General features: G+C 42.2%; 1 protein-coding gene across 3 annotated transcripts; it reads right to left on the reverse strand.

The window, feature by feature from the left end:
- Positions 1-3,190: 3,190 nt before the first annotated feature.
- On the reverse strand, positions 3,191-121,654 carry MNT (MAX network transcriptional repressor). 3 transcript variants are annotated; one of them, XM_089683768.1, is made up of 7 exons: positions 121,338-121,654; positions 74,133-74,742; positions 71,911-71,967; positions 70,979-71,020; positions 68,525-68,636; positions 12,617-12,809; positions 3,191-9,810 (listed from the first exon to the last, which is right to left on the reverse strand). In XM_089683768.1, exons 1-7 carry the CDS (start codon positions 121,411-121,413, stop codon positions 9,098-9,100), a joined length of 1,803 nt encoding a protein of 600 aa, XP_089539894.1. In that variant the 5' UTR covers positions 121,414-121,654; the 3' UTR covers positions 3,191-9,097. The 3 variants fall into 3 exon arrangements, with proteins under 3 accessions (XP_089539894.1, XP_089539895.1, XP_089539896.1); XM_089683769.1 differs by lacking the exon at positions 71,911-71,967 and having other exon boundaries at positions 121,338-121,653; XM_089683770.1 differs by lacking the exons at positions 70,979-71,020; positions 71,911-71,967 and having other exon boundaries at positions 121,338-121,653.
- Between the last annotated feature and the right edge of the window lie 242 nt (positions 121,655-121,896).

A 121,896-nucleotide genomic window follows, 5' to 3' on the forward strand; every position in this document is an offset into this window, starting at 1 on the left:
CATACAGTCTCCCAGTTCTTGCGCATGCCTAGCGATTTGAAAGCCAAGTGTACCTTTAAGGCTAGGTTCACACTGCTATGGTGCGGAATTCACAGCGTTTTCTGTGGAAATTCCGCACCGCATCAGAATCGCACCCAGTTCATGCGAACCACTGCGTGTATGTTAACACCTCGAAATCGGTCCGAAAAACATGGTGCGATGTGCAGAATCGGATCGCATAGGTGTGAATACCCGTGATCCGATTCTAGTGCAGACACAAAAAAGGGTCCTGTGCCTTCTTGCTGCGGGTGTGGTGCCAATTGAGCCATACAAAATGTATGGCTCCAATTGCACCGCATACAAATCGCATGTGATTTGCACAGGAATGCGGTGCGGTTCCTGTGCGAATCACATGCGATGTACCGCACCGCATTAGTGTAAACCTAGCCTAAATAAAACAAATCTAACCCACCCTTCCTAGGCCTCCTGAACATTATAATCAACAGTGCATTCATAAAGTATCCAGACCCCCTTCACTTTTGTTATGTTGCAGCCTGATGCTACAGTGGTTTAAATTCATTTTTCCTCATTATTTTCTACACCAAGTACCCCATGATGACAGAGTGAAAACAGAATTTTAGAAATGTTTGCAAATGTATGAGAAAGGAAAACCTGAAATATCACATTGGCATACATATTCAGACCCTTTGCAACACTTAAAATTTAGCTCAGGTGCCCTGATCGTTCCCGAGATGTTTCTACACCTTGATTGGAGACCACCTGTGGTAAATAAAATGATTGGACATGATTTGGAAAGGCACACACCTCTCTATAAAAGGCCCCACTGCTGACAATGCATACTGTGTCAGAGCAAAAGCCAAGTGGTCAAAAGGAACTGCCTAGAGCTCAGAGACAGGATTTTTGCAAGGCACAGATCTGGGGGGAAAACACGTCTGCTTCACTGAAGGTTCCCAAGAGTAGAGCAGTCTCCATAATTCTCAAATGGAAGAAGTTTGGCACAACCAGGACTTTTCTAAGAACTGGTCACCCGGTCAAACTAAGCATTTGGGGGAGAAAGGCTTTATTAAGAGAGGTCACCAAGAATCTGATGGTCACTGAGCTCCAGAGATCCTGAGTAGAGTTTTAGGACAGCCATCACTGCAGCTCTCCACAGATTTGGGCTTTATGACAGAGTGGTTAGACGGAAGCCTCCCCTCTGTGCAAAAGACATGAAAGCCCGCTTGGCATTCGCAAAAAAAGCATCTGAATGACTCTCTGTGAGGAACAAGATCCTCTGTCTGGTGAAGGCCACAGGTGGTCCCCATCCAACCTGACTGAGGTTAACAGGATTAGCAAAGAAAAATGGCAGAAAACCACTCAGTCCTGGTGTGCAAAGCTTGTCATGTCATACCAAAAAAAAAGAACTGAGACTGTAATTGCTGCAAAGGTGCTTCAACAAAGTATTACAGGGTACTGAGTGTCGATTAAGAAAAAAAATAATTTATGCAACTGTAGTATGAGGCTGCAACAAAATTTAGAGAAAATTTTATTGCAAAACAAAAAGTGAAGGGGGTCCAAATACTGTATACTAAACACCCCCCTCACAAACCTTTACCTTCATTATCACAGCTTGCTCCCATGTTTGTAGCCTCTCTACTACAGAAATCCTTCTTGGCATGGAGTGTGCCTGTGCAATGATCTCCCAGAGTTGTTTAGGGCCATGCTCCATCTCCAGTGTTGTGTGCAGGCCTAGCCTGTACAGAAGCGGATTTCTGTCAGAGATGCTGTAAACATCACTGCAAGCCATGGCTTTGCTACTAAGGTAAGTAGCTGGACTGAGTGGGGGGTGCACATGACTTCAGGAGGGAAGGGCCTGTAGGAGTAGGGGGAAGGGCCTGAACCATTGTTAAGTGGTTTTTTTTTCTTTCAACTTTTTTGGGGTTCCATTAGAGATATTTTCCCTCCCTTTCTGCCCTATAGACAACGGCTTTGCCAAACAAAGTAACAGCCCACAGAAACCGATAAGGTAGTATTTGAAAAGAAATAAAATAATAGGGGGAAGGCTAGAATACCTGCCAGTTTTTTCACATCTGCTGTGTTATGCTGTGTGAAATGAAACATGCAACAAATAGAAAGTAGGTGTTATCCCCAATTAGGCTGCAAAAGTGGAAATAAACTTTAATGCCTCCTGGTGTCTAAGTGGGATTTATTGCCCCGGAGGCACAGCTTCTATATCATGTAACCATTGCTATTGGCTCTCACAACAGTCACATGATTGGAGCCTGTCCCATTGGTTGCTGATCAGAAGCCATGACTGAGAAGCGAGAGTACTTCTCAGCACACGACCTCCTACTGCTGTGAATGCATAGGGTGATAAAGGAGAAGTACAGCCAAAGCTCTTTTGACTGTACGTCTCCTGTGGATCACAGGAGTGCAGTTTGTTCTGTACTCCTGTGACCCGCTGTCATCTGACAGGGGGCTGAAGCCCGCTGTCAGCTGACATCACTCAGCCAGTCCAGGCTGAGGAAAGATCCTAGGGATCCACCAGAGTATCGAGTAGCACACTGGCTCCACTGGCAATCCACTGAGAGCCTGAGACAGCCACTCCCCCTTCACAGCCCAGCGCTCCAGTGAGTACTTGGGGCAACAGTCCCGCCGGCGGAAGACAGATGCAGCATTGGACGAATGCTGTATCCACCTAGGTAAATATGATTGGGTAAAGACAAAAAAAAAATCCCACACTTCTATTTTAAATTTCACTTTAAAAGATCAGCAAGAGGAAAAATAGAGGAATGTTAGAATCCTGATCAGCTTTTTATTGTTTTGTCGCAGATTTTCCCTCACATCCTGTTTAAAGGAGCGCAGAACAGGAAGTGAATGGGAATCTCTCTAATAGAGCCCCAGAGAGAAGTAAAATGTGACAGAAGTTCTACCCTTTCCCCATTCTATCCAAAACTTAAGTAAAAAAAAAAAATAATAATAATAGGGATACACAAACTATAGGGCTTGCTTTTTTAACATAAAGCATTGTAGTTTTTTTTTTTTTTCATATGATGATGCTTTATAATGTAACTATTTTAGATACTTGTGTCATCAGGTTCACTGGCATAAAAAGGAGAACTAATCTCAGAATGATCTCTGAAAACATTTGATTGCTCCGTCTGAGAAATATCAATACATCAAGAAATAAATGCCTTTATAAAAATAGATATTATGTATGAAGTCAAATTATCTGTATTTGGTATAATAAAACCAAAAGAAACACATTTCTCACATTTTACACATTTCAGATAAAATAATTTGCAGTGCATTAATTTGTAATACACTATCATGCCTTGACACAAAGCCTGTAATTAATCAAAATTTTTACAACATTTCCAGAGAATAATGCCTTTATGTACATAGTTTAATATTCTAACAACTCAAGGCGGGCTCAAAAGGACACATCTGAACCCGAATGAGGTTTATATAAAATTTGGAGATAAAACTATTAACATGAGTTTAAAATTGGTTTAGTTGTCAATGAAAAATAATACAAATAAATAAGTTACAAAGAAAGTAATGGCACAAACTCCATGATACAGGTAAAAAAAAGAAGGAATTTTCAGTGCTTGTAGTTAAAATTTATTAAGTCCTATGCCGATTTACGATGGGTGATGCTAAAGATGATTTTCAGTGTCACTGTATTATCGGATAACCATGATGCAGTAGTATGCATGTTTTCCTTGGGTGATTATGCTGCATTAGTACGTCACTCATCTTAAAAATATTAACAAAAACTTCTAATGGGAACAAGGAACAGAAAATGTCATCTGTAAGGCAATCTTTTGCTGCAAAAATACTATAGCAGGAAACATTATGCCGGGGCAGCATGACTGCAGTCACTGAGAGCCAGGATCGTCCAGGCTTTATGCCTTTAGGCCTCACTCACACGGGCGTATCGATCTGCACATCTGTGCAAAAGGATATATTTGCCAGCATGGGATACACAGATGTTCTGTGCATCCATCTGCAGGCAGTCACATTAATGTCTATTGGGGAGCAGCGGCTGGTCCTAATTTGGCAGGCATGAGGGTGTCCCCCCCCCCGAACACACACTTGTCTGTTTAGGGACATGCACTTGCATACCTGTCAAATAGGGACCAGCAGCTATGTCTGTGCAGCTGCTGCTTCCCAATAGACATGAATGGGACTGCCTGAATGAAACACCTGTGCATCCCATACGGTCAATGATGGAACTTCACATAGGTGTACAGATCAGTATTCCCGTGTGAATGAGGCTTTACTCATTAAAGGGATTCTGTCAGAATATTTAGAAATATGAAACATACTGCTGAGGATTTGCTTTTATTGATAAAACTCCAGGGCTGTAATCTTTATCCTTGCTTCTCTGCTTAGCGAGTCACCAACCTTAATTATGCAGTTAGTGATGTTGGAGCCCTTAGGTCCTATTCATGCCAGTCAGGTTCATGGCGGTGCATTTAATACATAGACGTGAATGTACACAGCCAGCCCATTAAATAAATCAGGGGCCTAATGCACAGCAACGGACCTAACATCATTTTTACATCACATTAGGGTGCAACGCAGGTACATTGGGATGCCATTCAAAATAAATGGCATTTCGGCTCACCAACGCACAAAATGCGTGTTAACTACACTGCAGGTGGAATGGACCCTTAAAGCCCAATTGAAACGTTCCTTCCTCTGCATCAAGTGTTGGTACAGAATTGTGTATATATACAATTGTATAGAATTTTTTTCCCTTCTATCGGTTGAGCTACATGGAATTGTGTCTTTTTTTTTTCAACAAGACTAACTATGGGATCAGCTTTTTAAAAGCGATTCTAAAAGTCTATACTTACCTACTGTGTGCAGTGGTTTTGCACAGAGTAGCCTAGATCCTCCTCTTCTCAGGTCCCCTGCAGGCTCTCCTGGCCTCTCCCTCGTCGGGTGCCCCCACAGCAAGCAGCCTGCTATGGGGGGAACCCGCTGATCTGTGTGTCCATTCACACGGATAGAATGGCTCCTGCTTGCTGTCCCAGCCAATGAGGAGGCCGAGACCCAGGACACCCGAGGCTGTCATTCACATCGCTGGATCGCGATGGGGCTCAGGTAAGTATTGAGGGGGCCAGGGACATAGAATGCATGATGGTGAAAAACCTTCAGCCTTTACAACCATTTTAAATAAGCTAAATACATTCCATGTGCATCAAAACAAAAAAAAGTTAGTTTGTTTTCTTTAGAAAGCAGCCACAGAAAAAGTAGAAAAGCCTGTCCCCTTCCAGCATGCTGCAGCTTTGCAGGCAGCAGAACAAATTCCCTCCTGACTGGAGAGCTCTAGCTTTGTACACCTTTTGTTTTTGTGCACCAGGAATATATACAAATGGTTTAGGCTTTTTGAACATGGGAACCTGAGCCTCTGCAGTGTAACTTATTACTTGTAACTGACTTATTTTGAAAGCCCAGGTGTTGCATAGAGCAGCCAATAAGCATGAATATCTGTGTGTGGCTATACTTTTGTATACAGTGGTACTAATTTAAAAAAAAATTTTAATATGCCTGTACACTATACTTGTGTTTATACGAGTACTGCCGTATACCCGAGTACAGCCATTCACGAATATAAGCGGCTGTACTCAGCACCTGGGCTTCCTGAGTGGGGGAAAATATGCCGTAAATTATGTGCGTCCCATGTGCTAGAAAGTCCTATACTAAAAGTTTAGATTGGTTGTTGGGTGAATGATTCACTAAGCAGTAAAGCAAGGATGGGAATGAAGGGCCCAGGGCTTGCACCTATACAAATAATTCAGAAATGTCAGCGCTTTTTGATTCTGACTGTTCCCTGTAAAGACGATCTGTGTTTGTGCATGCATTTTAAAACAAAAAGGTCCTCTTTAATTCCTGATCCCTCAGCAGCAAATACTATTACTTTTGAGAATGACCGAGCATGCGTCTTGCCCCATATGACAAAATTAGTGCTTGGTGATTAGCCTAGCACTGTGGCACGGAGAATTGAAGACTGCCTGCCTTGTATAAAGTCCAACAGGAAATGCGATTTAAGCTGATTTCCTCACTCAACGGAGCGGTGAGGGAACAAAATGAACATAAGTATATGCTACTGGGCATTGGGTCAGAACAATAAGAACCTGTTTCTTTGCTATGCATAGGTTCCAAAGCAAACTAATGCAGTCAATTAAAAATCTTGGCTATGCAGCTCTCAAGGACTGAAGTCATGCATTATAAACTACAGTACAGATTCCTACACTGTGCATGGCCAACAACGTATATTGAGGCATACTGTTCATGCATATCACACCTATATGCAGTCCTCAGCTACAGAGTAGATCGAGCCACATGAGAATGATGTACAAAATGTTTTTAAGGGGTTTTTCACTCATAACTAGTGATTGAACTATACACACAGTCAAAGCCTTAAAAGGGGAACTTTAGGTAAGAAAAAAAAATAAAATGTTGCAAACCGGCAGAATTTTAATGCAGAAGAGAAGTAATATGTCTCTCCTGCAATAAAATTCCAATGCCTGCCTGTGTGCCCTCTCATTTGCGCATGAGAAACTCAGTGTACAATTGTCAGCAATGAAAATAGCCAAAGTTTGGTACCCGGAAGCCAATTCGTCTGAAGAGGACAGTGACTGGCGGGACCTCTGGGATAGTGCGGCGCTGGATAAAAGGTGAATATAGTTCCAGTTTAGGTCAAGAAAATTCTGAGTCGACGGTGGGACAATCTCATTTGTGCTCATTCAATAGCTCAATGACAAAGTGCCAGGTTCAGTATTCCTCAGCAAGCAATTAGATTTTTCATGGCATCACTGCTGTTGAGCTTATGCTACCAGACAGTTTGGGCAAGCTCAAGAGAGACCATCACACAATGCAAATTATTCCAAGTTGAATGGTGCAGTAATTTCTCTCGCTGTGTGCAGTGTAAGGGCCTATTCACACCATTTGTTCTGCATGGCACCCCACTGTACCTTCCCAATGCACTTTTGCTGCTGAAAATACGGCATGCAGCAATTTTGATGTGTTTTAGTGCATCAGGAAGCCAATTCAAATAAATAGGTTGCCCTAACAACATGTGTGCACTTACAGAGCGCAACAGTGTGAACAGGCCATCAATGAAGCTGTAAACCATGAGACCTGGTGCAAATGGAAGACATTCATATTGTTCTGCATGTTGAGGTTCATGACTGTAGGGCTGACACCATTCCCTGTAATCACCAATATCCTAGCAGCCATGGCCACTCACCTTTTCTCCAGTTATGGGGTAATTGGCTCTACAATTAAAAAGTAAAGTAAAACAAAAAGTAAATAGCCAACAGAGGCCACTGGGACGACAGCGATTAACGGAAAGGGGTGTCAATAAATATCTAAATGTTAGATTTCAGACTACTGTTATTGACTCCACTATTGTAACTGCCAGCTTTGCTAGCAAAATGACTGTTGTTCATGACAGTATATACTGCATATATAGTTACTAGGACAAAATACAATATACCTTGACATTGTATTGGGAAATTTGTAAAATGATTGGTGACATTAATAAAAAGAAAACAGTAAATTTTAAACATTCAGTGATCAGAATGTAAATTTTATCTGTGTTATTTTCTTTTTCACACGCTAGTTACTAGCGGTAAACATTCTAATACATTGCTCTGTTTTACAATATTTTTCTATTGCAAAATCAATCCGATAAGAAAGTAAAGAACACAGATGATCTTAGTTATGTTATAAGAACTGGCTCAAAGGAAAAGTATTGGTCTTTAGTAATAGAAATACAGTAACCCAAAGAAAGCAATCAGGATTCGGCATTCCTTGGCATGGCTACACTAAAAGCTGATTGGTCAATATGGGTAAATGTACTTTAATGCTTTTGCTACCATGTTAGTATATAGATCCCAATGGGATTAACCAAAACAAAAATGTATGTCTAGAGTTTTTTTCGATTAAAAAAAATAAATAAAAAGTATTAGTTGACATGAAAAGTACCACTTTTTTTCATTTGAGCTAGCTTTTATAAATGTCCCTAGAAAAAGGGGGGCGGGACTGAGGCAGGCAGTTACTATGATTCCAATGTGGTTAATGTAAACCAGAAAAGCTTCAAAATAAACCTCCCTCCGTTTTCAATTTTCTAAGATAATTAATGAAGTGTGCCTTTAGTGGTCCTAAAAAGGCAGGGACAATAAGTTTTAAAAAGCTAATTTTATGTGTTACAAAGAAGGCACTGATGCAACAAAAAATTTAAATAACTAAATGTTTATAAATAGAAAGACCGTAATTCATTTTCTGCCCCACGTTTTTCACCTCGGAGACAGGAAAAAAATTAACTTAAATTATTTTTTTTCTTCTATTATTGTTTACTTGCTCTTTTAAAAAGCTTTTCATTAGTGTATACTTCCTGCAGCTATCACCTCAGTGAAGGTATAAACCGACATTATGCTTACTTTAAAACCATTTCATTTCTTATATTAGCAAGAGGTCATCGATTTGTATGTTACAAAGATACACAAAAAGACGACAACACAATAAAAATTGAATAAAAAAAAAAAAAAAAAAAAATGTAAGTGAAGTAGCGGATAGAAATTAAAAGTCTCATTTAATATTCACCAATTACTGGTAGAAAGGACAAAATGAAAATAGTCATTATGAGCAGCGGCCACGGAGACAATGAACATGGTTGAAATCCAGGGCACTGTGCCCTTTGTGTGAAGACAGAGGCCTATACAATGAAGCCTGACACCTTTTCCAAAGCCAATGAGGGTCAACACGACTACGCAGCTCTTCCTTGGTACATGACTTGGTAGGAATGTATGGAGTTTCCGCTGTCCAATGGATAAATGAATTTATATAAACTAAAGGGAACCTTTCAGGGAAGGCTGTTCCATAGCCCAACCAAACCTTCCTTCCATTACTGAAGGCTGCCATTGCCCTACTCCCAGAAACACAAGTCATTTGTTTGATACTGCAGATGTATTACCCTGCCCCAGAAGAAGCAATGCTTCTAGGAGTCAAATAATGCCTGCCCTCATCACTGGATGGAAGTTGTGGCTGTGACAGAAAACAAGATGGTTTCCTCTAATTCATTTATTTTTATAGTTGAGCGTTAAGCTAGCTTTAAAGTGCTGACAGGAAACGATGGCATAGTTACCATAGTCACCGGATTCAGGACTGTCTGCCCAACTAACTGGGGATGGTGGACCACCTGGGTTCCTACGGTTGGCTTTGCCATAACAGCAGGCTGGCCAAGGTTTGTGGTTCCATTGACTTGTGGGTGGGAGATGGTGTGAGCAATGTGGCTCACCATGGGCTGGGTGACTGCAACAGACTGCGGGTAAATGGGTAGCTGCTGGCTAAGATGGGTCATGTGATTAATGGCAGCTGGGTGCACAGTGATGTGGCCAATTGGCTGAGCAGCAGTGGTTAGCTGTACAGGGCTTGACGTGGAAGGTGCAATATGGGCAATGTGCTTGGTCTGAGGCCCTGGGATGACATGGTTTAGAGTCTGAATAACGGACGCATGAGTGGTGGCTGTGTGGGCTATCACAGTTGACTGCACTGTGGAAGCAGCCACAATATGAGTCTGTGCTGGCACTATGGCCTGAGGCGGGACCAGTGCTTGACTGGAGAGGGTCTGTGCATGAGGAGAGGGAGCTTGTTTCTGCTGAATGGAGACATGTTGAGGCAGTACAGTGGAATGGTGATTGTGGGAAGCTGCGTTGGACGGTACCATCTTCAGAAGTTCAGGATTCTGACGTTTTGGTAATGCATTTAGAGGTCTGTCATCATCCATATCTTCATCCATGTTATCTTCCCCCTCTGAAAGGCATAATAAAAAGTTAAACAGTTAAGCAAACAGGAGTATTGCATGTGAAAAACAAAAAACAATTTGGAAAATTTATAGGATATTGCTTTCAAATTAAAAGTGTATGACCAGCTATTTTTTTCTTACAAAAGGGGGAAAGATTAGAACAATATTTTAACAGACAGTAAATAAAGAAAATCTCCAACAGTAACTCAAACAGAAATAAAATATATATTTTTTGTTGCATATGGAAAGGTTAGTAAACCCAGTCTGCTTTTTATTTCCGTCTTTGTTGCAGAATGTAACCCCAACTTCCTATCTGGTGAAACTGTTGTTCCAGTGATCGTAAGCGAGGGAAAACCACTCTAAAGAAGTCCTGCTAAAGGATAGCAAAAAAAAGAAAACAAAACCAGAAAAAAGGTTTTTATTCTTTCCCATTCAATCCAATGCTAAATTATACTTTTATGTTTAAAAAACACTGAAAGACCAAAAGTACCTACCCTCCCGTAAATCACAAAGCAGCAGAAACTGTATCTGTAGGGATGCAATACTTGCTTATTTTTTCACTCAGACTCCCAGTACAAATGGTTCTGTTTACACATGACTGCTGTAGTTGCTGTACCACTCTAACAACTTGTAGACATGGTGACAAAGTAAAATGCATGCCTTAAAGAAGCCTTGTCAGACAAACTTTATAAAGTTATATTACGACATTTGCACTAATATAGGACAAGTGTGTAATAGGATCATTCTCTTTTTCCCCCAACACAACTAATTAAGAGTCTTTATTCGATTTTCAAGCTTTGACTGCAAAAACTACAACTTACAACTGATTAGCTTCTATGTCAACACTGATGGACATATTTAAAAAAGCAGTGGATGTGACCTTCAATGGTGGCACATCATTCACAATTAAAATGCATTCACCAGGACGATTCAACTGGAGTGAATGTCACATTCAATGCTTTACAAATATTTTTCTTTCTTAAAGTACAATATCTCAATTCAGGTCATTTGTGTTTTTAACAGGTTCAGGACCGTAAGCATGCTATGTACTAGGGATGAAACAACAAATCAACAAACGATTATGAAAATAGTTGTCAACTATTTTCATAATCAATTAGTTGGTTAGCAGAATACATTATTTGTTTACATATCAGAAAATACGGTGCAGCATATACAGCTCAGTACACCATCTATATATGTCAGTAAGTGCCTGAAAACTTAATGTGTGAGGAGCAATGCCTTGTGGGACATGTAGTTCTGGGGCAGGAGAGGGAACTGAGTAATTCTAAAAGGTAAAAGTTTTTTTTTTTTTTTTTTACCAGCTATTGGGGCACTCTATACTATACTTTGCAGCTTGCTATAGGGGGCACTCTAAAGGCAGAAGGAGACTGAAGAGCTGACGGGGGACCCCAGAAGAGGAGAATCAGGGCTGCACTGTGCAAAACCAGAGCACAGAGCAGGTAAGTATGACAAGTTTATTGTTATAAGAAAAAAAAAATCCAACATTTACAATCACTTTAACCACGTAAGCTCCATAAGGTTTTACCCTCTTCATGACCAGGCCATTTTTTGTGGCACTGTGCTACTTTAACTGACAATTGTGCAGTTATACAACACTGTACGCAAATTAATCACACACACACAGATTTATTTTGGTGGTATTTGATCACCACTGTGTTTTCTTGTTTTTTATTATATAAATGAAAAAAGACCAAATATTTTAGGGGGAAAAAAAACAAAAAAAACAATATTTTCTACTTTCTGTTATAAAAAACATCCAATTAAAAAAAACAAACACATTTCTTCATAACTTTAGGCAAAAATGTATTCTGCTACAGGTCTTTGGTTAAAAAAAAAAATCCCAATAACTGTATATTGTATACTGGTTTTGTCGGTTTCCAGGGGAACGATTCTTGCCTGGCTGCATTGTGCCAAGTGTAAAGTTTGGTGGAGGGAGTATTATGGTGTGGCGCTGTTTTTCAGGGGTTGGGCTTGGCCCCTTAGTTCCAGTGAAGGGAACTCTTAAGGCATCAGCATACCAAGACATTTTGGACAATTTCATGCTCCCAACTCTGTGGGAACAGTTTGAGGATGGCCCATTCCTGTTCCAACATGACTGCACACCAGTGCACAAAGCAATGTCCATAAAAACATGGATGAGTGAGATTGGGGTGAAGGAACTGGACTGGTTTGCACAGAGTCCTGACCTCAACCCGACAGAATGCATTTTGGATGAATTAGAGCAGAGGCTGAGAGCCAGGCCTTCTCATCCAACATCAGTGCCTGACCTCACAAATGTACTTTGGAAGAATGGTCAAATATTCCCATAGACACACTCCTGAACCTTGTGGACATCCTTCCCAGAAGAGTTGAAGCTGTTAAGGGTGGGCCAACTCAATATTCAGCCCTTTGGACTAAGACTTAGATGCCATTAAAGTTTATGTGCGTGTAAAGGCAGGCATCCCAATACTTTTGCCAATATAGTGTATGTCTCTACAGTCACCGATAATGAGTGGTCACTTATATAAATAAAACGCAATAACCATTGATACAAACGATTTTCCTGGAATTTAGCTAGCTCAAATTGTAATATTAAAGAACAGACTGTAGGGGGCAGCTGAACTTAATGTGATACACAGTTAAAGAACGCTACAGTGGTCAGATAAACAACTGTTGTGCTAGGTTTGTAAGCACCATCGATCTTGTGACTGCGTTAAATAATTTTCTGTAACAAAATCAGCCTCCCTCTTTCATTCTGTAATCTAATATGAAACAAGGAAAAATATGTCATTTTGAAGGCCCGATAGTGGTTACCTGAGGCTGTGGAGGTTGAGGCCTGGTCGTCCTCTGGCTGAACAGTTTGACGCACAATTCGGTCAATCTCCATAACATCCATCCACTGGCTAAGTTCATTCTTCAATTCGGCTAATCGCTGCTGTGTAGCAATTTTCTCTCTTGCCAAACGTTCCATTTCGTGCTCGTATTCCTTTTCTTTCCTTTTCAGACTCTGAGAAAGAAGGAAAAGATCCGTAAGTTTCCACTGACTATGCAGAACTTGCTTTCCTTGGAAAGGCTTCACTTTGCACATCATGTTCTTATTCCAGAAAAGCTGAAGTGATAACTCTAACAAATATGTGTGGTTTATACACAGCTGAGCATATCTGTATACAGTATGTGCTATGGCAGGGATAATCAACCTAAGCTACATGTGCTAGGATGTGCATGCAATATGATTTTTATTGGTACCTGGAAGATGGACACGTGGTATGCACACAGGCTCAGACTGAACTGCCAAGGGCCAAAGGTCATTATTGACAGCTCACTAGGCTGAACCCATTGGCCTACCAACCTCCATGACATTTCAGAGGCTTGTCTGAGGCACAGATATTCCTGCACTCATCCCTGCAGATGTTATGCGAAGAAGCCTACCTGGTTACCCTCTTCCTCCCGTGATTCTGATGGTGCAGGAATTGGGTCTGAAGCTGCAGGAATTGGGTCTGAAGCTACAGGAATTGGGTCTAATCTGAGGTCTGAAGGTGCAGGAATTGGGCCTGATCTGAGGTCTGAAGGTGCAGAAATTGACCTGATCCGAGGTCTGAAGGTGCAGGAATTGGGCCTGATCCGAGGTCTGAAGGTGCAGGAATTGGGCCTGATCCGAGGTCTGAAGGTGCAGGAATTGGGCCTGATCCGAGGTCTGAAGGTGCAGGAATTGGGCCTGATCCGAGGTCTGAAGGTGCAGGAATTGGGCCTGATCCGAGGTCTGAAGGTGCAGGAATTGGGCCTGATCCGAGGTCTGAAGGTGCAGGAATTGGGCCTGATCCGAGGTCTGAAGGTGCAGGAATTGGGCCTGATCCGAGGTCTGAAGGTGCAGGAATTGGGCCTGATCCGAGGTCTGAAGGTGCAGGAATTGGGCCTGATCCGAGGTCTGAAGGTGCAGGAATTGGGCCTGATCCGAGGTCTGAAGGTGCAGGAATTGGGCCTGATCCGAGGTCTGAAGGTGCAGGAATTGGGCCTGATCCGAGGTCTGAAGGTGCAGGAATTGGGCCTGATCCGAGGTCTGAAGGTACAGGAATTGGGCCTGATCCGAGGTCTGAAGGTGCAGGAATTGGGCCTGATCCGAGGTCTGAAGGTGCAGGAATTGGGCCTGATCCGAGGTCTGAAGGTGCAGGAATTGGGCCTGATCCGAGGTCTGAAGGTGCAGGAATTGGGCCTGATCCGAGGTCTGAAGGTGCAGGAATTGGGCCTGATCCGAGGTCTGAAGGTGCAGGAATTGGGCCTGATCCGAGGTCTGAAGGTGCAGGAATTGGGCCTGATCCGAGGTCTGAAGGTGCAGGAATTGGGCCTGATCCGAGGTCTGAAGGTGCAGGAATTGGGCCTGATCCGAGGTCTGAAGGTGCAGGAATTGGGCCTGATCCGAGGTCTGAAGGTGCAGGAATTGGGCCTGATCCGAGGTCTGAAGGTGCAGGAATTGGGCCTGATCCGAGGTCTGAAGGTGCAGGAATTGGGCCTGATCTGAGGTCTGAAGGTGCAGGAATTGGGTCTGATCTGAGGTCTGAAGGTGCAGGAATTTAGGTCTGATCTGAGGTCTGAAGGTGCAGGAATTGGGTCTGATCTGAGGTCTGAAGGTGCAGGAATTGGGCCTGATCCGAGGTCTGAAGGTGCAGGAATTGGGCCTGATCTGAGGTCTGAAGGTGCAGGAATTGGGTCTGATCTGAGGTCTGAAGGTGCAGGAATTGGGTCTGATCTGAGGTCTGAAGGTGCAGGAATTGGGTCTGATCTGAGGTCTAGATACAGGAACTGGTTCTGATCTGTGGCCTGAAGGTAAAGGAACTGGGTCTGATATGAGGTTTGAAGGTGCTGGAGTTGAGGCTGAATGGAGGTCTGAAGGTTCAGGAACTGGATCTGATTTGAGGTCTGAAGGAACTGGGGCTTAGCTGAGGTCTATGCCAGCAGGCCAGCTTTTGAAAATGCTTTTAAACTGACAATGTGGAAGTAATACCACCGAATAAGGGAAATTGCAGACTAAGTGTCTTCGGCCATGGACTAGCTTTTTAGTATGTAGATTTTAAGTATTGGTTCCAACTGCACCGATAAATGTGTCTTTTGAAAGACTATATATCAATGCCCCAATTGTTTTTAATTGGGTAGAAGGGGTAAAAGATCCTATCAGGCGGTCTGTGTCTTCCTATCAAATCAGAACCTCTATCCAATGGGACACAAACACGTTTGAAGTAGGGGATATTTTTACTACTGTCCATACTCGCCCCCCCAATTCAAATATATTGGGGTCACAAGAACATGAACAATCTCTCAAAAGGGTTCAAAGACAAATGAGAATCTGAAAAAAAGAGTCAAGTCCCTAAAAATGTAAATCGTGGTCTCCAGCCAAAATTGAATAGTTCCTCTCTGACTTCTTGTCCTAGTGATGTGTGGCCATAGGCAGGAAGTAAAGAAGATCCTTAAAGCCTCGTACCCATGGATGGTTTGACAAGGTTTTCAGGTACCCAGAAAGTACAAGTGCAGCGTCCAGCCCCGGCTGGCAACATCCTGTCCAAATCTATGATAGGTTAACTATGTAGAGGCCGGACACACTACTTAGTACTACTCGCACTTAGTGCCATATGCATTCAGGAACGAATGCCCAAAACACAGGCTGTCCAAAAAAATGCAAGAATTTTAAGCTGGAACGGCAAACCACCCAACGGGGGTCTATGCCCTCACATGGGCACAGACCAGAGTAAAAACACTCTTTCCTTTATGTACAACAGAAGAGGGCTAAAACCCCTGACATCTTTATTTTGCAGTCTATGGCCCTGTTGGAAATATTTCTTGCAACATGTTGTCACCAGGCCTGGAAAAAAGGGAAAATCTCCCCAAATACATAATATTATATGTGAGCTTCTCCCAGTATGCATTAAAAACTGCAGCTAGTCAGCTAGAGCCGCCTCATTTCTTGGCTGAAGGACCTTCAGGATCATATTGCCCTTTCCTCCTCAGCCTTAAGCCCCGTACACACGATGAGAATATCGGACGAACGATCGGCTGTTTTTTTTCGCCTGCTAGTCTCACATCGAAAGGGAAAAGGTTACTAAAGATACAAAAATTCTCCTTTGAAAGAAAAGAAATTTGAAAGTGATGTCATGTATTGCATTGTATTTGTATTGTATTTTCAGACGACTACTGTACTGATTAAACGAAAATTGTGCAATCTGGTGTCGTACGAGAAAAATTTTTGCGCTTGTCCCTTTGGATATTGTCGTATGAATTGTGATCGGCTCTCGAAAGCTGTGTACTGACGATCGGATTATCGGACCTCGTATGAAAATTTTCGTACGATTTTCTTATAGTGTGTACGAGGCATTAGAGTCCCTGACACCCCAGCTCAATTACTAGATTCCTGGTCTTTCAAAGATGGGAGGCTCAACATCAGGATGCTCTTAGGCAAGCCCTGGACATAAGAATGCTCACTCCTCCAGATTGTCACCCTTCTATCAAGACATTTTGTTATTAGCATAACTCTTCCCAAGAGCCAGCCCACTGCTTGTATCAGGACTGAGGGCTCTTGAGTGGAGTACAGAGGCAGGGTGCTCTGATGGTGCCCTGCTGACCCCATCCATTAGCCATGATCTGCATGCACTGCACAGCGAGACACAGAGACCTAGTAATGACACTACTGTATCTAATATTAGGTATGTTAACAAATAGTGATCCCACAGGAAAAGTGAAATCCTATTGAAAGAGAAGCAAATTTGGAAAACCAAGTGTGCCCAAAATATTGCCAGAGCCCTGGGAGATGCAAGAAATTCCATGACAAATTAAAACACTAGCATCAAACCAAAACTTTATTATCTATTTTTACACAGCGATACATCCTGTCCAAGGGTGACAACACTTGCTCACTGTACTGTATGGAGAAGCAGCATAGTCACCCTAGTAGATAACTACAGAACACCAACTCCCTCCATAACATGGGGGGGAGGGGGTTGTAGATCACAGAGAGGCTTTGAAACAAAACTAAAGGATAACAGTACAGCATATATATCTGATAGGTCATTTTTTTTGCATTTATCAAACAAAACACTTTCAACTGTATATTTAACAAACCAAACACAAGCAAATAAGAGAAGATCATTGTTCCGAGTTTACATACACATTGCAAAAAAAAAAAACCCCAAAAAAAGGAGTTTCAGTTCTAAGAGAACTGTCATGTGACACGGTTTCTGGAAATGAAGCAATGTTGTTGTGTTAATCCTAAAAGCAAGGTTCAAGTTCAAGCAAGAGCTCTTCGCCGCAGCGTTCACAATTTTTTCTGCTGCAAACCACGGCGGAATGGCACCTTTAAGAAACATCCCCCTCCCTGTCTCCACAGTGGGGACAGACACACGTGTCAGCAAACACGTCATACTTCCCCTTCACAACTCCCCAGCCCTCCCTCCACCTTCTCTATTTTGCCGGGAAATTAACTGGAGCGGTGCCAACGTTGAAATCCGCCCCCTGCCAGCGTGCATGCCATTTAAGGCTTACACAAACAGCCTGCTAGCAGCTTTCCTCCATGTGCTTAGAACAGCATGCTGCGTGTGGACAAGCCTGTCTGGGGACGGGAGGATGTGCACACAGACACAGGCTCCTTGGGATCGTATCTACAGCAGACAAGATCAGTCCAACATTGACAAGTGTCCTCCTTTTCAGAGAGCGCTTCACAATAGCATCACAGTACTCAGAAGTTCACAGTCATTGCTTACTAGGTATTTAAATGAGTTAAGCGCATATTTGTCAGAGAAGTAGGTAACATTTAAAGTGGTAAACAGCGCTTGCTCACTTGTACCTATAGGAACGCTTGCAGTATAATAAAGCTTACCTGTAGGTGAAAGGAATATCTCCTAAACATGCTCCGTTTAGGAGACATTCACTTTTTCTGCAGCCAGTGACGTCACCGGTGCACATGCACTTTGCTCTGAAAGTTCCACCATCACGGCTCGGCCACTCACACGGCCTGGGCCCACGAACCCAGAAGGTAAACCGGGTGAAAATGGAAGCCCTGCCAGCATTGACAGCGTGTCGCTGAAAGGCTTATTTTTAACAGAAGTCTTTCATAATGCGCTAGAATGCAATGTATACTAGAACATTATGACATTAACTTCTCAGCTATGAGGAACGATTAGAGGAACTGAATGTATTCTCTCTTGTGAAGACGAGATTAAGGGGGGATATGATCACCATGTATAAATACATCATTGGTCATATAGCGAACTCGGTGTAGAGTTATTCACCCTGAGGTCATCACAGTCTGGAGGAAAATAAATTTAATCTCCAAACACAGAAAGGTTTCTTCACAGTAAGAGCTGTGAAAATGTGGAATGGACTCCCTCAAGAGTTGGTTCTGGCCAGTTCAGTGGATTGCTTTAAAAAATGCCTGGATTCTTTCCTAGATACACAGAATATAACTGGATACTAACATTTATAGGTAAAGTTGATCCAGGGAATATCTGATTGCCTCTTGGGGGATCAGGAAGGAATTTTTTTTTCCTGCAGGAGCAAATTGGATCATGCTTTGCTGGGTTTTTTGCCTTGCTCTGGATCACCTGGGTGTAGAATTATACATTTTTTTTTAATGGTTGAACTGGATGGACTTTTGTCTTTTTTCAGCCAGACTATATAACTTGCACCAGTTTTGTTCCTCCCAGGCTTTACTACCGCTTTAAGAAACAACTATTTTTCATTAATAATGAGATCATGGGATTTGGGGTTTCAAGAAGTGGTTGATTATAAAAAAAGGCAGAACAAATAGCTGCTTGGGACCCCAAATGGGTCCATGGAGATGCTACAAAAATGCTGCACTTTTCATAGGCCAAAACAGATGCCTGTCTGGGGCAACCTCAGACTCCAGGGAAGTGGGGCTTCCCACGATTAGCTGCAAAGAGGCAGTCCCATTGAAAGCAAAGGGAGGTTGCTGGCTCCCGCAGCTAATTGTGCCTGCTTGCATGTGATTGCCCAAGCAAGCACCTTCAGGGAGGGTGGGCACTAAAGCAAACCTGTTGTTTACTTTGCATTGGAAAAGTATAGCAGAAAGGTTGCTTAGGGTTTATGATGGATCTATCAGGAACACAGATAAATGCGTTCTCTATCACTTGTGCTATGGGGTCACAGTCACAAGGATCTTCAGCTACTACTGCTTGATAGAATGAACACCATTGCTGGGCAGGTGCACCTAACAACCATTACATATGCAACACTGAGCAAACAGACCACAAAAGTGCCCATCATGACGAAATCCTTACTAGATATTACGACATCATTGAAAGGCTAAAACAAGCAGCAACCAAATGAAAAACTAAAAAGAAACTGAAAAAATGTGTACTATTAGATTAACAAAATTGGGGTGGACTTTAGCATGATGGAGCATTCTAAAATGCTTCTGGATTCTGTGTTAACAGAGATCTACCTACACAATGTCACAGAATCTCAGAAGCGTACATTACTTTAAACTGGTGGGGCAGACCACGTGACAAACAATGGAATAGGCCTGCAGCATTGGGCACAGCCTTGATGCTTTTGCGAAGCAGTAATACAAGGTAAACCATGTGGACTTCTTTTTGATTTTCTGTGTGCACAAGGCGTAAAGTGACTTTTTTTGTGATCTTTAAAACCAAGTCCATAAACTTTCCATGATGCATATTTTCATTATTAGTGCAGTAAATACCTGGTTGATCCTGCTATTTCAACATACAACCCTCTTCTGAGTGGAAACACTATAGCAGTTGATTCTCAGCTGCGTTGCCACACTTAAGGCTTGTTTACTTGCTTCAAACATGGCATTAGACACTTTTTTTTTTTGCACTCTAATGCCAATTAATAATAAATAATCACTAAATAAAATAGTAAGCTTACGTTCCTGTTTATACATTGCATTTGCTTTGCGCCAAAAATTATACCCCATGTTGCTTTTTGGTGCTTCAAAGCGTTGCCAAAGCATCCTAGCTTTTGAGGTGCTTTTATTCAGCGTGAGCTTTGCATTGTTTTGGAGGTATGAAATATCCCAAGATTCACTGGGAAACCAACAAGCGAACCAAAAAGACATCAGCAGTCACTTCCAGTTCATGTGAATATATTCTGGAAGCGTCTGGTGGAGATGTCACATCTGGTCTGCAGCATGAAGGTGAGTGGTGTCCAGACCGGAGCAACTAACAGACGGCACATGTGGTGTGAAACGTGGGAACACCAACGCTGAAGGTGAGCAGGGACTGGAGAGAGAACAGAGTGGCAGATGATCAGCAGGGCTGGGGAAGCATAGCAGGAGAAACTAGCAATGAAATACGTGGTGTACTGTGTGGGAGCAATATAAGCAGGAGGTGAGCAGGGAACAGAGAGAGAGGAGGATCAGCAGATTAGAGGATCAGAAGAGTTGAGGACTACTACTAAGTGGAGAAACAGCAAAGCTGGGGGGTACTACGGAACAAGGCCTCAGCAGAACTGGGCTTACTACTGAGCAGGGGATCTGCTGAACGAGGGTAATAATAAGCTGGGATTCTGCTGAACAAGGGTATCAATGAGCTAGGGCAGTGGTGGGCAACCTTTTTTTTTCAACTGAGCCAAATCTCGCCAAAACCACGATTGAAATTTATTTTGAGAGCCACATTTTTAAAACTGAAAATACATAGGATGGTACACTGTTTTTAGTTTCAATAAGTTTTTATAGTAATTCATCCCCCATAGTAATTCCTCCCCCATATAGTAATTCATCCCCCATATAGTAATTCATCCCCCCATATAGTAATTCATCCCCCCATATAGTAATTCATCCCCCCATATAGTAATTCATCCCCCATAGTAATTCAACCCCCATATAGTAATTCATCCCCCATAGTAATTCATCCCCCATATAGTAATTCATCCCCCATAGTAATTCATCCCCCATATAGTAATTCATCCCCCATATAGTAATTCATCCCCCATATAGTAATTCATCCCCCATATAGTAATTCATCCCCCATATTAATTCATCCCTCATATAGTAGTAGTAAGTAAGTAGCAAGTAGTAAGCCAAGTCCCTCCTGTGTCAATTCACTTACCTTTGCTCCGCTTGTTCCTCTCGCCGTGTTCCCCGTGCCGTTCCGGTCTTCAGGGCGGACTGTGAGAGGAGCCTAGCTCCCCTCACATTCGTCACGCTGCCCCGCCTACACACATCCTGACAGCCAATCACTAGCTATCAGGATGTGAGTGGCAGCGAGACTGGCCAATCATTGCTGGGCTAGCTGCAGAGTCCTCGGCCGCCCGAGAGGAGGGAGGGGAGCGGGCGCCCGGCACACAGAAGAGCCGCATTAAAATGTGTAAAGAGCCGCATGTGGCTCGCGAGCCACGGCTTGCCGACCACTGAGCTAGGGGATCTGCTGAACAGGGGAACTAATGAGCTAGGGAATCTGCTGAACAGGGGAACTAATGAGCTGGGGACCTACTGAGCTGGGGTTCTACTGGGCCCCTTTAAACAAATTACACACACACACCGCTTTTGCCAAACCTCATTAAAGCTTAAAAAAAAAAAAAAAAAAGTATAAATGAGCCCTAAGTGAGTATGTCCTGTCAGTTCTCTTCCAGAAGCTGCCCTACATGACTCTTCATCAGTTTACAGCACAACTTCAGCAGCTCATCCAGGGAGCCTCTTTGTCAGTTCATCACCAGAAAGTAAATTTCCTGAAGTGAGATCAGCAGGTTGCATCAGAGGTTTACCCACTTGCGCCTCCCACTGATCGCAGTGTGGTGTGGAGAAAGTTAAAAAAAAAAAAAAAAAGAAGTAATGTGACCATGATATATGGAGGCACAAATAAGGTATATTTTTATGTTGTCGTCTATGGATTGTTGGTTATATTACCGTATGATACATAAGCTTGTTGCGGTAGGTTTAATGACATTGGCACATGGAAGAGAATAAGTGGCTCCGATCATTACTATGTTGGGGAGATGCCAAGAGAAGGTCTATACCTACTAAAGAAAAAATATGTTTACAGAAGTGCAATGTGGGGACTACTGGATTTTGAGTGCTACTAGGAGGGATATATTGTGAAAAGTTATGAGCTGGCAGCTTCTGCTATCTGCTACAGCTTGGAGTTTTTTTCATTAGTGTTTTCCACAGGGTCACTTTAAGCTCCAACAGCTTAATAACATTGACTATAAAATGACTAATAAATCAAATCTAAAATAAACTGTACTGTACAGCATACATGTACATTCATAAACGTTTTATTACAGACTTTTTGAACATTATATTAATTTGCCAGCTAATAAAATCAAAAGGGTTTCAAATAAAAGGCAGTAGATTGTATAAACAAGCCGACGCAAGGCACAGGGCCTGTCTGCATTCCCAACACTGCAGCATGCCAAGCAGTCTGTTAGCTGGAGGTACTAATCCTGCCGCCATGTGACGGCTCCTCATTGCACTGTTTTGTAACCTATATTTTGCTGGAGTAATTAGGGTAATCTGGTCTGTACCCAGGGGGATTTATCAAACTTGTTATAACATGCAATATCTGGCAATCAACCAATGATCTATTTGACCACATCTCTAAAACTGCTCACAAGTCAAATGTATTAGGTATGCCGCACTTTTCCCTCTGCTTAGAGCAAGAACATGGGCTACAGCTAGTATTGCAAAATCCCATATTTCCTTTTTTATTCCTTAAATAGTAATTCCCAATACAACAAAAATGGAAAACATTCCATAAAACTGCAACCAGAACTACAAGTTTGTTACCTGAATTGCAAACTCCTTGAATGTAAATGACTAGAAAATTTTAGGTTGTATACATATTTTTCTGAAAACTAGGACATAATTATTTTTGTGGGGGTGTGACAAAATTTCCCTTCACATTTCTTCTTGGAGTCACAAAAGGAAGTAGGAAGAAATTTCTACAAATTGAGGGGAATCCTCCAGTTGTCACAGGAACAAGTTTCTCCACTAGAAGATTTACCTTCAGCCTCTTGTTCTGGTGACAACTGTAAAATTTGGGGTTTCCCATTACATTCTGTCTCAGCAACAATGGTCTCCAGGACTATTATAGACAAGATAAATCTACCTACACAGGACAACACAAACAAAAATAATACACTTGACAGGGGCTACAAAGTTGGCAATACACAAAGATTCCTCTCATTAGCCAAAGGGCTGAATGAAAAAAATCGAATAGATACCTCCATCCACGATAAACCTCCCCTCTTCTGCCAGTATTCAGCAGCTGCCAAATCAGATTGGATGCAGTCACTGTACTTGACAATCTTTAACCTGTTTCTTAGACAAAACTCAATGAAATAATCCACTTTTGTCATGCACGGCCACCCACAACTGAAATTTTAGCAGATCGCGCAGGAATTAGTCAATGATTGAGCCATGTACAACCAAACCTAAAAGTGATATTAACTACTTGCCTACCGGGCATTTATACCCCCTTCCTGCCCAGGCCAATTTTCAGCTTTCAGCGCTGTCACACTTTGAATGTCAATTGCGCGGTCATGGAACACTATACCCATATGAAATTTTTAGCAGTTTTTTCACACAAATAGAGCTTTCTTTTGGTGGTATTTACTCGCTGCTGGGCATTTTATTTTTTGCACTATAAACAAAAAAAAGCAAAAAATTTGAAAAAAGTTTTTTTTTCTATTATAAAATTTTGCAAACCGGTAATTTTTCTCCTTCACCGATGTGCATTGATGAGGCTGCACTGATGGGCACTGATTAGGGGGCACTGATAGGCAGCACTGTTGGGCACTGACTAGCGGCACTGATGATCGGTGCCCAGCAGTGCCACCTACAAGTGCCCAGCAGTACTGCCTACAAGTGCCCAGCAGTGCCACACACCTGTGTCCATCAGTGCCCACCAGTGCCACCCACCTGTGCAGCCAGTCAGTGCCCAGAAGTGCCACTGATCCCCCCTCTGACAACTGCTAGTTCTCGGCAGTAGTTTCCGCACGCTGTCACAGCGTGAGGAAAGTGCAGCCGATAACCGGCAATTGCATTTCCTGGTGATCAGCGTGTCATTGGACACAGCTGATCATGTGGTAAAGGCAGGTGTGATTGGCCTTTTACCATACCACGTGATCAGCTGTGTACGTAGGACACAGCGATCACGGAGATCGCCGGGGGTGCGCAGGAGAGCGCATTCTGGGAAGACGTCATAGGATGCCCTCCCAGAACTGTCCGGCCGCAGTGAAGCCGTCATTCGGCTATCTGTGGTCAGCAAGTGGTTAAAGGCTCTTTTTTTAACAAACATGTTATACAATGATTTTGCACAAAGCATCATCGATCCTTCTTTTCTTGGGTACCCCGGTTCCTCCCTGCTTTGAGTACCCCCTAGCAAGCAACTAGCAGCTGATGGAGTACAAATTTGGGCTTGCTCCCGAGCCCCGTTGGCTGCATCTGTAGACAGACAGCAAGGCTTTTCCCTGCTTAGCAGTGGGAGCCAAAGGCTCCCAGAGCTGTGCCTGAGCCAACGAGGAGGGAGAGTGCTGGGACAGCAGCTGCTCTTGTGCACATCGCTGGATTGGAATCTGGTTCAGGTGTTAGGTGGGGCTGGGGGGAGAGCTGCATAGTGAAGAGTTTTGGGTTTTTTTTTTACAATCATGCAAAGAGGAATTCCAGGTAAGAATATTTCATACATCATTACATCAGTCCAGTTTGATTTTTTTTTAGCAGTGTATGTAGTTACATCGGACCAAAGGAACACTTTTAAGTCAGAGTATAACATCAAGTCATTTAAACTCCTGGGATATTGATCACGTCAGTTAAGTAGCAGAGGGGGTTGTTAATCAGTTTCAGCTGCTTTGGTATTAATGAAATTAACAACAGGTGCACTAGATGGGCAACAATGAGACGACCCCCAAAACAGGAATGATTTTACAGGTGGAGGCCACATACATTTTTTCCCTATTCATCTTTTCTGACTATTTTTCATTAGTTTTGCATTTGGCTAGGGTCAGTGTCACTACTGGTAGCATGAGGTGATACCTGGACCCTACAGAGGTTGCACAGGCAGTCCATCTCCTCCAGGATGGCACATCAATATGTGCCATTGCCAGAAGGTTTGCGATGTCTCTCACTAAGAGAATGGAGATTGATTTTTGGGGTGTCTTTGAATTCAGTCCTTTGTAGGTTGATAATGTTAATTTCCTTACGTTCCTAACACATTACCCAGTCCATATCAGTATAGATATCCAGCATATTTTTCCCCCATTGAGATCTGATGTGTTTTCAAAGTGTTCCTTTAATTTTTTTTGAGCAGTGTATATACCATACCTGGCCAAAGCCAATGAAAGCTGGAAATCACTAATACTCCAGTGACATCCACTTGCTTTCAGGTTCGGTGCAGAGCGGCTGCTCTCCTGCACGGTGAACACAAGAGGTTGTGTACCATTCAAAGAATGCTTTGTATTTTCTGAATGAATGCAACAAGTTCTTTTGACAAAGTGAAGAGTAAGGACGGTGACATACATCAGCAGCGGTGTCTACTTTTCAGGGGGCTTCCAGTGACATCGGTCAGGTAAGGAGTAACTGCTTGCCACCATCCCTATAGCATGGTTACTTCTACAGGATGGCCGCTGTGTGCAGAATCACTTATATATACACACATGTGAATCTGCTTTTCTGGGTAGGGGGCTGCGTAACCACCTACCCCTGCTGTCATTGGCTCCTGTACATGTCAATCACTGGGTCCTGGTTAGCAATTCATGGCCAGGACCTGGTGATCAGCAAAGCAGCTGACACAAGAGAGATCTGTGAATGTAAACACAGATCTCTCCTGTCAGCGGGGATGTGCTGGGTTTTGAGCTCCCTGCTTTCCTCAAAGCAGGAAGATAAAAACCAGCACATCCCCTAGTAAAATATCACACAGTAAAAGCACTCCCCAATACACAGTTAACCCTTTGATCACACCAGATGTTAAACCCTTCCCGTCCAGTGTCATTAGTACACGGACAGTGCTTTTTATAACCATTGACCACTGTATTAGTGTCACTGTAGATGTCAGCAGCAGTTAGTCAGTTCCCACCCAGTGTCAATTCGTATCAGAATGCCCGCCATACTATCACAGTCTTGCTGTAAGTCGCTGATCACCGCCATTACTAGTATAAAAAAGGATAAATTAAAAATTCACATATCTATAGCATGGTTTGTAGACACTAATTTTCATGAATTTTTTTTAAATATATATATTTATAAAAATATCTTTGGCTTTTTTTTTTTCATTTATAGCGCAAAAAATAAAAATCCCAGTGGCGAACAAATACTGCCAAAAGAAAGCTCTATTTGTGTGAAAAAATTATATAAATTGATGATATAAATTTATGTACAGTGTTCCATGACCGCGCAATTGTCAATGTAGTGTGGCGCCGTATAGCAAAAAATGGCCTGGCAATGAAGGGGGGTGAATCTTCCGGCGGCCATGTGGATATATATAGTTGGATTCGTTTAAGCTGGACCAATGCAATTATGTATAATACACTGCTCAAAAAAAAAAAAAAAAATAAAAGGAACACTTTGAAAACACATCAGATCTCAATGGGGAAAAATATCATACTGCATGTCTATACTGATATGGACTGGATAATGTGTTAAGAACGTAAGGATGCCCCATCGTTTGATGGAAATGAAAACTATCAACCTACAGAGGACAGAATCCAAAGACACCCCAAAAATCAAAGTGAAAAAATTATGCAGCAGGCTAGTCCATTTTGCCAACATTACATTGCAGCAACTCAAAATGGTACTGTCATTTGTATGGCCCCCAGATGGTGGTGTCCTGGGGTATTTCCTCCCAGATCTGGACCAGGGCATCAGAGCTCCTGGACAATCTGAGGTGCAACCTGGTGGCGCCGGATGGACTAAAACATGATATCCCAGAGGTGTTGTATTGGATTTAGGTCAGGCGAGCGTGGGGGCCATTCAATGGTATCAATTCCTTCATCCTCCAGGAACTGCCTGCATACTCTCGCCACATGAGGCCAGGCATGGTTGTGCACCAGGAGGGACCCAGGACCTACTGCACCAGCGTAGGGTCTGACAATAGGTCCAAGGATTTCATCCCGATAAATAATGGCGGTCAGAGTGCCATTTTCTAGACTTTAGGAGGTCTGTGCGTCCCTCCATGGATATGCCTCCCCAGACCATCACTGACCCAGCACCAAAAAACGGTCATGCTGAACGATGTTACAGGCAGCATAACGTTTTCCACGGCTTCTTCAGACCCTTTCATGTCTGTCACATGTGCTCAGGGTGAACCTGCTCTCATCTGTGAAACGCACAGGATGCCAGTGGCGGACCTGCCAATTCTGGTGTTCAATGGCAAATGCCAATCAAGCTCAATGGTGCCAGGCAGTGAGCACAGGCCCCACTAGAGGACATTGGGCCCTCAGGCAACCCTCTTGAAATCTGTTTCTGATTGTTTGATTAGAGACATTCACACCAGTGGCCTGCTGGAGGTCATTTTGTAGGGCTCTGGCAGTGCTCAACCTGTTCCTCCTTGCACAAAGGAGCAGATACTGGTTCTGCTGATGGACCTTCTATGGCCCTGTCCAGCTCTTCTAGAGTAACTGCCTGTCTCCTGGAATCTCCTCCATGCTCTTGAGACTGTGCTGGGAGACACAGCAAACCTTCTGGCAATACCATGTATTGATGTGCCATCCTGGAGGAGTTGGACTGCCTGTGCAACCTCTGTAGGGTTCAGGTATCGCCTCATGCTACAAGTAGTGACATTGACCCTAGCCAAGTACAAAACTAGTGAAAAACAGTCAAAAAAGATGGGTGAGTAGGGGAAAAATATCTGTGGCCTCCACCTATAAAACCATTCCCTCATTGTTGCCAATCTATGCACCTGTTGTTCATTTCATTAACACCAAAGCAGCTGAAACTGATTAACAACCCCCTCTGCTACTTAGTTGACCAGATCAATATCCCAGGAGTTTCATTGACTTGATGCTATACTCTGATTAAAAAGTGCTCCTTTCATTTTTTTTGAGCAGTGCATATCCATACCTGGAATTCTACTTTCATACTTTTACACTATCCAAAACGACAAACAATATTCATTTTTTATCTTTTATTAAACATTAGCTTTGCATATACATATATATATATAAATAGTTTGTTATTCAGAGCATGCTTACTGATGCATGTCACAACTGCACAGTAGCCTGTAGCTGAGAACAAGGATCTGTAAGCAACCAGCACTGAAACCCGTCTGTCACGCTAGCACTCATGAGCAATACTCCTTTATCATTAATGATTAAATTATTATTAACTAGTCAAATTTGACGTATGTAACTGTAGAATAGTACAGTTTGTGATTTCATCCCAACACTGACTCCACTCTCCATTAAGAAAAACATATACCCTTTGGACAAGTTAAAATACAACTTCAGACAGCCTATCAAATGGAACCCCCCCCCCCCCCCAAAAAAAAACATTAGTTACGCAAGTTGTAAGAGTTTGCCTAGCCACTTGAATACCAGCCCGGATATGCCCCCCCCCATGCTTTAAGTGCTGTGATTGTTTGAGTGAAAATTGCTCTGTCAAGCTATCAACACCCAATTCAATTCTTATTTTTTTTTTTTTGGCAATTAATAATCATTACTTTTTATATTTTCTACTATAACAAGAGGAAACAACCAGACATTTGGGTTTGCTTACATTGACCTTAAAAATAAAAAGAATCTCACAATCACTGGTGATTAGGGGACTCTACAAGAGGATGGAGACGGTTGCTTGCTGTTCCAGGACAATGAAGCTAGCCTACTCTGCCCCTTGGTTGTAAATCTGACCATACAACCTGTAATCGGATTGTCACCCAAGTTCCTGCATGGATCTTTAGGGGTCTTCGTCAGTGTCCAGGTGTCCCAAATCCTGGGGAGCAATACTTACTGAGAGATTTTAGAGTTGGCCTTCCTCCTGGCATCATTATAATGGGAAGTATTATGGTCCATTCACATCAGCAGTCTGCATTACTGCTGATATGCCTTGGGAGGCAGCAGTGGCAATGCTACAAAAACAGCACATTGCACCGTTTACTTTTTTTTTGCAATCTTTATTAAAATAACACAGAATGACTTCAATAGGCTGTACTGGCAGAATCACTATGTGATTGAGTCTAGACACTTTTACCCCATTCCTGTCCAGGCCAATTTTCCGCTTTCAGTGCCATCACATTTTGAATGACAATTGTGCGGTCATGCAACACTGTACCCATATGAATTTTTTAGCTTTTTTTTTTTTTTTTTTACAGATAAAAAAAAACAACAACTTTATTTTGGTGGTATTTATTCACCACTGGGATTTTTAATTTTTTTTTGCTATATAAATGAAAAAGTAAAACCTTTTGAAAAAAAAAAAAAGGGGTTTTCTTAAAACATTTTGCAAATAAACTATCTTTCTCCATAAATCTCAGCCAAACGTTATTGAGTTATCTTTTCAGTTTAAAAAAAACAAAAAAAACCCAAAATTAGTTTACAACCAAAAACTATAATTTTTCAAAACTTTTTTTTTACAATTGTTTTTTTTTTTTGTTTTTTTACATACGGTCACCCTAGCAGTACAGTGTCACCATAGTGACACTTAACTACTTGTGGGGTTTTTGTTTTACATGGATTGCTTTTACACCCATAAAGGCCGTAAAAGCAATCATTTCTCTTTCTCTCTGGCTGCATTCTTGCAGCCATTGAGAAATACTGTGTGAGCTGTGATTGGTCACAGTTTGTCACATGGTACAATGCTGTTGTGAATAGCCTTGTACCATGTGATCTCTGTGATTATTCACAGATTTCACACGTAGTAAGCAATGATGTCAGAAGTGACATCTTGCTTACTACTCTTCATGTGATCACTGATTGGCCAATCAGTGATCACATGATCGGGACCTCACACAGAGGTCCCGTATGTGATAATTGTGCGCACAGATATGGACAATGACAACCATAATTTGGATCACACTCTGCAAATGTCATTCTCACTCCAAATTAGTCCCCCTCCCTTTTTTTTTGAATGGCATGTGGTGTGTGTATGCTGGGGTCACAATGAAATCGGGCACAGCTGGATACACTTCATGGTTGTAAACCCAATTAGCTGGTTCCATGATGTCTGTCAGACCCTTGCCTTGGACTGGTCGTAAAGCTATAAACCAATCAGTCACTGGACATGAAAGCATTCCAGAGTGGCAGTAAAACAGACATGCCACTTGAAACCACTTTTTCATACAATTTCATAAATTCCAGCAGGAACAAGGTACAATAAAACAAAGCATATATTCAGATAGGTCAGTTTACGAGTCACTTGATACCTTACACCCCTAGATAACGTCTACCAGAGAGTAGAAAGCAATATCTTGTTATCCATCACAGCCGGATATGTCATATTTGGTGTCTGGACGTTCAAAATATCATTCTGCATAATAACCTGCCAGTGGCTAGGCTACTGCATGCACCTATGGAAGGTTATTGACCATAGTATAAACTTTGGAGGGATTTGGGTCACAGCCTGGGTCTCCGCCTAAGCCTCCCTCCCCAAATGAGGCGATTGGCCCTTGGCTTCAGTAGACACCCCCTGCGGGGACATCAGGAACCAACTTTGGGAGAAAAGGCACCCTTTTGTTCAGGACACTTGGATTCTGCTTAAACCAGGACTTCTGCGAGTATTCTACCTTCTTAAACTTCTGTTATTTCTCCATTGTGTTCTCTCTCGCTCTATATATATATTACATCTTTTCTGTAAATATTTTTATTACACCATTTTGACATTTTTAGTAAAATCCTATTTGCTGAAAAGTGTTGAACTGTTTTTAAAGCTTTTTAATGCAAACTAAGAATCCCTGTCTCTGAAGAGTACTACTGTGTATTTTAAAACCTCTGGATACATCTGTCTGAGGTGACAGTGTGTATACAGACGCTTATTCAAACATCATAGTATTACTGCTGAGATTTGTGAGTTTCCTCCTTTTCTGTAAAAAGGTGGTGGTGGCAGTGTGAAGGGTTAATTGCGTAATTAACCTGACCCGGTAACAATCGCTCTCAGGCGGCAGGCACATAGATTGTGGTCCAGTGAGCTGGAAAATCTTGGTGCAGGGTGCAGCTGAGAATGGCATTGTTACACAAGTGACAGTGGTTTTAGTTTGGCTAGTCCTTTGGTCACAAGTCGGTGAGAAGGGCTGGGTGTCTGACGCCGCGCCCCTCACACCATACAACGATTGTTGTTCCTCCGGACACAGCGGGCACCAGATTGCAGTGCTAAGCGCTCCCAAAGAGCTTGCACAAGCAGGGAGGGGCAGGGAGGACATTTATAAACAGCCACACGCCTCTGCACTGCTCCCGTCCGGCCGTTTATATACATGGGCCGGAAGGGAAGTGGTAAAAAAAAAAAAGGCAACCAATGTTTGTACCCAAATGGTGCGAAAGTCTCCTTCATTATTGACTTCACTTGAGGAAATGAAGTCTTTTTTTCCCCTGAACTGTATAGTACATGCATACCATTTCATTAACTCGGTAACTCTGCTATTAACCACAACAACCTAGAACAGATGCACCTGTATCAAAACACCAAAAATAATGCACAAATTAGTAAATGCAATATTAAGAGAGAAAAACTTAAAACCCCCAAATAATTACTATAGGAGTTTATCCTGTGCATTCATTTCTTTGTAAAATCCAGCCGAGATAAGACACAGGGGGCATTCCCATATCCACTAAAAAAAAGAACCCACAATAGAGAAAGACATCCATCTAGGGTGTAGGGATGTATTTACTAAACAGCACAAGGATTTGAAATAATCGAACAGGACATTGCCAGGCTTTGAATTTGATCATCTCAAATTCAGACGCTTTTTTTTCTCTTCTTAATATACTGCAAAGATGATGTAATGTACATGCTCAACAACTTGCAAATGATTTAATATTACAGCACAAATCCGTGTCATTCAAGGGCACAGTCTTTACGGTTTTGTGTATGCTGCATATTCAGCAAGGTATTTAAAGTAAACCTGCTCTAAGAAAACTATGTAGGCTGCCATTCAGACATCTCCTTTTGTAAAATGCTAGTTTCCCGGCTATAATGCTGATCCCATTGTTTCAACAAATATGTAGATGAGTTTTGACTTAATTTGGAACCTGCTGGTTCCAGACAGGGACTCAAAGGGTTACATTAATAATGGTTTAAAAATTCTCCCCCAATTAAGTCAACAGCACAGAAATCTTTAACATAGTAAAGGTACTAGCAGACATCACAAAATGCCAACCCCAGTGGACACACATGGATCAAAATTCGGCCGGTCCTGCTACATTTATGGACAAAGGAGAAAAAAAAAAAAAAAAAAAAAAAGCAATTTTATAAAAGGTTTCTTAAATTTCTAAATTCAACCATACACGGATTGAAATTAGGCTGGTTCAGCAAATTGAATCCATGTGTGGTCACTGCAGTTGAACAGAAGTCTATCTACGGATTAAGTGTTTGGATGGGGAATGGGGTCAGTTGAATGAAAAAACTGACCCATGTATGCCCAACCCTAAAATTGAAAATAGGATTTGACCCGAATACACGGAGCACGGCCTGTCTGCTGAGTAGTCCAAGTGTACAGGCAAACTTTTTTTTTTTTTCTTTTTTTTTTTTTTTTAGTTATGAGACAGAAGAGGGAAGGGTTACCACCTCTGACAAGTTTTATTGCTTTCTGTGCCAGTATTAAAAGCTAACAATACACAAAGAAAATTTCAGCTGGTTTCTAATGAACCTGCCTCCCACTCAACATACCTCAATAGATAAATTAAATAAGCTAGGTGGAAACTTGTTGGCTGGATTGGATCCGATCAGATGCAGGCATTGTTCAGGTATTGTACAGTGTTACTACGCCTTTTCCATTTTTTCTGAAAAAAGTCAACTTACACCTTAAGTCGCACGATTTCAAAATTGGCTTTGATGTGACCAGAGGCTTAATTGGAAAAGGATAGTGGCCTTTTAGAAACCCTGTCCCTGGTGAGATCGCTCAACTGACATCAGCCCTTGGTGACCTCTGACTTCCCAATGCTCCAAGTAATAAACGTATTATTACGTCATATTGTACCTCAAGCAGTGATGCCGCCACAACCCTGTGTGGCCTGAATTTAGAGGATTTGGGTGTACTTTAACAATTTATTTTTGACTGAACATTTTCAAAATTGTTCAGTACAGAAAGACCTAGAATATAAGTCCTCATTCTGGTGCCTTGGCTTTCATGTTAATCATACAGACAGGTGTTCAGGATGTGTGCGAAGGCTGAAAAAACACACCCAACAAATGTAGAAAAACGTATGACCTGGCACACTCCAGTTCTAGGTCATGTGACCTGAAGAGCCAGCACATTGTACACCATGCCAAGAAGCTTTTCATCATTTGTTTTTGCTGACAACTTTGACACCAGCAGTCCATAGCATTATTGCTGCAGTTTTAGATCACATGTCCTAGAAAAAAGGCTTTGAAGTGTGTGCTGTCTAGCTGTTGAGAGAGGAAAGGACTGATTTTCAATATGCTCCTCATTCGGGACCCAGAATTCAGAGTTTCAAAGAGACCTTGGGTGGCAAAGAACCTACAAAACCTGATTACAGTGACTTTGGTCCTGAAAGGGTTAACCTGTTTGCAAAGGAGTTTAGGAAGAGGAACCAGCCAGCTCCCATCTGTGAGGTGGAGTAGAGCAGAACACAGCTGAGTGACCAAAATGGTCTAGCTTGTGGCTAAGACATGGTTGCTAAACTGTTGAGACCTCCTCTTTGGAATCCCTGAGGCAGACGGGAACTTTAAAAAACCATGCTAAGGGACTAATGCTAACCAAAGCTAGTCAGTCATATATGGCTATAGTTTCTTACATTTAACCCCTGATGGAACAGTGGAAAAATCAATTGATTCCCCCATCCACGCTAAACATCATGGTTAGAGGAATCTCCATTGGTGGCCATTGTATTCAGGCAGTTAGGACACCCATGGCTGTCTAAATACCCAAACTAAGGCCAGCAACAGGAATTGCAGGATAAAAAGTGAGCTGAGTCTTGGGAACACCCCCCCCCCCCCCCCAAGGGCCCTATGCTTTTCAATATCTTACTTTCTGATCTCTGCAAACTTTTACATATTTAACTACAAATACAGAAGCCTCTTTTTTAACCCACCGGCTATAATTTTGGTATATAGGTCCATAAAGTCTCCCGAGATCCTGTCTGTCTGAGGGAAGAAGGGTTCTTTTATTTCCCTGAAAGGATGGTCCAAGGAAACCCAAACTGATGCACTATCTGTAAGGAACAAGTCAGCCGAGGCAGTTTCCAAGGCAATTTCTCGTTTCCGTCTCCCTGGAAACGCGCTGGGATTCCTCCAATGGAATATGTAATACAACTTCATGGTCTCTATAGACGCATTGTGCGGATTTACATTTCTGCACACAAAGTCATTAGCTAAAACAAGAAGCAATTGATAGTGTAGATATTTCTCTTAGCTGTAGAATATCTCGATGTTCTTTGCCTTTGTGCATGCAAGAACATGAAAGTAACAATTTACGATTTCAGAAATGCGAATTTGCTTTATTTCGATTTATTTTTTTGTCTTTATGTACAGCAAAAATATTCTGTACATCTCTACACTGAATCCGAAATGAGAAAACCACACAGACCTGACTATTTTTAATAAATTATTCTCCCATTCCCTTGTATATGCAGACTGGTATCATCTGTGGAGAATTACCCAATTTGTAAGCCCAGATAATACACGAATGCTGCTTGAACTATTCATTATGAAATATATAATGCAGCACTAGCATGGCCATGACATCCCATATAAGATGGTGGGGATATTTCTGCAGATAACCAGAACCTTACAATAAAATGAATTTGAAAATATATAAAAAAAAGAGGGATTCTGGAAAAGGTAATTGTCCCTAGAAAAAATCTGTCTATATACATGATGGAAAGGTGGCTGATGTCACCGAACACCAAGGCAAACACCAAGTTGTGATGGCACCAGAAGTGACATGCCAATGTAATGTAATCTATGGCTTCAGTCACACGGCCGTAACAAAAATGCATGTACAAGTGTTTTTTAAATTATGGATCTGAATTCAGCTGCACTGTTTTTTATGTAGCCATTCACACAGGTGCGTAAACATGAGATGCTTTCAGAACTGTAACACGGAAGCCAAAAATCTGCGTCTAAAAACATGCGATTTACATGCTTGCATATACATATGTTTATTCATGTATTTGTAAGCATGTAAATTAATGTCTAAACAAAGGGGAAAAATTAATTAGCATTGAAACAAGCTATGAACGCATTTAAAACACATCCATAGGCAAATATTTTACTGATCATTAAGCAGGAACTTTTCTCCTAGAAAACACAAGTGTAATAACATCATTAATAAGATCAGTAAAAAAAAAAATTTTACAGCCATGTAAATGCAGCCAAACAAACTGAAACTGGAAGTGGCCAACTCCTTGTTGCTTCCGGTTTCTGAGGTCAGATAAGAGTGCGAAGAGTTCCTCCCACTCTTCGCACGATGCAACAGCTCACATATGTCCTAGGCTGCCTGATGGGATTGTAAAGCCCAGCAAAGGCATTGGGAATGGAGAAACCCTCTTCCACCACCTGTAAAACTGATCAGGTGGCTGTACAGTCACTTCATTACTTTTATCAGAAATCTAATTGCCTGCTCTAAAGAACAATACCAGGATTTTGGCTGCAGCTTTGATCCTGATATCATCACTCCTGTCTGAGGACGTGCATACATATTTGTACACTATATTGCCAAAAGTATGAACTTTAATGGCTTCCCAGTTGGCCCAACCTTTGCAGCTACAACAGCTTCAACTCTTCTGGAAAGGATGTGCACATGGTTTTGGAGTGTGTCTAAAGGACCGTTTGAACATTCTTCCAGACGCGCATTTGTGAGGTCAGGCACTGCTGTCGGATGAGAAGGCCTGACTCCCGGTCTCCGCTTCATCCCAAAGGTGTTCTATCGGGTTGAGATCAGGAATCTACTGTGCAGGCCAGTCAAGTTCCTCCACCCCAAACTCGCTCATCCATGTCTTTATGGACCCTGCTTTGTGCACTGGTGTGCAGTCATGTTGGAACAGGAAAGGGCTATCCCCAAACTGTTCACACAGAGTTGGGAGCATGAAAATGTCCAAAATGTCTTAGTATGCTGATGCCTTAAGAGTTCCCTTCACTGGAACTAAGGGGCCAAACCCAACCGCTGAAAAACAACCCCACACCATAATCCCCTCTCCACCAAACTTTACATTTGGCACAATGCAGTCAGGCAAGTACCATTGTCCTGGCAACCGCCAAACCCAGACACGTCCATCAAATTGCCAGACAGAGAAGCGTGATTCATCACTAGAGAACAAATCTCCCCTGCTCTGGAGTCCAATGGTGGCGTGTGTTACACCACTGCATCCGGCACTTTGCATTGCACTTGGTGATGTAAGGCTTGGATGCAACTGCTCAGCCATGGAAACCCATTCCACGAAGCCCTCTATGAACTGCTGTGCTAATCTGAAGGCCACACGAAGTTTGGAGGTCTTTAGCTATTGACTCTGCGGACAGTTAGCAACATCTGCGCACTGTGCGCTTCAGCATGCGCTCATCCTGCTCTGTCACGAAGAGGTAGGCCACGTAAAATGACAGAGTGGCTATTATTCCCAGTTGCTTCCACTTTGTTATAATACCACTAACAGCTGACTGTGGAATATTTAGTAGCAAGGAAATTTCACAGGTGACAACTTATTATGGTACCACGCTTGAATTCACTGAGCTCCTGAGAGCGACCCATTCTTTCACAAATGTTTGTAGAAGCAGTCTGCATGCCTAGGTGCCTGATTTTATACACCTGTGGCCATGGAGGCGATTGGAACACCTGAATCCAATGATTTGGAGGAGTGTCCCAATACTTTTGGCAATATAGTGTACATACACACACGTACTGAGGACGAGAAGCAGTGCCCATAGACACATATGTGCGGCATGTGAGTGATAAAGCCCACCCTCTTTGCTGCCACACATACGGTCATTACAAAAAGATAGAGGTTTAATGTAATCATACCACACAAAACTTTGGACCTACAGGAAACAAACATGTACACAAGTACTGGGTAGAAGAAAGTTCAAATCCACCTAGCAGCACTAGGGCCGCCGGTGTGAATTCAAACCATGGCACTACCTCTGCCTGGAGTTTGCATGTTCTCCCAGTGACTGTGTGGGTTTCCTCCGGGTGTTCCGGTTTCCACTCCAAAGACATGCTGGTGGGTAATTAGCTCCTGTCTAAATTGGTCCTAGTATGTATGAATGAGAGTCAGGGACCTCAGACTGTAAGCTCTTTGAGGACAGGGACTGATGTGAATGGACAATATATATGTGTAAGGTGCTGTATAAATTGATGGCGCTATATAAGCACCTGTAATAAATAACATTTACTAACATCTGACTGCCAATTAATGTCAGTAGCCCAGCCAACCTGACCCTACAATGTGTATGCTATAAAAAATGGGTGAGCTGCATATTAAAGCATTTTCTTTTTACATATACCTGTGAAATTGGTTTCAGAAAGGCGTTCTGAAAATTATGCGTGTAGCTCCAGGAAAAAAATAAATGTGCCAAAGTCAGCTGGCGGATTAATCATCCCGTTGCTAAGCATCTAAACAAACACAGGGAGCTCCCTGACTTGAGATGGCCTACATTGAAGACAGCTAGCTACACTTGTGTGCCTAGCAGAGCAGCACTTAAACTACGCTTGTGGCGCCAAAAGCTGCAGCTCTCTATTCCAAGTATACTTGACAACAACAAAACATGACTCTAACTTACTGTTATTTATTTTTGACACATGAAAGACTTTGCTGCTGATGGCAGAACAGATCATAATCGGCCCAAACTGTTCAGTTAATTCACCACCTAAAAAGCACCTAGAAGACAGATCCTAATACAAATCCCAGAAAGTTTTTAGACGGTAACTGCCCTTCTGCAGGGGGAAAAAAATATAGCAAAGTAAAAAAATAATTTAGCATAAGCAATTGCTACACAGGCCATATTGTAATTTGACACAATAGAAAAAAAATTACATTATGCTTAAGTGGTAGCACTGTAATTTTCTGTAAAAATCAATGCAATATAGCAACCTGGAGGCGTTCTGTACAGTCAATGTACAGAACACACCCAGAAATGTCATTTGTTGCTTGTGTAAAGAACTCTGAACCGAGATACAAGTCAAAATTTAGGCTTCCTCAGCTACAAAAATGTCATTTTTGGTGAGATACTCCCTAAGGGTGCACCAGCTGTTTGGTCTACTTGTATGTTAAATTCTGAATAGGAGTGACTAATTCATTACAAACAGCTTTTTCTTCAGAACAGACACAGGTAGGAGTCTGCAACAAAGTTTGTTAAAATCCTAGCAATTTACATTGATCACTCAGAGGGGATTGTTTTTTTTTCTCAACAAAAGCAGAGTTGCTCTTCAATGAAGAAAACGTTTGAGGTAGTCAGTCTGGGTGCCAAACTGACCCTTTAAGTGTTACTAAACCCAGGACCCTGCATTCACTATATCTGGTCTCCCAAAGTACACAGAATATGGAAATTATTTTAGTAAATATAAACTGTTAAATACCTTTTCTTATCAGCAGTTAGAGCAGTCTTGTGACTTCAGCAGAGCACTGGTTAAAGCTTGTAGGAAGAGTTTTTTTTTTTTGCTCTAGGAAAATGCAAAACCCCTGACCTCTGTCTGGACAGTGCTGATTGGCCCTGTGCTGATCACATGCACTCTCCCAAGAAAAAAAAAAACATCTCTAGCAATACACACTAAACTGAACATGTGCATGTGGCTATGAGTTCAGTCTGTTTTATCAGGAGAGAAGCTGTGGACACTTGAATAAGAGGAGGGGCAGAGAAGAAAGGATCAAGCCTGTTTACACAATGCAGAGGAGTAACACCTTCCACAGGTTCCACAGTGAGTATACCAAGCATGCTTTACTGCATATACAGACTGATTTTACTGTTGTGGGTTTAGTAACAGTTTAAGCTTCAAAAGCCAAGTTGCAAACCCAAAACAGGTGTGAAGATGGGAAACTAGTAAAGAAAGCGGCAGCGGGCAGCATAATTGCCCAGAAACAAGGAGGCAGTCAACAATGACTTTAATCCATTAAAAGTTTTCATTTAGGAAAAAGTGTATATATGCTAATGCACAGATGCTAAGCACAAAAGAAACTTGATTCCTAGATTGTAAGCAGCACCCTCTGTTTCCTCTTGGACCAAATTGTATTGTAACTGTAATGTCTACCTTCATTTTGTAAAGTGCTTCGCAAACTGTTGGTGCTATATAAATCCTGTATAATAATAATTATATAATAAACAAATCATATTATGTAATAACAAAATATAAGTGCAGCTATGCACTATTTAGTTATTACAGAATATGATGTGTTTATATATTTTTACAGTGGAAAGCAGCAGCTAAATTTATATTTATTTGTTTTGTATTATACACATGATATTTATATAGCGCAGTTTGTATTCAGAAAGGTCATTTCTTTTTGACCTGGAGAAATACGGTGGTCTGTATAATACTACTTATATGTCTGGGATTCTTTTCAAGTAGCAAGTCTGGAAGGAATTTTAAGGCCTTTCAAATTAGAAAAATTGACTCAAATGATGGCAAGATTGAATGCTCTACTGGTGTCCAGCTTAAAGTGTCGTCTTTTCACCGTGAAGGCAAATACCAGTTATATTGCGGAAGACAACTTGCCATCTCTTGACCTTTATCGATCTATTTACATCCACACCTAGGACCAAAAATTCCATAAGCTGACCATGCTCTGTGCAAACACTGCTTTTTCCAAACAAGAAACTGCATAGTGTGTATGAAACAACCATCAGCTAGAGGAATTATTAACCTGTTGGGTGTTATCGTATTCATGTGTCAACAGATCTATTAAAGGTCAAGTGTGTCTTAAAGGTGGAGAATGCGGATTCCACTCTCTACTTTTACAATATAATAAGATTTATATAATGGACTCTGGGATTAACGAAAAGAAGAAAAGCTTAGGAACCTTCCTAGCCACCAACACGTTTCAATTTGTGCTTCATTGTACTTGCTGTTTTTCTTCATTCTATATAAATATGGAGGTACTTCATTTTTCTTTTTGAGCTGTAGAAGCCTGTAGAATCCGGATTTTTCAATTTAAATGGTACACTTGAGAAAAAACTGTGGGTTAATATTTCTAACATGAAATATTTTGTACAAAGTTAAATGAAATAGGACACTGAATTACTAAACACGACATGCTGCTTTGGTATCGACCAAAAGAGATGACTCCAGCCTTGCTAGTTAAATGAGAATAGATCTGGTCTCATCTTTGAGATGTATAACTAGGCCACTTGCAGCCAGGGAGAGCTTTTCTGCACTACCTATTGTAGTATACTGTTACAGCAATGTCCTCTTTTCTTCCACCCTGGTCTTGTTACTATAAACCAACTCTGCCCAATGTTTTAGCCTACAAGGAGAACAAACTGAACAACCAATAATGTAGACCTCTGTAACTAGAAGATAACTGTCTACCTTACCATAGGGTGAAAATTTGGGTCTCTTTTTTTTTCAATTTTAAAAATGGTTGGCCCATCCCGCTGTCGGCTGTTGTGTCATACAAAAAAAAAAAAGTCAGAATTGGTCTGCGCAGAGCTACTAACTCTCCTTAAGGGTTAAAGTAACCTTAAAGAAAATAAAAAATGCAAATCTTTTTGCAGGTAAAAAATTTGCATTTTTTTTTTAATTAGGAGCCTGGAAAGCACTGCAACCGTGCAGAGAGTACAATGCAGGGCTCTTGCAGACGGTCTGTATATCTCATACTGTCAGGCAGTTACACACCGACAGGAAGCATCAATGAACTCTCTACAGTACCCTGGTAGTTCATTGAGAACTACAAGCAGACAGCGGCAAAGAATGTCGGTACTTGTGGTTCATTCATTCACAGAGCTCTTTTCGAATAGTGACAGCAGGTACGGGGAGAAGATCCCCGACCTACTGTCAAAGGGAGTGAAGGGATTGGGGAGAGGCTGCAGGAACATGTTACATGTTCCCAAAAGTGAACTTATCCTTGAAAAACCATACTAATTATGCAATTTCTCCCATCCAAATTAAACAGCACTGCCGGCTATAGTATTATGACAGCTGTCACCCGTGGCTGTACCTGAACAGTTGCCTACATCGACTGGTTGCTGGTGCAGTGCTGCTCTCCAAAATACTTTTACCCGGCTACTTTGACAAAAGTGGATTGAAAAATGGACTGTTGTCAACCTAAGTACTGCCATCAAGGCCACCCACAGAATGAATTTTGGTCAACTCAGCAGGAATTCGATCTGTCTTGTCCGCTTAAACTGATTGGACAAACAGAATCTTCTATAAATGAAATTAGCAAATTGGAGGTAATGCTGGGTACACACTGGTTTTTTTTGTTCAACCCAGTGGGCTGAACTCTCTCTCTCTCTCTCTCTCTCTCTCTCTCTCTCTCTCACCATTTGGAAACTCGGGCACTGCCCGAGGGCCCGGTGTCAGTAGGGGGCCCCATAAGATGCCCCTGGTACCTTTTTCATAGGCTTTTTTGAGTTTGGACAAGGACACAGGGGCCCCATGATCCCCTATTGCCCGGGGGCCCCATGAGTTGTCAGTCCGCCCCTGCACACATCACCATACTAAGCAATGTTAGTGCAGTGATCTACCCCATTGAGCTATTGTGTTCTGACAGGGGGACTGCCCCCCACCCCCACCAGAACACACTAACCAGCGCTTGCAGCCAATGGCATCAGATGATGGTTTTCCAGCATGCTTGTTTGACAGAAGCCAGTCATGAGAACAGCATCTATCAGACAGGGAGCTGAAAGTCATACAATTCCTGCTGAAGCAGCCCATGCGTACCCAGCTTAATCCTTGAAGAAGCTGAGGGCTATTACTGCATTGTGGAGTCCAGCTAAAAGGTAAATCAAGGCAGCACCCAAATTTAACCCTAAAACCTCCCAGTCTCTTATAGAGCACATCCCAGCTTTAATTGTCTACTATATGTGTGTCTTGAGCAAAAATCAACATATCCAGAGTTTTACAATTTTTGCAGTGGCAACTTTGGGTAGGTCAGTTCCAATGGACCGAAACATACCACCAAAACTACACCTCCATACATATAGCATGTGTGGGCAAAATCTTGGTAGTCAGGACAGCATTATTGTTTTGAGGGGAAAGAAATCAATATATGCATGTAGAGAGGGACAGAGAGGGGTAGGGATAGGCACAGTTCAGTAGTCCACCATGCAGGACTGGCAATGCAGTGCAGCAAAGGCACTATGTTGTCAGGTCACACAAAGCGTTTTTATAAGAATAAAACATGCTGAAACGTGCATGCGTTGCAGAGATGTATAGAAATTTTTTGGGGGAGGGGGTTTGCCCAACAAACACTAAGGGGGTTTTAGGCTTTTCAGCAGTAACACAATATACATTGGTACCTCGGCTACCCAGTATAAAAAAATGCTTCATTACTACAGGATCCTCTTTGTTACATTTTAGATATTTGTATTGCACTTAACTAACTCTATATTGACCCTTAATGGTTAAAGTACCCAAAATCCAATGATTAAAGAATCCAATTTCCCATGTGAAAAATTGAAAAAACAGAAACATGCTTAGATACAGGTTCATTTACCCAACTATAAAGCCCACAAAACGTCTTTGTCTTGAGCAATCAAATAGAGACAGCAAAAAACGAAAAAGTAAATGTTAAACTGCAGAAACGGTCTGCTGTAACTACATTGACCCAATTATTCCTAGCCCAGTGTGCTGATCACGGACAATCAATAGAACATCATGCTGTCTGTAAACACAAAGCACATGATATGTGCAGCGTACCTCTAACCAAACAACAATGACAGCCAGCAGGTTATCACAGCCGTCCTACAGGGTTACTTTAGGCTGAATATTAGATGATCTCAACTGGTCACAATGTCAATGGACTATATCCGAGAGACACCTCTGACCAAACAATCTTAAAGTGGAGTTCCTCTCAACCTATCAAAAAATTAAAGCCAGCAGCTACAAAAACTGTAGCTGCTGACTTTTAAAAACAGCCACTTACCTGTCCCTCGGTCCTGTGTTGTGTCCCCCGCAGCCCGTTTTACCGGCTGTCCTGTATTCCAGGATTCCGGCATCTTCAGTGTGGGCACCCGGCTGTGATAGCTTGCAGCTTTACAGCCGGGTAATGCACATGTGCGAGTAGCGCTACTCTTCATGAATGGTCCTGTAGTCTTCTTGGACCTGTCATGTGTCCCAAAAGACTACAAGGAGGGAGGACACCTTCTGCATCCGATCGCCTAGGCGATCGAACCGGAAGTGGGAGCGGTTACCTGTCAAATTTGGGTACCCACTCCCCAAAAGGTGCCAATCCTTAATGGGGAGCGGGGGAGCAGTCCTTAAAGCAGAACTTCCCCTTTTGGATGGAGCTCCACTTTAGGGAAAAACTGGCTAGATTGTTTGGGTTCCCCAATTCCGCCCTTCAAAAATCATGGCTACACCAAGAATGTCTGCTCTGTCTACATAAGCATGCCTGCTTGGAAGAGAAGAGTGTTCCAGGATATAATCTTTAGGACTACAGCTTCAGAACGAACTTCAATTTCATGTTTGTTTAGGAAACCATTCATGAATAAATATGAGCCCTCTTGTATGTTTTATCATTTCACACCTATACATCCCCTATCTTTGTCATTGAAAGTGATAATTAACTTTTTTTTTCTTTTTCTAAATGCGATGCTAATAGCAGAGCTTTTATTTTCTTTTAGGTTTTATAATTTTTCTCTACTGAGCTTCTTCCTTGCCACGCTGCTCAACTCCAGGATATGTGGGTGCCTCCTGGGACCGATAGGGGTAGATTTACTAAAAATGCAGAATCTGGTTCAGCTGAGCAAGGTAGCCAATTGGCTTCTAACTACAACTTACTCAATTAAGCTTTGGCAATAAAACCTGGAAGCCAATTGGTATCTATGAAGCGTTGCACCAGACTTTGCACTCTCCGGTTTTAGTAAATAACCCCCACAGAGTCTTGCTGGAGTCTCCACTATGTATTTACTCCCATTTGGAACTACAATGTTATTTGCAACTGTTCCCAGCACTGCACACATAGGAAGAGCAAGAGGGACACAGAGCTAATGTAATGCCTCTCCTCATTGTTGACAGCTGAGATTGAATGTGACTCCAGAGTCAGCATGGCTTTAGCTCTGTGTCCCTCTTGGGAATAGCTGCATGTAAAGTTCTAGTTCTAAATGGAAGCACACTGTAGTGGGGTATTTTATTTTTTTTTTTTTAATACAGAACCAGTCACACAATTTACCTCTAATGAAGAGTACAGGTGTACCTCAGTTTACAAACACCTCGGTTAACATAATTTTCAGTTTACGAATAAAAATCCATTGAAAATAATGCCTCGGTTTACACATTTATGAATTTTTTTTGCAACACGAAGTGTATGTCGGTGCTGATTTTTAAATGCAACCACCAACTTTTTTTTTCTTCACTGTAGCTCACAGAGCTGTCACTTTCCCTGGAGTTAGAGGAAGCTTTGTTTCTTTTAAAAACCTAAAAGGAAACATTGTTTCTTTTAACTTGGGGAAATAAACTAAAAAGAAACTCTTTTAGCTGGGGTAAAGTGACGGCTGAATCTCTGAGCTATAGTAAACAAAAAAAACCCAGTAATTACATTTAAAAACCGGCACCATAGTAAATAAAAAAACGGCGTGGGATCACCCCTTCCATCCATACTAAACCCTTTGGGTCTGGAATGGATTTTGATGGGAACTCCCATGCCAGACCCCTATCCGAGCATGACCCACCATTTTTTTTTTTTTTTTTAATTGCTGGCAATTCTTTTACATTCAGCTGTTGGTGGGATATCCTGCTGACAGCTGAAACATTACCACATGGCTGTCACTACTAAAATACCGCATGACTTGATAAATAACTCATACGGTATTTTAATTGCGTTTACTTTTTTCTGACCTCAGGAATGGATTAATTGGTTTTCAATGCATTCCTATGGGAAACGGCGTTTCGGTTTACAAATTTTTCGCTATACAAAAAGTCTGAGTTAAATTCGTAAACCACGGTATGCCTGTATCTGTATTGTCTGTCTGCTCTAAAAATCCTCCCCTGAATGATGCTAGATGCAACGAAAAGAGGCAGCAGCTGCAAGAGTGAAGAGTCCTGTTGTTGGCCTTCCCTTTCCTCTTTCCTTGTCCATTCACAAAACACAAGGTATTCGGTGAATAGACAAGGTGAGAGGTGGAGCAAATGAATGAAAAGCCGTTAAAAGAATGCTAAGACTTTCTGTGGATGGAGGAAGGAAGGGAAAAAAAACAAAAGAGCGAACAACAAGATCCCTCACGGTTGTAGCCATTGCCTGTCATCCTTTCAGTACCAGAAGATCACCACTCTGTAGTATCCTGCATCTCTGAACAGATTATGTCTACAGTAATCAGCAGCCAGACAGACAGACATTGGATACTCTTCATTACAGGTGACTGGTGCTGTATCCCAAAAACATTACTGTAGTTAAACTTCACATTTTTGGCTGGGAATATTTTTTAAATGGCTTAAGGTTTTCTTTTTTCTTTTATCCAAAACTAGAAGAAAGACCTTGAACGTTTATAACATTTAAACCATATCACCTGATCCAAGGCAATTAATGCAACTTCCAGATGTCGGATTACCCCCCCCCCCCCCACTGTAAAAAGAAAATCTGAATTGCCCCATCCCTAGTCATTCCCTAGACTATGTGGTGTAAAAAGAGAAGGAGCCTGGCAGATAACCAGATATTTAATACAGCCACCCACGCGTGCAATGAAACTTTTTACCATTTATGCAAACAGAATACAGACGCCATATTACACTGAAATCGGATTTTCTACTAGTAAACAGAAAGCTGAACGCCAACACTCACAGCACATGCTGCACCGCCGCAGACCACACACATTCAGATACACAGCTGCTGCGGCACTTTAATAGTTATCAGAGGAATCCTACAAATGCAAAGAAAAAAAGAAATAAAAAGGATTTCATAACATTCACTGTGGGATCCACTTTTAAACGCTTACGGAAAAAGAATAGAATGGTATATCCGCTGCAAGAAGATATTTGCTTCCAGTTCCTTATCTGCACCAGAAGGAATCCTATTGCTTACTTTATATTAAGGTGTATGTAAATGTTCAGGCTTAAAATACATCTAAACCCAAGACCAAAAATGTGATATATGACAGACTGCCAGTCCTTGGGTGTGGTGGCTGCATTAGTTTTCTTTTTTGTAGGCAAAGTACACTTTCTGCAAATACAGATTACTTGTTGATCTCACCAAAAATGTATTGTCCTTGTCATAATGTCCTGTGCACTATCAACCAATTTCATTTGCCTTCCCAGAAGAACTACAAAACACTCAGCACCACTACCACCAATCGGCCCACAACATAATGAAGATGAACAGAGGGGACGATGTTTGTAGTCCAGAACAGAAGGGCATAAAGTATATTACTGGCAGGATCACCTGAAGGGTGGGTGGGGGGAACACACCTGTACAGATAAATGGAGGATCCAGCCACCATACCTAAGGGCTGTAAAATGTTTAATTTTTTTCGTTATAGTGTTTGAATGCATTACAAAAGGACACATTTATAGAGATTTATGTGGCTGCCACTGCAGACCCAACTCTACAAATGTTAGCTGTCAACTTAAAAGAAAAAAAAAAAAAGAAGAAATTCCAGGTGTGGATATTGTATACATACAGTAGCTATCTTGATTCAGCTTGGCCCAAGGTAACTATGTACAGTATATGCCATACCCGAATGATCCCCCTGGAAGATGAAAACCACAGAAGCAGGCATACTTCAATTATCTCTACTTGCGTATAAGGAGATCGGCAACTTGGTATGGGAGCCATTCAGAGAAGGCTTTGCATTTTCTTAATGAATGCAAAGTGTTCTCCGATTGGATGAGGTGGAGAAGCAGGGTGGTGATGCTCTCCATGTTATCCAAACCAGAGATTGCTTTGCATTCATTCAAATAAGGCAAAGCACTCTCTGAATGGGGCATTTACTTAGTAGCCAATCTCCAGTGTTCAGAATACAGCAAGGCAGTCACTGGGCATGGGACCCAAAAGCAAGTGGAGATCACTGGAGTAGTGGTGTATTCTTCAGTGATTTCCAGTTTCTGGAGACATTGGTCAGGCATGGTATATACATAGTTCCTATGGTCCAAGCCATACCTATTTATCCATGTATAAAATATACATACCTAGAGTCTTTAACAGCTTGCCCTCCAAAGGATTTACCCCTCCCCCCTTCATGACCAGGCCATTTTTTTGCTATATGGCGCTAAGTTACTTTAACAATTGCGCGGTCATGCAACACTGTACATAAATAAAATTTGTAATTTTTCCCCCACAAATGGAGTTTTCTTTTGGTGGTATTTGACCACCACTGGGTTATTTATTTCTTGCGCTCTAAACAAAAAGAGACCGTTTTGGGGGAAAAAAAAAGCCCCCACAATATTTTTTACTTTCTTCATACAATTTAGACTAATACGTATTCTGTTACATGTTTTTGGTAAAAAAAAAAAATCCCAATAAGCATATATTGATTGGTTTGAGCAAAAGGTATAACAGCAATCAGTGACTTATAGTGGGACTGCAATATTGTGGCGGACAGTCTGACACTTTGTGGGAACCAGTGACACTAATATAGTGATCACTTCTATAAATATACACTGTCACTGTATTAATGACACTGGGCAAGAAAGGGTAAACATCTAGAGCGATCAAAGGGTTAACTGTGCCTAACCAGTGGTTTTGTGTGTACATTTAGGTGTTTTTTCTAGGTAATGTGCTGAATTTTCTTTCCCTGATTTGCAGGGATAGAAAGTCCAGCAAATCGCCGCTGACAGGACACAGCTCTGCCTTGTTTGCATAGGCAAAGCGGTGTCCTGCCACTCTCCTTGCCGAGCAGTGTGTGCCGGTGCTCATCCACTGGCCGGCACACGCTGATCGGCTTCTGCTGTGACAAATCGCAGCAGCAGCATGCGCGTGCCCCCCAGAGACCTTGAAAGGGAAAAATCATGTATATGTGAGATTTTGCACAGAACGGTCGCTCTGTAGCAGTACAGGTTGAGCTTATTGACTCTAAACCCAATGAAGATGGTCGCTGAATTAGTACTAGCTATACTATGACCTGGATAAGAGCAGTCACTAATGCAAGCCAGACATGGGTCAAATTCCGAACAAATTTTCTTAAGAAAATCAGAATTTTCGTGCATTTTGTAATTTGATGGTGCCACCATTGATTTTGAAATTCAACCAACCAAGCCTTTAATTGTCCCTCATGTTGCTACAGAAAATTTGAGACCAAGAATTTTCTTTTCTTTCCATGCTCATTTCTTTTTCAATTACATTTCTCGCATGATTCTCCCATCATTGATTAGAAATTTGTTTGTTTTTCAAAAAATTTCCAACATACCCGATCACTCAAATTCGATGGTCGCTTGAAAATTGTCCATTGCTGTAGCCCACTAGCAATGTGAAATTCAAACGAAAATTCTTAGAAAAGATTTTTGAAAAAAATTCTTTCTGAATTCGACCCATGTATGGGCGGCTTAACATGGCAATTGTTTCCATAAAATATGATTTTATTTTCTAGAAATTAATTGAACCAAACAGTGGGCTCCATTAACCTCTTCCCAACGCTGTATACATATAGGTGACAGAATAGCCGTGGGCATAACCCCCCAGTCCCATTAAGCCCGACTTTGAAATCGTGCAACTTACAGTGAGGTCGCACGATTTCAAAGTTGGGTGAGAAGCCGATTTCAGGTACAATTTGCAAGAAATCTGATGCAGATGTCTATGCAAATGGCACCAAAAGTAGTACATTTAAATGGTTAGCACTTCCACCTGGCAGCACTAGGGTAGTTGGTTCAAATCCCAACCACGGCACCACCTACCTGGAGTTTGCATGTTCTCCCTGTGTCTGCGTGTTTCCTCCCACACTCCAAAGACATGCTGGTAGGTTAATTGGATCCTGTCTAAATTGGCCCTAGTATGTGTATGTATGAATGTGAGTTAGGGACCTTAGATTGTACGCCCCTTGAGGGTTAGGGACTTATGTGAATGTACAATATATATGTAAAGTGCTGCGTAAATTGACGACACTATATAATGGTAAGTAGGTGAAATAAATACATACTTCAGAAACCGGTGTGGCTCTGACTAAGTCAGAACCGCACCGATTTGACTGCTGAAATTGCGGACAATAGGGTGCGACTTGGCATTTGATTTGCAAGTCGCATGGCATGGCAAATCACATGCCAAGTCGCACCCGATGTGACCGGGGTAAAAGAGACCAGACTACGATTAGAGGGGAGAACCCCAACAGGGGTTTCCAGTGATTAGCTACAGAGGCAGCCCCATTAGAAGCAATGGGAGACTGCCAACTCCTGCAGCTAATAGTGGGCAATCGCATGTAATCACTCATGCAACAGTTACATATGAGGCAGTCTGCATCCAGAACCAACCACTCACATGTGATCATTGCATGAGCAATTACATACTAGCGGCCGTGATTACTTACAGAAGTTTTCAGCCTCCCATTACTTTAAATGGGACTTCCTTCTGCAGCTAATTGCTGGGGTTCTCGCATCTCGCAGGAGCGACTTCACCCTTAGGTCGGCCATACACGGGTTGAAATTCGACCGATTTTTCGTCCGAAAATTGGACCTAAGAATAATTGGCTGATTTTTTTCTCTGTTAGTGGGTCAATGGCACCAGCCGATTTTTGTGGTTCCTCCCCTTTTCGGTGATCTGGCATGTTGGAAAATTTGTGAAAAACGGACGATTTTCGACTCAATGATGGTCAAATCGTACGGTAATTTTTCCGAAAAGAATATGTGCATGAGCCGTGACCTGGAAAGAACAGAAGTTTCACCTGTTGTATGGGGTGAGCTTTAGGACTTGGCTGGCCAATTTTCAAAATCATTGATGGCACCATCGGAATACCGAGCGAACGGTTTAGATTTTTGGACTAAAAATTGTTTGGAATTTGAATCATGTATGGCCTGTATTAGCATTGAGCTGCTACATATATGCATACAGTTGGCACACTGTTTGGAAGCATGCTCACCCAGCGCCCCCAGCATTGTTACCAGACAGCTGCCACAATTGGAGTCCCACCTATTATTACTATACAGGATTTATATACTCTGGAACTCCCTACCCCAATCCATCAGACTATCGCCTACTCTCCTCTCCTTTACGTGCACTCTGAAAACCTCTCTCTTCAGGGAAGCCTACCCCACCACTTGCTAATTCCCGACCTCCTCCTCTCTTCATACACTCCATCCCCCACAGCTATTTCCTCCTGTACCACTATCCCCTCCCTCCTAGATTGTAAGCTCCAAGGAGCAGGGCCCTCGAACCCCTCGTGTATCGCATTGTATTGTTATTGTACTGTCGCATGTTCTGTCTCCCATTGTAATGTACAGCGCTGAGCGAACTGTTGGCGCTTTATAAATGCTGTATAATAATAAAAAATATAGCGCCAACAGATTACACAGCGCTTTACCTACATGATAACTTTGACAGCCAAATCACAGATTGGAATCCTATGTAACGACTCCAGCTTTACAAACGATTAAAGGGCTGGCACCTGCTACCTGGAAGGGGTTAATAAACAATCATCCAATCAGCCAGAAGGAAGAAATAGAGGGAAAATCCAACCGATCTCCATCAAAGCAATCTTCTCTTTGTGTTCAATTATTTTTCTGCAGGTCATCCGAAATGATCAAATCTATGATCACCACTAGAAGTAGGGATGCCACAGGTTACGACTCTGACATCATGCTAAGTTACATGCTGAATACATGCAGCATCAGTTCATCTACAGTACAGCTTCCTCCTAGCTAACAAATGGGAAGGGGAAGCCGACTCTTCTCCCTGCATCCTCCAGGTGGCAGCACTGCGCCTGTGCCAGCGTATAGAGAACGCGTAACCCCGCCCACACACTGACCTCAAACACAGCAAGCACGCGCTGCGGATCTCATGCAGCCGCTCGCGCCGGATCCCTCCACACTCCCCCCCCCCCCCCTCTAGCACCAGAGAGGCTCACAGAGACACACGGGGCGGGGCTCGGAGCCCGATGACGTCAACGAGCTCGGGGTAGCCATGTGCTCAAGTCGCACGTGGACTTGGGCGGAGATCACGCACGCGCTGCGGTCCAGTCCTCGCCTCCCCCTGTCGGGCGCGCGCACTCGCGTGATAATGGGGAGGGGTTGAGGCTGAAAGAGATCCAGGAATGAGTGGCGGGAGAGGAGGGGCGTGGCGTCTAGCAGCAGAGTAATGTGGAAACACAACACGCACTGTCACCACTGCCGCCGCCTCACAGCGCACAGACCGGGGCAGGGCTTAACCCCGAGCGTGCCGGTCTGAGTGCTGAGGAGATTGTAGAGGACTGGAAATTCCTGTTTTCTCTCTGCTGCTATGAAAATACATGGTGGCTATATGTTCTGGGCCTTGTAGTTCTACAGAGGTGCAATAAGCCTGAGTAAACAGTCTAGAATACTAACCAACAGTGTTGGATGGCTTAGGTGATAAAATAAGGCCCCACACAAGCAGAGGTCATTTTGCTAACAAATTTCTTTAGTTTTATTTCAGGTACTTCTATAGTACCATCAGTTTACACAGCGCTTTACATATATATTGTACATTCAGATCAGTACCTGCCCTCAAGGGGTGTACAATCTAAGGGCCCTAACATTCACATACTAGGGACAATTTAGACAGGAGCCAATTAACCTACCGGCATGTCTTTGGCGTGTGGGAGGAAACAGAAGTACCTGGAGGAAACGCAGACACAGGGAGCACATGCAAACTCCAGGCAGGTGGTGCTGGGGTTGGGAATCGAACCAACAACCCTAGTACTACCAGGCATTTAGTCACTGTGCTGTTTTAGTCAGTCTTTCGAATATAATGCCATTTTAGTTTTAGTCGTATTTTAGTCAACTAAAATAGTGTTCATTTCATCGCCAAAGATATTTTTGTCAACCAAATTAACACTGTACACAAGGACCCATAGAAAACAATTGTTCCCTTTTCCTGCCCAGAATCCTAAATTCAAATCACTGCATGTGGTAAACGTGCGAATTCCCAACCGCATAGAAACGCACTGCACTTTGACAGACACACAGGGGTGCCAATCATTCTTAATGGTACCTCCATGCATCATCAACTGTGACACGATTTAAAAATGGGTCAAGGACTTCTTTCTCCACGCTTCTCTTAGGCCAGCCATACATGGGTCGATTTTTGAATGATTTTTCACTCGAAAATCGGACCTAAGAATAATCGTCCGAATTTCGCTCTGTTAGTGGGGCAATGGCTCCGGCCGATTTTTGTGGTTCCTCCCCATTTCGTTCATCGGCATGCTGGAAAATTCGTGTAAAACAACAGATTTTCGAAATCATTAGTGGCACCATCAGATTACAGAACAAAGTTTTCAATTTTCAATCGAAAAATCGTTTGGGATTCGACTCATGTATGGCCTGCTTTAGGTAGGGCAGCCCATAGAAATTAAAGGGCTACTCTGCCCACAACATCTATGTGCAAACGTGCACGCAACGACGTGAAAACAAGCCTAAGACTGTGTTGAAGTGTGTCCTGTTAAAATGAAACACGTCTTCATTTGAAAGGAGCGCATGACAACACGCTGCAAAGTATCGCAAAGCGCGGTTCACACAACTGAATGAACATTATCTTGTGACAAAAGTTTAAAGGGTCACCTTTTGACTAATAATAATAAATGCACATTTTTTGCAGGAAAAAAAAAATGTGCATTTATTATTTTTGGTTGCAGGAGCCTGTAAAGCATTGCATCAGTGATCAGCAGATCTCTGGTGCCATGCAGGCCTCCTGCAGACCTGTCAGTATATTGGGATGTACGGCCAAGCAGATACACGGCCAGGAAGATTCAATGAACTATCACGGCACTCCACAGCACCGTGGTAGTTCTAGAAATGCAAGCTGACAGCCGCTAACGAAGTCGGGACAGAGCCCCACATGACCACGCTGTTTTTTTTTTTTTAAGAGAGCTGGTACGGGGAATGAAAGCGGCTGCAGCATTGGGAACATGTTACATGCTACACCCTAAAAACAGGTGGAATATGTAACATGTTCCCAAAGATGAACTTATACTTTAATTAAAAAAAAAAACAAAACAAAAAAAAAGTAAATAATGCAATGTTGAAACAACGCAATTACACAACATATGGAGCTGAAAGTGTACAATTTTGTGTGAATGAGCCCCTGTGGAGACCATAACGCATCAAACAGTTTAGGGGATATTTGGGAGGGGCTTAGGGCCTATTTGCACCATCATTTTAGAAAACACGTTTTCCCTCAAAGTGCTATTCCAGACAACAGACAACTAGCCTTAACCACTTGCCCTCCAGAGGATTTAACCCCCTTCCTGACCAGGCCATTTTTTGCGATAAAGCACTGCGTTACTTTGACAATTGTGCAGTCATGCAACGCTGCACCCAAATTAAAATGTATGTCCTTTTTTCCCCACAAATGGAGCTTTCTTTTGGTGGTATTTGATCACCTCTGCGATTTTTATTTTTTGTGCTATAAACAAAAAAGTTCAACAATTTTGAAAAAAAAAAAAAAAAAAAAAATATTTTTGAATTTTTGTTGCAAAATATATCCAGTGAAAAAATGTAAAAAAAAATCTAATTTGTCATAAATTTACACCAAAATGTGTTCTACTATATGTCTTTGTAAAAAAAAACAAAAAAAACCCAATACGTGTAAATTAATTGGTTTACGTGAAAGTTATAGTGTCTACAAATGGCGGTATATATACACGGGATATTTTTTTTTTTATGTGAGCGGGTTTCAATCAGAGAAAGAGCTTGCTCCTGTGATGGCAGAGGTTAGGGGAGCTGCATAGGCAGATTTTTTTGGTAAAAGATGAAACTATGCCTTTGGAGAGTTTCTAATGCACTGCTTTAACCTCTTCCCGTCCGGCCCATGTCGATAAACGGCCGGCATTGCTGCCGATGCGGGCGGACGTTTCTAAAAAAATCCTTTGCCTGTGGGTGCTCCCTGGGAGCGCGCAGCACCGTGATTGGTGCCCGCTGTGTCCAAAGGGCACAGCGGAACACAGATTGCTGTACGTCCCGTGAGGTCCCAATACATGTGATCACTGATTGGCCAATCAGTGATCACATGAATAGTAGTAAACAAGAATCACTTCTGACATCATTGCTTACTACTTGTGAAATCTGTGAATGATCACAGAGGTCACATGGTAGAAGGCTATTCACAACAGCGGTGACCAATCACAGCTCGCACAGTATTTCTCAATGGCTGCATGAGTGCAGCCAGAGAAAAGAAGAAATTATTGTTTTTACAGCCTTTATGGGTGTAAAAGTGATCAGTGTAAAAATAAAATCAATCAATCATCACCCCCCACAAGTAGTACAGTGTCACTATGGTGACACTGTACTGCTAGCGTGACAGTATGTTATAAAAAAAAAAAAAAAAGTTAAAAAAACTTTTTTTTAAAAAAATTATAACTTTTGTTTATAAACTAAATTAGGGTTTGTCTTTTTTTCCTACTAAAAAGATAGATGAATACATTTTTGCCAAGATTTATGAGGAAAAATTTATTTGCAAAATTTTATAGGAAAAACATTTTTTTAAAAAATGTTGGACTTTTTCATTTATATAGCACAAAAATAAAAATCCCAGTGGTAAATAAATACCACCAAAATAAAGTTTTATCTATCTAAAACAAAATGCTAAGAACTGAATATGGGTACACAGTGTTGCATGACCGAGCAATTGTCATTCAAAGTGTGATAGCACTGAAAGCTGAAAATTGGCCTGGACTTAAAGGGGGTGAAAGTGTCCGGTTTGAAGAGGTTAAAATGCCTTTTAGGCCTGGTTCACACTGGTGCATCTGTTTTTTCATCCGATTCCCAAGGCGATTTATGTAGTGCAACTGCAGTGTGACTTGGGAGCGTTTTTGTGTATTCTTGATGTGACTTTCATACCCGTGCAATTTATACAGAAAAGACAGGAGAAGAATAGTTGGGGGGGGGGGGGGAGTGCACTGGAATTGGATCAACAATGTGTGCACCACTGAAGTCTATGTGGCATTAAAAAAAAATAAAAGGTCACACTGCATTGCACCAAAAGTAGGCTGTGCCCAAGATCCATTCAGCATAGTGATGATGCCACCTGTGTCCACTGGAGAACAAAACATCTCTGGTGTAACTACCACTCACTGTATCCAGGAATTCTAAACTCGGAAGTCCTACAGCTCCAGTAGGATGGCCAGACCTCAGACATTTCTTGGGATGAAACAAAAAAATCCAAAACAAACCCAACTAGACTGCTGGTACTCTTAAAAACCTATCTGGAGGCATTGTCCATTACCAATAAACATGAAAAATGTTCATTCTGTTGAAATCAGCTGGACCAGATATGATCACCAAGTGTCTAAGAGTATTTTAGAACACTCCTGAGTACCAGTTCCTAAATTTATCAGTCAATCTGGAATGGAAATCGTTTTTTGGGGGCTCCTAGAAAGCCAAAACAACTCCAGCTTTCTTATATCCCTTAGTTTTCATCTGATTTGCAAAGCAATTATGTAGTGAAACTTGGAGTGTTTTTATGTTTTTGATGCAACTTTCGTACTGATGCAATTTCTGCAGAAAAGGGAGAAGAGGAGAATAGTTGGGGGGGGGGGGGTGCACTGGAATTGGAGCAAAAATGTGTGCGCTTCTGAAGTCTACGTGGCAGAAAAAAAAAAAAAATCAATCGACCACACTGCATCACACCAAAGGAGTATTGCATTGATGTACACAGGCAACATTGAAATCAATGTGATTTTCATTATCATGCAATGCTGTCTGACTCAAGTCGCATTTGAATTCTCACCAGTACCATGCCTAACCTGCATTTTCCTCCGAACGCAACATGAAAAACAGATCTAACATTGTGTTATTAGAGCAGTACCATTGACTGGAATGAGACGCACGGTTTTACCATTAGACAATAAAATGCAGCAAGTGGGATTTGTAAAAAATGGAATGCACTGTCCTCTATACAACGCATGGAAGTGGAGAGCGTCACAGTATAATGGAAACTGGATTTCATGGGCTTTTAGTGTGTGACGATCCTGTGTTATAAAACACGCATGAACTAGGGGTGAGTTTGGATCGTGATCTGGACACATTCAGCGGAACCAAAAAGGTAGCGGTCAGTCTTGGGCAAATGAACTGTAGGCAGAGGACGCCTTGGTGCTGCAATGTCATTGATCTAATATGGCCATGTGGTCAAATCATGTCAATGATGCCCCTTTTCTATGGCTTTACAAACATGTCATACTTACCTGATCTGTGCATAGTTTTGCACAGAACAGCCCCAGATCCTCCTCTTCTGGGGTCCTCTACTGGCGCTCCTAGCTCCCCCCCACCCTCGCCAAGTGCCAAACCATAGCAGCCCTAAACTATGGGAGCACTCGTGTGGGCTCGCTCCCAAGCTGACTGTGTCCGTAGACACAAAGAACGTGGCTCGGCCCCACCCTCCTGCTCCCTCCACACTGGCTGTGATTGACAGATGCACTTTACCAGTTGAAAACTCTGGGCGTTCAACACACGCCATCACTGTACACAGGGCCCTGAAAGTACCAGTGTTGTGTGGGGAGGATTGGCGGGTCAGATGAGTATATCTTCAGTGATCCCATTGCAAGGGCAAAAAAAAAATAAAAAATACCGGAATTCTGCTTTAAAGCAACAATTTTTTTTTTTTTTAAATGAAATGTCCCTCTGTCTAACCCCTTGTTAACCCTTCGTTTACTTTAATCAGCCCTATAACTCATTCGCCTCCTCCATTCAATTTTAATTTCTTGTTTTTGCTTGCTTTGTCCATTAATATTTTTACATGTATCACATTTGGGGGGGGGGGGGGTGCAAAAAACTGACAAAAACAAAACACTACTTAATTTGTAAATAACTGCAATGCTTTGTACCAGAATCATAATTTTAGTGTAAATTTTAAACAGGACGAATTACAGCATAAAAAGTACACTTTTTATCTGCAGTAACACATTTATTTTTAAACTAACACTGCTCAAAAAAGGAAAGTACATTTCGTTTAATTGTCTAAAGGATGCGAGAAAAAAATAATTGTTGCAAGACAACATTCAAAAGAAAGCTCTATTTGTACTTAAAAAAAATGTGTAATACATTATTATCTGAAGTAATGACAAAGTTATCGCCGAACAAACAGATCCATATCAGAAATGTAAAAATTGCTCTGGTCCATAAAGGGGTGAACAGGTATGAGAGGCAAAAGTGGTTAAAGGATAAGTTCACCTCCAAAAAAGGTAACACCCACATTTAAAGTGCAACATGTTTCAGCACCCCCAAACTATGACAGTGAGCTTGGGTTCTCCCCTGCAGCTACTGTCCCATTCAAATTCAGCACAGCAGAGTACAGCCGTGTCATTCACTCACAGGGATCTGTGACTAAAGAAACTACAAGTCCCAGACTTCTGGTTCTCAATGGACTGCGAGAACACTGAAACTTCCTCCAGCTTTCTATTAGAAAACCCTTAAGGAAGCACAAGCAGAAGACTGGAGGATGCATCTGACTGTGCTGGCTCCTGTAGGAAAAAATAAACGCACCTTTACATCTGCAAAAACGATGTGCATATAATTTTTTCTGAAAAGTGAAATGATCCTTTAATAGTATTCCGCATATGTTGACCGAGTTGCTTGAAAGTATGGCCAAAGCAACACTTTAATCATGTCCCTGCTGAGCATACCCTGCAAGGCCATCCAGTGCACTGTGAAACGCATAACTACATTTTTCTGCATCGCAACGCAAACCAGCATTGAAGTGTGAACAGGGCACATAGTAACCAATTGTTTTCTATGTGCCCTAACTGATCTGCATTTTCCTTGTGCAGAAAAATGCAGGTCACCCCTCTTATTGTGATCGTAAGCTACATCTGCAAATTCTGTTTCTAAACATTTGAAATCCCAATGCAAGGAAAGCTTCAGACTAAGAAGAAGTAAAAGACCAGATATGCAGATAAAATTCAAGTGCAGAAATGGATTTCGAATATAAGAGCTCACCTAAAGCATCGATACTCCGACTAGCTTCAGGGAAACCAATTAATGATTATTGGGGGGGGGGGACCCAGTTGTTTGATTGGTTCTTCCCCAGGGATGACTCCAACAGGGAAAGTCTGGAGACTGGCTATACAATGTTAAGAAATCAGAGATGACAGATCTTACTGAATTTTAATTTGTGACATTCACTGATAATGGCATTGCGTTGGTTGGAAATTTCTGCTGCATTCTAAAACAATCTCCTGGCACTGATCTGCAGTTGTCACAGGAAAAGTGACTCACTGGACAAGTGTAAAACAGTAGACAATGCTGCTTGAATTTTTTTTTTTTCAAATATATGTTCAAATTGGAAATCAATATAACCTCCCTCCCCCACAATGTGCTGTTTTGAATGATTTGTTTGTGTCTTCAATGAGTGTAGCCACAGAAAAATGCAGAGAAAACCAGCACTGCCTAACTGATAGGAAAATCCTCTTCCAGAATTTATCGATATACAAGATTGAATTGATAAAAGAACCACAGAAACACGGATACATGCAAGACAAGTACCAATGTCCACTTAAGAGCTTCACCCTCTGGTTGCAGTACCTACAAGAAAACTGACCTTTGGTGAATGCCAATGTAAATAATAAGGATGCACCGATATATCAGCGGCCGAAAATGGTGTTAATCGGCATTTTGCCGATAGGAAAAAAGGTGCAGATAATGGCTTCTCTTTTTTTTATTATAAAAGAAATGTGTCAAGGAAACTCACATGCAAAGTCACATCCCATAGACTTTCGTGATGTCAATGCAAAAACACCCCCATAGTGACTTCTATAGAAAATCGTATCCCAAAGACTGCAGTGCAAAACTGCGTCCCAATAATTTCAATGCAAAAAACACCCCATAGTAACTTCAATGGAAAATCGTGTCCTAAAGACTGCAGTGCAAAATTGCGTCCCAGTGATTTCAATGTAAAAGCACCCCATAGTGACCTCAATGCAAAAAAATGCCAGCCACATTAATTAAATGTAAAAAAAAGTTTTTTAAAAACTGTCTGTTTCGGCCAAGTGCATCCTGAATTTTTGGTTTCGGCACCAGTATTTTCATTTCGGTCCACCTCTAGTAAATATCCATTACCATGCCACTACTGGACATACCAAAAATACAGTAGGCTGTGTCCAAGATCCTTTTGGCATAGTGATGGTGACACCTGTGTCCACTGGAGAACAAACATCTCTGGTGTAACTACCACTCACTGTATCAAGGAATTCTAAACTCAGAAGGCCTACAGCTCCAGTAGGATGGCCAAACCTCAGAGATTTCTTAGGATGAAAAAAAAAATCCAAAACAAACCCAACTAGACTGCTGGTACTCTTATTAACCTGCCTGGAGGCATTTTCCAATACCAATAAACATGAAAAATGTTCATTCTGTTGCAATCAGCTGGACCAGATATGATCACCAAGTGTCTATGAGTACTTTATAACACTCCTGAGTACCAGCTCCTAAAGGATCAGTCAGTCAATCTGGAATGGACATCACCGTTTTTGGGGACTCTTAGAAAGCTAAAACAACTCCAGCTTATATCTCTAAGTAAACCAGTAGAGTGCTCAGAGATATCAGGCCTGCAATGGCAATGACAAAGGGGTTACACTCCCTGACAAGTTTTGAATAAAAAGAAAGAAAGAATGCAATAGGAGTGGAAACAACCCAGGTTAGGTGAGACGCTTCACATTACAAGTTTAGCAGGTCCAAAATCAGGGACTATGGCATGGTGATCTCACTGTTGAGGTCCTCAAGACATACCAAGATGCTGGCCAAGTGACATGGCCCACCATGCTCGATCGAAGAAAAAAAAAAAAATGATGATCCGATCATGTTTGGATGGCTCATTAATATTTACAGTGGATATAAAAAGCCTACACAATCCTGTTAAAATGTTCAGTTGCTGTGATGTAAAAAAAATGACAAAAATACATTTCAGAACTTTTTCCACCTTTTATGTTACCTATAAACTGTACAACTCAATTGAACAACAAATTGAAATCTTTTAGGGGGGGAGTAAACATAATAGACTAAAATAATGTGGTTGCATAAGTGTGCACACCCTCTTATAACTAGGGATGTACAGTAGCTGTGTTCAGAACTAAGCAATCACATTCAATAGCATGTTAAATAGGAGTCAGTACACACGTGCCATCATTTAAAGTGCCTCTGATTAATGTCAAATAAAGTTCAGCTGTTCTAGTAGGTCTTTCCTGACATTTTCTTAGTCGCATTCTACAGCAAAAGCCATGGTCCGAAGAGAGCTTCCAAAACATCAGAGGGATCTCATTGTTAAAAGGTATCAGTCAGGAGAAGGGTACAAAAGAATTTCCAAGGCATTAGATATACCATGGAACACAGTGAAGACAGTCATCAAGTGGAGAAAATATGGTGCAACAGTGACATTACCAAGAACTGGACCCTCTCTCCAAAATTGATGAAAAGACGAGAAGAAAACTGGTCTGGGAGGCTGCCAAGAGGCCTACAGCAACATTAAAGGAGCTGCAGGAATATCTGGCAAATACTGGCTGTGTGGTACATGTGACAACAATCTCCCGTATTCTTCATATGTCTAGGCTATGGGGTGGAGTGGCAAGATGGAAGTCTTTTCTTATGAAGAAAAACATCCAAGCCTGGCTAAATTTTGCAAAAACACATCTGAAGTCTCCCAATAGCATGTGGGAAAATGTGTTATGGTCTGATGAAACCAAGGTTGAACTTTTTGGCCATAATTCCAAAAGATATGTTTGGCGCAAAAACAACACTGCACATCACCAGCAGAAAACCATACCCACAGTGAAGCATGGTGGTGGCAGCATTATGCTTTGGGGCTGTTTTTCTTCAGCTGGAACTGGGGCCTTAGTCAAGGTAGAGGGAATTATGAACAGTTTCAAATACCAGTCAATATTGGCACAAAACCTCCAGGCTTCTAGAAAGCTTAACATGAAGAGGAACTTCATCTTTCAGCATGACAACAACCCAAAGCATACATCCATATCAGCAAAGAAATGGCTTCACCAGAAGAAGATTAAAGTTTTGCAATGGCCCAGCCAGAGCTCAGACCTGAATCTGATTGAAAATCTGTGGGGTGATCTGAAGAGGGCTGTGTACAGGAGATGTCCTCGCAATCTGACAGATTTGGGAGTGCTTTTGCAAGGAAGAGTGGGCAAATATTGCCAAGTCAAGATGTGCCATGCTGATAGACTCGTACCCAAAAAGACTGAGTGCTTGAATCAAATCAAAAGGTGCTTCAACAAAGTATTAGTTTAAGGGTGTGCACACTTATGCAACCATATTATTTTAGTTTTTTTATTTTTTTCCCCTCCACCTAGAAGATTTCAGTTTGTTGTTCAACTAAGTTGTACAGTTTATAGGTTACATTAAAGGTGGAAAAAGTTCTGCAACGATTTATCTTTGTCTCATTTTTTTACATCACAGAAACCTGACATTTTAACAGGGGTGTGTAGACTTTTTATATCCACTGTGTATCTGTTGACCTGCAAACTACATACTGCCTGATAATCCCGATACATACAATTCATTTCTGTTGGAAGCTTTCCTACAGAACGAAATAGGTCCAACATGCAACACAGCATGTTCACAAACATGGTATCTTATTGACATACACCCAGGGGCGGACTGACCATTTGGAAACTCGGGCACTGCCCGAGGGCCTGGGGTCAGTAGGGGGCCCCATAAGATGCCCCTGGCACCTTTTTCATAGGCTTTTTTGAGTTTGGGCAAGGACACAGGGGCCCCATGATCCCCTATTGCCCAGGGGCCCCATGAGTTGTCAGTCCACCCCTGCATACACCTTTACCGTAAATGGAGGAATCAAATATCTATTATCCTTCAAATTTTAATAAAAAATAAAAAATTAAAAGATGCAAATAATCTGAAACCCATTCCACAAATGTACAGGTTTCTTCTGCAGTGTATGCTCACAGTACATATGATCTGTACAGCTGTGTCACGTACAACGCACATCTCTCAGAACTCGCATTCACGGATGTGCTCATTCTGGATATCGCAGGCATTTGTTTTATACTCTGTGAAGCTTGTAAGCCAGACACAGGTGAAGAATCAGTCCAACTTTTTTTTTTTACTAATACTCGGTTTAAGAATATTCTTTCTTGGAGCATTAAATTTGTGCAGAACTCTTTACCAGAATAGAGTTCATAATAACTGAAATCGTGACTCAGAAAGCATCCTTGGCTAATTAATTCCGACCCCCACATGGTTTTATATTCAGAGAAACACTGCAGTTGTCAGCACATCAGGCAGTGCTAGGTTACCTGTTTATTTTCTTATGATTTATGATTATTATTTTTTTTTTCTTTTCAGAAAGGTGGGCAAATATAATTCAGCATGATTATGAAGAATTACAGTAAAAGGCTCAAGGATGCTGTGACAAGTGTACATCAGCAAGCATTTAATTAAATCCCCGTGAGATGTGCTTACACTGGCATATACTAAGAAGTCAACACAAAACACAAACTGACCTTAAAGTGGAACTGAACCCATTGATTTAACGGTTTCCCAAAACAGTTATATGCAAAGCATGCAGTAAATGACAGCTATCACAGTTGCTTGTGCCCTAAGATGAATGGTCAAGCCATCAACTTGCTGGTGTCATAACTAATCACATGTGTAGCACCATAGCAACTGCAGATCAAACGGGCCAAGACTGCTTGTGTGTAAAGGACAGGAGGATTTAGTTCTGCTTTAATTAATCTCTTGCGTAAAGTTAAACTAAACTTTGAGTTTACTCCTGCATTAAGATTGTACTATACCAATTAACATCATGGCCTACAGACAGTCAACAGTAACGTAACTTGAACGTGTATCCAGGAGACAGAGGTAACATTTGCAATTTATAGGATACTTTGTAAATTAGGAGGAAGTAAAAAAGATGCCTTCCATAGAAAACAAATCACAGCCACCAGGACAGGAAACAAAATCAAACTGACCAACAAGGGTGATGCCTCCACTTCTCCTTTCCTTTTCTTTTTTTTTTTTTTTTTTAAATAAACTAAACATCTGTCTTCCATCACCAAAGAGAACACTGGCCTCTCAGCCTAGATAGAAGGGATCAAGCATTGCAGCTGTATTGTGTATGTTATTATATTATTATTACACAGGATTTATATAGCGCCAACAGTTTGCGCAGTGCTTTACATGAGGGCAGACAGTACAGTTACAATACAATTCAATACAGGAGGAATCAGCGGGCCCTGCTCATTAGAGCTTACAATCTAGGAGATGTGTAAATAAAGTGTTGCACCAGATCAAGTGAAAAATCACTAAATATCAATAACCGCAGAGCAAATAAAATAAAAAGAAAACTGCGCTTATGTGCCAAACCCCCCCCCCAAAACTATAGTTGGTCAGAGCTGCAAACACACTAGGAGATATTTATCACAGCCTAATAACACGTGCAAATAAAGTGTTGCGCTACACTTTTGTTTACAGGTTATTAACTCTGACAAAACTATATTTTTGTTTTGTTTTTTTCCACATATGTGCAGTTTTCCTTTTTTTCTCTTCTGTGCAGTTGCATTGCATAGTTTGTAAATCCGTTCCCTTAACACATGCACCCAACAGCAATAGCCAAGATGATTGTAAGCTCCTATGAACAGACCCTTCCTACCCTCTCATCTTTCATTAGTAAACTGTTTTGTTCCTGTCTCCTTTTATACTGTAAAGCGCCAAGCAAGCTGTTGGCGCTCTATAAATGCTGCATAATATATTATTTTAACACTACTCTCAGCAAAATTTCTGTGGCCAAGCAGTCTGTTGCATGTAACAATTCTTTCATGAAAGCAATAATATAAAGTGAAGCACTTATCCTTGGATTGTTATCACTTAATGTATGGTCAGCCCTAGTCCGCAATGTGCCACAATAGGTCTACTAATTTTCATATATTTATACAACAGAAACAGGACATCTCTTCTCACACTTCTGGACATTCATATTCTTATTAAATCTGTGACAAAAAGACAGGAATAAACACTATTGCACTACCCTTTTTTGTCACTGTTAAAGTAGAACAGTAGAACCTAAAGCAAAAGAAACCCAATTTCCCCCAACCCAGAACTAGATCTGCCCTGGAAACCACATTGCATTTGAGCAGGCTGGAAAGGCAACGTCAGAGTTCAGGCACAAGTCAGATACATTTCAAGAGGTGGAGCCAACACTCACATGGGACAGCAGTCAGAACAATCTACCAATTAAAAGTGGCCCTCACAGCTGCTAGAGTCAAAGACCTGAGAACCCAAGAACATCAAGATCAAACTGAAAATAAATGGTATATTTATGACGTTTGATAGTCATGGTATTCATTTATTATTTCAGAAAAGAGAGGTCTCTTACTGTTTTGCTGCAGTAAAACATCAGTGTTGGAACCCTTCCAAACTGGTCATGAACTCCTAAATTCTAGATTTCTGGGTTATGTTCCCTGCTGTTAGACTTCGTTTTACATCTTTGTGTTGTTTCTGCAACATGTGATTGCTGAGCCAGAGGCTACGTCTCACAAGACTATTCAAAGGTTGTGCGAGAGCAGCAGGAGACAGAGAAGCATTCAAAGAGCTGGTGAAGGTGAATTCAGAACACACCAGCCTAGTTAGAACTAGTTAATGTTAAAATACGCCAATAGCAATGACAACTGACGTCTTGCCAGATCTCTGGGTAATTGTGCGTTTAGCCATTATATATTCTGATACAGTTTAGCAAACCTTGGAAACTAGTTAACTGGATGAACAGAAACAGGGTGAGGTGAACTACAAGCAAACAGCTAAATAGAGTTTAAAGCACAACTCCATATTTACTGCGACTTTAAATAGTTGGTCGGGGCCTAGCGGACCTTAACAAACCATTTCCTTTACAAAAGCTGGCCAAAAATGCTGGCCAAAAATGCTGGCCAAAAATGAATAGGAATTCAGCACATTCAGCAGAGATCAACTGAATTTCGACCTGTGTGTGGCCGTCCCCTCCCACGGGAGTGTTAGAAAATCTTTTGTCGATCAGTGACTGATGCCACTTATTAGTGTAATCTGACAGCGAAGATTCCCCACTGTCAGAATACAATGTGCTGGCAGGATGAACTCTTCCATCCACCTCCCTTGTTGTGGGAGCTATTAGCTGAACAAAACAAAAAATGATCCAACTGTGGCTAGCTAAACAGATGTACCTGTTGGATGTGCTCTATAAACTGTACAGCCGTGGACAAAAGTTTTGAGAATGACACAAATATTAAATTTTCACAAAGTCTGCTGCTTCAGTGTTTTTACATTTTTGTGTCAAATGTTACTATGATATACTGAAGTATAATTACAAGCATTTCATAAGTGTCAAAGGCTTTTATTGACAATTACATGAAGTTGATGCAAAGAGTCAATATTTGCAGTGTTGACCCTTCTTTTTAAGAACTTTGCAATTCGCCCTGGCATGCTGTCAATCATCGTCTGGGCCACATCCTGACTGATGGCAGCCCATTCCTTCATAATCAATGCTTGGAGTTTGTCAAAAATTTGTGGGGGATTTTTTGTTCACCCGCCTCTTGAGGATGGATCACATGTTCTCAATGGGACTAAGGTCTGGGGAGTTTCCTGGCCATGGACCCAAAATGTCGATATTTTGTTCCCCAAGCCACTGGCAAGGTGCTCCATCATGATGGAAAAGGCATTGTTCGCCACCAAACTGTTCTTGGATGGTTGGGAGAAGTTGCTCTCATCAGATGTTTTTGGACCATTCATTATTGAAGGCTGTGTTCTTGGGCAAAATTGTGAGTGAGCCCAATCCCTTGGCTGAGAAGAAACCCCACACATGAATGGTCTCAGGATGCTTTACTGGTGGCATGACACAGGACCGATGACAGCGATCTTCTTTTCTTTTCCAGAAAAGTTTTTTTCTGGATGCCCCAAACAATTGGAAAGGGGATTCATCAGAGAAAATGAATTTCCCCAAGTCCTCAGCAGTCCAATCCCTGTACCTTTTGCAGAATATCGGTATGTCCCTGATGTCTTTCCTGGAGAGAAGTGGCTTCTTTGCTGCCCTTGACACCATGCTACCCTCCAAACGTCTTCACCTCACTGTGTGTGCTGACACACTCACACCTGCCTCCTGCCATTACTGAGCAAGCTCTGCACTGGTGGTGCCCCAATCCTGCAGCTGAATCAACTTTAGAAGACGGTCCTGGCACTTGCTGGAATTTCTTGGGAGCCCTGAAGCCTTCTTAACAATTGAAACTCTTCTTGAAGTTCTTGATGATCCGATAAATGGTTGATTTAGGTGCAATCTCAGTAGCAGCAATATCCTTGTCTGTGAATCTCTTTTTGTGCAAAGCAATGATGACTGCACGTTTCTTTGCAGGTAACCATGGTTAACAGAGGAAGAACAATTTTAAGCACCACCTTCCTTTTAATGCTTCCAGTGTGTAAATTTAACTCAATCAGCATGACAGAGTGATCTCCAGCCTTGTCCTGGTCAACAATGACACTTGTGTTAACAAGAAAATCAATGACATGATGTCAGCTGGTCCTTTTGTGGCAGGGCTGAAATGCAGTGGAAATGCTTTTTGGGATTAGGTTAATTTTCATGGCAAAGAGTGATTTGGAATTTAATTGCAAGTCATCTGATCACTCTTCATATCATTCTGGAGTATAGACAAATTGCCATCATAAAAACTGAGGCAGCAGACTTTGCAAAAAATAAGTTTGTGTCAATCTCAAAACCTCTGGCCACAGGTGTATTTAGCCTCCGCTACAAACAATATACAGTGCTGTGTAACAGCAGTGGGATGGGAACTTCTGCAGTTACCAAAACAAAAAGGAGTCGGGCTGAGCATCGCTCAGCCATTCACAGGAAGCTTTGTACTCCATGAAAGAATAAAAATCTTCCTCTGATTGGCTGGGGTGGAGATTGTGACATCATCCTCCCACATCTCCACCTCAGCCAATCAGAGGAAGCTTTGTAATCATGCGTAGAATACAAAGCTTTCTGTGAATAGTTCAGCGGAGCTCAGCCCAACTCGATTTTGTCCCGAGAGTGGGACAAGAAGTTCTCCTCCCACTGCCGGAAAACAGCACTGTACACTGTATGTAGCTTCAGCTACATACAGTTCAAATGTCGCTCCCAGCAGGCACATCTGTTAGTGAAGGAAATAGTTTGTTTGAGCGAGCTTGGCCCAAACAAACTATTTAAAGTGACAGTAAATGTGGAGTTTGGCTTTAGCAGATGCAGATGTATGTACTACTTCTCTTGCCAAAGCAATTAAAATTCTGCTTGGATGGTCTTGTGATTTAGCCACCCTGGCCAAACAGCACAGCCAGATCCAAGACCAGATTACACTACAGCTAAAAGAACCTCTTATGTGAGAATATGGAACATATCATTACAGAGCTCTCCTTCTGAAAATGCTAAGTTCCAACAGGCATGCTTACTCTCTTGCCTCAGGGCAGGTTCACACCGGAATCCTATAGGAACACGGCATACATTTCAGCGTGTTCAATTGCAGTGCAATTTTGAAGCCCATTATTGCAAATCCCAGTGGAATATGTTAAAAAACAAGCCACACCAAATCACTTGATACTGCGGTACCATGCAATGGTGTCTGCAAATGCACTGTGTTGGGGTGCAGTTATCAATAGAGTGGCATCTGCAATAGAGTGCAAAGGTAGAGCGGTTTGAGCATGGTGTGGGAAACATGCACAGAATGCGTTCCCGTACCACGTTGTGGTGTGAACTGGCCCTCAACCTTTTTGTAATCGCTTACCCAGAAAAAGTATTACAGACAAATAATTAGCTCTGACTATATTGTGACTTCCCTAAACTGCATACTTTGAACATTCAGCAATGGCGACACCTATATTTCTCTCATGACAGGTTTGCTTTAAGCAATACAGCCCGGCTAAGAGATCACCCCAGCTTGTGATTGGTAAATGAAACAGCACAATGGTCAGGATGTGTCCTCTGCTCTCCTCTACTGTGTGCTTACTATGAAAAGGTGACCAAACACATTACAGTGCGACTGTAAAATCTCCTTTAGATTTAGCAACAACTTTGCAGAGCCAGGACCTGATGAAATAGTAGTTGCTGGTGAATGTAAAGGTGATTAAGCAACCGATTTGTGATATGTGCATGGACAGCTATAGCCTGACAGCTCTGAACAAAAAGGTACAAATGCTTTCTCCTCCTTCCAGTCTGAGGGCTACTGTCATGGGGATCAGAGGCTACTAGCAGATGCTATGGCTGTTCACATGTGGTCATTGATTTGTACAGCCTTCCTGGCCATGGCTGGTCTGACACACTTGTGATCACAGTCACAGGTATACGCCAATACTTGCCAAACAACAGCCCTAACTGGCCTTGAGAATGAAGTCTAAAAGGGGACCTATTGTAAATATACATAATCTAAATACAAAAGCAAAGAACAGAATCAACAGCATTGCAGGCTACAGTTTCAAGTCATACCTGGATGTATCTCAGAGCACTTCTTAACACGCTGAGGTTTGATGTCTTCTTGTCATCTACATTTGGGATGTTCCTCTTTAAGGTTTCAAAGCATTCCTTGAGGTGTGCCCGTCTGCAGGATATAAAGACACCCTTTAATGGTTCAGTTCCCAAATATGCACTATCCACCAAATTAATGAATAAACCCAAAGTCCTATGGACAGAACTGTCACGTAACATGGATTTGCAAGCATACCAAAAATATATAAAGCCAACAGGGCTAGTTTTCATTACTTTCCAAAAAGACTGTGGGTTTAATGTTACAGAGCAAACTAGAGTTAAAAAAAAACAAACTTGCAAGCAAAACTTGTAAAGCCTTATTCTTTAATGCACCCGCAAGCAGATTTGTATTAAGGTCAAATGATCCAAGCCCCCATTCTCCCTACATAGTACTGAACTGTTGCCAACATGTCCATGTCTATCAGCCCAGTCTTCCCCCGTACATTAGATCATGAGGAAGATTGCCAAAACGCCTTCCTGAGAAAAGTGTGCACTTTACAAACTGCTGTAATATGTTAAATGATAAATGCTCTGTGGTGTAACAAAGAGCATTGCTTTACATTTGTTGCTATTCCAGTATACTATTATATGTAAAAACCTTCAGTAATCAAACTATTCGGGGCTCACTTACATCAATGCAGAGCGTTAACACATGCACATTAAAGTGCATGTTAACATGAGATGCATTAAGAATGTTCATTTTTAAAACGGGCTACATAAAATGCACCAAAACAGGTGCAGGCACTATCTTTACCATCACAGCGCATCACAATGCACAGTAGCACGTCACTGTGGATTGTGGTGCCTTGCAATGCAGGGGCCTTTGGAAAAGTGCTCTGAATGTCCATTTAGAGTGAACGGCATTGCAGTGGACCAACATGCATAATGCATATTGCTGTATGTTACCGCACTGCAACAATGTACATATTGAAGTAAATGAGCAAAATAAAACTAAATCTGTACCACAGAGAGATCCCAAATTTGCGGTTTCAGCTAAGCATTCATTAAAATTATTAAGGCAGGGCGTGGTGTGGCATTATTACTATTTATCAGTCCTCATTCACACATGTAGGTAAGGACATTCTGCAAATTCCTGCGACAAGTGGACTCTTGGGGATCGATCATAGGTGGTTCCCTGACAGTTTCAGCTGGGAAGCCTGTACAAATGAATGAGAGGGGCCATATCTGTCTGTGGCTGTTAGCATGTCCTATAACGTTTACCTGTAGTTAGGGACAGGTGATAGACGTAGGCAGTCTGCGTACACGGATGATCAACTGTCCCTACCTGCATTTAAACACTGGCTGTGGGACAACATGCAATCAGACACAGACAAATACAGCCCATGCCATTCATTGGTAAAGGCTTACCAGCTCCAGCTGTAGTCGAATAACCTGCGATTCCAGCAGCATTCTCCAATTCTTGCCACAGGAGTTTGCATGCTGGCCCTATCTGCTCATGCCTGTGAATTAGCCTTAAAGTGTCACTAAAGGCAAACTTTTTTTTTCTTTTTGGATAGAGTAAGGGAGGGTTATAACCCCTGGTCAGTGTTTTTTTTTTTTTTTTTACATCTGTGTTCCATTGGGGAGATTTCCTTTCACTTCCTGTCCCATAGCCAAAACAGGAAGGAAGAGGAAATGCTTCCAAAAGGGAGTGTATCCTGGAGTGTCAATAGAACTAGAGTCCCCATTGGAAGATTTACTCTGTATTCTTGTTCCAATGTCAACCCAAAATTTAGGATTTTCTTTTACTTTCACCGATAACAGCAAACACGACAAATAGAGAGGGAGAATCTCCCTAATGGGGGCACAGAGCACAATAAAAACAGACAGGTGTTCTAATAACTCTGTACTACATCCAAAACTAAAAAAAAATTTTGGCCTTTAGTCCATTCATTTGGAATGTGCGTTTCATTGCATACAGCAATAGTAAATGCAATCAGCACGAGGTATCTGAATCTGTCCTATCAGAAGCATCATATCTCCTGCACTGCAGTACACAGACTGGGAGTAGGACCCTAGATCCATCAGACTCTACTGACTGCTACAGTGCCATCCATCTATTACTATGAACATGCTTGCAGGAGGGTAGAACACATTCAAAGGCTGCTGCTCCATTTTTGTTCAACCATCACCTGGGGCAGGTCCTTGACTAGGCTGCATGGTCCAACCACAGTTCAGTCTGCAGAGAGGTCACAGACTTGTTTGTGTTACCTGGCACCTGGATCACATGACAGGTTGATCAGAATTCCAAATCCTTTGGCAGGTACAATTCATATATGCATTTCATGTATTTCAAACACCCAATTGATTGGAGTTCAGCTTTTAGAAACACACTTCCCAATTTGCACAGTCCTCAGAGAAATAACGTGGGGGGGGAGAGTATTTAAAGAAACAAGGCCCGGATTACATACACACCTGTTCTTCTCCAGCTTATTATGGACTTCTCTGGTACCAGCCCTACACGCAACAGAAAGAGAAAGCAAATAGGAGGCTATTAATACAACAGAGTAAGATCTTATTAATGGAAAATTTCTAAATTTGATTGAAGGTTCTACAACCTAAAAATACTCTGTTGTATAGTGAGAAGGTTATCACGCATGAACCGCTACACTGTCCATGTGGGAAATTTGCTTCTGTTCAGAGGGGCCTGCATTCACATAATGAACATAGGCTGGCTTTAGAGCAAGGCGAGCTCACAGCCAGCTCCATGCACTGGTTATATAGCATATGCTAAATGCATCTATGTCCGTGCACACAGCATATGCCAAATGTACTGTAGCTAATGTGCATTGCCAACAGTGGTCAGGGTAAAGCGTAGTCATGTCTCATTATGCATTAAAATCAGCAAGTTGTGAGCAGACCTCATCTCCAAACAGAGATGGCTATGCAACTAGTGCACACATATCCCAAGACTGAAAGGAGCCCTATAGGAGAAGACCAAACATAATACAATGCCACTCTGTTTGCAAGAGGATTCTGCAAGGTGATCTGGTATCACTTCAGGGAATATCCATTACAGTAAAACACTTATATATACACCCAAGAAAATACCTGTCTCTAAAGAGATGCAGTTTGATGCCTTCAGTATGTAAAGGACAAGTCCCATTAACCTTAATGGTCAGCTGAGCTGCTATGACATGCATGCAAGGGGGTCAGTGCACCAGTATATTATTGCAGTCATTGGGACATTGTCTTTTGTTATAGCCGAGGTGCACATCATTGCTGACTACTTCTGTGTATGCATGGCAACCTGCATTCAGCTTAAACAACAATAGAGGTTTTTCTATATCATCAGATATGCCAAGGTTGTAGAGTGAATAGAGGTTTTGCTATATGATCAGATATACCAAGGCTGTAGAGTCTTGTGGACATCCAAGTGCGTCTTTTCAGATGCAGGTATCTTCCTATAAGCATAAGTCATAAAAATTAAAGTGCATTCATAGTGAAGTCTCTATAGTTTGCATATGCTATGATACATCTTTTCCGCACTTGTACACACAACAGGCAGACTCTACCAAACTTCCATTTCTAGTTGTAATAATTCACATTATGCTTTCCTTAATTATTTCAGATATTAGGTTTATTGCATAGTATTGCTGTATTTTTATCATTTTAAACTAGACTTTCATGTTAAAACCTAAATAAGCACTTAAGCCATTATGGGGAAATAAACAGCATACAGTACATTACACACACACACCATGCTTATGGCACTGAAGATCATACTTGTACAGAAATTATGTTTTGTAACCCACTGCTCTGTTAGCTTCCATATCAAAGAAAAAGGTGCGTTAAAAACGGCAAAAAGCGTTTTTCTTACATAATCACAAAACAAGTTACCTGTAACCTGCTATATGCACATAAAAGTGGACTTTATTTTAAGAAATCAGCTCTACTGGCTTTCACTCTGGCTGACTTTACATTTTAAGACAGGGAATCACAATTTCTATCACAGGTCATATCACATGGGGAAAGAGTATTATCATAGCATTAACCACTTCCTGTCCGGACACTTTTACCCCCTTCCTGTCCAGGGCAATTTTATAGCTTTCAGCGCTATCGAGCTTTGAATGACAATTGCGCGGTCATGCAACACTGTACCCATATGAATTTTTTAACATTTTTTTGAGAATAGAAAAAGCTTTATTTTAATGGTATTTATTCACCACTGGGAGTTTTATTTTTTTTGCTATGTAAATGAAAAAGTCCAAAAATTTTGAAAAAAGTGTTTTTCTTATAAAATTTTGCAAATAAATATTTCATCATAAATCTTGGCCAAAATATATTCCGTTATATTTTTAGTAAAAAAAAAAAAATATATATAAGCCAAATTAGTCTAGAACCAAAAATTATAATTTTTAAACTTTTTTTTACATTTTTATATTTGTTTTTTTTTTTTTACATACTGTCACCCTAGCAGTACAGTGTCACCATGGTGACTCTGTACTACTTGTGGGGGGTGATAAAGATTTTTTTTTTTTTTTTTTTACACAGATTGCTTTTATACCCATATAGGCTGTAAAAGCAATCATTTCTCTTTCTCTGTCTGCATTCTTGCAGCCATTGAGAACTACTGAGTGAGCTGTGATTGGTCACAGCTTGTCACATGGTACAAGGCTGTTTTGAATAGCCTTGTACCATGTGACCTCTGAACATTCACAGATTTCACACGTAGTAAGCAATGATGTCACAAGTGACATCTTTCTTACTACTTTGCATGTGATCACTGATTGGCCAATCAGTGATCACTTGATCGGGACCTCGTACAAAGGTCCCATCCGACGATTGGTGTTTCACGGTGTCCGGAGGACACAGCGGGCACCGGATCGCGGTGCTGCGCGCTCCTGTTTATAAACGTCCACCCGACCCTGCACTGCCACCGTCCAGCTGTTTATATACAACAGCCAGACGGGAGGTGGTTAATGCTTCTCTGATTGAAAGTGGTGATGATCTTCTGACAAGGGGTATGAAAGCTTTCTGCTATGTGGAAATGTCAGATCCATGGCCCGACTGCTGGCACAGACCTGGATGCATTTATTCTTAAACTGCTAGCTCAAGTAACACACTGCAACCTATAGAGAAGGCATGCAAAAGCTGTAGCCTCCCAAGGATCAGATCTCATGCATTCTGCTTGTTCCAAGTCCATCTCTTCAGTGCACATCAGCAAAATGCAGTATAATGCTGTGTAGCTAGATTAGCAAAAATGTTATGCATATATATATGCTAGCAGTTCTGTTGATGTCCTAATGACACTCACTGTCCCATAGTTAAACACATCTAATCATTATAACTTCTTTAAAAAGATTTAAAGGCAAGTAGCTGTTGTTCACCTCCTTCTTATTTTTGTCCAACAGCTGCTTTGTTAGGATACAAAAGTATGTCTATGTAATGCAGTAAAGTAGAAAGGACAGTCTTGACCTGTCAATTAAAAAAATCTAAAGGCATCCTAAAAAGTAAATGTGGCTTTCCCTGTGTTTAGTAGCTAGGGATAATACACATATGTATCAATAAGATTTTCTTCAGAATTAGGGGCAGTTCTTTAAGAATCTCATTATAACCAGATTCTTACCCTCCAGGCCGCCTCCTCTGCTCATTAGGCCTTCCATCGTCTGGAGTTGACAGTCTCAGGGCACCGATTGGCTGTGGTGGAGGCTGCTGCGGGTGTGGTAGGGCTGTCGGCTGGGGCTGTATAGGCTGTTGCGGTGGCTGCTGTTGGTGCGGTTGATGTTGCTGCTGTTGCAGGAGATGGTGGTGTGCTATTGCCAGGACAGGGGTTGAGTAGTGGTGCAGCTGCTTGGGACTTCCAACATTTAGAGGGGCCGTTTTAATCTCTTGAAGTCCAGGGCCTACTGGTCGCTGGATGACAGGAGCCAGAGAAACGTCTTTGCTAATGACAGGTGGGTTAACAACAGGTGGTTGACGCTGAACAACAGGTGGTGATAAAGATGTTGGAACTATTGGTTGGGGGGCACTGGTTACCACTGGGAGAGGGATGACAGCTACTGGAGTAGGTAAAGGAGGAGGTGGGGGTGGAGGGGGTGCAGGTGCTGGTGGAGAAGCAGGATCTGGTGGAGATTGGTTTGTCGGTTCTTCTGTTTCAGCTGTGCTTTTCTTGTCTTCTTCTTCCTCCTCCTCTTCTTCCTCTTCCTCCTGTTTCACCAAAAGCTTATCATTTTCCTCTGTAACAGAAAAAAAAAAAAAAAAAAAGACTGAATGAGATCAAAGCAACCTTTCCCATGTTGCTCCTCGTCTGCTATGTGCTTCTAACGTCACCTTTTAATAATTCAAACCAAGTACACAGCAAGTAATACCTCCTTATTGTTCTGTATTTAGAAGTGTTAATGGTGCAAGCTATTCTGAATGAAACCCATAAAATGACTGTGCAATAACAGCAAAAATCAACATCTTAGTGGCCTCGGGCAACGTTCACAATATGATAAATCAATATTAAAATCTGCACTTCCAAAATCAGATTCTAAACGAAAACGACCTTTCATAAGGGTTTGTTATTATGTGTTCTGCAACCTTAGGCAGCCTGTACATTGGTTTAAAAATAAATAAAATACTTGATTCCCCCATCCACATATTCAAGGTGGACGGAGGAATCACTCCTCCTGAGCTATTGTGATCTGGAGGTGAGGCTTTGATCACGCACAAATTTTCCAACAGGCTGGTTGTACAGAAGCAGTTCGGTGGATACACTTTTGTACAACCAGCCTGCTCATACATGGATCGAAATTTAGATACATGTATGGCTGGCCTTAGGCTTCGCTACATGAGCAATTCTGGACCAGACTTCTGTTTATCAGAGATTTTCCTCTGACCCAAACACATTTTAATCTCCAAAGACGATTCTGACATTTCTTAATTGTAGTAACTGAGGTCTCTTAATCTTCTGTGGTAAGATTAACATTGTTGATAATGTAAAGGTGTAAGTACTACTGTGCCAGAGTGCGGTATATTAGGTGACCAAATAATCTGCAACGTCCTTTTCCACCACACTGAAACCATAAATTCATTTTAAAGTGGTTGTAAAGGCTCAAGTTTTTTCTTTCTTATTTACCTTTATGCATTCTATGTGTGTTTAGCAGTCCGCCCAGCCACCCCTAATACTTACCTGAGCCCCACCTCGATCCAGCAATGTGCACGAAAGTAGCAGCTCTCCGTGGTATCTGCTTCATCATTGGCAGAGACAGCAGCAGAAGCCATTGGCTGAGACCCGAGAAGGAGGAGGATCGCTGCTGTTCTGTGTAAAATCACTGCACAGATAAGTATGACATATTTGTCATTTTAAAAGAATGAAAAAAAAAAAAAAAAAAAAAAAAAAAAAAAACAAACAGCCTTTAACCACTAACCTACAGGGCACTTATACCCCCTTCCTGCCCAGGCCAATTTCCAGCTTTAAGCGCTGTCACACTTTGAATGACAATTGTGCAGGGAAACAACACTGTACCCATATAAAATTTTTATAATTTTTTTGTGACAGATAGAGCTTTATTTTGGTGGTATTTAATCACCTCTGGGATTTTAATTTTTTCTTAAACCAAAAACCACTGAAAATTTTGAAAAAAATGTTTTTTCTTAGTTTTTGTTATAAAATTTTGTAAATAAGTGATTTTTACCCTTCACTGATGTGCGCTAATGAGGGTGCACTGATAGGTGGCACTGATGAGGAGGCACTTGTAGGTAGCACTGATGGGCACTGACAGGCATCACTGATTGGCACTGAAAGGCAGCACTGACTGGCACTGTTAGGCGGCACTGATGAGCAGCACTGACTGGCACTGATAGGCGGCACTGACTGGCACTGATGGGTGACACTGAAAGGCAGCTCAGATGGGCACGGATATGTGGCATTGATGTGCACTGATATGTGGCACTGATGGGCACTGATGAGCGCTGACATAAGGCACTGCTGGGGCTACACTGATCATCAGGGCACACTGATCATCAGTGCCCTGATGATCAGTGTACATGTCCTCTCCGCAGAAAGCCGATTAACGGCTCTCCTCTCGAGCTGTCAGTGTGACAGCTCAAGAGGAGAGAAATGCCGATAACCGGCATTTCCCTGTTTACATGTGATCAGCTCTTTCCGTGATCGGTGATCCGCTGTGTCCGAGGGACATTGCGCACCGCCGATTGCCGCGCGCTCCCTGAGCCACGAATGTGCAGTGAGAATAGGAGGTCGTCATATGACGTCCTCCCTGAACGAGAGAACCACCTTGCGCCTGTCATATTACTATATGGCGGGCGGAAGGTGGTTAATATCACTTTAAATAAATGAATACCTAATGTACACATTCGAATTTTCACCCACTGTAAAACAAATATGATATACAGCCATACTCTCCATCCTGAGACCACTATAGCTTATGGGTGGTCTATCACATTATATATTAGCAAGTTGTTCTACTCAAGAACGTACTAGAATTTGAAACCAGAATCCTATTGCACAGAACGTGCAGAAAAAGCCTATGCAAATATTGACTTCCTCAAAGTCTGTATTTGAATATGACTAGACAAGCCCTTTACTCCCCATGAACAGTGCTCGGGCACCATGCACTGCATTGTAGGAGGTAAACAGGTTGTCACATGGACAAAAGTAGAAGTAGATTTCAGTTTATTTAGGCCAGATCAAGGAAATGTTCATTCTGATTGCTAGGCGTTTTTAAGCCTAATTAGGTTAAGTGGTTGCTGTGCCACCACAAGTGTCAATAAGTGCTTTTCATGTCCCCTAGTTTAGCACATGCTGTAGGACTCCCCTTAGTGTTTGTCAAATACAGCTACAAATAAGTCACTTTCTATTTCTTAACCTCCCTAGCGGTCTGATTGTGTCAGTATTTCTGTGCTCAAAGCGGTACATTTTTTTGCATAGAAATGTGTCTTTTTTGTAGGCTTGTAATTATTAGGAATAACTCACTGAAATCTGTCTGAACAAGAGTCTAGTAAACATCCCGGGTATTATAAAATTTGAAACACTAAATCAAATAATATAATAATTATAAAAAATAATAATATAATAAGATTCAATAATATAATCAAACCAAAAACACTGAAATTTGAAATATAGCGCCAAGTTCGCACATCACTGAGCTTAGTAGCAAAATCGTTTTCAGTGTCTGATGACGAATTTCCCCACGAATCATTATCACTCAATTCTGCAAGCGATTCTGATTTACTATCGCTGTTCTCTAGCTGGTCTAAAACCGCTTTTGACCTAAAGGGACGCTTTTTGGACACCATGGACATTTCTCAGTTTCCAGGCAGAAAGAACAGTAAAAATGCAGGCAGGGCGCAGGACAAAGCACTAGGGACAAAATGTATGTGAAATGGTATGATACAGTAATGTTTTACTGTCATTTTAGTGTATTTAGTGAATTTCACATTAACATTTTTTAATTTCCCACCAATTCCATCCCCCATACTTCCCGACGCTTGCAGGGACCAGAACCCGGATGCCGGCATCGGCCAGAGGAGATGGCCGGAGCCGCTGCAAGGGGGACATTGCAGGAGCACAGGACAAGGTAAGTGCTGGAGGGATCCCTGAGCAACGCTGCAGTGTAATCCTGAGTGTAACTCAGGGTTACTGCTTCTGGTACTGAAAGTTAACCCCGAGCTACACTCAGGAATACCGCCAGGGAGGTTAAAAGTGCTGACAATCTGTTCTGGTTGAATACGTGGCAATGCTCCACTGCTGGTTACACTGTCCACTTACAGCTGTCATTTCAGTTTTGGGCAGATGCCAGCAATCTGAATCACCAATCGATTTCTTGTAAACGCTCGGCACACTGCCAGTGAGATCTCAGCACCTACAGAGGCCTCTGGAGCTCATACACATGGGAACTAAAAAACAGGGCCTTGCCAGGCCATTCTGATGCTGACCAAGTAGCCCCAAAAAGTCAGATATGTAAGACTGTATGAATCAATCGGCACAGACCACACCACATCATGGTTTTCAATGCGCAAACTCACCAGGTGAAGGCCTGTGCCATGTGCAACGTTTTGGCCATCCCAGGTCAAAAAATTTCACAGCAAGTCTGACACATTGGGGTTGATTTATTAAAACTGGAGAGCGCAAACTCTGATGCAGTTCTGCATAGAAACCAATCGGCTTCCAGTTTGTTTGTTTTTGAATGGAACAAGCTGAAGTTAGAAGCCGATTGACAACCATGCACAGCTGCACCAGATCTTGCACTCTCCAGTTTTAGTAAATCAACCCTACAAAGTCTATGGTGTGATGGAGGCAGAACCCTGATGTCTGCACCTGGAGTGTAGTAACAGTACAAATACCCCGTCGGTCTGTTTTCCTCGTTTTACCAGTTAATACACAGGGCCTATTTAAATAGGTTGTGCTCCACTCCAGCAAGCACTTAGTCATTGGCATAGTAACCGTGATGTGGTGGGAGGACCCGTTTTCGAGATTCCCTTCTGTCTCTCAGCTAATGCATAACACATGCTTCTCTCAAAGAAAAATGGAGCGGTTTGCCAGCAAAGCCATTTGTAGCTGTTCTTTCACATGCAATCTGTAAATGGTTTGTGCACGTGGAAGAAGCATGAGCCGGCATTGCCAGCATGTACGCCTTTCAGATCTGCAAAGGGTTGCTAAGCAATTGTAACCAACTAGGGGTCTGAGTGATACACCGTAAAAATGTGGTCTCCTTCACAAATGTGCCTGCATGCCATCATTCTAATAAATGAAGAGCAATGTGAAAGGTGCAGCTCAGAGCAACCAAACAAGAGTCACCTTCTAAAGATATGGTTGCAGTAAGCCGGAAGCAGGTTGGCTGCCATGGATTACTGCAATGCTTTACCGGAAAAAAAGCTTGATGGGGCTTATGTATGAAAGTGTTCAGACACCGAGCAAAATCAGCTTCAGATCATCATTCCTGCAATCCATAGCATGACAATGAAAAAAAAAAGGATTCTGACTGCTATGGACAAGAAAGGTACTTTGTGCATTTTTTCCATACCCAACCTCCGTCAGAATTTTTTTTCAGAATTGCACAGCAAATTGATAGTCCTAGGTGAGGGATCTTGTTGACCTCTCCTGCGTTAAATCCCAGAACAATTAGGGCTCATTCACACAGGCATTTAGTTTTTTTGCAGGATCTTGCTGCTGCATCAAAAACGGCCAACGGTGCATCTCAATCCAACTCATACAGACATGGATGTGCTTCTGTGCATATAGGAGGAGATCTGTACGGTCCGATTACATCTCCCCTGCCTACCCCTGTGTACAATGTAATCTGCAGCAGTGGCACCCAATGACTATACAGTATTGTTTTCATGCACTAAAAGCACATGAACACAATGGCCTCAATTCTACACGACTGGAGGTTGCGACAATTCCGCATATATGCAATGTGAATGACGCATTCCAGGCCAACACCTAAACTTTAATAGTTTGCAATCAGCGGCACTGCTGGTTACACATTGTGGAAAATTACGGTAAACAGTGGTCCCTGAGCAGTGGCTGTGGCCAATTGGGTTCATACATTGCAAACGTTTACATGTGTACAGCGTGAAATTCAGTAATTAACAGCATAAAAAAACAAACACAGAGCTGTGTAAACACAATGCAACATTACGCTGCCAGGTACAACTGTGTGAATGGGCCCATAGACTTCTATACGGCTGGTACAGATGCATACAAAGCTATGCCCTATATGCAGATTTCTTTCTACATCTTATACAGATTAGTCTTTTTGGCTTTTTTTTTTTTATAAACTTTCTTCATCTGCATACTCTTTAGGCCAGTAACGGAGAGTTCTATTTATAAAGCAGTGGTATGGTCTTACTGTTGCTTAAAAGAAAAAAAAAAAAAAAAAAAAAAGAGAACTCACGAACGCACGCAACATAAAAGAAAGGAAGGATTGGAGGTGCAGATCCTGATTACGGGGACTGTCAATGAAAGTCATGTGTCTGGCCTCTTCTCCAATCACAGACTTCAATCTGCAGCATTAAGTGGGACACAGGAGACTCAACATCACAACCTGCATTTTAAAGCGGAGTTCCACTCGACCTATCAAAAAATAAAAGTCAGCAGCTACAAAAACTGTAGTTGCTGACTTAAAAAACAGCCACTTGCCTGTCCCTTGGTCCCGCGTTGTGTCCCCCGCAGATCGTTTCACCGGACGTCCTGTATTCCAGGAGGCCGGCATCTTCACTGCGGGCACCCGGCTGTGAAAGCTTGTGGCTTCACAGCCGGGTACCCACTGCGCATGCGCGAGTAGCGCTGCACTTTGTGAATGGTCCTGTAGTCTTCTGGGAACGGTCATGTGTCCCAAAAGACTACAGGAAGGGAGGGAGGGGGGACACCTTCCGTTTCCGATCGCCTAGGGCAGTGATGGCGAACCTTTTTGAGCCCGAGTGCCCAAACTGCAACCCAAAACCAACTTATTTCTTTCAAAGTGCCAACACTGCAATAAAACCTGAATATCGAGCTTTTGGTTTAGAAAAAACAACTCGTACAGTAGTGCAAACTAATTAACAGTACAGGGATGACCAGAGACTGCGGACACAGTACAGGGATGACCAGAGACTGCGGACACAGTACAGGAGATGACCAGAGACTGCGGACACAGTACAGGGATGACCAGAGACTGCGGACACAGTACAGGGATGACCAGAGACTGCGGACACAGTACAGGGATGACCAGAGACTGCGGACACAGTACAGGGATGACCAGAGACTGCGGACACAGTACAGGGATGACCAGAGACTGCGGACACAGTACAGGGATGACCAGAGACTGCGGACACAGTACAGGGATGACCAGAGACTGCGGACACAGTACAGGGATGACCAGAGACTGCGGACACAGTACAGGGATGACCAGAGACTGCGGACACAGTACAGGGATGACCAGAGACTGCGGACACAGTACAGGGATGACCAGAGACTGCGGACACAGTACAGGGATGACCAGAGACTGCGGACACAGTACAGGGATGACCAGAGACTGCGGACACAGTACAGGGATGACCAGAGACTGCGGACACAGTACAGGGATGACCAGAGACTGCGGACACAGTACAGGGATGACCAGAGACTGCGGACACAGTACAGGGATGACCAGAGACTGCGGACACAGTACAGGAGATGACCAGAGACTGCGGACAGTACAGGGATGACCAGAGACTGCGGACAGTACAGGGATGACCAGAGACTGCGGACAGTACAGGGATGACCAGAGACTGCGGACAGTACAGGGATGACCAGAGACTGCGGACACAGTACAGGGATGACCAGAGACTGCGGACACAGTACAGGGATGACCAGAGACTGCGGACAGTACAGGGATGACCAGAGACTGCGGACAGTACAGGGATGACCAGAGACTGCGGACAGTACAGGGATGACCAGAGACTGCGGACACAGTACAGGGATGACCAGAGACTGCGGACACAGTACAGGGATGACCAGAGACTGCGGACACAGTACAGGGATGACCAGAGACTGCGGACAGCACAGGGATGACCAGAGACTGCGGACAGCACAGGGATGACCAGAGACTGCGGACAGTACAGAGATGACTGCTGACCTTTGGGGAGGGAGGGGGAGCGGGTACCTGAATTTGACAGGTACCCGCTCTTACTTCCGCAGAGTTTTTTTTTTATCTTACCTGTTCCTTTATCCAGCCGCGCGCTGTCTTCCCGGCTTCTGTAGTGTGGGCGCTCGTCGGACAGCCGGATGCCCAGTGCGCATGCGCGAGAAGCGCTGCGCTTTGTGATTGGTCCGGCGGCTTCTGGAATCTGTGATGTGTCCCAGGTACCGCCTTACCATTCACAAAGAGCACTGCTTCTTGTGCATGCGCACTTGGGACCCAGCTGTCACGCACACTACAGCCGGGAAGACAGCGCACCGCTGGATTCTCCTGGCGTGCCCACAGATAAGGCTCGGCGTGCCGGCTGTGGCACGCGTGCCACGGGTTCCCCATCACTGGCCTAGGGTATCAGACCGGAAGTGGGAGAAGGTACCTGTCAAATTCGGGTACCCGCTCCCCAAAGGTGCCAATCCTTAATGGGGAGCGGGGGAGCAGTCCTTAAAGCGGAACTTCCCCTTTTGGGTGGAGCTCCGCTTTAAGAATGGCAGCACAGATGATGCAAATTGCATTGTATAGCAAACCCGGTAGCGTCCAGTGAAAGAGTGCAGCCCCTTTTTTCCAATGAGTCAACAGCCAGGCAACTAGCATCGTCAGAAGGAACTCAAACGGCAGTCCCCTATAGATCTCTGACAATTTGCATTGAGAATTCAGAAATATATCTGCTAAAAGGATCAAAGCGGCCCAAATGTCTAAAAGTAAATCATGCATAGTTCCATGGGTGGCCCCTTAACAGAGCCAAAACGCAATAATCATGCCAAAAACAACTCCTAATGTCTACACAAACCGTAACGTGTTCCTTTGAGTAGATCAAATTTATCTACTTTCAAGACATTCAATATATTTTCTTTACAAAGCTACAATAATATTTACAAATCTTTCTCATTCTAAATGACAGCATTATAAAAATACATACTACAAGGCAACTGTTCTTAGGATTTTCTGCCACATCCTATCCTTCCATCAGTAATGATTGTACAGTGTCAAAATTGAGCCAGCATACACTATGAGAAGATTAAAAAGATGTCTTCATAATAAGGGGAACAGCAAAATCAGAAGGGGATGTATCTAGTTGGCTTCACAGACATTGCGTGTGCTTGGCAATAGTTTCTCATTCCTGACCTGATCGAATCTTTGAGCGAGCAAACTCCAGGGATGTGTCTATTATGTCATATTTGAGGTGTTGTCCCAAACTAAGTCATGCCCTTAGTATTCCACACCCTGCCAGATCAAATTTCTTTTCAAGTATAACATCTTGCATATTAAGCCTGGGTTCACACTATGAGGTGCAGGACACCGCATGTAGTTTGCACAGGAATCGCACCGCATTCTTGTGCGAATTACATGCAAATGTTTGTGCGGTGTGATTTGAACCATACATTTTGTATGGCTCAAATTGCATTGCATCTGCACCAAAAAGGTACAGGACCCTTTTTTAAATCCGCACCTAAAACACATCGCATGGGTGTCCTCACCCAAGCAATGCTATTTCTGGCAAATCGCATTGCATTTTGCGATCTGTTTCGGGGTGTCATTAATTCATCATTGACAATCGTACCAGTTCACATGAACCCGATGCAATTGCAACGCGGTGTGGGAAATGCACAGGATTCACACCTTTTCCCGCACCGCATTGGTGTGAACCCGGGCTAAAGGTTCAGTTCATACCAGGGACGGACTGACAACTCATGGGGCCCCAGGGCAATAGGGGATCATGGGGCCCCTGTGTCCTAGCCCACACTCAAAAAAGCCTATGAAAGGTACCATGGGCATCTCATGGGACCCCCTACAGACCCCAGGCCCTTGGGCAATGCGCGAGTGCCCAGATGGTCAGTCCGCCCCTGGTACATACCAAGGATTACATTCGGTATCCTAGATATACCTGTCAAGACACATTTATTCCCATGCTGTAATTTCTTGAATAAAAATACTGGAAGGAAATATAGTTCACCTTTATGAAAAAAATTTGCAGTGCAGTCAAGGGGCCCCAATAGGTTAGAAATTTGCTTTTGGGGTCATGCACCTGTATGGATGTCGAATTGGGAGCACCATCTGTGTCTATGCAGCCTCTGTGCCCCAACTGACATCAACGGGACTGCCTGCAAGAAAATGCACGGTACACATGTGCACCCCCGTGCATCTCTAAACCCGGCCCTTCACGAGTATACGCTTTAGAACGTCCCATGTGAATTAGGACTTAGAAAAATTCAACTTAAAATGACATATCTACAAGCCAAAACACAGCTTTCACAAATCCTGGCCAAAGAACTAGCAGTTTTTATGAAAAAGAAGAAAGAAGAACAAGGAAGGAAGGAAGGAAGGAGGAGGAAGAAAGAACAAGGAAGGAAGGAAGGAAGGAAGGAGGAGGAAGAAAGAACAAGGAAGGAAGGAAGGAAGGAAGGAGGAGGAAGAAAGAACAAGGAAGGAAGGAAGGAGGAAGGAGGAGGAAGAAAGAACAAGGAAGGAAGGAAGGAAGAGGAAGAAAGAACAAGGAAGGAAGGAAGGAAGGAGGAGGAAGAAAAAGGAAGGAAGGAAGGAAGGAAGGAAGGAAGAAAGAAAGAAAGAACAAGGAAGAGAAAGAAAGAAAGAAAGAAAGAAAGAAAGAAAGAAAGAAGGAAGAAAGAAAGAAAGAAGGAAGAAAAAAGAAGGAAGAAGAAAGAAAAAAGAAGGAAGAAGAAAGAAAAAAGAAGGAAGAAGAAAGAAAAAAGAAGGAAGAAGAAAGAAAAAAGAAGGAAGAAGAAAGAAAAAAGAAGGAAGAAGAAAGAAAAAAGAAGGAAGAAAGAAAAAAAAGAAGAGGAGGGGTGCACACTGGGTGCACCCCCATGATAACAGAATGAGCGTGGAGCTCCTGTATTGCTCATGCACAAAAGCGCACCTGCACAATATGCTCACCCATACAGCAACTTTTTTAAGCCACTGGTATTTAGAAGCCACAAAAATTGAAAACCTCTGAAACACAGGGGGAGCACAGCAATTTCAATCTTAAATCCAAATTCTACAAGGAGGAACCTCCAAGGCAGCTACTGTAGGGACTAGATGAAAGACTGAGTAGGTACATCAAGGTTTCATTTTTGGTTTTTATTGGACTGTAATTTCACCCAGAACAGAAAGTGGCCAGTTCCTCTGAAACCATCTACATTGACTCACATGATAGATTTGTATGACGGCTGTGCAGCCTCTCTGCCTAAACCCCGTCCTGTGTACTATAATCTTTTATTTGTATTTTTATAAGCCATTTCCTTCTTCCGAGTCTTTTCTCGGCATGATGAACCACGGCCCTCTGTTCCTCTACTCTTGGCAAAGTGTTCTCTGAAAGTCACACACATTCTGAGTCACTGGCTTGGCACATCAAAGTCATTCAGTCATGGTCTGGGCAGGGAACAGGGTACACATTCCAAACGCTCAGTGCAACGATCTTCGTAAAAGAACGGGTGATGAAAAACACTTCAGTCATTTACATACAACATTAAAAAGAAAGCAGCGTCTTGAGGAGGACTGAGGATAGGCAGATATGGCAAATTATGCTTTCCTCCTACTTTCCTTATAAGGCTCCATTCACATTATTGTGTAACGATCGATCTCGCTACTCAATTTTGACATGTGATTTCCACTGAATTCTGCCTGTCGCATAGGGCAGCCCATACACCCTATACACTGGATTAGGCTGCCCCATGTGCGTTTGTTACCCGAAAAGAAGCTCCTTGTGCAGGCATGGTTTGAAGTGCGATACTGTCGCACTACAGCGTGGTGGAAATTGCATTGTGATCAGTGCTTTGTGCTGCAATTGGCACGTGATCTGGGATCGCAGGCAGAATTGCAGCAATCGCAAATTACAAGATGTGACCGGAGCCTAATGGGGGAGCTACTACATTCTCATAAAGCCTTTTCCAGCTGGCGGGAGGCAGCAGGTTCGCACCATAGAAACGCAGTCCAGATGCATTCCGGGTGCGTTTCCGCATTCGTGTTTTTGATGCGTTTTACCGTGCTCCAGTACAGTTCTGTGCAGGAAAAATGCAGCCTGCTCTACTTTTTTTTTTTCTGCAACCAGAACGCACTGGAACTGAAAGCACTGATGTGAACTATGACATTGACAACCATATAACCTACTTTGTGTGTTTTGGATGCAGAAAAAAGCACACTGAAAATGCATGTAGCATGAACTGGCCCGAAAAGTCTGTAACACCTTTGGACTTGGTCGGTCATGTGATCACTGGTTGGCTGTGATTGAGAGCATGCCTCACCGACTCCCAAACAAACAGCGAACAGGAGACATCATTGACAGCACAGTCACAGTGCTGAAGGCACCAAGTGAGCACACTCCCAGCACACAAAAGGGAGGGTGGCTGTACATATATGCGTCAGATCAGCAAGCCTACCGTCATGCTGCCAGTGTTTAGTGGTTCAAAAAAATCAGTCCACTGCCTGTCATTATGTAGATTAAAACCCTAACACATCACCAGTTTGCTAAAGAATTATGTACCATAAACAAGTACCATGTTTAAAAGTTAAAAGTGACCCCATCAGGGAAGAAAAAAAAAAAATCCAGTTGCAAGGACCCTGCAATGAAAATCTTTTATCCTCTCCAGTAGCCCATGTCTCTGTACTAGGCGTCATTAGACTCCTATGTCCCCCACCACGCATGCTAGATTCATCCTCTGACCCCCACATGACTGCAAAGTCCTGTAATGACATGGGGTCAGAGGAAGTGTGAAAGTGTTGAAAACCAAAGAGTCTTACAAAGGGTCAGGGGTGTGATTTTTTTTTTTTTTTTTAACTATTTGTCCAAGGGACTAAACTGGGGGTCCAGTCTACTTGTCCCTCATGACAATCTACTTGTCTTGATGAAAAAAAAATGCCAGGATAGAAGGCTTGATGTTTTTATTAGGCAGAGGTGCTTTTAACAAAAGAAAAGGGCTTTTATGGCAACTTAACCTAATAGAAAATTTCTTAGACCCCCAAACATATATATTTTTTTAAAAAACAGAGGCCGTAGAGAATAAATTGGTGGGTTTTGCAATTATTTTTATGTAACGCAGTGTTTGCACAGCGTTTTTTCAAATGGAATTTAAAAAAAAAAAAAACATTCTTTTGAATTTTAATGCAAAACGACTCAATACTAAACTGAATTTTACTATCCATAAGCAACTTTTTCACAGCCTTTACAGAGGTCTGGTGCTAGAATTACTGCCCATGATCTGGGCAGTACCGACGCGTGTGTTCACCTTTGTGAGCGGGGAAGGGGGTGCTTTGAAATAATTATTAAACTTTTTATTATTTTAACACTGTTGCTCTAATTTTTTTCTTTCTTTTTTTGATCTCTTTTATTGCTGTCACAAAAAATTTAAACATCCCTTGTGACAGCAATAGGCAGTGACAGGTGCTCTTTATCAAGCAATCTGGTGTCAATAAGACCCTAGATCCCTCCTCTGCCCTTAAATCGTTGTGATCAAAAGCATTCCATTTGTAAAAATGGCACCATTTACATAGGAGAAACCATAAGTTATGTATGCTCATCGCTTCCTGTTTTCTATATCATATAGGCGAACAGAGCGGTTCCAGTCTTTGTCTGCCTTTATGATCAGCCGGCGGAAGCGCCAGATGGTTGATCAGGTGTCCCGGTGCGATGAGACAGTCCACGGAAGGGGAGATGTCCCAACCCGCTGCTTGCAAAAGCGATCCAATGGATAGTTAGCCACTCGGATTTCTTTTACAAGGAAACCAACTGTCAGCTCTAAACGCTGCTGCTGCCCCGCAGCAGGGCTAAGGCTCCATGTACACTGCAGCTGATAAACTCACGTTTAGGAGCTTTTCTGCATTTTTTTCAGCAGCCCCTGAACTCTACCTAATGTTTTCCTATGTGTCCATGTACACTGTCATTTACAGGCAGTTGAGTTTACAGGTTTTTTTTTTTTAATGCACCAAACATGCGTTCAGTAGATTTTATCAGCGTTTCAAATGCCAAATGCTTGTAAATGCGACTAACTGCGTTTATAAGCATTTGGAAAATTTTTTTATTAACTCTTCCATTTCCAAGTGCTGTCCAGAGCCTTTTTTCATCATGAAAAATGCATGCAAAGTGTTTTCCCGGTACTCAAATGGACCTGGAACACCATAATTTGAGGTTAGATACTGCTGCAATAATTTCTGCACAGAAATGAGCTGGAACACATCCAAACACCACAAAAAAAATGTCTGAAATAGTTAATTTTTTACGGTTTTTCAGTGCATTCTGGGCATTTTGGAAGGTCTCCTGAAGTTATCTTTAAAAAACACTGTTAAAACGCAAATGCTAATAAATGCGGCTAAACAGACCTTTTTTTAACCTACGGTTTCCAGCAGTTTCTATCATTCAGAAATGTCCCATGTACATGGAGCCTAAGTGTAAAGAAAAGCCTCTTGCCTAGCGCCCAGAACTGCATGTACCAGGCATCGAGCTATAGGAATCGCACATCCCTGAAAGGGTGCAGCACTGGAAAAGAGAGGATGATAGGAGACAGAGGGGTTTCTAAAAGTTCTATGGCAGGGACCTTTAAGGGCAGTTTCATACTGCCAAACTGCAGTACAGGTGTACCCACTGAGTTTCATGCAGTTAACCCACGGTTTTTCAAAAACTTTCAATTAGATTGCATGTTTTTGGTGCGTTTTCTAAAAGTGCACCAAAGATACAGCATGCAAGACTTTTGGTGCGCTTTCAGAAAAAGCACAAATAGAAAATCTAGGGGAAATCACAGGTTAACAGCAAAAACACCACGTGTACACTGTGCTGCGGCCAAACCGCAGCACAGCAGTGTGAAACGGCTTTTAGTCTGCATTATTGTGCAAACTTTTTTTTGTCATCCTTTGTTGCATATCAAACACTGTGGATGCCGGTCTCATTACAGCCATTTCTTGTCTGCACTCTAGCAACTGCCGCAAGTCATCCCTCAGGGCAGGGCTTGACAAATTTGTTTTGAATCTAGGAGCCAGCTAAAAAAAAAGTTAGGAGCCAGTTTTTAAGTGAAGTGTGGGTTGTTAGCAACAGGGGAAAGGCGACTTTTGGATGACACGCTTCACGCCATGCAATTTGCCTTGCGACAATCATGGCAAAACTGCACCACATTTCTGAAGATGCCAGATTGGTGAAACATGTAGGGGCAAAGTGTTGCGTCCAACCACATCCGGGTCTGTTGACGTCACATCCGCTTTCGGCCAATGGAACGCGCGCCGACTCAAGTGCATAAACGGCAATAGCGGTTTAGAGCCGAGTTATATTAGTGCCGTGGATTGGGCACCAACTAATGTGAGTGTATTTTTGTCGGTTTTATCCACTTTTAAAATAAATATAGTACACTACGAGAAATTTCTGATTTATGTTGATCTTGGATTGTGGAGTAAATTGGGAGAATACTGAGAGGATATCTAGTGATGTTCCAAAGCCTTGGGGACACAAAGTGCATTAGACCTTCTTTTAATGACGAGGACATGGATGGTTGGTGAGTGCAATGTATTTGCATACGGTGGTGGAGCACAGAGGATTTGCATGAAGCAATATATTACATATATTAAACGCCGTACCTTACTTTAATATTTTGAAAATAACGGCTTCTGAACCTGTGTTTTGCGATCACAGCGATTCTGCCATGATCCTAAAATGCCCAGGTGTGAATGGAGCCACCCTGGCTCACACATATGCGATTCGGGATCACAGATTCGCATGACAGGCTAGATATCGTGTGTTCTTATTAAGGTGATTCACAGACGTGATCCACACACATTGTGTTTTGAGTGCCGTTACGAAAAAGGCTGCTCTATGCGACAGGCAAAGCGGTGTGCTCCAGTGATAGAGTAGAGTGGCATGCGGAGATAAGTGTTTACATAGGATTACCATTGAAAGACGTTTTTGCACTGAAGTCAATGGAAGGCGTTTTTGCATTGAAGTCGGAAGGCAGTGTGGGAACCCAGGAGCCCGGCTGCAATTTCTAGTCACCATGGCGACCTGGCACCTGGGATTTGTCGAGCCCTGCTTCAGGGTGGATTTCCAAATGGTAACAACATTTGACCATGTTTGTGCAGTTTGCATTGACACAGTCACTTGTATTATCCACTGTGAGTGTGTGACAGGATGAACATGACCAGAAGACACAAACAGTGTTGTCACCCTATAACAGGAAGTGCCAAAACAACCACCTTCATTGCAGTATCACTAGGCATTGTGTGAAAACTGTGAGAGGGTGAGCCGGGGTGGGGAGGAATGACAAATCTAGCTGGGGTCCCACAGCACTAAAAGCATTAAATATTTTTATCTAGGGGGACCCAAAAAAAAAAAAAAAAAAAAAAAATCAGCAATACTTCCACCATTCCTTGTGCCTGTAGGCTCCCTTCCAGCTACACAGCCAGCCTCCTGAAGGCCCACTTCTATATGCCATTAGCCACAGGACGTCATCACGTACAAAACGTAGCTTCAGCACTGAAGAGAAGAGTGCTGCCTTCAAGGGAGTGAGGGATAAGGAAAGAATAGTTCCTTTTTTTTTTGTTCTTTCGCTGGTCAAGAGAGTCCCACTGCTAGGGCCATTTTTTTTTTTACATCCGAAAGAAAGCTGAATTATTAAAAATAAAAAACTGGCTTTTGAAATGACTTGAACATATCAGGGCTCATTCACACCAATGAGGTGCAGTAACAAGCATCTGCTTTATTTTCCCCTCTAGTGTTAAAAGTACGTTACAGCCCATCTAACAACTGTAACATGCAGCAACACTCAGACACACACACTACGTTCTGGGGAAAAGGGTCCTAAAAACTCATGGGGGTTTGATTGGGTTTACTTGCATAGGAAATGTTTACAGAGAGAAAACCAAACTCTTGCAAGCTATTGCTAAGCACTGAGCTATCCCATTCTCTGGGCTCAGCACATACTAAAAAATCGCTAACCGAGAACTAGCAGGCAGCCAATAAAGTTAGCACACCTGGTCTGGATTTTGGTCCAGCTCATAGATTGAGCAATCATTGGATCACCGCAATAGCCAGGCAATCAGCATTTTTAAAAGCAGACGTCAGCTATGGAAGCCTTTGTATCTTTCTAATGGGTATGGCTACCATATCATTCACTTCTGTGCGGTGTCCTGAAGTTTATCGCATGCCCCCACCACAGGCTAAATGACATGCACTGAATTAAAGTAGATCATATCACTTTCCTACAGTGCAGTCGGCAGACAGACTCAGGTACACCTTCAGACTCGCACTAAAGAAGCACAAATTACATACGTTTTAACACATCTGAATCATGGAAAGGTCAAAATGTGGAAACGAAACAAATAAAAACAAAAACAAAACAAAAAACACGCACTTCCAATGCTCTTCGCAAGTTGTAACAAGCTGCAACACAAGACATTGATGCATCCAGCACAGACTGGCAATTTCTGTGCTTTAACAACATTACACAATCATTTTATTACCTACAAAACAGTAAAAACTAACAGGCACTGAAAGTAACGGAGTTCTAGAAAATGTTCTAGAAATATTAACCTTGGTGTCTGCTGGATGACAAAAGCAGATCATACAGTAAAGCAGGGCAAGCTCCCACTGCATTATGGGGAAGGAGCTTTTTTAAATCCGGTTTAGGCCTACTTACAGTATATAGGACATCCATATACCAACGATGTACAGAATGCCTCCATGCTGTCATACTGAAAAGAAGTGATACTTGAAAAAGATCCATTTGTTCTGGAGAAGACAAAGAGAAAGCAGCTCTCACATAAGAGCTGGGCTCTGAACTAACATTACTGGAAGCAGAATCAGGAACTGAAAGTACCTGTATATACAATGGGTATAGCAAAAAAAAAAAACACAACAACACAGCCCCTTTAAAATAATCACATTTTGTTGCTTTGCAGTCTGAAAAGAATTAGAATTTTTGAAGGCATATGGTATACCTTTTAAGTGTTTCACCTGCTTTAGCACCTATTACTGCTCGCTTTACACCTTTGTTTTGTATAGTCTAAAATGAAGACAGACACAGTTTTTATTTTATCCAACTGTATTAATAATTTATAACACCCAAGTGACAGATATAATACCAACATGTCAGAAAAAATAAAAACAATTCAAAAACAGAAACACTGAGTATCACAGTTGAGGATCATCCCCCCCACAATAAAAATTACTTAGGTGTAGCTAATCACCTTCTCAATGGCACACAAAGCCATTTGACCTAACTGATCAGCTGTGGTCATTTTGATTAGCTCAGTATGGCAAGAGCTTTCCTGGAGCATTTCAGTCCCTGGCAGTGCAACTGAAGCAAAATATCAACTATGGGTGGCAAGGTACTGTCAAAACATCTCGGGATATAGAAAAAATTCAAAGGGGTTATCAATGCCTAGAAGCACAGTGAAGTCTATTAAGAAGTGGAAGATATCTGGTACAACACAGCCCTCCCTGGAACAGGACATCGCTCCAAACTGGATGAAAGAGGCAGGAGGAAACTGGTCAAAGGGGCTACCAAGAGACCTACAGCAACTATGAAGGAGTTGCAGGAATATATGACAAAGAATGGTCATTGTGTGCAAGTGACAATAACACAAATTCTCCACAAATGTGGCTTGTATGGGAGGGCTGCAAGAAAAAAGCCACTCTTCAAGGAAGGTCACATGCAGTCAAGGCTGAGCTTTGCCAAAAACGCACCTTGAAGATTCTGAGGCCACATGGAAAAAAAGTGTTCTGGTCATATGAGATTGAAATTGAATTATTTGGCCTCAACACTAAACAATATGTCTGGCAGAAATCCAGTACAGCTCACCGTACAAATAACACCCTTCCTACAGTAAAGCATGGAGGTGGTAATATCCGGTTATGGGGGTGTTCCTCTGTAGCAGGGACAGGAGCACTTGTCAGGATAGAAGGAAAAATAGATGGAGCAAAATGCCATCATATTCTTGAGGAAAATCTGCTGCCCTCTGTAGAAAGTTGTCAATAGGAAGAAGGTTTACTTTCCAACATGACACTGACCAAATGCACACAGCAAAAATGACCACACAGTGGTTGAAGGAGAAGGTGAATGTCATGGCATAGCCTAGTCAGACTTAAACTCCATTGAAAATCTGTGGAATGACTTGAAGACTCCAGTCCACAAATGGTGACCATCAAATTGAAGTGAACTTAAGTGAACAAAGTTAGTAGAGACATATCCCAACAGACCAAAGACTGTAATTACAGAAAAAGGTGGTACAACAAAATACTGACGCATGGGAGTAATCCTTTTTCCAACTCAGTGATTCTGTTTTTGAATAGTTTTTTTTTTTATTTGTTACCTGACATGTTGAGGTTATAAGTTGCACTGCGTAAAATACAGCTGAATAGAAAACACAAAAACTCATTTCAGGCTGCAAAGCAACAAAATGTGATTTTAAAAGAGGCGATTCATTTGTATACTCGCTGAAAGACGACATTCAGCATTTCTGCACATGGTATGGGCAGATCCCACTGTAGACAGCGATACTGATTGCAGATCGAAGGCTACTTCCACAATGATCCGCAGCAAAAATGCATATGCTTTTAGGGGACATGTGACTTAAAAAGAATTGCAGCAAAAACCCAATACAAGAAGTGCGTTCTTGATTCGTTATTCCATTGATTTCAATGGGGAGATGTTTTTGTTTTTTTCTTGCTCCAAACATGCAGCAAGCAGGATACAAAATGTGCTGCCGTGGACTAGATGAACTGTTGGAAAAATGGGGGTTCTGCTGCATAGAGGGATATATGCCAAAGATGCCTGATCTAAGAATTGAGCGGTTTATGACCACTCTTTAACCACTAGCCTACAGGGCACTTATACCCCCTTCCTGCCCAGGCCAATTTCCAGCTTTCAGCGCTGTCACAATTTGAATGACAATTGCGCGGTCATGCAACACTGTACCCATATGAAATTTTTATTATTTTTTTGAGACAGATAGAGCTTTCTTTTGGTGGTATTTAATCACCTCTGGGATTTTTATTTTTTCTTAAACCAAAAACCACTGAAAATTTTGAAAAAAAACCAAACGTTTTTTTCTTAGTTTTTGTTATACAATTTTGTAAATAAATGATTTTTCTCCATAGGCATCACTGATAGGTAGCACTGACTGGCACTGATAGGCGACACTGACTGGCACTGATGGGTGACATTGAAAGGCAGCTCAGATGGGCACTGATATGTGGCATTGATGAGCACTGACAGGTGGCACTTCTGGGGCCACACTGATCATCAGGGCACACTGATCATCAGTGCCCTGATGACCAGTGTACATGTCCCCTTCGCGGAAAGCAGATTACCGGCTCTCCTCTCCTCTCGAGCTGTCATGCTGACAGCTCGAGAGGAGAGAAATGCCGATAACCGGCATTTCCGTGTTTACATGCGATCAGCTGTGATTGGACACAGCTGATCACATGACCGAGCCGACATCTTCGGCTCTTTCCATGACCCGCTGTGGCACCGGCGATCACTGCGATGCGCGCTCCCTGAGCCGCGCATGCGGAGTGAGAATGGTAGGACGTCATATGACGTCCTATCAGAACGAGAGAACCACCTTCCGCCCGTCATTGTACTATAGGGCGGGCGGAAGGTGGTTAATCAGGGGGTCAAGTTTACATCTTGCCACTATACTGGTAATAGTTGGAGCTATTGAGCACTTCTCTTGGAAGAAAAAGAAAAAAAAGGAAGACACTTATTTATATGTTTATGAAAAAAAAAAAAATGTATATATATATATATATATATATATATATATTTTTTTTTTTTAATTAATTTAGGTAATTAATAGGGCAACACTTCACTATTTTGTACACTAGAGTGATAGCACCCATTTGTGTTTGCAGCTTTATTATACAGTATTTTTAGTACATTTTTTCGCGGTTCCCTTTTTGTGAAACATTTCTCCTGATCCACCTCCATGTTCGGCAGAGAACAAAAAGCTGCATATTTAATACAAATACTTCTATAGCGCCATCAATTTACGCAGCGTTTACATATATATTGTACATTCACATCAGTCCCTAACCCTCAAAAGGGCATACAATCTAAGGTCCCTAACTTGCATACACATACTAGGGCCAATTTAGACAGGATCCAATAAACCTACCAGCATGTCTTTGGAGTGTGGGAGGAAACCGGAGTACCCAGAGGAAACCCACGCAGGCTCAAGGAGAACATGCAAACTCCAGGTAGGCGGTGCCATGGTTGGGATTCAAACGATGACCCTAGAACTGCTAGGTGTATGTGCTAACCATTTGGCATCCAAGTGTAAATGTAAAATTACCAGCACATTGACGACATCACAGGTAGATTTATATTCGATTTATTGTTTCTGCAGATAGCAAGCTAAAAAAATGTAATAGATGGGTCTTGGCTTACATAGTTGTACAATACTATTCCAGGATGCAGTAAGACCAAAGTTGGGCTTTAAGGCTCCATTCATAGATATACGCATTTTAAAATGTTTTATTCAACTTGGATATATTTGTGATAAGGTCTGCATTCAACTGGCAGGGACGGGAGAAAACAGACAATCCAGTCAAATATACAAAAGGGCAGAATGTGTTCAATATGCCCCAATGCATCACTATAGTGACCATGGCTAAACCAACAAATTGTGACAAGTACCTTCGCCTTGCCAGTGCTGGAGGATGCAGCTATCCTAACTTTCCTACCAGTTTAGGCAGGATCATGCAAAATATATTCTGTGCCTCTGCATTAGAGTTTAATTTCTTGCTGAAGTTTGGAATTCTCACTTGCGATGCTTCACTAGGGACCAGCCAAGATTTGATCTATGGGCAGTCTGGTTGCACTGAAGTCAATACATCGATCGACTTCAGCAGCAATAATTGTGTTCTGTGGCAGAGAAGGCTCCCCACCAGCAGAACATAATAGCACTATAGGAGGGATTTGCCCATCAACACCGACTGTTTTTTAATGGAGGAAATCAAGTGATTTTCTTTCCTGCAATCTATGGCTGCAGGAAAGAAAATTGCATCTTCTATTGCCTGCCTAAAGGCTCCGTGTGTGTTGGTGTGATTCTATATATTTTCATCAAATCTTCCTATAGGCATAATTCCACCAGTTTTCGCAAGGGCACATAGAAATGAAACTTATCTATTCACACCACAATGCTGGTGTGAAGTGCGGACAATGCAGACATGCTGCAATTTTTCTTCAGTGCACTGGATGGCACCTCAGATTATTGCTAATACTCCATGCTGCCGTGTAGAGACCTGAAGTATACACTTTTTATACTTAAGTACATGCAACAAAAACCTTATGGAAGATTTAAGAAAAAAAGGAAAGAAAAAAAAAAGAAAAAAAAAGGCAGGTAATGGTTTGGGTAAGGGAGGTTGGGGTCTACCATTGTAATAGTTTTTTTAACGCGTGTTAGTAGTCCTTTAAGTCCCATTATGTCAAATTCTAAGTCTGAATCTGCCAGCAAGTAACACCAAGAAAAAGGTCCCCAGCCAAGGAGGCTGAAAGGCCTTCATCAGTTCCCACAACCCCACCCCAAACCTCAATCCCATGTTACATTGACCTGTACATCAGCTCAAACAAAATGCTAGTCACGTGATGGCCTCATAATGTGAGCCCAAGACAGGAATTTGCAATTTCACTTTCAGTTACACAGGGAGCAGAGGCCTGACTTGATGCACTTTATCGAATTCACACAGTATCATACATTTTGTAAGATATCTCTTTTGGGATGCTTCAGTTTCATATTCAGACTAACACATAGACTTATGGGTAACTAACCATTTAAGTGTCTGTTTTCACTTGCTCATGACTGCAACGTTTTAGGTCGAAGGTTGCTATTCTCCTATTGCTGTATATTCATTTGGTTTGGATATCTTAAAATAGTTTTTTTTCCACTTAATGTATGAGTGACCATAACGTAATATGATCCCCTCCCCCCCATCTAAACACAGCAAAAGAAACCTAGAGAAATTATTCCAAAAGGAATGATGATGCCAGGCCTGGATTTATTAATATCTGTTTTATGCAGGCCATACATGGGTTGAATTCTGAAAGAACTTTCCGTCGAAAGTCATAGATAGAAATTTTTGTTCAAATTTCGAACCATTAGTGAGCCATAGCATGGCTGATTTTCGAGCGGCCATTGAATTTGACTGATCAGGTATGTTGGAAATTTTTTGAAAAACTAATGAATTTCTAAATCAATGATGGGAGAATCATGCAAGAAATATAACTGAAAAAGGAAATGAGCATGATCTGTGACCTGGAAAGAAAAGAACATTCCCAGCCACGAAAATTATTTTCTTTAGCAATAGGAGGTGAAAATGAAGGCTTGGTTGGTCGAATTTCAAAATAAATGGTGGCACCAATGGATTACAAAATTTCCCACTTTCTAAAGAAAAATCGTTCAGAATTCGACCCATGTATGGCCTGCATAACAAACAGTTAATCTGTTCCACAAAATGCAATTGAAAAACTACCTGATTACATATGACGTGAGTACGATCATAACAATCACAGTTGAGCACCAGGCTGGATGCATCTATGCAGTGCACATTGAAAGTGATCTTCTGAAGTTCTGATAATTCATAATTGAACAATAAGAACCCTTCATTTATGGGTCTCACCAACTGCTACAACTGCTCCATACCCGATATTAGTGCTTGTGTATTACTACTCACTGGCCAGTATGAACGTCTAAATAAAGTGCAATGCTGTCACATAGTGTTTCTAGAAGTACCTGCCATCTTTGGGCCTTGTGTATGAGAGGTGAAAAATTTAAATTGTGTATTTCAGCCTCTCTCAACCTTTTTAACTTGGAAATACCATTAAAAAACAAAAAACACAAGGAACCCCCGCTAATCGTTATTATAATTACAGTGCATGGTACATATGGTATTAATAATAAAAGGAAACAATACTACTACTAACAATAATAATAATAATAAGACAGAAAATAAAGCAGTGCTCCCATATGTTGGTGGTCCTTGGGAAAGGGTCCCCCAACAATGGTGGTCAGTAAAAAGCACCCTTACTTTGGGGTCAATGGAAAAGGACAACCTTACATTGGTGGTCACTGGGAGAGGGACCCCATTACACTGGTGATCAGTAAGAAGACTTACAGATAGCTACACAGTGGTGACCCCTGGGGGTTTATTTACTAAAGCTGGAGAGTCCAAAATCAGACTCCCTTCTGCATAGAAACCAATCAGCTTCTAACCTCAACTTGTTCAATGAAGCTTTGGCAATGAAACCTGGAAGCTGATTGGTTTCTATGCAGAAGGGAGTCTGATTTTGGACTCTCCAGCTTTAGTAAATAAACCCCCTGGTGTCAGTCATTACTTATCTGAGATATACAAATTACTCATTTCATAAGGAACCCATAGCAACCTCTGGAGGAATCCCAGGGTTCCAGGAAAGCCTGGTTGAGAAAGGCTACACGATGTTCTCCCAATCATCTTTCTATGCATGTGTTTTTTGTACAATTACTTTTGATCAGGCTCAGGAGTCAAACATTTGGACCTGCCTAAAGACAATTTTTCAGTCTTTCAATGTATGGTCAAATGACTTTCAATAAATAATAGCATCTTGAAAAAAAAGTTATGCAAGAACTCAACCATGTATCTATTGTGCAAAATCAGGTCTAAGCTCATTATACTTATAATACATGTTTTATGGTCTTTAGTCAGAAAAAAATTGCCATGTTCTAAAGTAATCTACGTAAATCACACCCAACTCATACTGTCATAACACAGTTATACAGGCGCTGTTGATCAGCTTTGTGTAACTTAGCGGAAGGCTGATCACAGAAGTGGAGTTGCAGGTTATTTAGGGTTCTTTTTAATTGCTCTGACCCAGTTGGCTATACGCTGCCCAAACAGGGAAGTATCTTCCTCCTATTTCCAGGCCAACCACACCTTTACCTTTTATACTGAATTTATAACAACCAAACTAGGCCACATCACTAGAATGGGAGGTGTGAGGCTTACCAAACAACCACATATCAGGATTGTCTTTGACCAAGAAAACAAACACAGCAAAAAAAAAATGAAGAGCAGTTACACAAACCAAAAGTATTTCCTTCATTTATTTTTCCTCACTGAAAGATAGGACAGGAAATTGTGTAAACGTTAAGGACAAGGGTGGGCATCAAAAAAGAAAGAACAGATTAAAACAGTACACAGAATATTTTTTAATCAATCTTTTTCCCAGTGTCTGGACTCACTTCATAATGAAAATCACCCAGATAAATTCCCACTTTCCTAGATAGTAAGGGAACAACAATTCCCAGTCTTGTTTCAGTCTAGTCTTTTAGGATCTGCATGTAGGTGGTATGTTCTCCCATTAGTATATAGAGACAGAAGTGAGCGCCTGAAGTATGAAAGGGCGGCTATGCACACAAATGGGTACCAATAACACCATAAAATATAAATATCTGAAATAAAATCGTGCAGTGCTAAGAAAAAGGTTCAAATGTAGAGTCCAAAAAAGCAATAAATCAACTGATATATATCCCAATTAAAGGGCGTATAATAAGTAGATAAATGATCAAATAAATATATATGAAAAGTTCCAATCAGGTGACTTTGGTAAATCTTGATCCGGCAAAAGTGCTATAGTAGTGTAGGTAATACGCACTCACCGGACGCGCATATTAATTGCGCCTTATACAAGTGAATCCAGATGTCATCTGATGGGGCCTGAAGTTGAAGGGTCTTCCCTCTGGGGGATGGGTCATCAGATGTAAAACAGTAGGCCAGGTACCGGGGTATCCTTATTCCATCTGGACAGCCCCAGGCTGAGGGAGAGGATACAGGCACACGAGGCCGAGCTGGAGAAAACCAACAAGTTCATCAAAGACCTGGTGAAGGACGGCAAGAACCTGATCGCCCTTAGTTGGTATGTTCTCCCATTGTTTGCATTAGTCGCTTCTGGGTGCTCTGTGTTTCTCCTGCAAACCAAAAACATACTGGTGGACCGAAGGGCTTCCTTCAGATTGGCTCTACAGCAGCCAACATCTACCAGGTTTCTGGGGAACCCTAGAGTTCCTGCGGAGGTTTCTAGAGGTTCCATGGGCTGTGGTGGATTGACCTCCCATCTGATGGTACCTGTATAGTTCCAGGTCCAACGCCACTTGCAAAAGCAAGAGGCATGACCCCAATGACCTATTTAGCTATCTGTAAAGGTTAAATTCTTATGAATGTAAAGGGGACATTCCATTGATTATCAATGTAAGGGACAGTTTTCCTCAAACCCAAGAGAGTTTAGCCGAGATTCCTTGAGACCTGAAAATTTCAAGGGTTCCCCTGGGGTAAAAAAGGCTGAGAAAGGCTACTCTACAGTGTAGGTGACTGCAGTAGTAAATGCTTCTTTGGGAACAGGGATGAAGGCAAATGGTTCAAAGTTCTCCCTGAAACTCTGGAACTAGGTGGCAGTGTTAGAACAGTGACTACGGAAAAACATTTGCCTTTACAAGACTTATAACACAACGGCAGCCCAAAATCTGATTGTGGTATGCTGAGGCCAGATTATAGAGTAATCTGGACACAAATATAAACGTCCTGTGATGTCTATTTAATGGCAGGTGACACAGAAGCCCTTTTGTAGCCAATTCCTGTGTGTTATCATGCTCTCAGAAGGAATGACCCCTTGGCGTAAATCCCCGTACTGTGTACTAGGAGATCCTGATTAAACAGAATCCGAGTGTGACACTGCAGAGTCCTTGCCAGACCGAGTTGTAATCTATTCAGGTCAGTGATCAAGGTTCATTCATCAGAAACCATCCATGAAAATTACACCCAACAACCTAATGTGACCCCTTTATAAATTTCAATCTGTAGAGAATATAACTTAGATCATGGCAGGATAATGCTCAGGTAACACAGAATAGGCCGACAATCACAGGGAGTACGGCTTCCCTGAGGTTACGAGACGTGAAAACAGGGACAATAGGGTTCACGTATTTATTTATAGAAATGGGAACACTCATTAGGGATTAAAGTGGTACTTTAGACGAGACAGAGTGATCAACAGGACAGAAAGTGAGGGGCAATCTCAACAGGAACCTACAAAGGCTTTTTTATTTTAAAGAACTAGGAAGCATTTAAACCTCTGACAGATCGATCTTCACTGCCGTTTTTGTCCAAGCTGGAGAGCTATGGCCTTATTTCCTGTCTATACCATGCAGTCACCGGGACAGGGAGTGATCAGAATTGATTCAGACACACAACGAAAGTCACGCACAGAATCGACAGCAGTGTATGTGTGCAAAAGTCAGATCATCATAATTGGTTAATCAGACTACCTGGAATATTTCCAGTCATTGTAAGACTAGGACATTTTATGAAGATATCCGCTGACAATGTCCTGTCATTCATTGAAATGGTCATACTCAGGAAGTAGGAGGAGATAACCAATAACCTGCAGATCCAAATATCTCTCTCTAATGGAAAGGTATATTATGTAAATAAAAAATAAAAAAAAGTTTATGAATGGTTAGGGTTAATTCTGCATTTGTAACGTTAATTACCTATGTGGCTTCTATTTATGGAGTGATACTTGGAACACCCGTTTGCAGCCATAGTGGTCACCTGTTGGAGCTTTGTTACACTGTATCTTGGAATGCACCGTAAAGTGTTATTAAACCCAGGACCCTGCATTCACTATATCTGGTCTCCCACAGTACACAGAACATTGAAATGCAATTATTTAGTAAATATCAGCTAGCGCAGTCTTGTGACTTCTATCAGTTTCCAGCAGAGCACTAGTTAAAGCTTATAGAAGGAGTTTTTATTCACCTCTCACTGTCCTATGAGACTGCAGGACCCCTGACCCCCTGTCTGGACAGTGCTGATTGGCCCTGTACTGATCACATGTACTCTCCCAAGAAAAGAAAAAAAAAACTCTAGCAATACACACCAAACTGAGTAAGTACAGCTTGCCCTCAAGGCTCTGATCTATCAGGGGATGAACGGGGTACAATAGAACGGGAGGAGCAAAGAAGACAGGATTAAATATCCTTTTTACATATTGCAGAGGATTAACCCCTTAAGATCCATAGTGAGTATAACAAGCATGCTTTACTGCATATACAGACTAATTTTATTGTTGTGGGTTTAGTAACACTTTAAATTAGATCTAAAGCAAAAAAAATAAATATCATCTTGTAGGGAATGGTTAAAACCTCTGCCAGTTTTATTTTTTATGTACCCCTTTGTGGGCGATTTTCTCCTCACTGCCTGACTCAAGAAGTTGAAGATACCCTCTCCAAAAGGATTCTCATTTATCACTGAAACAAGTGTACCCATTGGAAGATTTCCCTTGGAGGCTCCATGCACAGTAGCTCAAAAAATGTTGGGAAAAATGCTGGATAAAAAACGCTGGCAATAGCTTTTCTAGCAGCGTTTTAGTAGTGTTCAGAAGAGTTTAGGAGCATTAGTGTTTTATTAGCGTTTTTACAGTACATGTAGAGGGGGGAAAAAGAAAATCTACAAAAAAAAAAGCTGTTAGCAGCGTTTAGCGTTTTTTTCTGCTCGAAAAACTCTCTAAAAATTATTTTTGCTGCTCCTAGACATTAAAGCTCAAAAAATGCTAATAGACTAAAGTAGTATGTTCAGACACATAGGATAACACAATTTAGCTTTGAGGAAATACTGCTAGTGTGCATGGAGCTTTAGATTAGGAAAAAATAAAAAAATAAAACAAATCGCTGCTTCTAAAAAGGAGTATGGTGTTTTACCTGTAGAAGCAGCCAAGTGTTATCCTATATGTCCATACACATTAGGACGTTTACAGGCACATTTTAAGCTCCACGTTTAGAGGCAGTAAACCCCCCCCTCAAAAAAAAAACCCCTTGTTTTGCCTTTTTTTGGAGCTTTCTGGCAGAAAAAAAAACCCGCTAAACTCACCTAAACTGTGTCCAAAAATGCTCCGTTAATCAGCGGTTTTTTTCTGCCAAGGGAGCTGGTGGCCAGTGTGCATGGAGCTGAATTCATGTTCTAGTGACATCTTCAAATATCAGATTGTTTCTCACTCTCAATCCCAGTGAGAGTGGTCACCAGGGAACTTAGAGGGGTCAATCACCTCGGCGGAGACACAGCAATAAAGGGGCTTGAACCCTTCTCTACTCTCGCTCTCTAATCTAAAAACATTTTGGCTTTAGAAACACTTTCATTTCATACAGAACAATTGGATATGTACAGTATGTAATATTTGTTGAAACTATTATAATTTTTTTATATATTATAATTTTTTTTATATAATATAAATTGGATTGTTTAGCTAATGTTGTCTTTACTCTTCCACTTATACTTATTTGGTTCAGATATAAATGTCTAAATATTGTCTATATAGGTGATGTTGTTACTACCCAAGCAGTCATTTTTATGAAATAGCATTTGTACCAAACGTAACATCTGCAAAAAGTACACATGCTGTCTTTATATTATAATAAAAGTAATACACTTAGAGAAAAGAAGTTTGTCCCTTGAAAAAAAAAAAAAACAAGAACAACATTTGGAAAACATAAAATCAATGAAAACAGCAGCGTTAAAGATTTACCCTCTAGGAAGAGAGCCTGACTTGGCCATACTATGAAAATGTCCGGTACTACAATTTTCTGCCGTGACAACAATACTAAACACAGAAGTCTTTTGCAACAAAGTGACTTCTAGGTTTGACACTTTGAAATACACATCAGTTTGGGTTTATCATGGAACCCAAAGCAAAGGCTAAGTCTGCCACGTCTGTGTGGGGCTCCGCCCACGCAATTGTATCATTCATTCTCAGATTCCTGTGAATGAATAAACTACAAGTACCTCGGCAGACAAACTTGTAGTTTCAATGGGCTGTAAGGGCATGTCCTTCAGCTTTCAAACAAAAAGCCTGTACAGGGGGGTATGGACTGAAAACCAGAGGACGTCTACTGATCGCTGGGCAAATACTTTCAAGGCTCCCGCAGGAAAATATAACTGCACATTAATTTCCTGCACAAGTGTGTGCATTTATTATTTTTTCTGAAAAGGTGAACTTTAAATTATAGAAATATGGAGGAAATATGCAACTGCTGACCACCGTCTAGAATTGCTCGTTTCCTGGCTGTTCCCATCCACTAGCTTCAACATAAGTCACTGACATGGATCAATTATGAATAACAGCCATTCTCAACCTTTTTAACGTGGAGGTACCCTTCCCTTGAAATATCCTTCTAGTCCCAATCAACCCCTGCTAATAATTATATCTATAGCTCATGGTACATTAGAGTGATACTTGGTAGGAAGAACAAGGAACTCACCGCAACATCTGGAAGAACCCAAAAGTTCCATGGTACCCTGGTTGAGAAGGGCTGATGTACAGTATCACCAGAAAGTCAAAGAGAACTGCTAAGTGGTTAGCACTTCCGCCTAGCAGCAATTGGCTCATTGGTTTGAATCCCAACCACGGCACTACCTGTCTGGAGTTAGCATGCTCTCCCTGTGCCTGCATGGGTTCCCTCCCACTCCAAAGACATGTCGGTAGGTTACTTGGCTCCGGTCTAAATTGACCCTAATATGTATGTTGGGGACCTTAGATTGTAAGCTCCTTGAGGGCAGACACTGATGGGAATGCATAATTTATATGTAAAGTGCTGTGTAAATTGATGGCACTATCTAAATACCTGTAATAAACTGCCATGTCCTACATGATTCTGCATCCAGGTTAAAGACCAAAAAAATAAGTCAGTTCCCAGTCAGGCAACTTGCTTTTTTAACAGAAAAAGGTCAGCATTAGCAGCCTTCAGGTTTCTTATATGACAATGGCTTCAGTGAAAGAAAAACTGGTTACCTTCTAAAACCCCCCTTTGGCAACTCTCTCACCCCATCCTGCCCCGTAGTAAAGTTCTAATGCCCATTTTGTCTGACAAAGAGGAATACTTACTTTATTTCCTTGCTCCCCCAAAAGCCAGTCCTTCTCCATTCTTTTTCCAGCCCCCCCCCATGTAGTTTGGCATTCAAAGTCCTCAAGCATTATAAGCGATGACATTGAGGGGTTGGGTGTTCAACCAGCAAACGGTAGATTTATTATATCCTATCTAAAAAGGTACCCATAGAAATGGGATAAGATTAGTAATGCTTAGTGAGTTAATATTGGATTGAACTGTCAGACAACGCTGCCATACATTTATCAGACACCATTAGGCCAACAGCATCGTCTATAGGCCTACACTTACTCTATATGAGGGCTTACCAATATTCATCGAATCTTTTTTGCCAGAGAATTTTCCATTCTTTTCCCCCTAAAATTCACATGCTACATTATGGAAAGATCGCTCAGCACCAGCTCACACGCACTTAAGCAGAAGACATTCTCAGATGAAAACTCACAAAAAAAGTTCCAATAATGCCGATTGATGTGTAGGCCAATATCTACTGACTATCACAATCTATAACAAGGGCGTATTAAAGAACCATTCCCTGTCTAGTGTGATGAAAGCCTCTGTTTTGGCCAGCTTTCCTACAATGTCTATATACACCTTCAGGAATGTTCACATAGGACCACTGCTGACCTGTCAGAAACAAGTGAACTAAGGGGGAGTAAAAGGATACCAATCACTGCTTGGAAATAGCTGCAGGGCATGAACCATGTGAACTGATACAGACTGTAGCAAATGATCTGCTTCTAAAAAGACAGCAAGGGTTATCAGTGTTATCAGGTGAGCCCTATAACCCAACGTGTGAAAGGCACTTCAATGGCTTCTTGATCTGTGTGAAATCACACTGCCACAGATTCACATGTTAAAAGTACTCTACACACCCAACTTGTTCCTTTAGGGCTGGCTCACATCGGAGCGGATTGTTGTACATGCATTTTAGGTGTATTACTATGGATATAGGTATAAAGATACAGTAAGCAGGACTTTTCTTTTGTAAGCACTGCAACTACGGGCTCTGCAAAGTGAAGAATCACACATTTGAGGCACTAATGTAATATACTGCTCACTGTACAGCTAGGCATTTGAACCAATTAGATACTGCTGAATTATTTATTTATTTCAGGTACTTGTATAGCGCCGTCAATTTACACAGCGCTTTACATGTATATTGTACATTCACATCAGTCCCTTACCCTCAAAGGGTGTACAATCTAAGGTCCCTAACTTACATTCATACATACACATACTAGGGACAATTTAGACAGGAGCCAATTAACCTACCAGCATGTCTTTGGAGTGTAGGAGGAAACTGGAGTACCCGGAGGAAACCCACGCAGGCACAGGAAGAACATGCAAACTCCAGGCAGGTGGTGCCATGGTTGGGATTCGAACCAATGACCCTAGTACTGCCAGGTGGAAGTGCTAACCATTTACCACCGTGAATGACAAACTTCCGATAGACTGTCCTAGCATAAAAAGTACTAGCTAAAATAGCTACATTAAACGGTACGGATAAATGGAAGCATCAGCTTGTAACTTCACATTTTTCTTAGAACAATCCTGCAGTACTGCTACTTTCCAGATAGACAGAAGTACATATAAAAATAGCTGGTAAAAGATGAAGTAAATAGACTAACTTTCACATTTCAGCTTTTGTCAATATCCCTTTAACAAGCATGCAAAATATTTCAATACATTTTACCACGTCATAGTCAATACTAGACAAAATACTTTTTAAAAATAGTTTTTAGTCAGGTAATATGATATTTTGTTGGGCAACACAGTGGCTAAATGGTTAGCACTTTCACGTGGCAGTACTAGGGCTGTTGGTTCGAATCCCAACCACGGCACCACCTGCCTGGAGTTTGCATGTTCTCCCTGTGCAGTTTCCTCCGGGTACTCCGGTTTCCTCTCACACTCCAAAGACATGCTGGTAGGGAAATTGGATCCTGTCAAAATTGGCCCTAGTATGTGTATGTATGAACTTGAGTTAGGGACCTTAGATTGTACGCCCCTTGAGGGTTAGGGACTGATGTGAATGTACAATATACATGTAAAGCGCTGTGTGAATTGACAGCGCTATATAAGTACCTGAAATAAATACATTTTGTTAAATAACACTATGCAGTCTTCTATCAAGCCAGCAGATGGAGCTAAAGACACTTTTTCATATATTCAGCTACTTGGACTCTCAGCTATGCTGAAAGAAGACTATTCTTTGCAGAATTCAAATTCAGCCGGCCATAGATGAAGCGATTTTCTTTTCTGCAACCACGGATTCTATTTCCCCATCAACACAGTCAATCCTGGTGGGAGAATCCCTTTCGCAAAGCCATTGTGTTCTCCTGGTGGGTCGACAGGGGGACACACACAGTGATTACTGCTAGTGGCTAAAAGCCGCTAGCAATAATCACATGTAACATCAGACAGGCTGATCAATCAATCAACTCTGGTACATTCAGCCTGGCCATACATACTTCAAAATAGTTTGTAGTCAGGTAAATATGAAATTTTGTTAAAACAACATTAGGCAGTCTTCTATCAAGCCAGCAGATGAAGCTAAAGTCCCTTTTTCATACATTCAGATACTTTAACTCTCAGCTATGCTGAAAAGTCTATTCTTTATAGAACTCAAAGCCGTACATAGATGAAGCAAATTTTCTTTTCTACAACCACGATTGAATCCCTTCCAAAAAGCCATTGTATTCTCCTGGCAGGGGGACAACACAGCGATTACTGCTAGTGGCTAATAGCCGTTAGTAATAATCGCATGTAAAATCCGACAGTCTGGTTGTACCCAAGTTGATTGATCGATCAACTTAGGTACATTCAACCTGTCCATACATGGTCTGAATCCCAGCCGGTCTCTACTGAACCGGTCAAGATTCAAACCATCTAGGGCCGGCTTAAGTCACAGCACAAGCGGCTCATGCCTCATAAGATGGCTCATTATGGGTTGTTTTTTGTTTGTTTTTTTTTTTTTTAAATCATAAAAGGAGAACTGAAAAGCAAGGTGCTCAGCAGTGTTAGATCTTTAGAGCACTCCAAGCTAATATCAATTTCAGCTTTTAAATACATTTTTTGTCTGCAATACCTAGCTGGAATTTTCCTGCTGAATCAGCCAAAATTCGAAACATGGGTGGCTATTTTGGCACTCTCAGCACTATAAACAAGAGTGTGTAAAAAAATAAAAAATAAAAAAAAATTGAAAGAGCTAGATGGACCAATGTCAGCTGAACTGTAAGGGAATTAAATGAGATGCAGTCACTGTTTGGGTATTCAGACAGCTGAGGTTGTCTGATGTCAGAATGCAGCAGCCAACAGGAAAAATTCTTAATCAACATAGATGGAATAACCTATTAGATTTCTCTTGTTTAGTCCACATTCTGAAAGCAATCTACTAGTATATGGCTAGCTTACCAAAGATGAGCCAGTTGTTAGCAATATTCAATGCATGTTTCTTGAATATACAATTAAAATTATGGTATAAAAAAAAGAAAGAAAAAACAGACAAAAGTAGAAGATATTGTTCAAAATTAATTTCCAGCTTGTCATTTGATCATTCTCTGCAGGCTATTGGTTAAAAATTGTTATCAGTACAATGGATTATTACACAGGGCAAGAGAAGTCTAAAAGTATCTGCTGGAATGACACTAAAATCAGAGAACTCTCATGTCCTGGATTGTAAGCTCTAACGAGCAGGGCCCTGTTTCCTCCTGTACCAAAATGTATTGTAACTGTTGTCTAGCTTCATTTTGTAAAGTGCTGCGCAAACTGTTGGAGATATATAAATCCTGTATAATAATAATAAGGTAAGAAAAGAGGTTTGTTCACTTTTAACCTATTCAAAAAAGTTTTCATTAAATCCCTATGACCAGCATAAGTCAGGCAGCATTTGCACAATTAAAATAATCAAACACTGCACTCTGTCAACCAAGATAATCCAAATCAGCCATAAACGTCCACCACAGACAAAGGTAGGGAGGGTGTCTTTACACAGCTGTAGCCTTCCTGGTCACTGCCAATCTGAAAGCAACTAAAAGGATTTGGAAAAACCCCTATATTGTCTGTACCTGCAGTTTCTTTTATAAAAATGTGAAACATAACAAAAGCAGCCAAAAACATGTCTACTTTCAGTTTTACTTTCTGGTCCTTAATACAAGGCAAATATGATGCATATGAAACACTTGCATCCTCAAATATACTCCTTTCTATTCAACATGCAGAACTCAAATAGACAACTTAAGAAGATCAACTCCAACTCGACTGAGGACTATAGCCCAGTGGTGGTCAACCTTCTCGATGTGGGGTGCCTCAAGAGCAGCCAATGACATCCACAAAGGGCTGCACATAATATTCAATAATATAATGCTATGGAAAGCTGTCAGACTGTAGGGATGCAACAAGAGATGGTTAAAGACTGCTAACATGCTATAGGATTTGTTAGAGACTGAACATGCTATAATAGTTAGGGATGCACCGAAATTCCGGTTGCCGAAACATTTCGGCCGAAAACACCCATTTCGGCTGTTGGCCGAATTTAAAGAAAGCATCAATACATGTGCCAAAAAAACCCTGCCCGCCGCTCAGTAGTTCAGTGTTACCTGAGAAACCATCGATCCCGGAGCTGGGCATAGAGATGGGTGAAGGAAAGATGGCTGCCACACATCTCTATGCCCTTGGAGGACTGGAGCGATGTCACTTCCAGTTCTGTACATTTTTTTTTTAAAGCACTAGATCAATGCTTTTTTTTATCTAATGCTTTACATTGTAGAGGAGAGATGTGGGGTCTTATTGACCCCATATCTCTCCATAAAGAGGACCTGTCACTAATTATTTCTATCACAAGGGATGCATTTTTTTTTTTTTTTAAAAAGGAACCGTGCAAAAAAACAAACACTATTAAATACATTTTTTTACAAAAAAGTTTGAAGTGCCCCATCCCTCCGTACGCACCTAGTGGTGAACGCATACGTAGGCCATGCCCACATATGTAAATGATGTTCAAACCACACAGGTGAAGTATCGCCACGAACATGGGAGCAAGAGCAATAATTCTCGCACTAGAACTCCTCTGTAACTTTACACTGCTAACCTGTAGAAATTTTTAAAGCATCACCCATGGAGATTTTTAAGTACCACAGTTTTAAGCCATTCCATGAGCATGCACAATTTTAAAGCGTGACATGTAGTGTATTTACTCGCTGTAATATTGTTTTTTTAATCAAAGTGTAATTTTTTCCAAAAAATATATATATTAATTTTTAAAAACTGCGCATTTCGGTTTCGGTTTTTGGTCAAGTGCATTTTGAATTTTCAGCACCAGAATTTTCATTTCGGTGCACCACTAATAGTTGTTGCCAACTGGGGACATGCCTTATGAAGTTGTCATAGACTAAAGACACATTACATGAGACTGCTAGAGAGCACTGCTATTACAGGGTAAAATACAGGATTAATGTATGAAGGGTCCCCAAGGGCCGCAGATTGGGCGTTAGGGCCATAGACACTCTATATACACAGCGTTTATTGCACAGTAGTACTGCTACTATTCATGAGCCATTATAGCCATCTATGAATGGTGGGCTCCAAGTGTATAGCAGCCTGTTTTACCAGTTTGATGCAGATTGTTTTCTTGGTTACAAGTTACAAGCAGGAACAGCAATATAACAGAGGAAAATATGTGCTCCCAGTCTTCGACCTTGATGGTGGCCTAAACAAGCCAGGTTATTAGACAATCATAATGACCTCAAGAAGGTCAGAGAGAATTATTCTTCCACAGCCTTTCTGAATGTCTAGTCCTCTTAGGACCTAACAGGATGTATCTTTATGATGTAGAACAATTCCTATCTTTGTATTAAGGAGAGGTTCACTTAAGATTTTACTTTATAACCAACTTCCAATTACCAATCATTACAAGAAAAAGGCCCCACCAAATGATGAAAGGGGAAAAGGACCGATTACCATCTACTCTTGTGTAGTTCATTATTAGCAATTTCTATTCCATAGAATCCACCTCTACTTGGGATTCCAGGTAGGATTGCCTAACACTAATTGCTACAGTGAGAATACTGAGATATCTACACTTAGTTTTTCCTGGGTTACAATACGAGCAGATATCCATAAACACTTAATAAATAATAATTTATAAAAGAAAGAAAAAAAAAGGAAAAAAAATGACCATCCCTTACCAGCTCCAGAAATTGGCACAGAGTAGACAGACGGGCTTTCCTCTATGGGCAGTCAGATGTAAACGAACTTCCTGTCTGTTTACACCCAACTGCCATCTGATCCACTAAACGGATGGGGAATGGATCACCATCCATCTGTTTTGATCGGATTTAATGCAGATGGGTGTAAACAGACACGTCTGTTTACACCTGCAGCTCCATAGAGGTCAATGGAGGATCTAATGGGGTCCTCTTGAAAAACTGACAGGTGGACATTGCCAATGCCAATTCATCCAGTAAATGCTAATTGCCTGCGTGTCTCTAGCTTAAACGCCATACACTCTTAAGCATACATTTATTTATTTCAGCTACTTATATAGCGCCGTCAATTTACGCAGCGCTTTACATATATATATTGTACATTCACATCAGTCCCTAACCCTCAAGGGGCAATCTAAGGTCCCTAACTCACATTCATACATACACATACTATGGACAATTTAGACAGGATCCAATTAACCTACCTGCATGTCTTTGGAGTATGGGAGGAAACCTGAGTACCCGGAGGAAACCCACGCAGGCACAGGGAGAACATGCAAACTGCAGGCAGGTGGTGCCATGATTGGGATTTGAACCAACGACCCTAGTACTACCAGGCGGAAGTGCTAACTACTAAGCCACTGTGCATACATTCATTTTTCTGAAATTTCGAACCATGTATGGCTTAGTTGGTTGTGCACAAGTTGATCTATTGACTTCTGCACAACCAGCCTGTCAAGTTTTTCTTGAACAATTGGTGCTGTCAGCTATAGCCAGCATCACTGATTACTGTATTCTGTAGAATTCCCCCATCCACATCCAACATGTGGATAGAGGAATCACATATGCCCTTCCTTTTTTTGTTGAGGCTGAATGAGAGAAATCTATTGGATTCCCCTAAACAGCATTCATGGATAAGTCTCCACTGCTAGCTATTGTATTCTAACAGCTTGTACCTGCAGCTGTCAGAGTCCTTAAAGGTAAACTAAACTCTCTCAATCAACATTGACTATTTAATGTACAGTGCCTTGAAAAGTATTCATACCCCTGGAAATTTTCCACATTTTGGCATGGTACAACCAAAAACGTAAATGTATTTTATTGGAATTTTATGTGATAGACCAACACATAATTGTGAAGTGGAAGGAAAATGATAAATGGTTTTCAACATTTTTTTACAAATAAATATCTGAAAAGTGTGGCGTGCATTTGTATTCAGCCCCCCTGAGTCAACACCTTTCACTGCAATTACAGCTGCAAGTGTTTTTGGGGATGTCTCTACCAGCTTTGAACATCTAGAGTGACATTTTTTGCCTATTCTTCTTTGCAAAATAACAAGCTCTGTCAGACTGGATGGAGAGTGTCTGTGAACAGCAATGTTCAAGTCTTGCCACAGATTCTCAATTGGATTTAGGTCTGGACTTTGACTGGGCCATTCTAACACATGAATATGCTTTGATCTAAACCATTCCATTGTAGCTCTGGCTGTATGTTTAGGGTCGGTGTCCTGCTGGAAGGTGAACCTCCGCCCCAGTCTCAAGTCTTTGCAGACTCTAACAGGTTTTCTTCTAAGATTGCCCTGTATTTGGCTCCATCCATCTTCCCATCAACTCCGACCAGCTTCCCTGTCACTGCTGAAGAAAAGCATCCCCACAAGATGATGCTGCCACTACCATGTTTCACGGTGGGGATGGTGTGTTCAGAGTAATGTGCAGTGTTAGTTTTACACCACATATAGCGTTTTAGGCCAAAAAGTTCAACTTTGGTCTCATCTGACCAGAGCACCTTCTTCCACATGTTTGCTGTGTCCTCCACATGGCTTCTCACAAACTGCAAACGGGACTTTTTACGGCTTTCTACTTGCCAATCTTCCATTTAGTTGTGGAGTGCACAACTAATAGTTGTCCTGTGGACAGATTCTCTCACCTGAGCTGAGAATCTTTGCAGCTCCTCCAGAGTTACCATGGGCCTCTTGGTGGCTTCTCTGATTAATGCTCTCCTTGCCTGGCCTGTCAGTTTAGGTGGACGGCCATGTTTTGGTAAGTTTGCAGTTGTGCCATACTCTTTCCATTTTCAGACAATGGATTGAACAGAGCTCCGTAAGATGTTCAAGGCTTGGGATTTTTTTTTTTTTAATAACCTAACCCTGCTTTAAACTTCTCCACAACTTCATCCCTGACCTGCCTGGTGTGTTCCTTGGCCTTCATGACGCTCTTTGTTCACTAATGTTCTCTAGCAAACCTGAGGGCTTCACAGAACAGCTGTATTTATACGGAGATTGAATTACACACAGGTGGACTCTATTTACTAATTAGGTGACTTCTGAAGGCAATTGGTTCCACAAGATTTTAGTTAGGGGTATCTGAGTAAAAGGGGGCTGAATACAAATGCACACCACGCTTTTCAGATATTTGTAAAAAAATTTTGAAAACCATTTATCATTTTCCTTCCACTTCACAATTATGTGCCACTTTGTGTTGGTCTATCACATAAAATCCCAATAATATACATTTACGTTTTTGGTTGTAACAAAATATGGAAACTTTCAAGGGGTCTAAATACTTTTTCAAGGCAGTGTATATCATATTTACTTTTTTTAAGCATTTTTTTTTTTAATGTTTCTTCAGTTACTTTCTGGTTTCTTACCCAGGCAAAATGTCATACATCCCAGGAGTCGCCTGGAGGAGAGGAGGTGTTTTCTCAGCTAAGCACGCCTTCCTGATTGTATGCCTAAGCTAAGGGCAGATGGATTTCAGGAAGTCAATGCTACACAAAACATCTGCCCTTACTTAAGAAGGCCATGGCCAGAAATGCTAGGGAGGTTTTTTTAAAGGTGATTTCTCAGCAAAATAAAGCATGGAGACATGGATGGATGGGGGAGTTTGCTTTGAATATTAAAAATGAATTAAATAGTCTTTTTACTTTGTGGTGCTCAAATGCAGTGCAGTTTCACTTTAAACAGTGGCAGCAGTCACTGTTCAGCCAACAATTTTTCAGAGCTCGCTTCGCTGCTAACCTGCATCTGTGGCTTGTAACTAATGTGCAGCTAAACTTAAAAAGTAAGAATTTGGTATGTTATGGGAAAATTCTGGACAAGTTTATTGTGTCTAAGCTGTACTCGCCCAGAGAATCTTCTTTCTGGAATTTCTCCCATAAAATAGCAGTGCACTTCCTGCTCTAAGAGTGTGCTTAGGTACTCCGCTTATACAACTATGAGGCTGTATATATCTGCAGTGCGAGCTGTAAGGCACTGCTGCCTCTGACTGCTACTCTTAGGAGATTTGCATTGACAGTTGGTAACATAAATAATAGACAATTGAAGACGAGTTTTGTATGCTTTGAGTTAAGACTTAGGATTTTGATCAAGACACAGACTTGCAATTGATGCACATATACATTTACTAGAGTATTATGTAAAAAAAAGAAGAAAAAAAAATCATAGGAAGTAGTAGGAATACTGTAGATATGAACTTAAAAATCAACTGGTATCTCTCATCACTTAAAGTGGAACTAAACCCATCAATTTAAGGGCTCGTTCACACCATGGAGCAGAGACATCAGTTTTTCTGCACGGGCACAACAAAATCAATTGTTTTCTCTGTGCCCTGTTCATGCCACAACACTAGTAGCACGTGCAGATTTTTTTCTGCGCCGGAATCTGACAAAAAATGTACAGTGGGAAAAATAATTATTTGATCCCCTGCAGATTTTGTAAGTTTGCCCACTTTCAAAGAAATGAAAGGTCTATAATTTTTATCATAGGTGTTTTTTAAATGATAGGGACAGGATATCAACCAAAAAGCCAGCAAAAAAACACGATGCAAATGTTATAAATGGAGTTGCAGTTCAGGGAGTAAAATACGTATTTGATCCCCTACCAACCAACAATAATTCTGGCTCCCACAGACTGGCTATGTGCTCATGTGGTACACAGAGTAGTCCTGTCAATTTAAGAAGGTGCTCCTAACTCATCATGTGTATAAAAGACACCTGTCCACACAATCTTTCTTCCATTTAAACCTCACCATCATGGGCAAGACCTAAGAGCTGTCAAAAGATGTCAGGAATAAGATTGGCACATGTACAGGCCCGTCTGATGTTTGCCAATGAACATCTAAAAGATTCCAAGAAGGATTGGGAGAAAGTGCTGTAGTCAGACGAGACCAAAATTGAGCTCTTTGGCATTAACTTAGATTGTACACCCCTTGAGGGTTAGGGACTGATGTGAATGTACAATATATATGTAAAGCGGTGCGTAAATTGACGGCGCTATACAAGTACCTGAAATAAATTATTTAACTCGATTCGCCGTGTTTGGAGGAAAAAAAAATGCTGACTATGACCCTAAGAATACCATCCCTGCAGTCAAGTGGAAACATTACGCTTTGGGGCCATTTATCTGCTAAAGGTACAGGCCGACTTTGCAGCACTGAGGGGCCAAGTGTTGTAAAATCTTGGATGAGAACCTTCTTCCCTCAGCCAGAACACTTAAGATGGGTCATGGATGGGTATTCCAGCATGACAATGACCCAAAACATACGGCCGAGGCAACAAAGGAGTGGCTCAAGAAGGAGCACATTAAGGTCATGGAGTGGCCAAACCAGTCTTCAGACCTTAATCCTTTCTCCACCAAGTATTAAGTCATGTTTTGCTTGGAGGAGATCAAATACTTATTTTACTCAGTGAACTGCAACTCAATTTATAACATTTGTAATGTGTTTTTTCTGGATTTTTGGTTGTTATTTTGTCTCTACTATTTAAAATACACCTACGATTATAGACCCTTCATTTCTTTGTCTGTGGGCAAACTTACAAAATCTGCAGGGGATCAAATAATTATTTTCCCCACTGTATAAAGCTCATTGAAGCGCGCATGAAAACTGATGTCCCTGCAAGTGAGGTCTGAGTGCCCGTTCACATATATGTGATTGGATGCGGTCTGAACTGCATCCAGTCCACATGGCATGTGAAATACCATTGCTTCCTATGGTGCCTGTTCACATATGTTTGATGCACAGCCGGTGCGGATTCAGTGCGGTTTTAAAAAGAGTCATGTCCGATTTATGAGCAGTGGCTTCAACTTCAGGTGCAGATTACAGGCTATTCTATGGGAACCGTTCCTAAACCACATATGTGAACAGGGTAAGATCGTGTACTAATCCTCTCCTGAACCTGACCTAAACCTGACAACAGCTACTGTATAAATTAGCTGTGAAACCTGCGAATAAGGCCTAACAGTTTCAAAAAAGTTACACTCCCGGCTTGTGCCCAGAGTGTAACTGACATTTGCTTGTGCTCTCCACTAAACAAACCATCAAATGGCTGATGTCATAACTGATCACATGCAACATCATGGCATCTGAAGTTCAAACAGAGGCTAATATGGAAGCTTCCTTTGCTGAAAATGATAGGAGGGTTTAGTTCTGCTTTAAATACAAAATATAACTGTCGCTTCTTGGAAACTTTCTTCTACGCAACCATATACTTCTGGCCAACACACTACTTTCCTGCCACATAAAAAACAAGCAGCCCTTTAAGAGACTCACAATGGCGCCATCAATGGAACGGCCATGCATCTGCTACTGCATACATTCCAGTGTGTTGCGATTTTGCAAATGGGTCAGGGACTTCTTTTGCACGCTTTTTCACACTTGTATGATATGAACAGAGCATAATGCCTCTTTCACACAAGTGGACCGATCAGCTCTGCTGACAGTTTTCAGGCAGACCTGATCAGACCCTCCATTTTCTTCTATGGAGTGGCCAGTGTAAACAGACATGTGTCCATTAACACCCGCCTACATCCAATCATAGCAGACAGATAGGGATCGGTTCCCTATTTGTCTAGCGGATCCGATGGCAGTCGAGTGTAAATGGGCAGGCTGTTCTGACCACCTATAGAGAGTGTTCTCTTTGTATAAGCAGGGCGAACATGGACCAGCCACCCGCCAGCTCAGCGGACAGATCCCCCACTGAACAAGCAGACTCCTGGAGGACTCTGGAAGGAGCCCAATATTCATTGCTCTGATTGATCAAAGCACATGTTTGATTTAAAGCCTAAACTGCTAATATTTTGCCAGGCAGATTGTGGCTGGTGAGGTTCTGTACATAGCTTGCTGAAAACATCACAGCACCCTGTCTCAGTACTCCTTGAGATCTCCTCCCTGATGCAAGAAATGGGCTGGCTCTTGGGAGGAGCTATGCAAATATAGTGTCTTGGTGTGTCAATCTGGAGCATTGGGTGTTTCAAGGCAGAATGCATTTGCTTACAGACTGCCCTGGGTAACGCACATGATGAGCATTCATAAATAAAAAAAAAAGCACAGAAATTAGATGAATGCAAGGGGCAGGCCAGGAATAGTGAGATTGGAGAGGAAAGAGATTACTCTGAATGTCCTCCAGACAGCAAATGAGGTGGGTTCTATTTGAGTTGCTGCAGCTTCTAATGCACACTCTGAGAGGCTCACAATGTGCAGTGAAATCAGAGTAAGGGCTTGTGTCTATGGGCTTTGATTTACATCAGACTGGGGTTGCATTCTTGTACAAGCCAATGGGAATGCAAAACCTACTTAAAGCTGGGCAAGGAGGTCAACAGCAAGTTAAATACATCTGTCAGTAAATTCTGAATGATCTCAAACAGATGTCATCAGCACAAGGCCAAAGCCTGTTGACAAAAGCAATTTCATTAATGGAAGGAGCCTGTACAACTGTACATTACTGACAGTAAGCCTGGAGTTCAGCTTTAAACCAGAACTAAAGTCTGAAATGCTCCTTCAAAATGTCCAAGAATCCTCACTAGCCTCTCCTATCGGAGTTCTGGATGCTGGGATGCAGACATCTTTATTGACCCATGTGGGATGCTGTCACTCTTGCGCATGCACAGGAGTTTAGCCATCCCAGCATACGGGATCTGTGCCGGAATGTAAGCTGAGCTGCGCATGTGCAGCACATTGTATATATTAAATAAACCTCCATGCTTGCTGAGGCTTATTTTATTAGAGAAGACACCATAATGAGCCTGCCTGCTCACAGCTGGATTGAAGTGATCTGGGGCTTGACATTACGATTTATAAATACATCTAGAAGGGGGAGAATGGTTGGCAAATCCTATGAACTGCAGCCTTGTAGTACTGTGGATCTGACTCTACAGACTTGGGTCACAATGCTAACAAAAGGATAAGGATCGCTCTTATCACTTTAAACTAGTGAGAGTTAAAAAAAAAAAAAAAAAAGAATCACACAGTTAAATAAAAATCTTAGTTCTTTGTGTGTATTTAATCTAATGTATTGCTGTGCTTGTGACAAAAAGACTGCAAGCTTCTCTGCGTAGGCTGATGGGAATGGCTCTATGAAATGCAGTATACTGGTGTGATCTCGGCATGGGGGACAAATAAGTGGTAATGGCTAACCATCTCCTAAGCTGCTCCCACTATGTGTCTTTCCATTAAAAGCAGAACTATACTCACCTTCAGCAACGCGGCATCCCAGAGCTCCCCGCCTGGCTGCTGACATCTTCAGGTCTCAATCGCCGGCTGCGGTCATTGGCCAAGCCGGGGCGACACTACTCCCACACATGTACAGGAGTTGGTCACATTCATTGAGCTGCTCCTGAATGGTTCACTGTACAGGGCGGACAGGCAGGTGAATTTAGACAAAGCATGTCTCTTCTGCATTCAAATTCCTGCCTGTTCTCCCTTTTTAAATTTTTCACCTAAAGTTCTACTTTACGCTGATCTCGCAGCGATCAAAATTCTGCCGGTCCAGAAGGGAGCTACTGTCAGCGTCGGCTCTGGCAGGAAGTGGTACGACGATTAACATTTCGATGCATTACATTGCTTACTTGCGTTTATTTTTTTTGGCTGCTTTTTAGGGGCGCAGACAGCCAGCTCTGACGACACACCAGACCTGCCACCCCCCCCCCCCCCCCCCCATGTGTGCCCCTCCTGGCAGATGTAGGAGGATGACAGACCAGGTACAAGTCATGCTGGAAAGGCGGTGGGGCTAAAAATTGAAAAAAAAAAAACATTTTAGAGTGAGTGTGATGTAACGGAAAGGTGGAAGCCAACAGCGAAACAGCCAGTAGATTCTAACGGATGATTTTAGACACACTAGAGGCATGATTCACCCCGTCCCCACCTGAAGCCGAATAGAGGGAAATTGTTATTTTTCGTCTCATCAAAAAATAAAACACACTATATGGCTTACTTAACCCCAGCTATACACAAATGTAGATTCATAGCAGTGAGCTTTATGCTGTGATGCCACATGTGCAAAGGCAGTGTCGCTGTTTTGTGTTGGGAGTGTACTCAATCACATGTCCCCAGCACTGTGCCAATGACATCACTGCTCCTGGTCACTTAGTAATCAGAAGGAGCAGGGATGATTTGTTCCTGATCACGATGATTTGGATCAGAGCAGGGTGCACAGCAGACACGGGGAGCTCAAATCAGAGCGCACAGCAGTCACGGGGAGCGCGGATCAGAGCGCACAGCAGTCACGGGGAGCGCGGATCAGAGCGCACAGCAGTCACGGGGAGCGCGGATCAGAGCGCACAGCAGTCACGGGGAGCGCGGAGCATACAGCTAACATTGTGAGCTCAAATCAGGGCATACAGCAGACATGAGCTGAGATCAGAGTAGAGCATACAAAAGATGTGGAGATCAAAGTGTACAGAAGATATGGAGAGCTCAGACCAGAGTGTACAGCAGAAATGGGGATTTGAGATCAGAGCATACATCAGATATGGAGACAGGAAACATGGAGAGCTCAGATCAGGGCGTCCAGCAGACCAGACAGCAATCACGGAGAGGTCAGAGCAGAGCATACAGCAGAGATCAGGGTGTGCAGCAGTCACAGAGCTCAGGTAGGGGTGTGTGGGCGCACAAGACGCGGGGCCAGAGCGCAGAATACGCGAGGCCAGGGCGCACTGTACATCAGATCTGGTGCCTCTCTCCTCTGGCTGTCCACATTGAGGAAGTCTATGGAGAAGGATCGCCCTGTAGCACTGCCCTTCCCCCACCCTGTGTAGTGATCAGGGCTCTCCCCAGTAGCAGACAGGGGAGGGGGCGCAGTCAGGCTCCTCCCTCGGAGCTCTCCTCCCCCCTATACATCACAACCTGGACGGTGCAAACAAACAGCGGAGGGCTCAGTGTGCAGCACTGCGGATACAGCATGGCTAATTACCCCAGTGGGGGATGGGGGGAATCACACAGGTCAGCGATGACCGATGGGGGGGGGGGTCCAGTCCTGTGAATACGTAGGAGGGGTGATTATTTACTAGGAGCCATCGATCGGCCGGCATGACACATTTGCTGCATTGTGGCTGCCGGTCACCAAGCGGGGAATACCAGACAGGACATGAGGGGGAACACTACATTATACCGGGGATTTCCCGGGCACCAGTGGCACGATCCGCCCAGTGTCTCCCTCCCGGAGCACAGCGCCCAGCACCAGTCTCTCCAGGAGGATGTGACTTACGTGGATCGTGCAGTGTGCGTGCAGACAAGCCTGGCCCCGCCCCCTCCGTCTGTCTCCAGGTTCCGCCCAGCCTGGGCCCGCCCCCCTCCGTCTGTCTCCAGGTCCCGCTCAGACTCGCCCCGCCCCTCCCCTTTTCCAAGGGAGTGTCCCCGATGCACGTGGGGGGAGAGGCGGGGCCTGACACGTCACTAGACACGTGTAACCCGTTCTGTCCCATCAGCCCCCACCCAAACTGTGGGAACCGGGCGGCTTCAGGCTAGGGAGGGCTGCGGGCGGATGTCGGGGTGTCAGTGACATTAACAGGGGGGCGAGCCCCATGCCAATAGAGCGGCGGAGGGGACTGGGAGGGATGGCCGGGCCGGCCAGGAAGGGGTTAGTGCTGTAGTGTGCGGAGTCATATGACAAGCCTGTGTCAGAGAATTATGCAAAGTGCTGCTGGAGCCCCGCCACCGCCCTGCGATCCCGACCAGCACTACCCCGGGGTGGGGGACCGGCTCCATCCCCGGACCCCGCCATCCCCGGGACCCCTGTACTGTGTACACACCGAGCCCTGTCACCCCCTCCCCCCCGATCACCGGCATCATCACACCGCCGGCCTGCCATCCTTACCGGGCGTCCTCTGTTGCTGCTGCTGGGCCTGCCATTCCAGGAAGAGGGCTGCTTGTAGCAGAGTCTCCAGGCTCATGTCTCCTGCAGCCTCCGATCAGTCACACACACACCGGGGGGGTCCGCCGAGCTCTTCACCCTCCTCCACTGGGCGAGCCGAGCCCCGATCAGACATACAGGGCCACCGAGAGGAGCGGAGAACGCCGCCTGTCACCCAGATCCCCCCCGCGGACCTTCCAGACAAGAAAAGGGCTGCAACAAGATGGCGATGAGTAACAGAAACACAACAAGAAAAAAAGGGACTCACGGAGCTGAGAGCTACTACACGGGCGGGGGCAAGAGCCGGAGCCTGGAGCGGGCCGGCCCACGGAGCGGAGTCTGGGGGAGGGGCTGGGGATCCGGGGGCGGGGCTATCCGCCTTCATAACAGCCTTGCCGGGGAACGTGCTCACTGCTCGGCCTGTCACCGCACGTGTGTGAGCGCCGGGAATCGGGCAGACAGAAGGCTGCACCGTGTGTGTATTGGCGGCGAGGAGCGAGGCCCGGAGGAGGGGACATTGCTG

This window comes from Staurois parvus, unplaced genomic scaffold (assembly GCF_062004578.1).
Source record: "Staurois parvus isolate SC_StPar_1 unplaced genomic scaffold, SC_StPar_1.0 ptg000321l, whole genome shotgun sequence".
In the NCBI taxonomy this organism is placed as follows: Eukaryota; Metazoa; Chordata; class Amphibia; order Anura; family Ranidae; genus Staurois; species Staurois parvus.

What these genes read in the sequence shown, in the direction of transcription:
- MNT (XM_089683768.1), bottom strand. Translation starts at nt 121,413, where the DNA reads ATGAGCCTGGAGACTCTGCTACAAGCAGCCCTCTTCCTGGAATGGCAG. An exon ending in GCAGCAACAGAGGACGCCCG is followed by an intron (nt 74,743 to 121,337) that starts GTAAGGATGGCA and finishes TTTCTGTTACAG; the next exon opens with AGGAAAATGATAAGCTTTTG. An exon ending in AATAAGCTGGAGAAGAACAG is followed by an intron (nt 68,637 to 70,978) that starts GTGTGTATGTAA and finishes TATATCCTGCAG; the next exon opens with ACGGGCACACCTCAAGGAAT.